A 144179-nucleotide genomic window follows, 5' to 3' on the forward strand; every position below is an offset into this window, starting at 1 on the left:
GGGCAGCCTCCAATGGGAAAAGAAGCAGCTCAGTGATGAGAATGTGCAGGAAGTAGAGAAAGGCAGCACCATTTTGGTGGGTAGGGATGGGGCATCGTGGCTGAGTTTATGCTTTTGCTAAGCCTCAGGTCTTTGAGGGAGCAGGTGGACCCATGTCCTTCCCTCCATGAGCACCAGCAAAACCAATGGCTGGGGCGAGGAGGGAAGAGGCCAGGAAGGGGTATGGGGACAGCATAGCCTCTGGAGCGGGAACTTTGTCCATGAGGCCTCCAGGCCCAAGTCCCTCATCAAGGGACTGCATTTAGACTTGCCCCAAATATGCAATCAAGCCAGGTGAGGCCCAAAGAAAAGTGGGCCAAAAGCTTCTCTGGGTGGATCCATTAGAGGTAGCTGCTCCCTTGGTGCCACTTGAAGTCTGCAGCTCCTGGAGCTCTGTTTATTGACTCTGTTTATTTCTCTAATTTGTCAAGTACTGTCTGCAAGCTCGAGCTCGCCTCCTAACTGCTCAGCTTCTGTCCTGCCTTGCAGGCTTCACCAATTTGATTAGCATTCTCTGCACTCCATCGTTTGAGTCGTTAATGAAAACACTGATGAATCCTGGGCCCGAGTCAGACTCTGGGAGGCCTCTCCTCACGGCAGTGTCTTCTTGCCTGGCCAACAACCTGGCTGGGAGGCCCCCTCTCTTCAGACAGCCTTTGCCCGCTGTTCCAGAGCTTGTGTCCCCAGTTTTCATGCACTCGTCTGTTCGATCACCCACTCGCTAATTGTGCTGGGGCTAGAGACTTAGCACAATTCCTGGCAAATGCAAATTCGTGGAAAATGCTTAACAAATGCCATCTATTTCTTCCGGGAGGCGCCCGGAGAAACAAAGACGCACGGACAGACCCAGCCCCCCACGACAGGAATGGGAACGAGAATCACAGCTGCCACTTTGGACACATTTGCCAGGGCTGAGCTAAGAATTATCCAGATATTATCCAGCCTGCGCTGCACAGCGTCCACCCTTGGGAGGCAGTTGTTGGTAGTAACGAAGAGTAAGGATCCTGAGGTCAAAGACTTTATTCTGGCTTTTCCATCTACTGGCTTAAACCTTCTTCACTTTAGATTCTCCCTCTGTAAACGTATCTCATGGGGTTGTTGTAAGGGTTTACATTATTAAATAAGATGATACAGAAAAGGTGCTGGGAGCACTGCCCGGCACATCATAAGCATTCAGTAAATGCTAGCTATAGTCATAGCATTGCATTATTTCATGCAATACAACTACCTGATATGAAGTTCTAATATCTGTGTTTCGCCAACATGAAAGCTGAGAGCTGGAGAGGCAAAGTCATTTGCCCAAAGTCCTACCTCTAGTAACAGAAGGGGTCCAAGCCCAAGTCCAGTTGATGTCAAATCCCACTTACTTTATTATTACAACCTAGAAAGGAAGAAAACGTGCATAAATGACTATCTTGCAAGATAGAAAAGCAAATGCTGATGTGAAGCACAGAATATTTTTGTGATGCACAGTAGATTCTCAATAAATGCTACCAGATGAGGAGGAGGAGGATGAAAAATTTTTAAAAATGTTTATTTATTTTTGAGAGAGAGAGAGAGAATGTGTGCGTGTATAAGCGGAGAAGGGGCAGAGAGAGAGGGGGACAGAGGATCCAAAGTGGGCACTGGGCTGACAGCAGAGAGCCTGATGTGGGGCTCAAGCTCAGGAACCGCGAGATCATGACCTGAGCCGAAGCTGGACGCTTAACTGCCTGAGCCACCTAGGCACTCCAAGGAGGATGAAATATTAAGTGCCATCCTGAAGTTTCAGAAGAAGTTGCACAACTGAAACTTATCCACTAAACACTAATTCCCCTCTCTCCCTCCCCTCAGCCCCTGGCAACCACCTTCCTGCCACCTTACAGGGTGTTTTAGGGTGACAGAGGGGAAGAGAAATCATTTCTGAACAAGGGAATAGTTGGAGCCTTCCATGACGACGGTGCCATTCGAGCAGCCTCAGCAGATGGGTGCAAGTTGAGAAAAGAGAAAAAGGTTCCCTATGTCGAGGAAAGTCAAAGAGCAAAGTCATGAAGATGGGGATATTCAGGTTGTGTTTAGGAAAAAAATAGCATTAAGTTACATTGAGATGGTGTGTGGCATATAAGAGGAAGTACTTGGGAATGAGCTAGAAAGGAAGGAGATACATGGGCTTTGATAAATGAGGCCTTGACCAAAAAAACCGACCCAAGCAGAGAGACTTCTCACACTCTGAGAGTCTCCTGAAACTCACACTAGGAAAAGAACCATAGGAAGGATTTGGGGATGTGGGATGGGATTTCTTTAATATCCAGGCATGAGTAACTTCCAGAACTCCTGCACAATAGGGCCCATGTTTGAGATAGAGGTGAGGCCAGGCTGACATTCAGCCAACGCAAGTGCATGAATACAGGTTGTTAAAATATTAAAGTGTTTTGAACCTTGAGGACATTGTGCTGAGCGAAATAAGCCAGTCACAAAAGGACAAATACTGGATGATTCTGCTCCTATGAAGCATCTAAAGTAATCAAAATCATACAAGTAGAAAGCAGAAAGGTGGTTGCCAAGGGCTGAGGGGAGGGTAAGAAGGGAATTAGTGTTTAGTGGGAATAGAGTCTCAGTTTTGCAAGATGAGAAAGTTCTAGAGATCTGTTATACGACAGTGTGAATAAACTTAACACTACCGAACTGTGCTCTTTTTTTTAAATTTATTTTTAATGTCTATTTATTTTTGAGAGAGACAGAGTCAGAGCATAAGCGGGGGAGGGGCAGAGAGAGGGAGACACAGAATCCGAAGCAGGCTCCAGGCTCCAAGCTACCAGCACAGAGCCTGACGCGGGGCTCAGACTCGCGAACCACAAGATCATGACCTGAGCCAAAGTCGAATGCTTCACCAACTGAGACACCCAGGCACCCCTGAACTGTACTCTTAAAAAAGGTTAAGATGGTAAATTTAATGTTACATGTTTTTCATAGTAAAGTAAAAAAAAAAAAAAAAAAAAAAAAAAAGAATATCACCGCCTCCCCCCACCCCCCAATATAATAAAGTGCTTTCCTTCCAGCTGGTAAGTGGCACTGCTCTGAGCCACTCAAGGCTCCTTTCCTTGGACCCCTGAACCTCCCTGACATGCTATAAAAGGACTAATGTCTGGCACTCTTGAAAATCACCCCTGGGGCTGGGGGACTTGGCTCGAAGAAGCTCTTGCACAACATTTTTCTTTAGATGGAAAAACACAACAAAATTGTATCAGTGAATGGGGGCGGGGGGGGGGGTGGTAGGCAGGGCGGTTGTTGGAGAGTGTTGAAAAGCTAGCCGACCCGACCACTGGACACTGGCCTAAGATATTCCTCAGGGCAAGATCCCTGCAGAAGAGAGTAAGCATTGCCTGGAACTCTCTTCCTGCTGAGTCATGGGGCAGCAGCCCTGCCCGGCCACGCGGCTGTGTGTGATTTGGGAGTCTGGAGGTACTGACCCTATAAGAGCCCCTTCCTGAGTTCAGGGAGACCACAGGGGACCACATCGGGACATAGGACACTGCCACCACACAGGCACACGCATGTCCGTTGGCCTTGCGGGCTCCCAGTTTTCCTGTGGCTCCCAGCATCGGATATCCCTGATCCCTCCATGAGTTTGGCAATGCCGTGGAAGGTGCCAGAAAAAACAATTCTAAAGAGTTGCCTCTTGGCAGCTTTGGCTCAGTCATTTCTCTTCCTAATGAACCAACGGATGCTTAACTGACTGAGCCACCCAGGCACCCCTGATATTTTTTCTTTAATAAAAGTCAGGGCCTGCCACATAGACAACCTTAACTCATTCACCCTGAGGGGTGGCTGCTATCAGAAGCTTTTTCCAAGGGGCCTCTCCCAGGAGAGAAAGGAGAGACCACGAATGGCACCGAGGACTGAAACAAGGGAGAAAGGGCACAGGAAATGGAGCGAGGGGCTCTTTGCTGGCCATCAGCCCTCAACCTTCCCCATGCAGTGGGTCCCGCCTACTTGTCCCCAGAGAGATCCTAGGGAAACATTTCCATTTGAGCCATTCGAGTCTCCCTGCTGCAGTGGCAGATGCTCCCTGTTCTGACCACTGCTGGCCTGATGCTTACCCCCGAGTCTAGTGACTGTTAGCATGATGTAATCCCACCATTTTCCATTCCCTCCCTCCTCTCCTCTTCTCCATAAGGCCTGCCAAGTCTCAAGCCCACTGTGCTGACAGGGGATGTGGCTCAGCCCATCCTGGGCATCACCAGTGTTGGCCTGGCCGTTCCAGTAAGCCCAGTCACCCCATGATGGCCCTGGATTCAGCTTGTCATGGCTGGAAGGTGGCCTGACCTATACATACAGCTTTTACTGAGCTATAGAACATCAATCTATATTTGTGAAGAGAACACCTAATTTTTTAAAAAAATATTTATTTATTTTTGAGAGAGGCAGGGAGAGAGAGAGCGCACATGTGAGGGGAGGAGGGGCAGAAAGAGAGGGAGAGAGAGAATCCCAAGCAGGCTCCACACTGTCAGCAGAGCCTGATGTGGGGCTCGAACTCAGAAACCTCAAGATCACGACCTGAGCCGAAGAACTGACTGAGCCACCTCGGCATCCCCAAAGCATCTAATTTTTATAGAACTTCTCAGGTGCCAGGCACCGTCCAAAGTGTTTACACACATCACTTATTGAACCCTCACAACGGCTCAAGTCAGTGCTACCGTTATCCCTGACTTCTGGACTGAAGAAATGGGAACATAAAGGTTTGGTCACATACCCTGCATGTGGGGAACAGAACCTGAGTTCCAGCCCACATGTCCAACTGCGGGGTGGACACGTGATCAAAACCGTCATGCCATGAGGCCACCAATGGTATAGACAACTGACACCCAGTCCTTTCCTCAGAGGGTCAGGTGGTGATGTGGTGGGTGGGTAGGAGGAGAGGTGACTGGGGCCGAAGGCCACAGAAGAAAGGGGCTTCCCTCTCCCTGTCTTCTGACCTGGTTCTCCTGGCAGAAGGTACTGTGTGGGGTGGGAGCAAGAAGGAGAGGAAACCCAGGAAGCGGAAGGCGAGTGAGCAGAGGGGGCCTAAGGGCGAGGGATGCACGCAGGCTGAACCAAGGGTAGTCCCACAGAAGCATGATGGGAGCGGGGGCTGGGGGACTGGCATCCCCCTAGGTGCTGAACCCTCTGGACGATGCCTGATTCAGGGCCAGCCCATGCAGCCTCTGACTTTAGCTGTAAGGTGTGAAAGCATTGTTTGTCATGGCAGCCTTCTCACTGACCAAGTTTTTCCAAAGGCATGAGATGTCAGTGGCCTCTCCCTAGGGCTCCCCAAGTCCTGGGGAAGAAAGGGGCAGGGAAGCAGACCCAGAGGCCAAACACTAAAGCTTCTGCCAGCAGGGCTCAGGGCATGCCAGGCGATGCCATGACAGGCACGGGCCAGGGGTGAGGTAAAGGAGGAAGATCACCCAGGTCCCTCAGAAGATCTTGTCAGCAGGCCAGTTGTTTTTGGAAACCACTCCAGAAAAAACAGCAAAAATGAGACAAAGGATTTCCTTCCTCCTCTGGCATGTCAGAAATTCCCTCGGGGCATCTTTCAGGAGCCATGTGTCTGTCCTTACAACAATCCTAGACACTGGTCAAAGTTTTTAATCCTCCCTGCAAACAGGAAATGGTGAAGGAAGCAAGACTGAAAAGACATGTCAGAATCTGTTGCTGTCACTGCGGGAGCTTGCCGGTTCTTGTCAAGGGGAGAAGCTGAGGAAATACAGATCTTTCCGCATTGCACTGGATAGGGGGAGCTTAGACCCACGGCTTAGAACTGGGCTTCAGAGGAAAACAGAGTACACCCGTAGAGAAAGGGGTTAGTAGGAAGGAAGGTGGAGAGAAGCGGAGGCAGACGGGGGAGGAGACTGCAGGGAAAAGAGAGGAAGAGGGTGAGATGGGTAAGGAAGCAGGAGACGGGGAGGGGAGGGTGTGGGGAGAGGGAAAGAGATGGGGAGAAATGGAATCATCCGTTGACTAGTCTGTCTTCACTTCTCCCTGACTCTTCCATTCTCTAGATACTCCCGGTCAACAAGTTCTTGCCCTGACACTTCAATTCTCTTCCCTTTGTTGGCCACCGCCCCCCCCCCCCCATCCCAGCCCCTCAAGCCCTCCCTCTCATCTGGACCATGTCAGTGGTGTCCATTAGTCTCTTAGCTTCAGTTTCTCCCATCTCAGGTGTTCTCAGTTTTTCCAACTCCTCTTTTTATCACTCCAGGTTTACATCCCCAAAACAATGTTTTCATGACATGCTTCATAAACCCCTCTTCAACCTCCCCTCCCCTCCTCCCCAGTTTGGTGAAATGGAAGGAATGTGAGCCTTTTGTAGAATAGACCTCAGGGGTTCTCAACCTCAGCACTCTCAACATTTGAGGCAGATAATTCTTTCTTTGGAGGGGGAGGACCTGTCCTGTGCGTTGTTGGATATTTAGCAGCATTCCTGCTACCCAGTATCACATCCCTACCCGCCCTCCTCCACCACTTGTGACAAACATTACTGCAGCCAAATGTCTCCTGAGGGACAAAATTGCCTCTGGTTAAGAACCACTGACCCAGATTCAAATCCTGACTCTGTCACTTACTATGTTCCCTTGGGTCAGTGATGTAGCTTCTCTGAAACTTAATTTCCTTGACATTTAAGAGAGGGCTAATAGGGGCGCCTGGGTGGCTCAGTCGGTTAAACGTCTGACTTTGGCTCAGGTCATGATCTCACAGTTTGTGGGTTTGAGCCCCGCGTCGGGCTCTGTGCTGTCAGTTCAGAGCCTGGAGCCTGCTTTGGATTCTGTGTCTCCTTCTCTCTACACCCCTCCCCACTCACACTCTGTCTCTCAAAAAATAAATAAACGTTAAAAAAATGTAAGAGAAGGCCAATAATACTACCTTAAAGAGCCATTATAAGAATCAGACCATAATTCCAACACAGAACATATACTTAACACAATACCTAGTGCATGAAAAGCACTCAGCAAATATTTGCTCCTTCCCTAATCTCTATTTTTGCATCCAAAGGACTTTGGTAATTATCATTACATATAGTACAAACCTGAGGTGCCACCACCATTTAGCACTATCTTGTATGCATTAGTTAGATTATCTGTTTGTCAGTATAAGGGATAAAATAACAGTGGGTTAAACAAGATGGGAACATCTCCCAAATAACAGGCCAAATAAAAGCAGCCCAGTGTTGAGGCAGTGGCCATGTGTTGTCGATGTCCAGGAGAGAAGGAAAGAAGGGTGACAGGGGAGACATGCCTCTTTCCTTACATGGGAACAACTGAAAGTCGTCCACATCACTTCCACTCACATTCTACTGGCCAGAACCTACCCACACGACCACACCTAGAGAGCGAAGGAAACATCTTTGGGCAGATGGCCAAGTGGTCAGCTGAACCTGTTAATCCCCTGGATGAGAGAACAGACATCAGGACATACAGGAGTGCTGGTCTTTGCATGCCACTCCATCTTCCATAATTTCACTCAAGTCACCCTGCCAATCCCAATCTTTAGCTTTCAAAGCTGAGCTCAATCCCACCTCCTCCTCAAGACCTTTCCTGATTGCCTCCAGCCCAGAGCAACGTGCTTGCTTCTTCAACCTCATACAGTATTTATTAACAATTGAATTGCCCAAGCTGGAGGGTTATACTGGCTAGAATGGCCAGTCACTAATCTACGTGCTTCTTTTTTTTTCCTAAAAAAAATTGCTAACTTCCTTGAGGGCCCTAGCCCATGTTGTTTGCTTTTTCAAATGCCTACCTAAAACATAATGTAGCCCTACATTAGTTGCTAGGGATGCCATAAAGAAGAACCACAGAGTGGGTGGCTTACACACAAGAAATCTATTTTCTTATCATTCTGGAGGCTGGAAGTCTGCCAAGAAGGTGTCAGCAGGGTGGATTCCTCTGGAGGCCTCTCTCCTTGGTTTGTAGATGGCTGTCTTCCCCCCATGTCTTCATATAGTCTGCTCTCTGTGTGTCTCAATCTCCTCTTCCTTTTTTTTTTTTAATGTTTATTTATTTCTGAGACAGAGAATAGATGGGGGAGGGGCAAAGAGAGAGGGAGAGAGAGAGAGAGAGAGAGAGCGCTAAGCAGTCTCCACACTGTCAGCATGCACCCCAATGTGGGCTCGAACACACGAATGGTGAGATCATCACCTGAGCCGAAACCAAGAGTCAGACGCTTAACCGACTGAGCCAGCCAGGTGCCCCTCAATCTCCTCTTCTTATAAGGGCACCAGTTATATTGGATTAGAGCCTATACTTATGATCTCATTTGAATTTAATTACCCCTTTAAATGCCCCATCTCCAAATACAGACACATTCTGAGGTACTAGGGGTTAGGACTGTAATGTGTCTTTTGGGGGGACACGATTCAGCCCACAGCAACCACACTGTAGATGCTCAGGAAGTTAACTCCTGTGCCTAGGACCTTTCTGCAGTGTTTGACGATTGCTTTTCCTCGTGTCCCTCTTAGAAGTCAATACAGTTTTCTCCTCTTATCCGTGGTTTCACTTTCTAGGGTTTCAGTTATCTGAGATCAACTGCGGTCCAGACGCGATGATCCTCCTTCTGACCTGTCATCAGAAGGTCAGTAGTAGCCTAACACTGTGTCACAATGCCTACTGCCATTCACTTCACTTCATCTCATCACATAGGCTTCTTTTTAATTTTTGTTAACGTCCATTCATTTTTTGAGAGACAGAACACTGGCAGGGGAGGGGCAGAGAGAGAGGGAGACACAGAAGCAGGTTCCAGGCTCCAGGCTGTTAGCACAGAACCTGATGCGGGGCTTCAACCCATGAACCATGAGATCATGACCTGAGCCAAAGTAGGACACTCAACTGAGGGAGCCACCCAGGTGCCCCATATCACATAGGCTTTTTATCATCTCCCATCATCACAAGAAGAGGAATGAGTATAGCACAAAAAGATATTTTGATAGATCACATTTACATAACTTTTATTACAGTATATTATTATAATTGTTCTATATTGTTATTGTTGTCAATCTCTTACTGTGCCCAATTTATAAATTACATTTTATCATAGATGTGTGTACATAGAAAATATAGTAGGGGCACCTGGGTGGCTTGGTGGGTTAGGTGGCTGACTCTTGATTTTGACTCGGGTCGTGATCTCACAGTTTGTGGGTGTGAGCCCCGAGTTGGGCTTTGTGCTGATGGCACAGAGCCTGCTTGGGATTCCAACTCTTCCCTTCTCTCTGCCTCTCCCCGACTCAAGCTTGCCCTCTCTCTCTCTCAAAGTGAATACATAAACTTAAAAAAAATTATATATAGGGTTCAGAACTATCCATGGTTTCAGGCATCCATTGGGGGTCTGGGAGCATATCTATCACAGATAAGGGGGAACTTCTGTATTCTCTTTGGCTTCTGTGACGCACTCATTCAGTTCTCCTCCCTTTCAGGCTGCTCCTTCTCCACTCCTTAGTGAGTTCCTCTACCTCCACTACCCTTCAAGAAGTCTGTGTTTCCCAAAAAACAAATAATCCAGTGACAAAATGGGCAAAAGACATGAATAGACGTTTCTCCAAAGAAGACATCCAGATGGCTAAGAGCCATGTGAAAAGATGCTCAACATCACTCATCATCAGGGGAACACAAATCAAAACCACACTGAGATACCACTTCACAACAGTCAGAGTGGCTAAAATTAACTCAGGAAATAACAGATGTTGGCGAGGATGTGGAAAAGGGGGAACCCACTTGCACTGTTGGTGGGAATGCAAATTGGTGCAGCCACTCTGGAAAAGAGCATGGAAGTTCCTCAACAAATTAAAAATAGGGCGCCTGGGTGGCTCAGTCAGGTAAGCAGCAGACTTCAGCTCAGGTCATGATCTCACAGTTTGTGAGTTTAAGTCCCGCATCAGGCTCTGTGCTGACCGCTCAGAGCCTGGAGCCTGCTTCAGATTCTGTGTTTCTCTCTCTCTCTCTGCCCCTCCCTTGCTCACAGTCGCTCTCTGTCTCCCAAAAAATGAATAAAAACATTAAAAAAACTTAAAAAATTAAAAATAGAATTACCCTATGACCCAGCACTACTAGAAATTTATCCAGAGGATACAGGAGTGCTGACCCAAAGGGGCACATACACTCCAATGTTTATAGCAGCACTATCAACAATAGCCAAAATATGGAAGGAACCCAAATATCCGTCAACAGATGAATGGATAAAGAAGATGCAGTGTATATACACAACAGAATACTACTTAGCGATGAAAAAGAATGAAATCTTGTCATTTCCAACAACATGGATGGAACTGGAGGGTTATTATGCTAAGCGAAATAAGTCAGTCAGAGAAAGATATCATGATTTCACTTATATGTGGAATTTGAGAAACTTAACAGATGACCATAGGAAAAGGGACGGAAACATAAAATACAAACAGACTGGGAGGCAAACCATAAGAGACTCTTAAATACAGAGAACAAACTGAGGGTTGATGGCGTTGGGGAATATGGGTGATGGGCATTGAGGAGGGCACTTGTTGGGATGAGCACTGGATGATGTATGTAAGTGATGAAGCATGGGAATCTACTCCTGAAGCCAAGACTACATTGTGTGTTAGCTAACTGGACAATAAATTTTTTAAAAGTAATAATAATCTGCTTCAGAATTAATAAACTATAATGCTTAATCTTCTTCATTAAAGAAAAAAAAAGTCTGTGTTTGTCGGCATTCTTTTCTCCTCGCTCCAAGCTCTTCCCATGGTGATCTCATGTGCTCCATTGCGGCCATCATCAATTGCATTCTGGTGGCTCTCAAATCCATAGCTTCCACCAAGACCTCTTCTGGACAATTTACTCAAAGCACCAAGAATTCTATTTGGACATCCTACTGGGCCATCACCTCAATGTGCCCCAACTAGACTATCAATCCCCTCCATCTTTTTCATCATGGTACCCTTTCCTCCCCTACACACACACACACACACACACACACACACACACACACGCATTCTTCCTTCTCTAAAGATCTTTATCTCAGTGAACTATGTCACTATATCTCCAGGACTAAACTCTCTCTCCTCTATCCACCCCCTAAATCCCACCAGGATTTCCCTTCTTGAGAGCTTGTTTGGATGTTCTAGCAGGGGAGCATAGCTACTTGTATACCCTTGACTGAAGAACGGTCCTCCTCTATCAGGGAAGGTCGTCCTTTGGGATGCACATGGAGTGGTGAGGGAAGAAGGGGACACCTGCCTAGCCAGCCAGATCAGCTGAATCAACCCTGGCGATCAATGGGGTGACTGATGTTGCAGCCAGATCACCCTCACATGCCAGGATTTCCCTTCTTAATACTTCTTTCCTTCTGCCCTTCTACCAGTTGGCTTTGGGGCACTATAACCTCTCATGTAAACTACAAAAACAACTATCTTTCTAATCCCCCTACCTTTAATGCACTCTCATCTCTTCAACCAAAATGATTTTCTAAGACAGGCACAATGAAGTCACCACCCTGATTAAAACCTTTTAAGGCCTTAGACAAAATCCCAAATTCCTTCATCTAGCAAAAGGATTCTTCACACTCTGTGCTCTGCTGTATTCAGCTTCACCCGCCACCTGTCCTCCTATACACTATTATGTTACATTGCTTTATTCTATCATGTTACTTACAGTTTCCCAAGGAGTCCTACACTCTCTTTCAGTCTTTGGCTTTCATGCCTGTGTTTCACTCTGCCTAGACTCCTTTACTTCCTCCTCTTCTCCTGGCTAATTCTTATTCACATTTCAGGTCTCATTTTAGACATTACTTCCTCTGAGAAGCCTGATCTGCGTTTGAGGTACAATTCCCCTGGACTTCCTTCCCAGGAACCAATTTCCTCCCCCAACCTACAAACACATTAACACTTTCTCTGGCAGAGATCATTTCCTATTTCCTAAACCCTGAACTCCTCTTGTACTTTGTTCATATCTTTACTAAAGCATTTATCATGCTGTAACCTACTTTTGCACTCCCATCTACCCCCCATCCTACCCCCGCTAGTATGGAAGCTCCTTGAGGACTCAGGCTGTGTCTGATTTCTGTGCTAGAAATCTGTTTGTCCTCTGCCCTACTGTGAGCCCCCAAGAGGCTGGACCATCCCAACTACATCAGTGGAGTTCAATAGGAAGAAGAGAGGAAGGTCAAGGTGTTCATTCACAAGCTAGATGAGTTCCTCAACCAAAGGTCTGTGTGATCTTTGGCTCCTGCCAAATGGCCCTATCCACATGCTCTCTCCTGCATTCTGGGAATTTTCTCTCTTATCCTTGCAGCCTAGGTCTGATAATCTCTTTCTGATGTTACCAGCTCCAGGGTACCACACTATACCTCGTTTTCCTGTACTCTGTCCTCACTGTTGAAAATAGTCTCTTCATTAAACTCTCTTCAAATTACCAATTACCCAATTTAAGTGTGCCACAACCTAATTTACTCTTTGAATCCCTGGCAAAGAGTCTAGCACCTAAATGTTGAATGAAATGAGGAAAATGACCTAAGCCATGGGCTAGTTCAGCTTACTCCATTTCACCTCCATTTCACAAGAAAGGGGAAAATCCCTAGTTCAGAAGTCAGAAGTGAAGTGAGGCAGTTTCAGGGTTGGCAAATAAGGGGATTGTGGAGATTCCTTTGACAGGACATGTGATGGGGAATTGGAAGAGGCTGTTGGGCAGATGCCCTCTTACATAAGCAGTCCCCAAGCCCTTCTGCAGAGTTTCCAGAGAACTGAGCAGATGCCCCCTGTGATCATCCCTACAAGGGAAGTCCATTTACTACAGTGACTCTGTCCCTGGTTGGATGGGAAAGCTCTCAAATCTTTCTTTTCTTCCTCTTGGTCTTGACCCTAGAGAAGTACTTAGAACAATAATTGGAAATGCTGCGTCTTCCATCCTCACACCCAAATCCAGCAGCCTGAAACTCAAGCTCAAGAGATGTAGGAGGGGCAAGGCCCACAATTATCAAAGCTGGATAGACTGCATTATTGAGCAGAATGAGGTCAAAGCCACAGCCTGGAAGCAGGATCCTGAGATGATTCATGTACCACACAACCCTGTGGGGTCCTCCCACCGTCCAGGGCTGCTACAGCTGAGAGAGACCTCAGTGTCACCACACAGTAGAAACACCACACAGTGTTTCCACAACAGTAGAAACAGGTCACCAGGAAGAAGAAGGAGATCTTGGTCACCAAGATGACACAGTAAGTTAATGCAAAGGAGGTGCCAGAATGTATGTCCCCTAGTGAGCAAACCTATTGTCTCATTGTAAATACACCACGTTGCCTTTTTTTTGTTGTTGTTCTTTTTTTTATTTCACGTTTTTATTTAACTTCCAGGTAAACATACAGTGCAATATTAGTTCAGATATAGAATTTAGTGATTCATCACTTATATGTAACACTCAGCGCTCATCACAAATGCCCTCCTTAATATCCATCCCTATTCAACCCATTTCCTGCCCACCTTTCTTTCAGCAACCCTCAGTATGTTCTCTATAGTATGGTTTGCCTCTCATTTCCCCCCTCCATGTTCATTTGTTTTGTTTCTTAAATTCCACATATGAGTGAAATCATATGGTCTTTCTTTCTCTGATTGACTTATTTCACTTAGCATTATACTTTCTAGCTCCATTGACATCATTGCAAATGGAAAGATTTCATTCTTTTTTATGGCTGAGTAATATTCCATTACACACACACACACACACACACACACACACACACACGCACACACACACCATCTTTATCCATTCATCAGTCAATGGACATTTGGGCTCTTTCCATAATTTGGCTATTGTTGATAATGCTGCTATCCTTTCAAATCAGTATTTTTGTATCCTTTGGGTAAATACCTTGTCGTGCAATTGCTGGGTCATAGAGTAGTTCTATTTTTCACTTTTTGAGGCACCTCATACAGTTTTCCAGAGTGGCTGTACCAGTTTGCATTTTCACCAACAGTGTAAGAAGGCTCCTCTTTCTCTGTATCCTTGCCAACGTCTGTTTCCTGTGTTGTTAATTTTAGCCATTCTGACAGGTATGAGGTGGTATCTCAATGTGGTTTTGATTTATATTTCCCTGGTGATGAGTGATGTTGAGCATTTTTTCATGTGGCTGTTAGCCATTTGGATGTCTTCTTTGGAAAAATGTCTATTCATGTCTTCTGCCCATTTTTAAACTGGATTGTTTGTATTTTGGGTGTTGAGTTTAGTAAGTTCTTTATATATTTTGGATATTAACCCATTATCAGATATGTCATTTTCAAATATCTTCTCCCATTCCAAAGGCCGCCTTTTAGTTTTGTTGAGTGTTTCCTTCGCTGTGTAGAGGCTTTTTATCTTGATGAGGTCCCAATAGCTCATTTTTGTTTTTGTTTCCCTTGACTCAGGAGATGAATCTAGTAAGAAAATTGCATGGCCGATGTCAAAGAGGTTACTGCCTGTGTTCTTCTCTAGGATTTTGATGATTTCCTATCTCACATTTAGATCTTTCATCCATTTTGAATTTATTTTTGTGTATGGTGTAAAAAAAGTGCTCCAGTTTCATTCTTCTGCCTGTTGCTGTTCAGTTTTCCCAACACCATTTTTTTCCCATTGAATCTTCTTTCCTACTTTGCCAAAGTTTAGTTGGCAATATGGTTGTGGGTCCATTTCTGGGTTTTCTATTTTGTTCCATTGATCTATGTCTGTTTTTGTGCCAGCACCATACTGTCTTGATCACTACAGCTCTGATTATCTTGAAGTTTGGAATTTTGATGCTTCCAGGGTTGTTTTTCTTTTTCAAGATTGCTTTGGCTATTCAGGGTCTTTTGTGGTTCCATACAAATTTTAGGATCATTTGTTCTAGCTCTGTGAAAAACACTGGTGGTATTTTGATAGGAATTGCATTAAGTGCATAGATTACTTTGGGTAATATAGATGTTTTAACAATATTTGTTTTTCCAATCCATGAACATGGAATGTTTTTCCATTTCTCTGTCTCATCTTCAATTTCTTTCATAAGTGTTCTATAGCTTTCAGAATGCAGATCTTTTACCTCCTTGGTGAGGTTTATTTGTAGGTATCTTACGGTTTTTGGTGCAACTGTAAATGGGATTGATTCCTTGATTTCTTTCTGCTGCTTCATTATTGGTGTATAGAAATACCACAGATTTCTGTATGTCAATTTTGTATCCTGAGACTACTTAATTCATGCATCAGTTCTAGCAATTCTGGGCAGGGGGTGGGGGTCGGTCTTTCAGGTTTTCTACATAGAGTATCATGTCATCTGTGAATAGTGAGGTTTGACTTCCTCCTTGCTGGTTTGGATACCTTTTATTCCTTTTTATTGTCTGATTGCTGGGGCTAGGACTTCCAGTACTGTGTTAAATGGCAGTGCCATGTTACCTTCTGAGAACAGGGGGTTCTTCCAAGATGTTAGGCTTTAGTGGGAGGGGTAGATTCACACACACACACACACACACACACACACACACACACGGGACAGACTACAAGTGTCTCCCATTGAGTGATCTGGAGAAGTGAATTAACACTGGTTGAGCCATGGCTACATACCAGGCCCTGTGCACTATATTAGCAAGGTTAAGAGTCCTGGCTTGGGGCTCAGACAAATATGGACCAGAGTTTTATGTGACCCTGGATAGGTGACACAGCTCCTCCAAGCCTCAGGTTCCTCTTCTGTAAAATGAAGATAAACAGAATGCCTCACAGGCTTGGGGGGAAGATTAAATAAAATAATCCATGTACAGTAATAAGCCCTTGGAACATTTGAAAACAGGCACTGAATAAGACACAAGACATTTTTTAAAGTTTATTTATTTATTTTGAGAGAGAGAAAGAGAGAACGAGATGGCGAGAGGCAGAGAGAAAGAGGTACAAAGGATCCAAAGTGGGCTCTGTGCTGACAGCAGAGAGCCCAATGAGGGGGGGGCTTGAACTCAGGAACCATGAGATCATGACCTAAGCTGAAGTTGGATGTTTAACTGACTGAGCCACCCAGGCGCCCCTGTTGGCTGTTATTTTTATCTACAGCAATTGTCTTCTTTAATCCTCACAACTTCTTTTTAAGAGAGGGAGGACATGGGCTCAGAGAGGTAGGTTACTTGCTCAGATTCATGTATTCTTGCAAATGTGTTAAGCTCCTGTCAAGAACCAGACACTGTTCCAGACACTGGGCATATTGCAGTGAACAAAGCAGATGAAAATCCCTGTCCTCATGGGGCTTCCATTGTAGCTGGGGAAGACAGACAATAAACAAAAGTCTAAGTGAACTGTATGCTATGCTGGGGTGGGGGTGGGGTGTCATAAGTGCCCTGGAGAAAAAAAGCAAGGAAGGAGATGGGGTGAGGGCACGGAGGATTGCAATTTTAGAGACTGGTCGTGGAAGGCCTTCACTTGACATTGACCAAAGGCTTGAAGAAGGCAGGGGTATAGGCATGTGGATCTCTGGTGGAAGAATTCCAGAGCAAGGGAAGCACACGTGCAAAGGCCCTGAGGCAGGCACCAAGTATTAGAGGGCCCACACGGGGTAGTGCTCAGAAACAGGGGTGCGGGGAGGAGCAGTAGGAGATGAAGTTAGAAAACGTTGTAAATCATGGTGCCGGAAGCTGGGATTTGAACCCAGAACTGATTTCCAAACCCATGCTCACACACACACCCTGCCTTGCTCAGCCCCATCACAGCCTCCCTAGATGATTGGCCGGTATGGTTAGGCGAGTAGCGGGGGTTGATTCTGGTCTTTCCAGAGAGGGCTTTGTGTGGTTCAAAGTCAGACACCAGGAAGAGGGGTGAAGAATTCCATTAAGTGTATTATTTCTATATTCGGAACCAAAAATCAGAATCTAAGTTTCAGTCCGTACATGAACTTATAAAGAAGGTCGTGATGAGGGAGTATAAGGCAAGCTGAGAGCAAAGCACAGACTAACACCCCCCACCCCCCAACCCAGGTAGGATATGTGTGACAATCCCCAGGCACTCCTGGGTGCCCAAGAACAAAGGAAAGGAAAGAAAACAAATGGTCAACTGATGGAGATCACAATCATACAGGACATGAGTCTCCATCGGTTTACAAATACCTCAGTAAATTACAAGAAAAAGGCAATCTTATCAATAGCCTAATCTCCAGAAACCTATAGTCTCAGTTTCCTGGAGCCCCAACATCACCCTCCCCTCCATAGTGATGTGGGGAACAAAGGCAAGAAGGAAATGGCAAGTAAAATTAAATTTCTTTATAACCAGCAGCCCATTGACAAATACTTGAAGTAAATATTGAGTATGGGAACCCCCTACTGTCTTTTTTTTTTAATTTTTTTTTTTTAACGTTTATTTATTTTTGAGACAGAGAGAGACAGAGCATGAACGGGGGAGGGGTAGAGAGAGAGGGAGACACAGAACTGGAAGCAGGCTCCAGGCTCTGAGCCATCAGCCCAGAGCCCGACGGGGGAGGGGCAGAGAGAGAGGGAGACACAGAACTGGAAGCAGGCTCCAGGCTCTGAGCCATCAGCCCAGAGCCCGACGCGGGGCTCGAACTCACGGTCCGTGAGATCGTGACCTGAGCTGAAGTCGGACGCTCAACGACTGAGCCACCCAGGCACCCCCCACCCCCTTACTGTCTTAATGCTCTACTAGAGAGAAAGCAACCTTAGCTTCACAATAGCACTGCCCCTGGCATCTTAGGAGTCTCCTTTAGCACATCAAAGTCCTTCTGGAAACCTCCCTTTTGTCTTTACCTCCCCCAACTCCATAGTATGTAACCGGGCACCCTTCACAATCCCAGCGGCAGCGCTTTCTGCCTTTGGGTCCCCTCCCGCGCTTTGACGAAATCACCCCTTTTGCACCAAAGACATCTTCAAGAATTCTTTCTTGGCTCTCAGCTCCAAACCCCCTTCACTCCAAAAACAGAATATTAGAAATCAGGGCACCCAAGACATCCAGAATGTGGTCACCTTAAACAAACACAAATGCTCTTCAATCCCAAAGATCCTCAGCTGCTTTAGCTTTAGCCCCCTCCAGGCAGGAGCGCTGGAGAGCGCCCCCTTCACTGGCCCTGGGAAAGGAGACCTGGGACTCCTTAAATGCTTCCATGTGTTATAGCAGCAGCAAGGTCCAAATGGACAGACAGGATGCAGGAAGGCAGCGGGGAGGGCTGGAGACCGGGTCCTGACTTCCAGGCACTCCCAGGAGTACCTTCCTCATCCTTCCATGGGAAGAGGACCTCCACCCACACCCCTCCCCCGCCCCCAGGGAATTGCTAAGAAAGATCAAAGAGAACCTCTTGAAAGGGCTGGCTCCCATTCTGAGTAATTGCATACTGTGTCTTTACTTTGCCATGGGCCTGTGCTGGCAGAGCTGGATAGAGGAAATTGCTCACCTTGGGGAGGGGCAGGAACTCTTCTGGGCCATCACGGTCCGCTGGGTAGGTTGCCTTGGTCAAGGTGAGATGGTTCCCCGTGACTGGAAGAGTGAACTATCTTCTACTCACAGAGCGTTTCAGTTATCTGACTGGTACATTCCTCTTCTTTCTCTGAGGCAGTCACCACACCTCCGCGCAGACTGAGAAAGCAGGAAGTATGTCGGAGAGGGTGGGAATTCACGTGGCAGGAGACAAGATTGCTCTATGGTTACTGGAGGAGGCCGCAGGGCTACCTCCAGAGAGGATCCTGTGCTGGTTCCCATCCTGGTCATTCTCTGATAGCACCCACCGGCTGAGCAACCTTGAGCAAATCAGCTCTCCACTCTGGCCCTCAGATTTCTCGTATGTAAAACGAAAAGATAAGGGCTAAGTTCACGTTGGGCTCTAAAATTCTGTGATTTTAAGCCGAAGAAGAGATTGCACGGGAGCACTTGTAACGAGTGGGATGGCTCATGATCGCACTGAGATGATCCACCTGTTTCAGATCCAGAACCCCCCCCCCCCCCCCCTCCAGCTGAACGTCATTGCCACAGGCCAGACTGAGCCCTCGATGGGAATGTTCTTAGGGCGAGCAAAACCAAAACCAAAAAACAAAAACATTAAGGGGGCTCATCCTTTTTGCTTGGAGCTTGGAGGCCCCAAGGAAAAACATGCAAATAGAGCTAAGGACACACACATACACACACAGCCCCTGAATTTTAGTATCACAAGATTGCTCTCAGAAGCTGCGTCAACAACTTGGCCCCCCAGTTGGTGCCAGCTAAGCCCTCTCACTTAATTACACGCCTAGGGCACTGCAATTTACAATCCGGGCAACCACGTTCTATGCAATTACAAACGAACAAAACAGGTCCCTAATATTTTGTTAGAATTTGTCCCTGCCTTTCTCCCCCCTTCCCTGGTAATACTAATGTTCCTCACTTACAGTCCCCTGTTCCCAGTGCCTGTCCATGACTCTCCAATGTCAGCCAAGAGGCCCACTGTTGGGTGCCACTCACATCAACAGTTTTGCTCACTCCCAATCTGACCTTCCAGGTCACTGTGCTTCCATTTTTTCCCAACTGAGAAACACAAGATTCCTGGACTGAGTGGGGACGCTGAGTGGGTTTTGCACCATCATTGGCTTCGAGAGTGAGATTTCAGATTCCAGCCTCGATTCCTTTTCATTTATGAATCAGCTCTGCTTTTTCTGCCTTTCCGGGTTTCTGGGCAAAACTTGGTGCCTAAGAGACATGACCAGCCAGAATCACAGGGGACAGGGAACCCTGAACCCAGTGCGTTCACTTTTGTACATCATCTCAACCAAACGTTACCCCAACTACACACTCTTATGAGAGATGTGAGCAGCTGTGTGGTCTGGCTTGAATGTTCCTCCCTCCCCTCCTGCCCCCCCGCCCCCCCACCCCCCGCAAATGCTACCACATCAGCAAGCCCTGGGGGTTCTACTTTAAAGATGGTGAATATTTGTCTCCCTTTCTCCACTTCCAAGTGTCACCACCCCTGTCCAGGCTACTATCACTTCCTGGGCGTCAGGCGGACAAGTGCTCCAGCTTCCTTTGACAGTTGTGACCTTTTCATTCCTCCTGTCAATCCATTCTCCACTCCGCAGCCCGAACGATCTTTTCAAAGCTCAAAGTAGATTATGTCACCCATGATTGAAAACGTTGACTTCTTTCAACTTAGAATAAAATCCAAACTCTTCACTATGGTCTGAAAGTCCTCCAGTGCAGTCCTCTCTCGACAGGCTCCGCATCTTTTGGGTCTCAGCTTAAATCAATGGTTCTCAACAAGGAGCAATTTTGGCCGCCGAGGGACTTCTGACAATATCTAGAGACATTTTTGGTTGCCACAAATGGGATGGAGGGTGCTGCTGGCATCCAGGAGGCAGAGCCAGGCGCGCTGCTAAACATTCTGCAACACACAGGGTAGTTACCACAAGGAACTGTCTGGCCCAAAACGTCAGTGGTGCCGAGGGTGAGAAATCTTGGTTCAAATTTCCTTCTGCAGAGAGACCTTCCATGACTACCCGTATCTAAAGTGGTTCCCGGAGCTCCTGGGTGGCTCAGTTGGTGAAGCATGTGACTTCTATTCAGGTCATGATCTCATGGCTCAGGGGTTCGAGGCCCACATTGGGCTCTGTACGAAGGCACAGACCCTGCTTCGGATCCTCTGGCCCCTCTCTCTCTGCCCCCCTCCTGCTCATGCTTTCTCTCTCTCTCTCTCTCTCTCGAAAATAAATAAATACATTAAAAAATAAATAAAATGGCTCCCATTCCCCTTGCCTTTCACATCACTAACAACAATCTGTCAGTGGGTTCTTGTTGCTTACACACTTGTGTGTAAGCAGGCTGGAGACCAAGTATGTCTTGTTTAGCTTGGTTGGCTCGGTGCCCACCATATAGTAGGTGCTCAATAAGTACTTGTGGCATGAAGGGCAGGAAGGAAAGGAAGATGGGAAGGGGAAGGGGCAATCAAGGTTAAATATAACTCCTTATTTTTCTGAGAAGCATAATGCCCACCTCCATCTTTATGTAGAAAACCTGCCGTTCAGCTTGGCTGCCTGCACTGATAGTGTCACTAGAGAATAAGCCAAGTGGACTTTGAAACGTTCTAAAACGTCTGTGGCCGATGGCGGCACCAAGCTGTCAAGATTCCTTCGATATTGACTTTTTTTTTCCCAACAAGTCCACCTGAGGGTAGGAACTGTGTCTAATTCAGTCTTTATTGTAGACCCAGCTCCTTGCATACTGCTTAGGACCCAGAGAGCAGATTAAACAACGCATACGTGAGTCAATGAATGAACGAATGAACGGCCAACAGAGGACACATGTAAATCGCCAGCCTAGAGGCGAAGGAGAGCTGATACCCCGTTTCACCCACTTCTCTAGCAGCTGATGAACCCAGTCAGAGAGCCAGCCCCCAATTTAGGCTCTAGCTCCTTTTGCTGGTGACCCTTAAAAGAGCATTGCCACGAAAAATGTCACCTCTGGATGAGACCTCTACCCTCTGTCAGCTGTTTCACACTGCCCTTGGAGGGAAAATAAATTTGGCTTCAAGTTTCCCCAACGCCCATTTATAGTTCCTCGCACAAAGCCCAGACATTTATACTATTTGGTCACCAAAGGCCAGCTAAGTCTCTCAGAGGTGACCTTTTCTCCACCCCGCCCCCAGCCCCCCAGCTACCCCCTCAGGGCTTCCAAGGGCCAATGGGAAGGAGCTGCAGGCTGTGAGGTTTCCAGAATGCACTCCTTGCTGGAATGAATCTGCCTAAATTTCACTCTTAAACCCCAGAGATTAATGTTATCTTATTAGCAACACAAAATGGAAAAGACTGAGCTCTTTCAGTTTAATCTGCTTAGTTTCCCAGGGCTGCAGGGAGCTGCTCCAAGGAATGTGGCTTGGCTTTTGTTACAGGACGTTTTAAAAAAAAAAAAAAAATCCAACATATTATTTGGCATAAATCTACCTATCTAATTTAAATTTTGAAAACCCACTGATTAAGTCCTGGGCCTTTCACTTTTTTTCCTATGGAGTCTACAAATATCATTGCTATTAGGAAATCTCATACTGTGAAACTCGCTGCTGCAAATCTTACTTTTATTCTCTCCCTCCCTCCCCACCCACCGCCCTTCCTCACTCTCCCTCAAATCTTCTCTATTCTCATTAGCACCATCTGGTGGTGATTCACATCTTCTAGTACTTTTAGACCCCAAAGAGTGTATGTGTATATATACGCGTTATCTCTACTATATTTATCTATCTTATTCGAAAATAAAAACCAAGAAAAAAGTTTTAATTTCTTGATTCATTTTAAAAGGAAAATAATCAGGGGCGCCTGGGTAGCTCAGTTAAGCGTCTGACTCTTCATTTTGGCTCGGGTCAGGTCATGATCTCATGGTTCTCGGGAGTGAGTTCAAGCCCTGCATGAGGCTCTGGGCTGGCAGTGCTGAGCTTGCTTGGGATTCTCTCTTCCTCTCGCCCTGCCCCTCTCCCACTCGCTCTCTCGCTCTCAAAAATAAATAAACTTAAAATAAAAATAATAATCTTATTAAATGTTTCACATAAATAACGTTTTAATGAAAAAATAACCATATTTTCCAAAACGCAAAAATTTTACGAACAGAATGTCAATATTTCACATTTCTTGCACCGCTCTTTAATGTCTGGCTTAATAAAAGACGGCCAAATTCTATATCTGCTTCTGCATTCAACCTGTTGTAATAGCTTTTCGCTGAAACATATAAAGAAAATCTGGCCTCAGATAGACATGTAGTTGGAAAAAAGAGTGTGTTGATAACTTTTTCAGATAATTATGGGCATTCTTTTTTGACACTATACCAAATCTCAACAAGTTATGGCTTTTTTTTTTTTTAATTTTTTTTCAACGTTTATTTATTTTTGGGACAGAGAGAGACAGAGCATGAACGGGGGAGGGGCAGAGAGAGAGGGAGACACAGAATCGGAAACAGGCTCCAGGCTCTGAGCCATCAGCCCAGAGCCCGACGCGGGGCTCGAACTCCCGGACCGGGAGATCGTGACCTGGCTGAAGTCGGACGCTTAACCGACTGTGCCACCCAGGCGCCCCAGGTTATGGCTTTTTAAAGCTTAGTTGGAATGTGGAATCTGAAATAATATCCATGGACTTTGTGTACCGTGCTGTATTCATATCCATTGGTCTATCTTGGACTTTGAATAGAGTTCTGATGCATGATTTTGTAACTTCGTTCATTGTCATATGAAAAATGTTAGTTTATGAGTTATGGAGAACTTGTAAATGTTGGCACATTTCATGATACGACATCGAAAAAAATCACAGTCGTAAACATTGCTGCCAATCTCATCAGAAAAGGCGTTAAGTGTCAGGAAGCTGTCAAGCTCATGACAGACTCGAGTTTTTCCAAAATCCTAATTTTCACTTGAAAGCTTGAATTTTGTCATTGGGAACAAATAGTGTCAGCTGTCTGAAGTAACAGTCTCACTTCATTCATTTTTGGGAAAAAAATCTGCCAAGTCGTCAAGCCCGAATAACCACAGTCTGCCTGACAATCATTCTTTCGAGTAACAACAGTGTTGGGTGAAGAAACAGCAGCTCGTGCAGCTGACGACTCAGTCACACGCGTGCTTTCCCTCCAGACAGCCCTTGGATTTCCATTTGCCGCAGGAGGGCTTTGTGTGAACTTTGCCTTGCAGCGCATGGAACGTTAAAAAGGTGTACTCACAAAACCAAGATGCAATTACATTAAGAAGGCTACCTGGGGGCACCTGGGTGGCGCAGTCGGTTAAGCGTCCGACTTCAGCCAGGTCACGATCTCGCGCTCCGTGAGTTCGAGCCCCGCGTCAGGCTCTGGGCTGATGGCTCAGAGCCTGGAGCCTGTCTCCGATTCTGTGTCTCCCTCTCTCTCTGCCCCTCCCCCGTTCATGCTCTGTCTCTCTCTGTCCCAAAAATAAATAAACGTTGAAGAACGCTACCTGTTTTGTCAAGGACATTCTTCAGCGAGACTGGCATTTCCTCTACCGTGAATGCGTGGCGGTGAAGGGTGCAAACGCTGTCCAGTTTGGTGTCGCTGCCACGACATGTGCCGAAGTGCCCCGAGTTTGCTGCACCACTCTTTTGCGCCCCTGGTGCAGATACGAACACAGTGGAAAGGTAAACAATAGTTTAGTATCATTGGGAAAATAGCGTTGACCTTGACGACCTCCAGGGGTCTATGGAACAGACTTTGAAGGTCTTTCCTCTACCTCCAACATGGGCTGCCAGAGGCTGTTATAGTCTGTCATCAATATCACTTGCTGAGAGAGGGGGTCAAGACAAAGATGCCCTGTGCCCCAAACCCTTCACTCCATATGTTATTTTCCGTTGCCTGCCCCATTTTGATTCTCTGGAGCAAGTCTCCTTAGAGACTCTTTAGAGACTCTCCCCCTCACTCCAGGGCAGACTAAATAGCGCAGGGGGAACCCAGCTGGAAGTACCCACACCTCCTCCCACCTGTGCTAAAATTTATCTTTTCTTTTTCTCGCCCAGTTATCACCTAAGCCTAACACTTACATAAAGAAAAGGCTACAGGAATGAAGTGCCCTGTGAGGTGTGGATAAGATAAGCTATCTGGGGGCGCCTGGGTGGCGCAGTCGCAGTCGGTTAAGCGTCCGACTTCAGCCAGGTCACGATCTCCCGGTCCGTGAGTTCGAGCCCCGCGTCGGGCTCTGGGCTGATGGCTCAGAGCCTGGAGCCTGTTTCCGATTCTGTGTCTCCCTCTCTCTCTGCTCCTTCCCCGTTCATGCTCTGTCTCTCTCTGTCCCAAAAATAAATAAACGTTGAAAAAAAAAATTTAAAAAAAAAATGAAAAAAAAGATAAGCTATCTGGCAGGAGGATTAAAACACCCTAAGGGTGGCTCAAACAATCCTTGGAATCCCCCTTACCATTGTCACCCAGAGACTACTTCAGTCTTCAGTCTTACTCATCTTTCAGGCCTCAACTTACATATCGCCTTCCACCTCTTCCCCGCCCCCCACATTCCAGTGCCTTCCTTGTGGCCTTACCAGATTTTCCCCACTACACGGTAAATTCCTATAAGGCTTTTTTGTCTTGTTCACTCTCAGGAAGTTTAAAACACAGAGGGGATGTGTTTATGCACTCCTTTTTTTTTTTTCCTTTTTATTGTTTATTTATTTTGAGAGAGAGAGAGAGGCGCAGAGAGGTGGGGTGGGAGAGAGAGAATCCCAAGCAGTTTCCACCCTGTCAGCACAGAGCTTGGCTCGGGGCTCGATCTCACGAATCGCGAGATCATGACCTGAACTGAAATCAAGAGTCAGACACTTAACCGACGGAGTCACCCAGGTGCCCCCATATGCATTCTTTTTTTAAGTGGATGTCTTCAGATGGGGCAGGCCTCTCCATTCACCACCGCCCATTCTGCATCCTACTGTCTTAAGAATGCATCCCTCATTGCCTGTGCCCCAACAGAATTGGAATTTGCTGGTCACACTGAATCGCAGCCCAGAGTAGGCCCTCAATCAGTACTTATTAGAAGGATTCTTCTCTTTTCAGGTTGGGAGCCAGCGTCTTTTTAATTGGCTACTGTTCACGAACCATGGCCCCCGGGACTACCTTATGCCACAGGAGTCCCATTGTGCTTGGTAACCTGCTTCAGGGCACCCCCACATCTTCCATCTCACCAGAGAGTCTATGTCCTTCTAGAAGGCAGGGTCCAGTCTCTCTTCCTTTCTTCTCCTTCCTTCCTTCCTTCCTTCTCTTGCCTAATTCTCCCTTGCCTCCTCCCACCCCAGATTCAAGCACTTGATTAGGTTACAGTCAGCTCAGACACCTGGGTAGGTAGCGGAGAGTCTGGTCATAAAGAAGATCATGCTCTCTCAGGCAGGTGGCCTCAGTTCCTGGAAGATGAAATCTTATCAGAAATAGGGGAGGGTAGTCTTAGGGTGGGGAAGAGCCAGGGGCAGGGAAATAGTGGTAGGAGTTTGCGAAGGTAGGCTGGGAAGAGGTCAGGAAGGGCCCTCAAGGCCATGCTAAAGAATGTGGATCTCTTCCTACCGACACTGGGGTGTAACATGACCAGACCTGTGTTCCATGAGCATGTTTCCTAGGGCTGATCTTCTCCCCCAACCCTCCCCTTTTCCCTTGATCACAAAGAAGTGCCCAGTGCCTGCCGCTGAAACTGTGCAAGAAGCCCTCCTGATTGGGTGGATGCAGTGCGACCGGTGTCTCAGAGGAGGAGCAGGGCTGAGCAGCAGACAACTCTCCCTCCCCCCACCACCTAGGCCAAAACACGTTCTCCGACTTAAGCTGGTTGGACTAGATTGGGTGGGGACTGGAGGGATCAGAGGATTAGCACATCAGTCCCAGCGCCTTGAATGAAGCACATTCCACAGTCAAGTAAGCAGGGTGTGGTTGTACCCAACCCCAGCCCAGCTCCTGGCCGGAGGGCTGTGTGCATGTGTGTTCCAAATGTAAGGGCATGCTGCGTGCCTGCCCAGGACCTGACATTCCTAACCAGCTATGCCCTCTAGGAGACCTCCATGGTACTTCCTTCCAGAACTTTCCCTGTGTGTCCTCACTATGTTCCGCTTGCATTTTGCAGATGACTCACCCTTTCAGCACCATCTCTCAGTTGGGAGGAAGAAATGAGAAAGGATTGCATTAGGACCGGGAAGCTCGTCCCTGTCCTGTTTCTGGCCTGGAGTCACCTTGCTGTATTGGTCAGGGCAGGGGGCAGCCTTGAAGCAAGGGGCCTGGGCTTCTGGAACATCTGCAGGAGAAGCTGGTATTATGGGAAAGTACCCCAAACTACTATAGTCACCATTCTTTTGCTGACTGTAAAAGTAGCATATAATCACTGTAAGAAACAGTCTTAAAAATTCCAAAAGTAAGGAACACTTTTAGATCGTCTGTAACACCAATCCATAAGAAATGGTGATTATTGATCTTCTATCTTTTTCATATTATGCCTATCCAGTGCATGTTTTTTTAAAGGATGAAAATGAAGTATATTTTCTGTATATAATTGGGATCATTGTTTTAAAGTCTTCTGTATCCTGCCTTTTCATTTATGAACATTTCCCTATTTCCTTATTCTTAAACTATCTAATTTTAATGGCCGCATAATACCACATATGGTTGTATCATAAAACCAGTGATAGGATCCTAGAGTGAGGTTATCACAAGGGGTCCGTTTCAAAAAAGAAAGAGACAGAAGTGTGCTGCTTAATAAGAGAGGGAGCCATGCCATGCCTTTGTGCCTTTGCACCCCTCCACCACCTTTGGACTCAACTCAAGCATCATCCTCTCCATGAAGTCTGTGCAGCCCCAGCCTGAGCTCAGGCTAACACCAATCCATTGTGCTCCCCTAAGACCATCATAGCACCGATCCCATTATATTAAACAGATGTCTTCGTATTTCAATCTTTCCCACCAGACCATAAGATCTTTATCAACTGGACTCTACCTGAGCAAGCCATGAAGCTCCAGCGTCCAGCTGGTACCTGGCATATAGAAGATAATAAATGCCTTTTAAAGAAGCAAAGTTTAAGCAATCCCCCCATTGTCAGATATATAGACTATTTCTAATTTGTAGAGATAGCCTTCACTTTCTCACTTCCCCATGTTCTCACTTCCAACATTCTATGTTGAGTGAGGAAGAAGGTGGAGGTAGACCAAAAAAATTATATCCGGGGCACAGGGGTGCAAGACCACCTGGCTGCTGGGGTCCCAAACAGACCAAGTTCATCTACTTGCTACTGACAATATCCAAAGGCAGACAAACGAGTGGTGGGAAACAAGAAATGAGATCAACATGGGGAAGACAGAGGACTAGCGTCTCAAAGACCGTCTCCAAAGTGCTGAAAATATTTCCAGGCTTATGCAAGGGAAATGTGGGACAAAGCTCGGTGGGACGGTGGGTACATGCCGTTGCGCAGCGAAAGTCAAGTTGATTATTGTCTTGGGGTCAGTCACAGGGTCTTGCCAGCTCAGAGCAGCCCTTATGGTTTGAGGGGGTAGTTTCTGTTCCCTTCAGGGAATGCTTTGCCCATGGGGTCTTTTGCCTGAGTTAAAAGATAAGCTGGAATGAAGAATGTGATCAGTTAGAAAGAACAGACTGAAATCAGAATGGAGGTAGTGGAAGTCCTCTCTCAAAACCTTGTTTGGGTCACTTGTTGTCATTTGAACCCTCCTGTCAATGATGTTGGGAGACTTATAAATAAATCTTTGTCTTCATCTGACTCATCTTGTGGTATAAAGTGCAGATGCCAGAATTGGAAAAATCCCAGCTCCACTATTTGATAGCTGTGTGGCCTTGAGCATGTTACTTGATTCTGATGCTCATTTGCCTCAATATACAATGGAGATAAGGGCACCTGGCTGGCTCAGTGAGTGGAGCGTGTGACTCTTGATCTCAGGGTTGTAAGTTTGAGCCCCATGTTGGGTGTAGAGATTACTTAAACACACACACACACACACACACACACACACACACACACATATAAGATAAAATGGGGTCTACTCAAGGATGTTGAGATGTTGTAAATGAGATAATGTGGATCAAGTCTTAACACAATGCTTGGCACCTTGTAGCTAGTGTTTATTACTAAACAGAACTTTTGGGCCCATGTTATGGAATTCATGCCACATGGCCAAACTGCTTTCCAGAAACATGAGCAATTCACACACATACCTATAGCATATGGCACCTTCCATGGCATCTTCTCCAGTAAGGAGTTTGGTCATTTTTTTCTCTTTGCTCAATGTGCCTTACAAGGATCACGTGGGTCCTGGTCAAACTCATCGTGAAGTTCAACCAAGGGTCATCTTTCTTCTCACAGTTTAAGCACCAGCGTGGAACCCCATCTCAGTCACCCCTTCTGGGCTGCAGAAGATGAGGCTAAGCTACATGGCATGAAATACAAGGTCACACCAGTAAAATATGAGGGTGTCAACACAGAAGTTTCAGAAGCTGTCTTCCGCATTCAGCTGAATGAAGAAATAGGGGACAAAGGCAGCAGAGGATAGCCCCAACACGGTTCTTCCCGTCTGTTTTCACCCTCATCCCACCCAATATACAATCATGGAAAGTGAAAGCACAAAGGCTGCCTGGTGATCAACTTGCTCCAGAAGAGGCCCAGAGAGGTTAAGTGGCTTGCCCGAGGTTACACAGCTGGCAAGTGCCATTGAGAGTATCAAGATGACAAGGAATCCAAGATTTTCCTCACAGGCAGAAAATCTCGTGTACAACTCCACTTGTTTGTCCTCTTAGCCCCATTTACAACTTCACCAGGAACATCAGGGTGGATGATGATAGGGGTGGGAGACAGCACATGCTTGCAGGGGCTCTGAAAGCCCAAACCCATAGCCTGTGCAGAAGTCAGTTGTGAGAAGAGACTGAATCATCTCAGCAGGTGCGGCTCAGCACCATGTGCCAGAAGGGCCTCTGTGGTCCAGCTGGGAGCTCCAGGGGCTTCAGGGGGGCTTTCCCCCCACTTCCTGTTTCCTGTGCCACAGCCATGGTTTTTATTTTTCCCTACATATGGAAATCCCCCCCACAAGAGCCAGTTACTTGGATATCTTGTTTAATTAAAAAGTGGGGAAAGGATAAGCTTACAAAGCACCACGGCAAACCAGAAGTCATTGTTGTAACAGTTTTATTCAAGTCTGTGTGTGCTCTGGTGGTGGGACCAGGCTGAATCGGCATTACACTGTAATACGATAAGAGGTTTAGCCATTGAACCAAGCCTGCTTGGCATCCCTAGTTAACAATTTACAGTACCTTGAAAAAAAAAAAAAGCCAAAGAAAAGAACCTGGTAAGTTTCCTTCAGGACTTTTCTATTTTTAAATATTGTTGACAAATTACAATAACTTAAATCCCAAAGCAAAATGGGAATTCAAGGACACAGGGTTAGGACATATGAACAAGACACTGAAACAGGGAAGGCCTAGGGATGAAAACTAGTAGCTAATTACAGAGAAACAAAACGAACACATATGTGAACTTTCACTTTACCTAGACTCAAAGGCTCTAACAGGAAGGAAAATCCCAAAGAAAGCTTTTCTGCGAACTAAGTAAAACCCATCTCCAACTTCTTTCCTTAATCCTCTAGAAGATAGTCTAAATCTGTATGTGAGCATGTGAATATGTGAGTGTGTGAATGTGTGAGCGTGTGTGTTTAGGATGGATAGTGAGGAAAATCAGAGGAGAAAGTTGACAAGTTCGTCATCTCCCTTCTTTGCTGCAGCTGGGTACCAAGGGCATGTAGCTCAACACAATGGCTCTTCTCAATTTCTAGCTGCAGTCGTGAGCTAACAACCCAAAGCAAGGCTACAGGCGGGGGATGCAGGGAACCACAGGCAGTAAGAATCAGGAAGACCAGTCCTACTGGCTTCCTTCCAGGTTAAGGAAAGAGCCCGACCTTCAGAACAACAAATGACCGGGCTCCCTGAGCTGTCTAGGGAGGCCAGGGTGCTGCCAGTGCCCAAGACCGGAAATGAACAAAGCGGGAGGGCTGTCAATATCTCATCAGAACAAATGGGAAATCGTCAGCAGTCTGAGAAGATGATGAGAGGTTCACCTGACCTGCACAGCCAACCAGAAGCCCAGAGCTGGGTCAGGCTGGTTAGGCACCTAAATCCTGTTAATTAGCCGTAATTAGCCGGGACTCCGGTTTCGGCTTCCTGCCTTCAAACACCAGTGCCTGAGATGCCAAGGGTCCAGTGGCAAGGCCCAGAAGGTGCCAGGGACCGAGAACTCCCAGAAGCAGCAGTGGGTTCTCCTTTCTGATGTGGATTTTTACTAATTTGAATTCCTGATCTAAGAAAGCAATGATTTGTCTGAAAGAAGAGAGCATTTAGGAATGTGTTCCTAGGACTAAATGTAGCTTGACAAGAAGCCATCCTCAGGCCTGAAGCCAAGGAGAGAGGCAAGTGGCCTAGTAGGCTGAACCACAGGAAATTGCCAATATTCGGCTGGTTTTGACCTACAACCAACCCCCACCCCACCCAACCCCCACACTTTTCTCCACAAAGGGAAATAAACTAGCAAGGTGAGGCTTATCAGTGCTGGACCCTGGGTTCCAGGACCATACATTTTAAAGTTAAAGGGCTTCGTGCTTCAGGTAGGGAAGATAGCATCATCCTCAGTTCGTTGTTGGGCTCACAGGTCCACAGAGGGGAGGAGACACTTGCAACTTCGCACACTAGCATGTGGGCAGCTCAGGTCACCGTGTTCCTGCCGTTCTTGCCACCATGGTCATTTATGATCACAACACACTGTGGTGTGGGCTGCTCTCACCCCTGACCCAGGGCCAGTCTCTGGCAGAGCTTTCAGGAAAGGCCCAGCACTACAGCAAGGGCAACACCTGCCTCTTCCCCCAAATCCTCCAAGAGGCAATGGAGTGTTTCCAACCAGCTTGAAGGCGGGTGGAGGGGGGGCGGGGGGGGGGCTCACATACCTGAGTCAAAAGCACAGGCTTAATTAAACACATGAAGAAAAGATCAAGGCTCCCTGAAGTGTAACCATTCACAGCCATCCAGCCTTTCAGAACCCGCTGTTCTGTGCTTTTGTTAAAAGCAAGCTTGAAGAGTTAGCAATGCTCAGGAGGGGTCTCCCTCCTTGTGGGGGCCAGAGGGAGGAGGGGGGCCCAATGTGGGGACTGAGGAATAGGAGTGTTGACAACAAGCCACACCTAGATGCCCTTGGGATGTCCTGTTGTGTCCCTGAGCAACCGTGGTCTGAGGGGAAAGGGGCCTTGTAAAGAACCTCACACCAGGACATGCGTCCCAAGGGCCGGCAGACCTTCTCGCAAAGATTCTTCCAGGAATTAAATTGGCCTCATTCCAGTCTCGAAAAAAACAAGACTCTGGGAATGACTCCTAAAAACTCCAAGACCCCAAACTGTCATTCTGATGCTGACTCCAGCCTCCCGGTCTCCTATTTTCCTCCTTCCTAAGACACTAATGCTGGGAAAGACCAGCCTGACAAGTTAAGTGGGGGGATCAGAAAGGAGGTCTGTAAACACCAGGTGCTGCAGAAACGCAGAAGAAGATGTGCCTGACCATGGCCCCCGTTAGTCATTCTAAGCCAGCTCCAAACCACTACTCTTCCAGAAACCAAAGTAAGAAACACTAGGCAAGTCCCTTAGAGGCAAAAGTGGTGAGGACCACACTGTTAAGGTCAGCAATTTGTCCTAATGGCCGGCTGGGAGCTGCATGCTTCGCCGACCTGCTCTGAAACATGTTCTCATTGCCCTTGACCGGGAAACAGGTAATGGTTGCTTTTACAGGAAGGAAATGTGAGAGTGGCTAAAAGGGGAGCCAGACAGCAAAACAGATGGTGGAAGACAGACACCTTGTTCAAGTCTTAGAGCTTGGTGCCCGACTCAGCGACCAGTCCAGGCAGCTTTCAAATTTCCCTTCCCTTGAATTTCTTCCTCTTTAAGCATTTTCTCTTCTCTACCAGCAAGTGTATCAGAAGGAAAATGATGCAATTTTGTAAAGGCCAGGAGGAAAGGTTAGCACTATTCTGAGTTGACAAATAGAAGACATCATCATCATCACGTTCATCATTACTACCAGACCCTTGGGATACTAAAGGATGTGAAGTGAAGACAGAGTAACCACCAAGCCTCTTAGAAATAATTTGAGGATAATGGAGTCATCCACTCAGCCCCCGGCAGGGACCTGGATCCCCAAGGGGGGGTAAACAGAGGATAATCCTGTTTAGAATCAGTGGAAGGAGACGAGGGATCTGAGGACAAAGGGCAGAGAGCAGTATCTGTTTCCAATCACCATCACTGGTGGCCCCTGATGCTGGGGGCCACTGGATTCCAATCATCCAATCACTTTTGGGTAATGAACACCTGCCAAGAACAGAGGGAAGGAAAGAAACGTAAAGAGAAAAAGGGATTCTGGCTACTGCCAACGCAGGGGCTCAATCCCAGCTTCAAGGCCTGCTCCTGACCGTGACCATGGAGACAAGGGAGCCTACGTGGACAACTCAAATTCTATAGGATCCTTATCCCACCAAGCCTCACCTTACAGAGAGAGAATGTGGCAGGCAGGGGCCCATCAGAGACGGGATATGAAGGAGCTGAGAGAACACCTCCGTCTTTGCGCCAGCTCACGAAGCAGCCTCAGACTAATCCTGCTTCTGCCTCCGACAGGTGCAACTCTACCAATAGCAGACCCAGTCTTTGTCTTTCCTCCGGCTGGAGGAGTAAGAAATGGGTTCAGCCTCTTACTCAATGGCAAGTGGCCACCACTCCGTGCCCATTACACCACTTCCCCAAAAGATGGCTGCAACCTAACAAAACAACAAAAAGTAGAAAACGGTCAGTTGCCTCACAGCACAGAGCACTGCCCAGAGCCAGCAAGGTTTGGATTATGCTGTGTGCTGTGCCCCGCCAAAGGGCCATTTAGTGGAGCCAAGGGCTTATAGACACATTAGAGACTTGGGAACTGGGGCTATGGAGAGTCCAGGGAAGGGCCCAGAACACACCATCTGTGGCCCCCTCCCCAATCAAGAATGAAGAGGAGTCCCTCGGTTGGCTGGAACTGTTAATAGGATTCACATTCCACAACCCCCCCCCCCCCCCCAAGCCAAGGGGTGAGGGGACAGAGGCAAAAAAAAAAAAAAAAAAAAAAAAAATCTCTACAGTCTTCACTGAAAAAAGAGGAGAGAGATGAGACACCATGGGCAACAAAACTGAGTGCCTCCCACCCAAGATGAGGGGGGGCCCTTGAACCAAAGTGCCAGTGAGCTCATAAAACAGGGAGCCATTCGAAAACCAAGGTCACCCCTTTCCTCATTCCCGGGTTGGGACTTGATCATAGTGACAGAGAGACAGAGCGGTGACCAAACTCATCATCTGTGCCAGCTTCACTGCTTTCCTCCTTCTGGCAGGCGGGCAGCAAATGCAGGGAACCTGCAGGCGGTCCGCCAACGTCTCCAAGGAAATATTCCATGATAAGAGACAGGGAAGCCACATTTGGAGAGTCTGGAGGGGAGAGGAGCATGACCCAAGGCTCTGCTCCCAATCAAGTTTACGTGTGCGTCCTGCACAAAGGCAACCGCTCACACTTGACACGGGAGGCCCCAGGGGAAGTGGAAATGGTGCAGGCACACAGGAGGAAGCTCCACAAGCAGCTCAACATTCCAGTTAAGGAAACAGATTCCAGAAAAGTCAGGGTTGGCCTCTGCTCTCCTTCCTACCCAGCTCAGGGTCCAGAGCCCAGCATCAGGGGCCACCTGTGCCCAGAGGCATGAGCCCTCGGTCAGTCTGCAGTGCCTGGGGCTCAAAGCTTCCTGTATATCAGTGGCTCACTAAGCACCCCACGAACATCATTGCCTCACCATATCCGTGTGTGGAAGGTACCACTAATGGCTCCATTTTACTTCAAGGGCATCCCATAATGGGTGGTGTGGCTGAGAAGAAATCCCCACAGTTCCAGCTCCCAGTGTCCGGGACCCTCCCACCCCCCCACCCCCAATATGCTATTTTGGTGCAGTGCAGAGATATCTACCAACCAAACACATAATCCACTGGCTCCAGGGATTGGAGGAAAGATCCAGGGAAGGGCATAACACATAACGACCAGAACAACATAACGGACCAACACAGGAACTTTGTCTCTGGCTTCAGAACTGGCACCAGTGAGTGAGTCTCCCAAGAAACTATCCCTGGGATGAGCATGTTTGTATCGGAAACTGGTCTGGCCATGTCCAGACCCCAGGTAGGAGATGGATGCCATCAACAGGTGCTGGTTTCTGCCTTTATTTGTGTGTTTCCGAAAGGAACAAGGGCAGACTCTGTTACCCTCTTTGCTGCCACTCGACTCTGTTTTTCCTAATTCCCTCTCCTCCCCCCAGGTCCCCTTACCCCTGTGGGGCTCAAATAAATAAGCGGGGCACCTGGAAGGGCAGGCGGGTAAGTACCAGGTCCCTCAACTCCTACGTCCCACACTGGGGCACCTTGCCTTCAGTCCTCCAGCGGGCACGTAAGGGCTTAGGGCACAGAAAAGCGTGTATCTCACACCAGATGAGACTCTGATTCATGGGTGCTGGGGAAGAATGTGGAAGAGGAGCAAAATCAATCACAGATCATCCAATACTGGTGTTTGGGAAGGCTGAACTCAGGGCTAACAAAAGGACTCCGGGACAGGCTCCAGGCTTACCCAGGGGGCTGAGGAGAGGGGGCAGCAGACAGATTTGGCTGAGTGACCCTGCAGAGTCACCATAAAGGCGAGGAAGACTGTGGAGGGTGGGGGACATGCACGCACCCCGCCCTCCCCTACACAGCCAGAGCTGATGGCCGCAGCCCCTTCCAGTGGACATGGGTAGAAAGGCCCTACAGGGCAGGGGACCCTCTGAAGTGGCCCTGCTTCCATCCCTTCCACCTTCAAAGTGCATTATCAGTGCAAGAAGTAGGGCTGGATTTCAGGGGGTCCAACTCCGAGAAAGGGCTGTGCCAGCCAGCTCCCCCCATCTCCTCCTGCTTCCCCCTTGCCCGCCCCCAACCCTTTTCGTGTTAAGACCAGAACTCTTGCTGAATCTCATAAGGGGCGGGCCTGTGTGTGTTCAGTTCGGCTCTGCACAGCGGCACGGTGCTGTCCTGACTCTGGCCCTCTGCGTCCAGGTCCAGAAGCGTCCGCTCAGCAGGGGGCAGCGGCCCCGCTTGGAACGGGAGCAGGGCCGGGAGTCCGGGCCGCTCATCCACAGTGCTGCTGCTGCTAGCGAAGCAGGAGTCCAGGTTGCTGGGTGTCTCCGTGCTGGAGCTGTTGGCTGGGGAGGCGCTACGGGCATGGCTGGGGGACACAAACCACCAAGGGTCCAGCCGTTGCCGGTTGGCAGAAGGACGTGGCCGAGGCAGAAACTCCAGGGTCTTGGGTCTCTCCAGGGTAGAATCCTGCTGTGTGTTCCAGCGCCTTGGGGTCGGGGGAAAGACCACATTGGGGTCAGGGAGACGGGGGAATTCACCTGGGTCTCGGCTGGGGCTGGGGGTTTTCAACATTCCTGGGCAAAGAGACAGAGGGAGAGGCATCAGGTGATGGCACACATTTCTAGACCAGATAGACACTGCTCCCTCCCCATACCTGCCACATCCCTATTCACCTGGAATAACACAAGCAACAAATATTTAAGCAGCACCTACTACGTGCAGCGGAGTGTGCTGGGAGGCACTGGGGATACAACAGTGAACTAGAAGGCCATGCTCACTGTCTCCGATAATAAAATAAGAAGAGGACATACGGGGGTCACATCCATAATGAAAACCCTACGATCCATGGGCCACCCTGTGGTCTGCAAAACAAGTTTTATTGTAACACAGCCGCACCTACGGCTTGTTCTCCCACGACAGCAGCAGTGTTGAGTAATTACAACGGAGACCGTACGACCCCAAAAGCTTAAAATATTTACTATCTGGCCCTTTACCGAGAAAGTTTGCTGACCCCTGACGTAAGGAAGTGTCTGTTTATTTCCAGTTCACCCATTTAATAAACATGTGAGGCCAGAACAAATCTAGGTCTCAAAAATCTGAAGATGAGTCATAAGGTCTCTTCCCAAAGAGGACACATACCTGAGTACAATAAAAAATCTAAAGCCGAAAGGGAAAATACAATTGTCATTTACACTCAAAATCTCCCTGAAATCCCAGTCGCCATCTCCTCTCCTACTGGGTGAGAGGGGTTGCAAAGTCAGGTTTCGGTCTTCTAGGGAGCAAGTGACAGTGGCAGGAAAAGACAGGGATGTGGACACCCAGGTGGCTCAGCGTCAGACAGGGAAGGCGAGCTCATGCACAGGCACAGATACAGGAATGTATCTGGATTCGGAGTCAGGCACGAACAAGGGATGAGCGATACAGGCAGGATGCCTGGGAGGAAGCTTGCCCACGAGTAGGTCTGTACTAAGCTGTAATCACAGGCAAGAGCCCAGCTACGTGGCACAAATACCCCTCCTGTATGAGTGTAGCATTCCTTCTGGTAACTTTTGTCTCCACTTCAGGGAATGAGCACAGCTCGGCTCCTGCCCCTCCTATGCCCTGAAGGCACTGCGCTGTGCCCTCCAAGACCCAGGGCCTGAACATCCTACAGGAGCCCTGGGTCCGATTCTTCCCAGAACCTGCGGTCTGCCTTCACTCCTCAGGGAAGCCCCCTGCCGAGGCACAGGACAGAGAGAAATCAGCCGGCCTGGCCATCTCTCCAACCCCAGGGCAGCTCGTCCTGGTGGGCCGAGTCAGAGGAGGAACTGTCATTCTAATTTTGCCATTCACTCCAATCTTGCCACACCCGGGAGGCCCAAGGGCAGGAAAGAGAAAAGGAGGACGGGACTCACCTGTTCCTGGGCTGGGGCTCAACCCATTGCTGGAGGGGCTCCTGCTGGCTAGGAGAGCCGCTGGCTTGAGGGCCCCGTCAGAAGGAGTCCGCCGGTGACCGCTGGGCTGCGTGGGGGCCGTAAGGGTGACATGGGTAGGAGTCAGGGACTGGTTAGGGTCTCGCTTGAAGCGTTCCACTCGGACGTTGACCAGGGGGTTGTGGGTGCAAGGGGTCAGGGGTGGGGCTTCAACCGGGCTGATGGGCATCTCATACACCACGATCTCGTCACTGTCGGAACGCAGCAGGGAGCGGGTGGAGTTGCACTCCGAGATGGAGGAGAGAGAAAGCAGCGTGAGGGAGGCAGAGGGGTCTCCTAGCAACAGCATGGGCTCCTCCTTCTTGAAGAGCTTCCGGGATGGGGGGCTGGTGCTCCGACGAGGACGGCTGGCCCTCTGGAAAAGACCCTCACGCCTCTTCTTCTCCTCCCGGGCTGGTGGCTCAGGCTCCTCTGGGGGAAGCAGCTGGCACTTGCCAGCTTCAAGCAGGTCAAAGCCCAGGCCTGTGGCCGCGAGAACAGCCCCACAGCCAAGCAGAGCCACCTCACAACGGCGGTGGTGGGTGCCACCCCGCTTGAGGCTGTTAGTTGGCGTCAGCTGAGGGGTACTGGTGGCTGAATTGACTGGGGTGGGCTCCTCGTGGACTCCATCACTGGAGGGGCCCTCCCCATCCTCTCCGCGAGGGAACGGGATACAGAGGTAGGACTGGTTGGGTGAATGCTGTAGACGACTCTCCCCACTCCTGGGGCCTTCGCTGTCCTCATCCTCTGGAGATGACAAAAATGGCAGGGTGTGGGGGACAGGAAACGGGAATGAGGCAGCAAGAGTAAGAATCTCATCCTTCTCCCCAACCCTGGGCCTCCTGGTGGATTTTCAGGAGTGCAAGGGTCAAACAGTCTCACAGGCAGGATAAGGACCGGGCATTGAACCCACATGGCTTTACCCCTCCACACTCAACCGTGGCCAATATGAGGCAATCACTCTCCATTCCAGAGCCTATTTTCCTGTGTGCAGACAAATCTGCTAATTTCCTACTTCTTGCATTGGGATCCTCAACACAAGAGGTACAGTGTGTGAGTTTCCTAGAATAGTGGGTAGAACAGAAACATCCCTAATGTTTTTGCACCTTAAAACTGGAAGGGACCTTGAATTTCTACAACAATGGACTAGAGGCCGGTCTCAAGACCAGTGTCCCGCAACGGACTGGAATCCTCTACATGGGTGAAGGCCCATCTACGCTGTAGACTGACCTACTAAGACTTGAAAATCTTCAGAGAGAAGAGGACATCCTATCTGAGAGAGAGAGGGAGCCTGGAGAAGACCTTACCCATTCAGTAATCATAGGCAACTGGAAAGCTTCCTTAGAGAAAGACCACAGTGTCTTCCACCATCATCTCCTGTCTTGCAGACTCCCCACGTTAAAATACAAAGAGACCCAAGCAGATGGAAGCGCCTGATTCAAGTCCTCACCCTCTGCACTGCCCTAAGGAGACTACAACCGGCGCCCTGGGATAGGAGGCCAAGGGCAGGCTCCATGGCAGCAGTGGGAACAAACTGTGATTTGGGAAGGTTTGATGCAATGGGAGTAGAGCCAATGAAGAGGGAATAGGGTGAGGGCCCAGGAGTTGGGTCAAAGAGGAGACAATTCCGATGAGGTGGTACTAGGGGTCCTCAAACACTCCCAGAAGCTTGGCCAGAAGTTCCCTGAGGGAACAGGGACAGTCAGGACAAGGGCCATGCTTACCCATCTCCATAAGGCTGGTGAACCCTGGCAGGGCTGGGCTACTCCTCGGGCCCTTCCCCAGGTTGGGGGCACTGGACGACCACTGTTTATATCCATCTACCAGGGACTTGAGGCTAAATAGGAGGAAATGGGGGAACTGTTAGAACTGGTGACTTCCCTTACTCCACCCTCACCTCCAGGGGCCCATGGAAACGTCTCTTTCTGTGTGCTTAATTCCACCAAAGCCCAAGAGCCTCGGGGTAACGAACATTACTGGGTCCCCTCGTGTCACAAACAGAAGTGCACATGCTCCAGGAAAAGAAAAGCAGGGCCATGAACCCACCCCTTCACATGCTGCTACGGAGCTGTGGAAAGATCTAGCAGGCAGGCCGGCAAGAAGACAGGAAGAATGAGGACTGCCCAGCACTGGCCAGGGTCTTGCCTGAGCCCACCTTAAGGCAGAGACGATCACTCCAGGACACTGTGTCCAGCACACTGCTGACATCAGAGACACTGCAATTCGAAGCCTTGTGATCCCAGGCGAGCCCTGGGCAGATGAGCTAGCAGGGATGGGCCATTTCTCAACTTCTCCTTCCAAGCTCACGGCATGCTTAGGCAACTTTCCAAGCCATCCACTTTTCAAAAACAAAAATCAGCCAACAAAGCTGCACCAGAGCAGTGCACTTTGGGACAGACCTATGTGGGTAGTACATAATGCTGCACTCGAGCCCCTGGTTTGTCTGGGAATGAAGAGGAAAAGGGCAGGAGCTTGCTTTCAAGTCCTTGTGATGAGCTCACACCTGCCAGCCAGTAACTCTGAGGATCCTGATGGGGCACCCCATCAACCCCCTTTACGATGGGGGAATCAGAGGCCCAGAAGCACTGGTCTTTTCTCTAATGGACAACGAAGAGAGAAGGCTGAGGACTCCGTGGGTTATGGCTGCCTTGGACATACCAGGATTATAACCAGAGGTGGCTCTCATTTTAGGGCCAGGAAAAGCTGTTCAGCTAAAGCCCACTCTTCCCGGTCCATCTCGAGGGACAGAGAGGGACCAACTTTTCCCCTCACTTCAGATCTCTATTTCAAGTGCTGTCAGAAACACCAGTGAATTCAAGTATATTCCGGCCACCATTGGTTTCAACCAAAATACACAGCCAGGGATAAGCATGCTAACCAAACCCACAGCCTGGGACTTTTAGCTGATGATCTTACAACATCACCTCCAGCTCTGAGTTCAAGGGGAATCCAGATTAGCAAAGTCAAAGCCAGTGCTAAAGTTCAAAGCATAAATCGTCATGTACTGCCCCCTAAAACTAAGGGTGCCAGGAGAATCCCCACAACGGGAATGGTCAGAGAAGTGAGGAGAGGGAAAGTCAGACCAACACAGGAATTTCCCAGGGTGCACGATGGTACTGCTTTAAAGGAAAAAAATCGGCATAGCCTTGGCAATAATGAGGTTTGATTCTACCGGATGTGCTGTGAGGACAAGGAAATGGAAGGGGACTATTACGAACACATTTGATGAAAGGGTGAAGATTAGACTCACCCCAGGTGGAAATGTGGAGACTCTGATGGGGTACTTAAACCATTAGCTTTCTCACGTCTCTGAGGGGATCTTCAATGAATAAAGAAAATCAGTAGTAGGCGACAGTGGGTACATCCAATTCAGTATCTCCCACATGGGAGCCCTCAAGGCTTGACTCTAGCTACATTGGTAGCTGCCCTCCTCTGGCCCGGTAAGCAAAGCCCACGTGATGAAGGAATCCTAACAAGGAGACCCAGGACCTCCCAATCTGTGGGACAAAGGTCCTTGAGCAGCCACAGCATAACTGCAGAGGCCGCGTGAACCCACAGATACCCAAGCTATCTACAAGCAAGTGCATACGTTTCCTATAGATATGTACTCGTTTTTTAAAGGATGTATAGTCACTTAACATTACTGAATTCAATATAGCTTTTTGTTGTTAGGGATTATTTTCTTCCGTTGATAGGGGCTAAAATTAGAAATATTATCACACAGAGGCTCCCAAAATTTCTGACGTTAAAGAAGCCTTTACTCGAGAATGAACAGAATATACTTTATTTCTTCAACAGGAATGGAGAATCATAAAAAATTCAAGTCATATTTTGGGGCGCCTGGGTGGCTCAGTCAGTTAAGCGTCCGACTCTTGATTTTGGCTCAGGTCATGATCTCACAGTTTTTGAGTTCGAGTCCCACATTGGGCTCTATGCTGACAGTGCAGAGCCTGCTTGGGATTCTGTCTCTCCTTCTCTCTGCCCCTCCCCTCCCCCACCTCTATGAAATGCTTCAGTAGTTTTGAGGACACATCTATGCAAGGAGGAAGAAAATTCAAAGTTAATATTTTGAAACATGAACCAAAGTTAATTTACTAAACAAGACGAAAAACATCTATAAATGAAGCAGAACCAGAGAAGCTACTGAAATGTCAGAAACATCCAGGGATTCAGCGTGACTGACTTTCAGACCCAACCTAACCCTACTCTACCCCAGGGCTCGAAGGAATCCAAACTGAGGGAGATCCTGCCTCTACAGGACCTAGCACAGCAGAGCAATTCACCATTCCTAGAGGACCATCATCGAGCCCTCACAGAGCTCAGGCAGTTCACCCTATGTACCTAAATTTTCTATTCCAAGGTATTTGTGATTTCTAAAGCCTGGCTTCGGAGTCAATCCTTTTTGAATCAAATTGCTATTTTCGTTCTCAGCTCAGATCTGACATGAGAGAACAGATTTTGGACATGAAATCTTCTTAGTATTCGAAGGAATACCAAGGCCACTTACAGGTTCGGGCACAAGTTCAGGAAAGTCTCTGAAAAGGGCGAAGGGGATTACTGCCTATTCTCACAGGCTCAGAAAAGTCAAAAAACAGGATTCTAGCCTCTAACACCAAGAAGAAGGTACGAAATAGAAAATGCACCAAGAGCAGGGAAGAACCATCACAGCAGGTATTACAAATGCTTCCTATGAGCCAGCTAATCTTGTATGCACTTCCCAAAATGGACTTATTTAATCCTCACATCAACCCCGGGAGATGGGTACTGGTATAACCGCCGATTTACAGATGAGGAAACATGAGGCCACACGGTGAGGCATGGCGGAGCCAGGATTCACGCCCAGGCAGCCTGGGGTCAGGGGTTATGCTCGCCACCACTACACGGTGAGCGACTGGCCTACGAAGAACCGGGACTTGAGAGAATTTAACTTGTAAGAACACAAGCACATCCAGGGCACGAAGCCGGGTCCCCTGCTTCGCTCAGAGGACGCGCTCACACCTGTCCGTGTAGCAATGAGGTGGGGCCTAAGAGAAGCTCCGGTTGGCCCTGGGGTCACACCTGAGTGTACTCGCTACCCGGGCTGGGTCATTCCACCTGCCCTTGCTTCGGGATAAGCCTCCAAGTCAAGAGAGGCCTGTAAGCCTTGCTCTTCCTTCTCTTGGCTCTGAGCGGATGTTTTAAGGGAAGAGCCGGGTACAAGCAGGACACCTGGCTGAACTCATCACATTTGGTTCATGCTTAATGTACCTGCAACTCTGAGTCAGACCCCTACAGGTGTCGGCAAACTACAACGAGGGGGCTAAATCCTGTCCACCACCTACCTTCGTAAAGTTTTACTGAATCAACATAGCCACGCTCATTCATTTACAAAGTGCCCATGGTCTATGGCTGCCTTTGCACTACAACACAGGAGGTGAGTAATTGCAAAAGAGAGGATGTGACCCACAAAGCCTAAAATATTTATTATCTGACCCTTTACAGAAAACGTATGCTGAGCCCTGTCCTAGGAGGTTCAGGAAATGAGGACATTGGAAAACTGAAGCTTGTAATTTCTCAGAAAGCAATGAAACACAACAGAGGAGACGGTGTTTCATATCATAGTTTTAAAAGGGTATACCCATCTTTAAGTGGAAAGAATCTCTTACATTCTGGGTCTTACCCTTCGTCTCCCGAGGCAAGCTCCTTCTGACCAAGTGTACTTGGCCCCCACGTCCGTCCTTTCTTCTTGGGGGCCCTCTTCTCCTCCTCCTCCCCTTCTTCTTTGGGGACGACTGAGTTCCGGCCCCAGGTTTTGCTGCTTTCACCTGGTGTCACTGTGAATAACAAAAGTTGGATGGGATCTGGAAAGAAAGATAGACAGGCCCCCCCCCCCCCCTCCAAAACTAGCCTCTACCTCACCAGACAGACACAGACACATGCGCACGTGGACACACACGCACGGAGTTACAGGGAAGAAGTCACACCTCCTCAAAAACTCTGTGCCCAAGTGGAGCCTTCAAGTCCTCAGCCACCAATCACTGAGCACTCGCAAAGTACCAAACATGGAAAAACTGCCCAGATTCTCGTAAGTCCAATGCAAAGCTGGAGCTCAGGCCAGCCAGACGGCAGAGTTCCAAACAGATCTGACTTAAAGAACTTGGTTTTGTTGGGTGGGACTGGACGGGGAGGGGCAGTGGGTGAGGAGTTAGGAAGGAGAGAAAAAATATAAGGGGGTAAGGAAGACTTGGAAGTGCAGAAAGGAATTGTAGGTAAGAAAGAAAGATAATGAGGAACTCAAGACTACGGAGAAGGAAGTCAGGAGTAGGGGAAGGGGAGGGAACAGGCCTAGAGAAATATACTAGGTAAGAGAGGAGGAACATTCTTCTGACATTGCTACCTTATAACAAGGGCTGAAACCCAAATGCTTCAGAGGCTTACATCATACATGAGTGAATGATTCCAGACACCAAAAAATAGGGAGCTGAGGGGACTGAGGCAAAATACGGTGCATAAGGAAACTGCCATTGGTTCTAGCCAACTGCGGCCACGTGAAAAAGGGAATCCACTGATACGAACCGATTTTTCAAGGATAGCCAGAAATCTAGGGCTTTTAAAAAAATGAAATCTCTATCTTTAAGTTAGGGGAACTACTTTGTTCATGTACACACACACACACACACACACACACACGTGTGTGTGTGTAAATTCTTTTCAGTAAACACGGTGGTGAAAATAAAATCGGTCCCAATTTGGCCTATCACAAAGTCTTTGGCGAGTTTTCTTAGGAACTACACTTTGAAAACACCCTTCCCTGGGAAGCATGAACAAAAGAAAAACAGTGATCCCCCAAACATGGCGGAGAGTGCACAAGGTCCGTAGGCCAGGGTACCAAGCAACCCAGGCCAGGTACCAGGGTATCTATATCACACACCAGTTTCCAAATTGCTTTGTAGTTCACTAAGGATCCCGTCGATACCCACAACCCCCTTTGCTGGGATCTAAGAGTAAAAGGTAGAGGAGGCGGTAGTAAAGCTAATGGAGAGAGACAAGAAGGAGGGCTACGGGTTTGCGTACATATGTGCATGTATATACACATTGTCGAGGAGAGGTGGCAGAAGTTATGGATGGAGCAAGCCTGGGCCAGTCGGTGGCTGGACAGAGCAGGGGACAGGTGCCCCCGGTGTGTTCTGGCCCCAGCTAATTTGGGAAACAGTCTCACACTGGATGGCTCGAAGGCGAGGAATGATGGTGGGGCTCGCAGGAGGACTGGAGCGGCTGTTGGTGAGACTCTTCCTTTTATCCATGGTGGGGGAGGCCTGAACCGTGAACTTGTGCTGGAAATCTGCTTGGGGAAACACAGACATGTGTGTGCATTAGCATTTTCCCATACTCTAGTTCCTATGAGAAAAGTGAATGCATCCCCGCTAGACGCATTTTCCCATAATCTAGTTCCTATGAGAAAAGTGACATGTCCTGGGCTTGAGGGACAGGCCCCAGTTTCCCAAGAAGCAACTTGTTCACCTAGGAAATGTTCCCTTTCTCCCCAAAGAAGGCAGGGCAGCAGGACCAACATATGAGGAGAAGGAAAATTCACTGTCTAAGCGAATCTCATATATACAGATTTACAATAGTTGTTTAAGACATGAGACTTGTTGCGTATTCTAGGAAATCTAACTTAAAATCCTTTTTCTTGGGGTGCCCGGGTGGCTCAGTCGATGAAGTGTCCCACTCTTGATTTCAGCTCAAAATAAATAAAAACAATTCTCTCAAAATTCTCTCTCAAAATAAATAAAAACAGTTCTGCTTCTTACAATCTATTAGTACATGCCCCCTTTTCTTAGGGACCAAAGCAGGGAGACTGATGTTTCTCATTGAGTGCAGGCAGGGCAGAGTAATTAGGACTAATCCTTGGTGGGAACCTAGGAAAGTGAGGGCAATGGGGCTAATGGTCCAGACTGTGACGTCTTCCAGAGGCAGTTATGGCAGAGCATGAAGAACGTAAAACTCGCAGCTCTGGATTTCTAAGTTCCAGCGTCCTCATGTATCGAGAAGCGTGAACAGCTGAGTGTTCACACCTAGGTCTCCCCACTAGATGCAGCGTCCCGGAAGGTGGGAGCTCTTGTTTTCCTATGAGCTTTCCCCAGCACACGGCAGCAGCGTGGCACCACACGCAACACGTTCGAGAGGGACTCAAAGACTCCCTGTTGCCTGGCCAGAAAAAATGTGCAACAGGGACACCAGTAAACATGTCCCACAAACAAAGTCACGGAATTTCACTGAATGGATTCCCTTGTCTGTACTGAAGCCACCAGTGCTTACAATCATCGGCTATTGTTCCTATTCCGCCCTTTTCCCTTGGTTCCTTACACTTCTATAGGTTTGCTTCCCAGACCTGATAAACTTAGACTACAACGAAGTCTTTTTTTATCTACATAAACACACACTCACCTCCCTCCACTGGTACACTACACCCCACAAAGATTCTACTTCACAGATTCCTTTTACTTTGCATTTCCCCAAGCCTGGACGTACTCCAGATGTGCCTTTATTCACCCAATGTGCTTCTGAAAGGTTGTGCATAAATCAAATTCTTACACATTAATCCTGATCTCCACTGCTCGCACACAACTAATTATTTAAAGAAAGCCAGAGATAAGTTATTCTGCAGAGCATGGCGTTCTCTCGTCTCTGGCATACGCATGCCCCGGAATCTGCCCCTGCAGCTCTGGGCCTCTTCGCCGGGCTTGCCTCATGTGAGACGTGTCTATGTGAACCACCACGCGACTGTCAGTCTGGACCGTGCCCGCCTGTCAGGTCCACCAGCCACCAGTCGGTCTTCCTTCACACCCTGTGATCAGTCACCCTCAAAAACTCCCCCGGAGCCGGGTAGCTTTTCCGCAGGCCAGTCTTTCCAGTGAGCAGAACGGGCCACGTCCAACCTGCTCCGTTCTGAGCCCCAGAGCCCCGTCCCTGGCCACCCCCCCGGGTCCCCTGCAGCAGGCTGCCCTGCTCCCTACCCCCCCCAGCCGCCCCCAGCCCCACCGCTGACCGGAAGGAAGGCTGATGCGGTTCCCATCCTTGAGCTTCAGCCGGCTCTTCCTGAACTTGCCCTTGCGTTTCTTCACCCGGGGCTTCTCCTGGCACAGCTGGTGGATGATGATGTTGAGCTCCCGCTCTAGGATGTCGATCTCCCGCTCGGCCAGCTCCTGCTCGCGGCGCCGCAGCAGCTCCTCCTGCGTCTTCTGCTGGAGCGCGGCCCGCGTCAGCTCCTCCTCCCAGGTGCGGAGCTCCTGCAGCGGCAGACGCAGCGGGGAGAAGACGGGGCGTTCAGTGCAGGGGTGGAGGCCGAGGGCCCCCGAGGGCCAGTGCTTCCCGGAAACCTGGACAGCGCTCCTGTGATGCCCATACCCCCGGTCCCAGGAGGAGATGCAGGCCTCACAGGTAGCTGGTAAACGGACACCTGACCACGCTGGACGCTGGGGACAGGCAGGCTGGGCACAGCCACACTGAGGACACGGCTACCGCAGCCCTGGAGACAGGGGCTGGTAGTTCCCAGGTGCTCCCTGAGTACTGATAAAAATTGCCTGTGATTGGAAAAAAATGAGGGGGGGGGGGGTTGGGTAGAAAATATAATCCTGTCCTTAAATTTTACAGACTTGGGGAGCGCCTGGGTGGCTCCGTCGGTTAAGCGTCTGACTTTGGCTCAGGTCATGATCTCACAGTCGGTGAGTTCGAGCCCCGCGTCAGGCTCTGTGCTGACAGCTTGGAGCCTGCTTCAGATTCTGTGTCTCCCTCTCTCTCTGCCCCTCCCTCCCCTGCTCATGCTCTCTCTCTCTCTGTCTCAAAAATAAATAAAAACATTTAAAAAAAATTCACAGACTTGGTTCTATTTTAATTTTTTCCCCCATTATATAAGGGATGTTTCTTTTTTTTTTTTTTTTTTTTAATTTTTTTTTCAACGTTTATTTATTTTTGGGACAGAGAGAGACAGAGCATGAACGGGGGAGGGGCAGAGAGAGAGGGAGACACAGAGTCGGAAACAGGCTCCAGGCTCTGAGCCATCATCCCAGAGCCCGACGCGGGGCTCGAACTCACAGACGGCGAGATCGTGACCTGGCTGAAGTCGGACGCTTAACCGACTGCGCCACCCAGGCGCCCCAAGGGATGTTTCTTAAACCGGAGCCAACTAAATGTGATCTAGCTTAAAATGTGCCCCCCCGCCCCCAGAAATGAATCACCCTCCAGGCATCACCTAACACTCAAATAAAAATATATTTCCAGAGTGATTGTTCAAAAAAGGGAGTCTTCTAAACCTCTGTTCAGTTGGTGAGTGACTCTACTGAGGGATGCGATTTGAACTCTCCTCTTATCTCAAAGGACAACCATTTGCTGTGGAAGGACCACGACAGCACAGCAAAGAGAAGAGAAAACATTTCCCAAAGTCTTTGCCAGGCGCTTGCTCTAGTAGATGGGCAAGCCCTCTTGCCTGCTTCCCCTTTTTCCTTCTGCATGAATTTATGAAGTTCCTGAGATGGGGGGTGGGAGGGAAGGGGAGGTGGTATTAGGTATTAGGAGAGGAAACAGGAATGAGAACAGAACATGTACATACAATTGTCAAATCTGGCATCTAAACTGTTAGCACTGGTTACCCAGGGCGTAAGACTGAAGTGAGGGGGCATGATGTAGTCAAACCTAAAAAAAAAAAAATGGGCATTTCTTCAATAAAGTAGTCAGAGCAACACTTCTGTGGTCGAAAGCTACAATTTCTCCATGGCATGCTCCACTACAAGAAGTCATTCTGGGGGCGCATGGGTGGCACAGTCGGTTAAGCGTCCGACTTCAGCCAGGTCACAATCTTGCGGTCCGTGAGTTCGAGCCCGGCGTTGGGCTCTGTGCTAACAGCTTAGAGCCTGGCGCCTGTTTCCGATTCTGTGTCTCCCTCTCTCTCTGCCCCTCCCCCGTTCATGCTCTGTCTCTCTCTGTTCCAAAAATAAATAAACGTTGGGAAAAAAAAAAAAAAGAAGAAGTCATTCTGGACTGTAGAAACGGAGCCTAGAGCTAGGAAAAAAGTTTGTGAACACATATTGGCAAAGCTGAGCAGTGGGTAGAGAACAAAGAGAGAACAGAGACCTGAGGGGAATAAAATATTCTGACATTTAGGAACTTTCACTCAACTTGCCCTCTACTCTCAAGAGAGTATCAAAATTGATAATAAATGTTATAGAAAAGGCAGAAGTGAGAAAAGGATTAGCACCTTGAAAACTGTCTTGTACATGATAGGTGCTCAGTGTCAACGCGTGAATGAGAAAGGAGGGGGAGACAGGATTCAATTTTATAAATACACACCTTTACGGGAACCCAGATTCATCCAAAGTGTCTGAGAGATGAGCTTGAACTTTTGGACTTCTTCTCTAATGAAATAAGCAACTGTTGTATGCTCCCCCCAAAACCTTGGCTCTCCTTATCCCGGTACTTTGTTTTCACAATTAGGAGAACACACACACACAGAAGACTGAGAAAAATCATTCCTGGTTGGTTGATTTTGCTGCTAGATGGGAAAGTTAAAAAGTTCAAGCTGATTTCAGCTTTCCTAAGTCATCTTCTCCTGTGCGCTCTTGTCTAGGGGATGGTTTGTGTTGTAGCCCCCTCTGTTGCGGGAAGTCAGACCCCAGTCCAGAGACAAATCCATTGTCACTATATGTGGAAGCTGTCAAGTTGAGACACGCTGAGAATGAGCTGAATCATATGGGAAACCAGGACATTTGTGGAGTACTTGCCAATGGCACCATATATCTGGAAGACTCAAACATGTGAAACGCCTATTTGGGGATCAGTCTTCTAGTATGCAAATCACATTATCTGCATACAATGATTTAGTAGGAATCTCTCCAGAGAGAAAGCTCATTATCCATCTCGCCCTCACTTGCCCAACTACAAGCCTTATGATGGACAGGCATCATAGCAAGGGCTCTGGGGGCACCTGAGTGGCTCAGTCGGTTAAGCATCTGACTCTTGACTTGGGCTACGGTCATGTTCTCACGGTTCTTAAGTTGGAGCCCCGCGTTGGGCTCTGCACTGACAGTGTGGAGCCTACTTGGGATTCTCTCTCTCCCTCTCTCTCTGCCCCTTCCCCACTTGTGGACATGCTCTCTCTCTCTCTCTCTCTCTCTCAAAATAAACTTAAAAAAGAAAAAGAAAAAGAAAAAAGAGCAAGGACTCTGGAACAAACTGGCTGAATAGTGGCCTGGAGTGAATTACCATGGGCATCATATGCAATATGGAGTTAACAGCACTGACAGCACATGGTACATAAGACAATTATTATCTTATTGTGTAAGATTACATAAGAATTCATAGTAATTACTTAGAGCATGGCACAGGGAACATGCTCTACGAATGTTAGCTGTTATGAGAATGGGTTTGGCTTATCCTAGTAACTATTTACTGACAAAATCCAAGTTTCATTCTTCTTGGTGGCTAATACCCTTATAATTTCATCAATCAAAAGAAAGAAAACCAAGAGTCAAATGATTCAACAGTCTAAAAAGAACCAGCAACTCTAGGTTTCTTCTAGTTGGAATAGCATTAGTAACAGGAACAAACTCGATTAATTACTCTGCTCCAAGGTCAGTGTCGGATTCCCCCCACCCCCCAGGTCACAAAAGATGTCATAGACTCACTCCATTCCCCTGCAGAATGCTCACTGACTTGCCAAATAGTACCAGGTTTAGGAGTGCTATATGGCATTAAAAAAAAAAAAAAAAGAGTTTAATTTCTTCACATCAGCTCCAGAAATGATTTTTAAAAAAAATTTTTTTTTCAACGTTTATTTATCTTTGGGACAGAGAGAGACAGAGCATGAACGGGGGAGGGGCAGAGAGAGAGGGAGACACAGAATCGGAAACAGGCTCCAGGCTCCGAGCCATAAGCCCAGAGCCTGACACGGGGCTCAAACTCACGGACCGCGAGATCGTGACCTGGCTGAAGTCGGACGCTTAACTGACTGCGCCACCCAGGCGCCCCCAGAAATGATTTTTAAGTCATTTGTTTAGGGAAACAACAATTATATTGGAGAGAAAAAGGTTTTGGAATCAGAAGATCCAGGTTCAAGATTCTGCCTCTCACTATGCTGGCTGTGTGACTTTAGACAAGTCACTGACCCTCAGCCTTGAGATGAAAAAGAGAATACCTGCCCTACATGCTGGGGGCAAGGGCCATAACCACCCCCCCCCCAAGATAAAAATGATACAAGGTTCTTTTATCATCAGACATTTCAAGTGAAAGAACTTGAAAGACATACACAATTTTAGCTACTGTTATTATATTAAATTGCTTCCCAAATGCCCATAATGGGGAATGAGAAGGGAAAGCAGAAATTAACCAAGAGACACATGGACGCCGCTTATGCCCGCAGCTATAGCCCTTAGGTCCAGCCTGGCCCCTGTAGTAGAAGCAACATAGGTGCTGGTGTTAAGCTTCACCTCTGTGGATACTGGCTGCTAACCAGGCATGAAGGGCAAAGAGAGGAGACACATAGGGAATGGACACCAAAACAAAAAGGTAGATCTTTAGTAAGCTAAGAATATCTGAACTCCTCAGTCAGTTTGGGCTTGAGCCCTTTTCATAAAAACACGCAGAATACCAAATAGTTTCAGAACCATAGTATTTTTAGCCCATCGCTATTTCTGATTCTGATACCTGTGCTCAGTGTTGAAGTATCCCTGTAACAAGTTAACCCCCCACCCCCAGAAGTCCACTACAGCACCAAGAAACATTTCTAGAACTTTCTCATACTTTCTGCTGGTACTTACCCAGTGGTGCTCTTCCTCTGGTTTGGACAGTGAAATAGATACTCTGTAAGAAGAGCTTTGGATCATGACTCCCCTACTTGTTCCTGCCATATCCCGGAAAGAAAGAAAACGTCTATACTATTTCAGGGCATACCTAAGGCCTGGAGAACTCTCTCCATGTAGAGCCGGGAAGAAAAAAGCTGCTCTGTTACCACAGACCAAGCAGGAAGGTGGTTGTGTCGGAATTTGTCCAGAGGCCCCAGTGGGGAAGGTCCACTGATTCAATGCATGGCTTTTTCTTGTTTTATTTACCTTTTCTTTGGCCCTGAGTTGGTCAAACATCTCCTGAATCTCATGTTTCCAGTCATCCTGCAGGCAGTGGAAGGAGTCCTTGGGCATTTCAAAGAAACCAGACTCCTCTATGGTAGTTAGCTGGTCCAGGATGTTTGTGAAAGATGGTCGTGAGTGAGGGTCGGGATTCCAGCAGTCTGCACGGAACACGTGAGCGGACAGAAAGCATGAATGGACAGAGACAAGCGTTAAGACTTAGAATATTACGGGACCTCACTTACCAGAAATAGTTTTCCTTCCAGAAACTGAAACACTGGGTAGGTAACCACAAATAGGGCTGGGGAAATAAAACAAGCTGCCCACCCTCAATATTATAAAGACTGAATGGGGAAATATAATGCGGCCGCCCCCATCTGACTCTGTTGAGTTAGCATAAGAAAAGCAAGTCCAGAGACTCTGCCTGCGTGAAGGTCAACAGCCACGACTTCTCATGTTCCTACACGATTCCAGTCCTGACAGTGGGTCACGAGACTTGGGGCCTCCATCTCCCACAAATAAATGAGCCAGCCTTGCCCACCTCTATGGGATGATGATAAGGCAAGGATAAAAGGCACCAGGCTGGGCAGCAGGAAAAGTGAACTCTACCTACTCTCAGCTCAGACACTAGCTAATGGAGTGCACCTCGCCTCTCTCAGCTTTGGGTTTCTCACTTAGGGTCTGACCAGATGACTTCTAGAGTTCCTTTCTTCTCCGATGTTCTTTGCTTCTATATGTGTAATACGCTCATTTTTTATTAAGTAATAAAATGCTAAAGCCCTGGATAGCAGGCTTTAGTTACTGAGCCAAGCTCTACAGTCACTGTAGATGGACAGAAGGGACATCTGTGACATCAGCGAGGCAGGGTGTTGACATATCTTCAAGCAGGTCTTCCAACCACCCACAGGATTCCTCTGTGAGTGACCAATGCTTCACCTCCTCTTTCAGTAACCGACCCAGCAGGATTGTCCGCAACGTACCCAAGGGCTGCCGAAAGGTAAACTTTCTCCAGTTTTGTTCCAGCCAGGGGTCACTTACCTTCCATGAGTTTGGCAAAAGGTTCTGGGCACGTAGAAGGAATGGGAAGAGCGAGCTTGTTCATGGCCACTCCATAAGCTACGGCTAAGCCATCGATTCCTCGGAAGGGCACCTCGCCAGTCAGGAGCTCCCAAAGCAGCACCCCGTAGCTGAACAGGGGAAGAAGACAGAAGCCACAAGGCAGTCTCACCAACAGGGCTCATGAGACCTTTCTGAGCTGCCCACACTCTTTCTGAGACGGAGGGACACCAACAAAGCAGATGCACCAATGGAATACAGACCGGGAGACCACGAGGCCGACCCACTAAAAGCAAAAGCTTTGGAGTCAGGCACACTTGATTTTGAAGGCTTGTTCCTCAGATTCCTCATCTGTAAAGTGCAAACAACACGGCCAGTCTCACAAGGCTGCCGCGAGATTCACTGAGCCACTCTAAGGGTTTAAATCCGTGCCGGCCAGCCACAGCTATTCTGCTGTTATCCATAACATAACACTCTGGAAGAAGAGGCAGCCTCCCAAGAATACATTTTTTGTCTGTTTTAAGAAAAGTTCAGCGTTAGCCACAGATATATTTCTTTGGCTTTAGAAAAGCAGAGACCTGACCACCTAGAACAGATTTTGCTCCTGTAACAGATTTCTTTAAATGCCCATTAGGTTGGATAGATTCCTGCCGCTGATCACTTAACAGAGACTCTGTCTAATTCAAAGGGGAAAGTTGCACAAGCGTGGCCAACATGGGGACAACAGAGCAGTGTGTCAGCTGTGAGGACTTCAGTTTCCTCTCCACCTTTCAAAGCCACATGAAGAATTTCTTTTCACATGTCCTGTGAGTCAGAGAATGGGGAGCACAGAATTTAGCGGAATAATTATTCTATGAATTCACAGTCAGAAAGAGGTAAAATCATGTAGGGTTCAATCCTTCCAGGAATAACAATCCTTTCAGGACAAGCACCATAAGGCCACGAACAGTAAAGAGTGGCTCTCCTCATATTTTTAACACAAGCCTCAAATTTTTAAAAATACTCATCGGTAGTTTATAACCAACAAAGTCATGTTATTTTCAAACAAAACATAGCTCAGGTGGGAAAGTGTGCGACTCTTGATCTCGGAGTCGTGAGTTCGAGCCCCACGCTGGGCATAGAGATTAATTGGAAGACAGCCTAATATTTCATCATGGTACTTTGTATGCACAAGATGCTAAGACCTTTATAAACATCATCTTAAATCCTTACCACGAACCTGCAAGATAAATATTATCACCATTTTGCAGATGAGGAAAGCGAGGTTCAGGTAAGTTTAGCAGCATATATTAAGGGCATACGTGGAATAAGTCATGGTGGGCCCTGGACCAACTCTCAATTTCTTCTCTCTAGAATCTCCTTGTACCATTTCTCTGCTTGGTGAACTATAATCGTCTTTCAAATTCAAATGCTCCACCCTTTATTCATTCGTTTTAAACATCTACTAAAGATTTATTGTGCATCAAACTCACTGCAGGCCACTGGGATACAAGACACAGATCTTATCTACAAAGAGACTACCGACAGGAACAGAAAAGATGCCAATTAGCACACAGAGTGGGTCACAACAGACATATTATGAGTGCACAAAGAGACAATGATGGGCCCCTGGCCACCTAAACCAGACCAGAATGGGGCCAGGAGACAGCTAAGCCTAGACTGCTAGGTAAAAGAAGACAGGGATCAGCATATACAAAGCCAAGGCTTGCCCTCAAAGAATCCCAGGTGACCTGGCATGGCTCCAAAGGAGAGCAATGTGCCAACCAATGCACCAGGGCATCCCAGAAGATCCCCGCAGACGGTCCTCCAGAGTGGCCTGGCCAGTCTCCTTGGACAACGGCGTCCCCCCAGTGCGCCCTCCAAATACCATCACTTTCTTTATGTATCTCAACAACCACAAAAAGCCTGGTAGACAGTTACAGGTCTTGTCTTGACAGGGACTTGGCTTTTAGTCTGAGGCTGATGGCAACAATGGACACTTTAGGAAGCCTTCCCTGATGCTGCCACTGTTACTTCACCCTTGTCTGGGCTGCCGTGGGCTGTGGTTGTTTGTCTGCCAGCCAATGAGCCCTGCGAGAGCAGGGATGGTTGTTTAACCTTTGCTTTCTCAGGGCCTCGTACACAGTAGGCCTCGTTTAGTGAGTGAGCTGGTGGGAAGAGACAGTCCCGCAGGCTGCACTGGGCGCCCTGGAGTAAGCCCTGAATTCCCAGAATAGCACTGTTATTCTTCCTGCCAAATCTTTACTGTGACTCATCCAGACAGCAGTCGTGCTGGGCAGCTGCTACCAAGTGACCTCTAAGAACTGTCTGCACTGCGGACTAGACTCCTCGGCTACGGTGACCCTCAGCTTCAGTTGTCTGCTCCTGGCATCACTGCCAACCTCCACTCTGGGGAACAAAAACCCAAGGTCCCAAAGAACCCCTCTCCTGGTGTCTGAGCCCTAACTACCTGGAAAGACAATAGAGGATTTCAAAGATCTAAACATGGGTCCTATTTGTGTCCTCGCATCTACTCTGTGACGCTTTTAGTGCTGAGTCCTAGGTGACCCATGGAGATGCCTCGGGCCACCTCGAAGAGGGTGGAGCCAGGGACTCCGTCTCTCTCAGTTTCGACGAGGGCAGCCCTGCTCTCACCTGGCTTGTTTCTTTGTTCCACCGCATTTTGTTCCATGTGAAATGCCCCACAACTAGGAGAAACGGGTCGAATGCTGCCCAAGGAAGATTCAGACAGACTTGAGTCAAATGTGTCTGCTTCACCACTTACAGTGGTGGGGCCGTGGGAAAGGAAGCTTACCTGTCCAAACCTCAGTTTCCTCACTTGTGCAACAAAGACAGCCAATTCCCACCGCACAGAGTAACTGCAAAGAATAAATAACAGTAACTACTGCTTCTCCGGAAGCTACCCTCCACAGCTAGTAAACACTGTGTGCTTCCCCTTGGGAAGGTCCTGAAACAAGAAAGCCTCTGGTGGGATTTAGGGCGAGACTGCAGTGTCGGCCGAGAGCCTTGCTGAGGGACGACAGCAATCAGGGAAGAAGCATTCCTGGGGATGACTGAACCAGTTAGTTCTCCTCTGCCAATGTTCCTCTTTATTTCTGTAACAGAAGGTGGTGATGTAAATGAAGACTTGGCATTCCTTTGGCAGGAATAGAGTCCAAGAAAGGAACTAAAGAATGACACATTAGATGTGTCTGAGCCCCCGGGAGAGGTGGGCAGGAGAAGCCCACATGGTTTACCTCAGGTTTGACCCACTCTGATGCCCTCCCAAGGTTGAGAGAAGGTCAACAGGCCCTTTCAAGACCTTGTACAAGCGGCCTGGAGGTACCAGCTCAGCTAAAACTCTGCCTCAGTCCCTCCCCCAACAGGGAGCCGCCCATTCCCACAGTGCTGTCAGTGATTTCCCAGGCGTCCTTGCAAACCTTGGGGAATGCACCCTGTGTCAATGATTAACCACCTCCAGAGGTATGGTAATGCCTTCCACCATTTGGTGGGGTCACAGGTCAGGGAGGGGTGTTCTGTGTTCTCAAAGTGAGGAAAAGCATCAGAGTAGATAGCAACCCAACCAAAGGCACAGCAAATCCACACCTGAGCTGGACCAGGACTATTTTTCTTATTAACCTATGTTGTCTCTAAGACACACATCCTGATAGGAGGGTGTCCCTTGAATGGGCTTCTGCACTTGGTAATTGGCTGTGACCCCACATTCCAGAAACCATGCTATTTAATAATTGTTGGTGAAGATAGTTGAACTACCACATATGAAAGCACTCTGTAAATTGTGAAGTAACACAAAACTGTTCTTGTTGTTGTTAACCAGACCTCATTCAAAATGATGATCTATTTGTTACTATATATGTAATCTATAGATGAATACATTGACATGGTAAATATTTACTGATATGGTAATATGCGCATGCTATATTACATTATTATTATTTTTTTTAAGAGAGAGAGAGAGACAGACAAGCAGGAGAGGGGCAAAGAGAGAGAAGGAGACACAGAATCTGAAGCTGAGCTGTCAGCACAGAGCCCGATGCAGAACTCGAACCCACAAACTGTAAGACCATGACCCGAGCCGAAGTCAGACACCCAACAGAGGTGCCCCTGTATTATATTCAAAAGCAGCTGACAAAACAGAATGATCTCATTTTAAGGGACGAGTAGATGAGCACAGGAATAGAAATAAATGCACCAAAATATTAACAGAAGTTATCTTTAGAAGTGAGTAATGGGTGATTTCTTTTTCCCTTTTTTTTCTTTTTGTTTACCCATATTTTCTCATTTTTTTTTCCTACGGTGAACACATTTTACTTCTATAATTTTATTTTAATGTTTATTTATTTATTTATTTTGAGAGAGAGCCAGGTAGGGGCAGAGAGAGAGGGAGACAGAGAATCCCAAGCAGGTTCCATGCTGTCAGCACAGAGCCCGACGCAGGGCTCGAAACCACACACGATGAGATGGTGACCTGAGTTGAAACCAAGCATCAGACGCTTAACCCACTGAGCCACCCAGGCGCTCCAAGTTCTATAATTCTGAAAACTTAAAATGCCTCCACTCCATCCCCCCCACACCAGGCAAGAAGTCATTATAGGAGACCACTAACCACTGCACTCTGTGCACACACAACCAAAGGGAAAGGTTTTGTCAATTACTCCTCCTGAGGCGGTCTAATCCAAGCACATCAGGAAACACATGAAGTCGAGAATCTGGGCCGTGATCATCATACCCTCCATCACAGCATGTGGAAGAGACCCAGAGACCTACACTTGAAAAGCAGTAAGACAAACTCAGCTGGCCTTCGGCACACAGCAACAGAAGAGGCTCAGAGGCCCCAGACCTTGAGGAGTTCCAGGAGGGGTAGAGGACGGACACAGGCTCTGCCCAGTACCTGGCACACAGTAAATATTCCACAAACATTTCCTGAATAAGTAAATGAGTTATAAGTCGATTTGTGAACAAACGTTGTCCAAGCTCCTGGGCATGTGTGGGCCCTCTCTGGGACATCCTGCTGAGCCCCAGGCCTAGTGGCCAATCATCCCGGAAGAAGCTGCCCGAAATACAGGCACAAGGGTATACAGATGGCAATATGGCTACACCACAAAGTTTTAAGAGACACATATTTAGTTCCTTTTTTTTTTTTTTTTTTTAACTAGGCTTCACACCCAGTGCAGAGCCCAGCATGGGGCTTGAACTCACAACCTTGAGATCAAGAGTTGGACACTTAACTGAGTCACCCAGGCACTGCTCTGATTCTAACCACAGCTTTGTCTCTACCACCTGGATGAACTTAGACAAACGACTTAAACCATCTAAGCCTCGGTTACCTTATCTGCCAAATGGAAATAATATCCTCTACTTTTGGGGATTCTTGTGAGGAATAAAATGAGATAAAATAGAGGTATAGTGGGGTGCCTGGGTGGCTCAGTAGGTTGAACGTCCAACTTTGGTTCAGGTCATGATCTCGTGGTTCGTGAGTTCAAGCCCCATGTCCGGCTCCGCGCTGACAGCTCAGAGCCTGGAGCCTGCTTCGGATTCTGTGTCTCCCCTTCCCTCTGCCCCTCCCCTACTTGCACTCTGTCTTTCTCTCAAAGAAAGAATAAAACATTAAAAGTTTTTTTTAATGGGGTACAGTATTTAGCATAGAGCCTAGCTCATAAGCATTTGTGTGGGTAGCAAATACTGTCACCAGTGTATGCATATTGTACATACAGCAATGGGCACAAGTTTCCCTCGGACACAGGTTTGAGATCATTTGGAGCCACTTAGGTAAGTAGGCTCAAGGAGTAAAGGCCCATCTAAGGGGTTCCAATACATTGTTCCTTGCAGGGAATACTGCAGCGCGGAAGCTAAGACAGCTGGAGGGAGCACAGTGAATTATGTCTTCAAACCACATTCCTCGACCGAGATGAGTCAAGAAGCTGAAGTCCTGGGAACAACTCTAAACTGAAGACCTAGTGGCAGAGCAGACCACATGACCATTTCCAAGCCACCTCATCCAAAGTGCTACTGATTTGGAGTTTACCTCCAAGCCATTCCCTTCAGAGAGCAGAATAACTTCATCAGATGATTCACCAAAGGCTCCTCAAGCCTGCTTTCAGGATCTGTGGTTGAAAGGCAAGACCTGGAGGTTAGCCTTAGAACAAGGACACTTTGGGTAAAAGATGAATGGTCCTGCCCTGTTCCCTCCATGATGGACAAACTCCTACGATGGCCTTGCTCTTCCTTGCCGGCCACTTCTGTCACCATGAAAAGACCTTACATTAGATATTGGGGCTTTCGCTTCCCACTAAGAATGTGCCTGCATACCTGCAGCAACTCTGTCCAAATCAGTATAGCGACAGAAACTTTTGGCGTCTGTGGCAATAAAATCTGCACAATTTCAGGGCCAGGCTGGAGAAGAAGCCTAGCAGGAATACAGGAAGTAGAAAACAGTAATGTTACTGAGAAGTCATGGTTTCCTATGAAGAAAGGTAAGATCAAGTTGAGTGTGGCAAGTAGCTGATTGTCCCCCAAATCCACTCTCCCCTTCTTCCATCATAAGAGTTTTAGCTGGACACACGGTTACCCAGCTAGAGCCTACATCTGTCTCCCTCTTTTGGAGCCGGGTGTGCGCATATAACAAAAGAGCAGGAGATGTACACAACCTCTGGGTTGTCTCCAAATTAAAGACAACCTGCTTGTCATGGATAAGCTCTCTTTCTCTGTTTCTGCAAAATACAACGTGGAAGCAACAGTCACTTAGATGTAACCATTTAGATAAGAACAATGCACTGAGGGACCCGGAAAGAACCTGGGTTTATGAAGGATCTCACGGGGCACAGCTACCCCACAGCCTGGACTGGCTGCACTACTCTTTGAGTACTACTTTATTTAAGCCACTGCATCTATAGGTCTCTTTGTAATAGTAGCTTAGCCTAATCAATATATTAGCTATTCTCATTTAGCCTATAGTCAAGTAATGAAAGCGTTAGATTGAAGCCTATGAAATTGCTGTTTTTGTAGGTCAAAAACACTGGACTATCACTACACAGTTCGCACTGATGAAATCTGGCCAGATATTTTAAGGGAAGAAAACTCTTTTCTGCATGATAGTCACTTCACCCTATAATTAATGCTTGGGGATATACGATGCAATATACAGAAGCTACAAAACATCACTAAAAGAAATTAGAAAATATCTACGTAAATAGGAATATATCTTATGTTCATGGATTGGAAGACTTAATGTTGTTAAGCTGACAACAGTTTCCAAAGTGACCTACAGGTTTAACACAATTCCCATCAAAATCTCAGCTGCCTATTTTGGAGAAATTGATAAAGTGCTCCTAAAATTCATTTGGAAACGCAAGGCACACAGAATGGCCAAAATAATCTTGAAGAACAGCAAAGCTGGAGGACTCACATGTCCTAATTTCAAAACAGTACAAAGCTACAGTAATTAAAACAGAATGGTACTGGGGTGCTTGGGTGGCTCAGTTGGTTAAGCATCCAACTTTGGCTCAGGTCATGAAATCATGGTTTGTAAGTTCAAGCCCTTCATTTGTCAGGCTCTGTGCTGACAGCTCAGAGCCTGCCTTGGATTCTGTCTCCTCCCCTGCCTCCCTCTGCTCGTCCCTGCTTATGTTGAAAGAAAGAAAGAAAGAAAGAAAGAAAGAAAGAAAGAAAGAAAGAGAAAGGAAGAAAGACTGATTAAAACAAAAGAGTCGTACTGGCATAAGGATACACACATAGACCAATGAAGTATAATTGACAGTCTAGAAATAAACCCTTCCATCTGTGATAAATTACTTTTTGACAAGGGTGACAATTAGAAAAGAACAGCCTTTTCAACAAATGGGGCTAGATACAGTAGTCCCCCCTTTATCCATGGGAGATATGTTCCAAGACCCCCAGTGGATGCCTGAAATTGCAGGTGGTACAGAACCCTATAGATGTTTATTCCTATACACACATAAATATGATAAAGTTTAATTTATAAATTAAGCATAGTAAGAGATGAACAATGAAATGGAATAATTATAATATATTATAATAAAAGTTATACAAATATGCTCTTTCTTTCAAAATCTTATCATTCTATACTCACCCTTGTGATGATGTGAGATGATAAAAAGCCTATGTGATGAGATGAAGTGAGATGAATGATGTAGGCATTGTGACCCAGCGTTAGTTAATACTGACCTTCTGATGATAGGTCTGACCTTCTAGACTATGGTTGACCATGGGTAAATGAAACCATAAAAAAGCGAAACCACTGATAAGGAGGGACTACTGCAGTCACAGGCAGAAGAATGAAGTTAAACCCCTTACCTCACACCACATACAAAAATTAAGTCAAAATGGAACACAGACCTAAATGTAAAAGCTAAGAGTTTTATAACTCTTAGAACATGGGTATAGATATTCATAAAACTTGGGGATGGTTTCTTAACTATGACACCAAAAGCCTAAGCATAAGCACTCAAAGCACAAGCAATCAAATAAAAAAATAGATAAATTGGACCTCATCAAAATTAAAAATGTTTCTGTTTCAAAGAATACCATCAAGAAAGTAAAAAGAGGGCAGCTGGGTAGCTCAGTCATTAAGCATCTGACTTCAACTCAGGTCATGATCCCATGGTGTGTCAGTTCGAATCCCACATTGGGTGAGCTCAAGTCCCGCTTCTGGTGAGCACAAGCTCCGCTTTGGGTGAGCGTTGCCTCTCTCTCTCTCTCTCTCTACCTCTACTTCTGCCCCTCCTAGGATTCTCTCTCTCTCTTTGCCCCTCACTCAAAAAAAAAAAAAAAAAAAGAAAAGAAAGAAAGAAAAAAAGAAAAAAACAAGAAAAAAGAAACCCATAGAATGGGAGAAAATATTTGCAAATCATGTACCTGATAAAGGACTTATATTAAAAATATATAAAGAACTCTTTCAACTTAAAAAAAAGACAGATAACCAACCCAGTTTCAAAACTAGCAAAGGATTTGAATAGGCATTTATCCAGAAAAGATATACAAATGGCCAATAAACACATGAAAAGATGCTCAACATCAGGAGTCATTAGAGAATAAAATCAAAATTACAATGAGATACCACTTCATATCTAACTGGATAGCAATAATTAAGAAGACATATAATAACAAGTATTAAGATAATGTAGAGAAATTGGAACCCTCCTACATTGCTAATGGAAATGGAAAATGGTGCAGCTATGGTAAAAAAAAAAAAAATAGTTCGGTCGTTCCTCAAAAAATTAAACACAGAATAACCATATAACTTAGCAAATCCACTTCCAGGTATATACTTAGGGGAACTAAAAATCTATGTTAATCTATGTTCACACAAAAGCTTGCACAAAAATGTCCACAACAGTATTATTCACAACTGCCAAAAAGTGGAAACAACTCAAATGTTCATCAACTTATAAATGGATAAATAAGTTTCCACAGGATGGAATATTATTCAGGTATAAAGAGGAATGAAGTTCTGACTCATGCATGCTACATGGATGAACCTTGAAAACATGATAAATGAAAGCAGCCAGTCAAAAAGAGCACATGTTGTATTGATTCCATATATAAGAAATGCCTGGAATAGGCAAATCCATAGAGACAGAAAGTAAATTAGTAGTTGCTGGGGACAGGGGGAGGCAGAATTGGGGAATGACTACCAACAGGTATTGGGTTTCTTTTTGGGATGAGAAAAATAATTCTGGAAACAGATAGCAGTCGTAGTGGTTTGAATGGTAGCCCTAAAAAGATACATCCATGTCCTAATATCCAAAACCCTTATGTGGAACAGAATCTCCCCCAAAGTCTCAGAGGGGGCATAGCCCTGTTAGTACTGATTTCAGACTTCTGGCCTCCACACTGCAAAGGTCTATTGTTTAAAGCCACCAGGCCTGCAGTAGTTTGTTGCAGCAGCCTTAGCAAGCTGGTAACAATGCCGATTGGTACAAAGTTGGTAAATTTACTGTAAACCATCGACTTCAACATTTTGAAGGGTGAACTTCGTAATACGTGAATATCTTAATAAAGCTGTTTTTTTTTTTTTTTAATACACACATTCGTCATATACACACACAAGCTCACTTTACAACTCACCAGGAAGAAACAACTTCATAGACTGAAGTCCGATGATAACCTATGGCCCTTTCTTTTGGTGTGCCAAGGTGATGCTACTTCTCACAGCCAGGAGGATGCACCCTCTGCACAAGCTCTTCCTCCCATCAATGGGGATTAGATTTTTAGATCCATGTCCCTATGACCTCTTAGGCTGACATTTACTAGGGGAATGGCTAGTCTAATCTGTGACTCTGCAGTTCTCAGTACATGCTTAAGACCCATCTTTTCCCATTTCTGTATCAATGTTCAACAGATAGTGCCCTGACTAAAAGGTTAACCATATAACTAGAAAGCATAATTTCCAACCCACCAAAACAACAGAGATAGCACAAAGAATACTCATCAGCTGAAGAGCTTAGAGTGAGAACAAGTCCAGCAATAACAGGCGCGGTTGCTAAGGAAGCCAGGGGGACCCCATGGAAGGTCAGTCCCCAGGAATGCCTGGGTGCCCTCACTACCCTACAGTCAGAGATGGGAGTACACACTGCCCCTGGGATCTACTGGTCTTTCCTACGGAGCAATCATTAACACATAGAGGCGGTACCTGCCACAGCACTAAAGGAATTTTGGATAGATGAAGGCATTAGAAACTGTCCCATGGCAACCTGGGAGTTACTACAGATTGCTGTGAAGGGGTCACTTAGACCTACTTGGGGTGTCTGGGAGTCTATGCATCCTCAGTTCTCCAAGTCCTGAAACACGTGTACCACCAAAATAGACCAGGGCGGCACTGCCCCTGACCCTTTGGACCTTACCTCCACACATCACTGCCTTTGGAAAACATGGAGGCACGGATGACTTCAGGTGCCATCCAAGCATATGTCCCTGCTGCGCTCATCTTTGTGGTTCGGTGCCATTCTCGAGCCAGGCCAAAATCAGTGATCTTCAGAATCTTGTTGCTCAGGTCTCCATTCTCCACCTTCTGGAGGATCAGTACTGGGAAGAAAAGGAACATAGAAGAAACCAGAAAGTCTGCATTAATCACAGGGAAACCACCAACTACAGAGCCCTCCTGCCAGATTCTTACCCTCTCCTCTAGGCTCCACTGTGCAGCTACCATGGACTGATGGTAGGAGCCATCATTTTTGGTAAGATGCACCTACGATGCATCCATTTTCGTGGCAAGTCCTTTATAGGCATTATCATTAACTCACAACAACCTTATGAGGTGGGTACCATTGCCATATCCTTTTTACAAGATGAGGAAACTGACATAAAAAATCAACTAATAAGCCAGGACTGACACAGGCAGCCTGACTCAAAAGCCTTCCCTCTTAACCTTCAGAGCACACAGCCCATTCACGCCCTATGGAGGGACCCGTGATGTCACAGCTGACCCTTCTGAGGAGAGGTTCCTTGGGGTTCCTATCTGGCCAGGCACCCCTGGGCCATAACCACTCTCAGACCACAAGGAATGGGGTGCATTTTGGAGGCGCAAGGAATGGATTTTCAAGGTTCCAGGCAGTGCCTGCACAGTTCCCATGAACCTCTCCCAAGTTAAGTTTGTAAGAAAGCTGTCTCTCGGGCACAGAGATTTTCCTTTGATCCAGGAATTCCCTCCCCCACCCCCAGCCACTGAGAACTGCCTGACAAATTGAAGAAGTCAGAGGATACATGTATGTTCACAACCATGAATCTCTCTGTGTGTATGACCCAGGAGGAAAAAACTAGTTCACTGAATCAGTAATACTCTGGGCCTGTCTCCCAAGTTCTAACACCAAAGCACCACAGTGTGGAGCCATCTGGGCTCTCCTAGGACAGTAGCTGAGGCGGCTACCTCACCTACATGACAGCTCCAGCTGTCTGCATCCCCTTGCAGGAGTCAATCTTCCTAAAAAGGGCAAACATGCTAAGGGGCACCTGGGTGGCTCAGGTGGGTAAGGGGCTCAGGTCACGATCTCGCGGTTCGTGAGTTCGAGCTCCCCATCGGGCTCTGTGCTGACAGCTGGGAGCCTGGAGCGTGGTTCCAATTCTGTGTGTGTCTCTCTCTGCCCCTCCCTCACTTGCAATTTCTCTCTCTCTCTCTCAAAAATAAATTAAAAAACAAAAAAAGAGCAAACACGCTAAGTGACTGAAGTGCTGTATGCCAAGCCGAGAAGCTCTGAGCGGGCAGAGGGTACGTGCGAGCCAGGCCTCCATTTCCACAAGCAGGAAGGTTCTGAAGGCCTCATGAAAGCACAACCTCTCCCGGGCCAGACGCTGAACACCTGGGATTCAGAGCTTTATACTCAGGACTTCAGAGAAGGTAGGAAGAGTCTCTCCCCATCCCTGCTCTCCAAGTCCAAATGGGAAGGGGAGGGAAAGGAATCCACTGAAGACAGAGTAACAAAAAAGTTGACTCGGTTCCTCCAACCACTCTGTCTAGGTAAACAATGAAAAAAATCAGTTCTGAGCCCTACTGTGCTGGGTCACACCCTCCCAGGGTTGACTTTCCAGTGACCCTCGCTGAGGGCCTCTTCAGAAGGCTTTACCTTTACCTCTGAGAGGCAAACTCCTTCAATAAAGGGATGTGTGATGGTGGTACTGTGGGTACCATGGAGGGGTTTAGGGGTGCTTTTTAGGGCACAAGAGCCTTAGGCAGTTCCTTCAAGTCACACAGCTATACTTTTCTCATCCTGCCCCCAGCCTGCAAATGCCCACTGGATTGTTACCTATTGGAAGGATGGTTACCTATTGTTACCTATTGGAAGGACAAAGATCTTTCTGTCCTAAGTGCTTCTCAGAAAATCAGCAGTGAAGAGGGGATTACAAGCAGCTATAGAGCTGGAAGCACAAAAGAAAACAGTGCTGGCCCCTCCCTAGATCTAATGGACTAGGTCTCCTTCCTCCACACCCTCTCCCGGACTCCCCTGACACACCCCTCCCCACTCTGAGCTGAGTGGATCCAAGTCTCTAAATGCTTGGACAGATTTTTAAAAACTTTCTCCATCTCCTCAAATAACAAACATCTTTCCAGATTCTTCTGTGCCCCTCTCCCCTTCTCTGCTGGAAGATACAACAAATATGCCCTCAAATTGCTGGGCCAGTGGCACTAAAGAAACCCACCATTCCCTGATTAGAGGCAGCCACCAGCTGCTGACCCTCTCTCTCTAAGCCACCCTTAAACCAAAGATTCAGAGTGAGCCCATCCCCTTACGTAGCCAATGGGATTTAGTCTTATCACCCAAACTCCAGGTGCTGGGACAGGGTGAGTGGGAGGAGGGTAACAGTTTGATGATGTATCTAGAACCAGCTGACCTTCCGCAGATCCTAGGCTGGAAGGGGGAACAAAGAAGTTTAGGTTCTGTTACAGGACATGGGTTTAGAGAGAATGAATGGTACAGCAAAGATGTTTAAATACATTAGCCTGCCAGATGGCTGGAGAGGGATGGAGAATGATGGAGATGGGGCAAGAATCCACCCAGGGTGGGGTGCCTGGGTAGCACAGTCGGTTAAGCGTCCGACTTCAGCCAGGTCACGATCTCGCGGTCCGTGAGTTCGAGCCCCGCATCAGGCTCTGGGCTGATGGCTCAGAGCCTAGAGCCTGTTTCCGATTCTGTGTCTCCCTCTCTCTCTGCTCCTCCCCCGTTCATTCTCTGTCTCTCTCTGTCCCAAAAAAAACAAAAAACAAAAAAAAAACAAAACACGTTGAAAAAAAAGAATCCACCCAGGGAAGGTCTCCCTGAATACGAATGCCTTTAGACAGTGCAGGTCCAGCCTAGTTCCACCTAATCCCCACCACTCCCTGCTGACTTCTATCCGGCTGACCTCAGACACAGATCCCCATAGATTGGGCCCGTGAAGGCATCAGAGTTAGAAATCGCCGGCCATGGGGTCCTGACCTCAGCAAAGAAGAGACTGTCATCAGAAGCCAGCTAGTGATCCTGGCTACATCTATCTCTGTCTAGTTCCAAAACATTTTTCATCACCTCCAAAAGGAAATCCGTATTCATCAAGCAATCATTCCCCATTCTCCCCTCCACCCGACTCCTAGCAGCCACCAACCTGCTCTCTCTCTATGCATTTACCTATTGTGGATATGTTACATAAATGGAACCATGCAATATAGGACACACTTAGCATAATGTCCTCAAAGTCCATCCATATTATACCTTGTATCTGCACTGTATTCCTTTTCATGGTTGAATAATATTCCACGGTATAGACGTACCACCATTTGTTTCTCTCTCCACAACAGACATTTCGGCTGTTTCAACCTTTTGATTATTGTGATTTAGTGCTGCTATACACACATATGTACATAAATATATTCATTTGAGGACTTGTTTCAGTGGAATAATGGCTATAATGGTAATTCTATGTTTGCTGTTTCCCACGCCAGCCGTGCCATTTTATTTTTCTTAAATTTTTTATTTTTAATTTTGGGGAGAGAGAGCATGCATGAGCAGGGGAGAGTGGCAGAGGGATAAAGAAAGAGAATCTGGGGCAGGATCCATGCTCAGCGTGGGGCCTGGTGCGGGGCTCAATCCCATGACCCTGAGATCATGACCTGGGCCTAAATCAAGAGTCAGACACTCAAACAATTGGGCCACCTAGGTGGCCCTTTCCAAAAAAATGTTTTAGTTGTGCCATTTTACGCCCCCACCAGCAGTGTATGAGGGTTCCAATGTCTCCACATCCTCAACGCACTTATTTTCCTTTAATTTTTTTATTTTTTTTTATTTTTAATTTTTTTTTTTAACGTTTATTTATTTTTGGGACAGAGAGAGACAGAGCATGAATGGGGGAGGGGCAAAGAGAGAGGGAGACACAGAATCGGAAGCAGGCTCCAGGCTCTGAGCCATCAGCCCAGAGCCCGACGCGGGGCTCGAACTCACGAACCGTGAGATCGTGACCCGAGCCGAAGTCGGACGCTCAACCGACTGAGCCACCCAGGCGCCCCCTCCTTTAATTTTTTTAGATGATAGCCATCCTAGTGGATGTAGAGTGGCAGCTCATTGTGGTTTTGACTTGCATTTCTCTAATGACTAATGATGCTGAGCATCTATTCACGTGCTTGTTTGCTGTCTGTATATCTTCTTTCAAGAAATGTCTTTTTGGGGCACCTGGGTGGCTCAGCTGGTTAAGTGTCCAACTCTTGATTTCAGCTCAGGCCATGATCTCATGGTTCGTGAGCTCGAGCCCCGTGTTGGGATGTGTGCTGACGGTGCAGAGCCTGCTTAGGATTTTCTCTCTCCCTCTCTCTCTGCCCCTCCCTGCTCATGTGCTCACTCTCTTTCACTCACTCTTATTTAAAATAAGTATATTTTTAAAAAGTAATGTCTTTTTGTTTTGAGTTATAAGACTTCTTTCTATATTCTGGATACTAAACCCTTACCAAATATATGATTGCAAACATTTCCCCCCTTTCTGTAGGCTGTCTTTTTCCTTACTTGACAATGTCCATGGATGCACAAAAGCTTTTACTTTAGATGAAGTCCACTTTATCTGTTTATTTTGTTGGTCATGCTTCTGGTGTAAGAAGAATTCCATGGCCAAATCGAAGTTTATAAAGATTTACTTGTATGTTTTAAGAGTTTTCCAGGTTCAGCTCTTGTATTTAGGTCATTGATCCATTCTCAGTTCATTTTTGCATATCATATAAGGGTGTCCAACTTCATTTGTTTGCATGTGGATATCCAACTGTCCCATTTGTTAAAGAAAATGGCTTTACTTTTAAAAACAGAACAGAGTAGCTGTCTCCCAACACACTTTCCCCAGGGAGAAAAAGGTTTAATCACAGCAACTCACTTATCTGTACCGCTGCAGTTAGACCATTCTGAGTTTCTACCACTGACAAACAGCCACAGAACTAATGAATGATTGTGCTTTACTTCTTAGAAAACTTAAGAATGGTTTATCAAAATCTACTGAAGTCCATCCAAGCGTGTTGTGTGGCCCTCACCTCTCAAGGCTAGGGCAGTGGAACAAATCCTGAAATCAACAAGTCCAGGCCTAAGTCAGTGGAGGTGCCGGCCAGGGTAAGGGGAACAGGGGGAAAAAACCAAAAACCTACTGGCCAACCAGATACAGAGGCTTGATGGAGAAGGGGGCGGGGTTCCCGTCTTTCAGACATGCGGGACAAGTAGAATAGAGGTGTCGTGGACTGAAGTTGAGAGGCACAGCCCTTTGAGGAAGCCAAGTACAGTTTGGGAAACATCATGGGTATACGGTGACAGTAACAAGAGTCAGTGTGGACCAAACAAACTAACAAACCAACACCCAAAAAGCAGACAATTTAAATCCCAGGCCCGACACTCCACATAGGACCCTGCACAAATTTCATCAACTCTGCATTTCTATTCTCGTTTCTGTAAAATGGGGATAAAGATTAAAGGTGATGTAGTAACGAATCACGTGGCAGAGGGTCTGACACATACACAGCCACTCAGGACACTATAGCTATTATGATTACTATCATGATTAAGCGTCTCATGCATAAGTGGAAGCCATGGGACTCGGCGTTAAAGGTACTGAGGACACTGGTGGGGAGCCTGGGAGTCCCTGACAGATGATAGCCATGCAATAAATTTTCGCTGTATAAATAAATGGAATGGTTGATAAATTAATAATGATAGCTACCCATTATTGATCACTTGCTATGTAGAGGCATGATGCTCTTTACATAATGTATGTGAAGAGCTTTACATAAATCACCTTAGTTAATTCTTAAATCAACCCTATGAGGTAGGTGCAAACATTCTCCCAATTCTACCCATAGTAAAACAGATACAGCAAGGCTAAGTGAGGGATGGAGATGGGACCAAAGCCACATCTCTCTTCATGTGCTGTGCCATCCAGAGGACAGTAAGGAATCCTATGTGTCTTTAAGGCTTATCTCAAGTTCTGTCTGATCCCTAAACTGTCACTGGTTAACTAGTCTTCACTGCTCTCCCTTTTCCTGAATTATTCCTTCGGCACCCAAAATCAGTATCACAGTTGAACTTTATATACTTCTTTTAAATCCTTCCCAACTGCTGCACATAGGTGTGTCTCATCATCCCTGGAATGTGATGGATAGGACTCCTCGAGGACAAAAACCCCATTCTCTTTCTTCTGGAATCCACACCATTCCGTCTCCAGGAACCAGAACAGAGCCAGACTCTGCAAGAACTGACCCTTCACTTATTTCACTGAAGAAGTATCTTGCACATCTTCTCAGGCAGTCCACTTCCCCACCCTATGGGCACCGGGGGTGACATCCTCCCGTGTCATCCGTCCTGAGGCACAAAGGGGAGCCGATAAGGACCAGGCAAGATAACGAGACTGAAGAAAGAGGAATGCTGCAGCCAGGGTTTACTGATGAATAACGCATCCACATCTGGCTGCTTCCAGGTCGGGTGGGGGTTTACAAGGAAAGAGAAGCTAGAGACTCTGCCCTTAAGGGCCTTCTACATACTGAATGGAAAGATACAAGACAGGGGCGCCTGGGTGGTTCTGTCAGTTAAGCGTCCAACTCTTGAATTCGGCTCAGGTCATGATCTCATGGTTTGTGGGATCAAGCCCCGCATCGAGCTCTGCACTGACAGCACAGAGCCTGCTTGGGATTCTCTCTCTCACTCTCTCTGTGCTCCTCCTATGCTTTCTCACATGCATGTGTGCGTACTCTCTAAAAATAAATAAACAAACAACAACAACAAAAAGAAAGATACAAGACAAAATTGACTATCAGGTCAAGACAAAGGGAACATCAATGATAAGGGCCTACATTCTGCTACAAGGATAAGCAGGAGAAGCAGTCTTCTGAACCTGAGTAACCCATGGACATTATTCTTGATTATTTCTAGATCAGGATACCACTTATATACCATTAACTTAATAGTTTTCTTTACAGTGACTTTTTAAAAATTACTAAAAGAAATTTTATATTGTTATAAATGAAAAACACAAATATTCTCCTAATAGCGGTTAACCTGTACAAATAAAACAAACGAAAACAAAAATCACTGTTATTAAGTTTCAGTAGACCCTGTTACAGGTCAAACTCCTTTTTTAAGGCCTTCTATCTCCATTAGAAAGAAGTGATTAGAGGTGTTGGAGAGTGGGGTGCCCGGGTGGCTCAGTCATTTGGGTGTCCGACTCTTGATTTTGGCTCAGGTCATGAACCCAGAGTCATGGGATCAAGCCCTACACTGGGCTCCATGCTGTGCATGGAGACTGCTTGGGATTCTCTCTCTCTCTCTCTCTCTCTCTCTCTCTCTCTCTCTCTCTCCCCCCCGCCCCAACCCCATTCCTCCCCTGCTTGTGTGCACACTCTCTCTTTTTCTCTAAAATTAAAAACAAACAAACAAACAAACAAACAAACAAACAAAAGGTGTTGGAGAGGAATCAAGAAAGGTAACTAGTGCCAAAGTGAATCTTAATCCTCCATGAATATAAAGAGCTTGAGTGACTTTCTATGGAACTCAGTGGTATTTTAAACTGACCACCTAAAAGGCCAGCTCCGGTCAGGTTATCAGAGGGAGAAATGAGTCAGGCAGGGGAGGCCACAGAGGGCTTGGAGTCTGACCTAATATCCTTTAGCAGGAAGCCAGGCTCTCAAAACTTGGCACAACTGAGGAGACACTCCCATATGTCGTAATGGCAAATTTAGCTTTGGTGGATGATTTATCATTTTGAGATTTCTTATTTATTATTCATCGCCATTAGCACAAGGGGCTCTGACTTGCTAAATGTTCACCTTGGCGCCAAGGCTCCGTCCCCAGGCCTTCATTCGCTACGAATGATTCAGCACCAGATTAAGCAGCTGGTCTAACTCTGTTCTGAGTGTTGTTGTGTTTTGCTTGGTCTAGTCTTTTTTTTTTCTCAATTTATTGTCAAATGTGTAGACACATAGGAGAGTGTACAGAACACGTATGTAGTTTAAAGAAAATGAGAGGACAACTCCTACATCCCCATTTAATCTCCTAGAAGCTCTGTGTGTCCCTGCTAGTCACATCCCTTTCCTAGCTTCTGTCATTCATTCTCTTACTTTTATTTTTTTTGATTATTTTTTTTAATTTTAAAGAATTCTTTTACTTTTTTAAACTTTACTTTTTTTTTAAGTTTATTCATTTTTGAGAGAGAGAGAGAGAGACAAAGCACGAGCAGGGGAGGAGCAGAGAGAGGAGACACAGAATCTGAAGCAGGCTCCAGGCTCTGAGCTGTCAGCGCAGAGCCCGATGAGGGGCTTGAAGTCACCAGCCGTGAGATTATGACCTGAGCTGAAGTTGGACGTTTAACCAACTGAGCCATCCAGGGACCCCTAATTTTTAAAAAAATGTTTATTTATTTTTGAGAGAGAGAAAAAAAGAGCGTGAGCGACAGAAGAGAGAGGGGAGACACAGAACCGGAAGCAGGCTCCAGGCTCCGAGCTGTCAACACAGAGCTCGACGCGGGGCTCGAACTCACAAACTGCGAGATCATGACCTGAGCCGAAATCAAGAGTTGGGCCGCTTAACCGACGGAGCCACCCAGGCGGCCCTCATTCCCCTACTTTTTGTAACGTTACCGCCTGTGTATACATCCCTGCAGGAGATGTTTTGCAAAGGCGAGTGGCCGGCACAAATGCAGCTGTGTGTAACTAGTTTCCCAGGGCTGCTGTAAAATGGTCACGACAAATTTGGTGGCTTAAAACAGTAGAAATTTTTTCTGAATTCTGGAGGCTAGAATTCAAGTCTAAAACCAAGGTGTCAGCAGGGCTATGCTCCCTCTGAAGACTCCAGGGAAGGAAGAGTGTTTCCCTGCCTCTTCTAGCTTCTGGTGACTGCTAGCAATTCTAGGTGCTCCACGGCTTTGGGCAGCGGTAACTCCAGTGTCTTCATCTGGCTGTGTGCCCTGTGCGTGTGTCTGTGTCTTCCCACGGCCTTCTCGTCTCTGTGTGTCTGTATCCGAGTTTCCCTCTTCTTACAAAGACACCGGTCGCTGGATTAGAGCCAGACTTCATCCGTGTGGCCTCATCTTAACTTGATCACATCCGCAAAGACTCCACTTCCAAATAAGGTCACAGACACAGGTGTGAACTCCTCTGGATTTTCTATTTCTAAATTCACTTTGACCTACCTCTGCTTCTCCGGTTGGGCAAAGAAAACACTTGTCTATCTGGTAAGCAGGGCAAGGAGGAGCGCCCAGGAGCTTCATCAACACATGAGCAAGACAGCTGAGTGTAGATAAGAATCTGGACCAGGCTTCCCGCAGGCAGGCAGGCCTCAGGTTAAATCAATGTAACACCAGCAGCAGCCGAGGTGGCGATGTCAGTCCTGACTCACACTGCAGGATGTCAACTGCCCAACCTCTAGGTCTGGGGCACAGCCGTTCTCCTGGGCTCTTTCTTCACAGTCTGCGGGGGTTTTTCCTTCATTTCCTGCGGGGTTTTTCCTGCTGTGTTAATCCCTGGGTCCTGCAGGGACAGGACACTCTCTCTCTCTGCTGGTTTCTTCTCTGGCTTGAGCGGTGTGCATTCTCCAGTAGCTCCTTAGAAAGAATGCATGGAAGGTACTTGGTTGTTGTTGTTTGAAAATGTCTATATTCCATCCCCATACTTGGTATAAAATTGGAGATTTCCGTTCACAATTTTGAAGGCATTATGCACCATTTTCTTGCTTCCAACACTGTTAAGAAGCCTCAGGCCATTGAGCCTCGTGATGCCTGTAAGTGATGTCTTTTTCCTTTGGGAAATTTCTCCTCTCTTCTTCGTCCCCTGTGGTCTGAAATCTTAGAGGGATGTGGCTTGAGGCGGGAACTTAGTACTTTGAAATCTGAGCACCCATGTCTTTCAGTTACAGAGAATTTTCTTGAAGTGTTTTACTGTTAATTTCCTTGCCTGTATTTCTGTTTTCCCACTCTAGAACCTCTATTATTCAGATATCGGGCTTTCTAGACTGGTCCTCCAGTTTTCTTTTCTCCTCTATTTTCCCCATCTGTTTTTTCTTTTTGCTCTTCTTTAGGAAATGTCATCACTTTACCTTCGAACTCTTCTATTGGGTTTTTCATTTCCCTATCATGGTTTTAATTGCTAAAGGAGCTCTTTTTCCTCCTCTGATTTTTTTTTTTTTTTCTTTTTGGGTGCTTGGCATCAGGTAGCTGTTTTTTGTTTTGTTTTTTTTTTAAATATGGGCACAATATCTTTTCTTCTACCCCCGTGTATTGCCAATGGTTCTTTTTTTTACTTCTTTGTTTTCTCCAGTGCACTTTGCCTCAGCTGCTTTTCCTATCTGTGTTTTGGCCTCTAATGCACTTTCACTCAGAGTTATAGCAACCCTTGGTTGTCTGTTTGTGATTAAGAACCAAACGGTGCTTAGGTTTAAAACAAAAATTTTTTTAATGTTTATTTATTTTTGAGAGAGAGAGAGAGACAGAGTGCGAGCAGGAGAGGGGCAGAGACAGAAGGAGACACAGCATCCGAAGCAGGCTCCAGGCTCTGAGCTGTCAGCACAGAGCCCGATGTGGGGCTCGAACTCACAAACTGTGAGATCGTGACCTGGGGCGAGGTCAGATGCTTAACCGACTGAGCCACCCAGGCGTCTGTGCTTAGGTTTTAATCCTGGGGCACCTAGCTAGCTCAGCTGGTGGAGCGTGCGACTCTGGATCTTGGGGTTGCGAGTTCCAGCCCCACGTTGGGTGTAAAGATTACTTAACAATAAAATCTTTAAAAATAAATAAAAGTAAAAAGTCCTCATATTTTGAAGGAAGTACTGAAATAGTTACTGAAAATATGAAATGATGCTACAGATTTCCTTCAAAATAATCAAGGCTGGGGAATGAGCGGGGTAACAAAGGAAGATTACCTTCGAGCTGGCCAGTGTTGAAACTGGTGAGTACATGGGTGTTCGTTATGCAATCTCCCTTACTTGTAAGTTTTCCATAATAAGTAGGCAGGAAAAGGTGTGAGGAACCATAAGCTGACTAGAACCTCTAAGCACATAGGAGGAATCTGTCAACCTTGAGCTTCACTGTGGGGAAATCCAGATAAGCCTAGAAGGAATATCAGAGGTCACTCCTCTTGAGCTGGTCAGCTCTCAGGGAGCAGTTCTCTTCCAAATGGCTGGGAAAGGAAAGGCCTGGCTACCAAATGTGCTGGGAAGCCAGTCGTGAGGGCCAAGGGGGTCTCAGAATGCACACTGTAGTCTGTAAACGCTTACTTCGTCCCTCCTTTTTTTTAATGTTTATTTATTTTTGAGAGAGAGAGAGAGAAAGAGACAGAGCATGAGCGGAGGAGGGGCAGAGAGAGAGGGAAGCACAGAATCCGAAGCAGGCTCCAGGCTCTGAGCTGTCAGCACAGAGCCTGACGTGGGGCTCAAACTCACGGACTGCGAGTTCACAACCTGGGCCAAAGTCGGACGCTTAACTGACTGAGCCACCCAGCTGCCCCATCCCTCCTTTTTTTTAAATAAAACACCCATACCCTCCACTGTGCTTAGTCCCCCTGTCTAGAAACTGTTAACCTCTTCCAAATGGAAAGGTGGTCGGTGGAGGAGTGGAGGAGAAAGATCCATGGGACTCAAATGCATTGCACAGCACTGCTACCCAACCTTGCTCACTTTAGGACCTCACTTGGCCCCAGCTCCAGAGGCGCCTGGGGCTGCCAGTTGCTAGACTTTTTAGGAGTCTGTGATATAAACTGACTGGTTCTTTGCTTTTCTGTCCGTTTAAAACGATCTTTTTCAAATGTCCTACATCACCTGGTTACCATTCACCCCCCTGTTTTCCAGCTTCCAAAACTTGGTTGTTGCGGCCTCCTCTCCTGCCGGCCTGGTGAGTTCCTGCAGTTTTAGCTGTTTTTTTTTTTTTTTTTTTTTCAACGTTTATTTATTTTTGGGACAGAGAGAGACAGAGCATGAACGGGGGAGGGGCAGAGAGAGAGGGAGACACAGAATCGGAAACAGGCTCCAGGCTCCGAGCCATCAGCCCAGAGCCTGACGCGGGGCTCGAACTCACGGACCGCGAGATCATGACCTGGCTGAAGTCAGACGCTTAACTGACTGCGCCACCCAGGCGCCCCTTAGCTGGGTTTTAAGAATGAGCACCAGAAGATGCAGTACGTGTATGTGTTCAATCTGCCGTCCCAGCCCGGGATCCTGCCTTCAGTTTTGCTTGTTTTCTTGGTGTAGGGAGAAGGAGCTGGTATAGTCTGTACCCAAAGGTACCTGCAGGGGCTTCCCCTTTGCTTGGCTTAGTTCTTCCACCTCTCCAGTTACAGAGGTTCTCCTGCGTCTTCCCGCCAAAGCCCAGACCTACGTCACAGCTTCCCCTCTCTCCCACCTTAGCAAAAACAACCTCTGAGCTGCAAAAAGGCAGAAAGAAAAAAAGTAACAGTTGAAGAGCCAGAACGTCTGGGTTCTGGCTCCACCACTGCGGATCTGCACCAGGCCCCCGTTCCCCCTGCTTCTGACATTCCGAGTCTGTAACTCCCTGAAAGCAGTGTCGGTCTTTCCTGGGGCCAGCCAGGCCCCACCACCCATCCGAGTGGAATAACAGCTAAACCAAAGGGCAAAGAGGAGTCCGGCAAGATGACTCTACCCCAGAGAAAAGTCCCATTCACTAGACGCAGCCAGGCCTTAGGGCACCTGAGTCAGTGCGCAAGACATTTGCCTCCTGCGGCCCGTTGTCTCCAGCGGAGGAAGGAAGAACTCAGGCTCTAGCCCCACCCAGCAGCCCAGAATGCCAACAGGTCCGTGGCTAACATGGAGCCACCTCCCTGCCAGGCTAACTCAGCAAGAACCACGCGGAAAAGCTTGCCTCACGGACCACTACCGTGCATGCATCCCCTGGCCTCTCCCGGCCCCTGCTGACCCTCAGCCCACTCTGTCCCTCCAGGCAGGGCCAAGAGAGGCCAGACTCGCTTACTGAGGCAAATGATTCACCACCTAGACTCCCCGACTCTCCGCCTCAGCAGGTGCGGCGCTGCCTGGAGACGGCCAGGAGACGCAGCCTCGGAGGCCCCAGCCAGTTCAGCAAGGTCAGCAGAGCTCCGCTGGGTTCCACTGGCACGACCGGCAAAGCTGTGCTTCCCGGCAACACTCAGCGCGGGCAGCCGAAGGCCCCATCAGAAGTGCAGAGAGGTGAGAGAACCGGGTCCTCGAGGACTTAGGATCCGCCCTTTCTTGGTGCACAAGAGGCAACCGAAGGAAACAGAAGAGGAAGCCCTGCTGGAGCAGCCAAAGAGCACTCAGCACAGTGACCTTTGCCTGTCCCAGAGCTAGAGCAAAGCTGAACCACGATGGCTCCCTTTCTATGCCTGCAGCCTGAGGAGGCATAATAGGTGCTCAGTAAGGACTTTTCTTGGTTGAATCAATAAATGGATACAGGGGCACCTGGGTGGCTCAGTCGGTTAACCATCCGACTCTTGATTTAAGCTCAGGTCACGACCTCCCGGTTTTCTGAGTTTGAGCCCCACGTCCGCTCTGCATGCTGACTGTGCAGAGCCTGCTTGGGATTCTCTCTCTCTCCCTCTCTCTCTGCCCCTCCCCAAATAAATAAATACATTTTAAGAGCTTAAATAAATATATAAATACATACATGCAAATCATCCCAAAAGGTTTCTGACTGAATCAGTTTACATGGTGGTCCCCAAACTTGTTTGAGGGCTGGCTATGTCGGAATCACCAAAGAAGCTACAGCAATGGCTCCCAACCTCTTGAAATATGTCCTTTCACCCTTAGAAAAAATGCTATTATGATGACAGATGTACCTTTCATGTTGATTAAGAAGAAAATACGACTCAGAGCTAATGTTCATGGGAGCTTCAGTGTGCCGTGCACTGGGCCAAGTGACTTACATCCATAATCTTACTTTGTTCTCCCAGTAATTCAGGAAGGCACTTTCAGATGTGGAGACTGAAATCCAGAGAGGCTAGTCCACAGGCGATAAGAGGCAGAGCCCGGACCTAACCCAGGTTTGAATGAAATCACATTCAGTGCCCCGACCACCCTGCCATATTAAAATATTCATTGAGAAAAACACTTTTAACCGAATTTGCATTCTATCAACACAATAGCACCTACACACATTTGAAAAACAGACATGAATGTTGACACTCTCTGCAAACACACTTAGATTCAAAAAGGCCTTGCAGTAGCCCCCTCCCCAGAGGGCTACAGCCCATCACTGGGAACCACTGATCTCAATGATGTCACTGGAAGCCCACCACGCATAAAACAGAAGGCTACTGCCCTTGAGGAAAAGGGCAGCCAGCCACCAACTCATATCCAAGCAGGTGTCTCAAGGCCTCTGACTCCAGAGGAGGCGATGGGAGAGAAATCTCCAAGGAAGGGTTAAAACAGAAGGACAGAGTCAGCAGCGTTCCATGAGAAACAGAAAACAAACTGAAAACACAGCAGAAAAGAATTGCTACATTAGCAATCCTGGCAACATATCATGGAAGGACTAACGAGGGATTAATGATAGGAACAGAGCCTGAAAGCTGTGACCCAGACTGCTAGTCGCCCTTCAATGGTTATTCTCCCCTCATCCCATAGTAACAGAACCCTCAAGTGCATGATGGGCACCCGGCCACATATAACATTAACTATGTTTCCCAGTCTCCCAGTTCGAAAGCATAGCCAGGTGACTCGGAAGTATCATGTGGCTGCCTTCTGTAACCGGTCTTAAAGGTCATCAGCTCAAGGCCTTTGGCTGTTCTTCATCCCTTCCCACATCGTGCTGCCCGGAACACAGACATGATACCTGGAGATCTAGCCGCTACCCTGGACTCTGAGGATAAGATTCTGCCTGAAAGTTGGCAGAACTGTGAAATGGAAGGAGTCTAGCGCTTGTGGAACAGACATGTCATGCTAACCGCGGGCCGTCTCCTGCCAGACTTTTACATTTAAGACAAAAAGATTTCTTAGTTCAGCCACTGTTACTTTGGGTGTCTGTCTCGCATCAGCGAACCTAATCTAACAGGTACGAAGTTCAATTCCACTGCTACAAAATCTCTTTTAGCAAATAGACACATTAAAACCGAAAATCTAAACCCAAAGCAACAATTCCAGTCAATAAAATCTCTGTACAATACAGCCGAAGATTTGGAAGACCTCTCCAAGCTTCTATAAAATGAATCCACTTGACACGTTTCAGCTGCATGTTTTTTAAGTAGTATGTCATGTTCTATAATAAGTGTTGACTTAAATTTTTTTTTTAAAGAGCCCCCTGTAGAGAGAGCCCATATGTACTGTGCTAAGTACAATGTGTTCAACTATAAATTAAACTAGTACTTCCTCTCAAGATCACTAGCCAGGAGGAAGATTCAGGGAGTAAGAAAGGCTAGAGCAGGAGATCTTTGTTTCTTATTATTAACCCTGTGATACAATTTAGCTTTTTAATAGGTACTGTATGTGCACTTTAAAATACATATAGAAAGGGGTGACCGGGTGGCTCAGTGGGTTAAGTGTCTGACTTCAGCTCAGGTCACGATCTCATGGCTCATGGGTTTGAGCCCCGCCTCGGGCTCTGTGCTGACAGCTCAGAGCCTGGAGCCTGCTTTGGATTCTGTGTCTCCGTCTCTCTCTCTCTGCCCCTCCCCAGCTCGTGCTCTCTCTTTCTCTCAAAAATAAATAAACATTAAAAAAAATTTTAAATACATACACAAAAAAGATGTAGCAAGCAATAATATATATGACTATACTTTCATAAAACATTAGTATACAAAAATACATGGTTTGATCAGATTTCTTTTTGTTAAGAATATGCTGTTTACCAGACAGAAAAACACCTGAAGGATATATACCTAAATGTTAACCATAGTTACCTCTGTGTACCAGGTTTTGGGGCGATAAGTTTTTCTTATATTCATCTAAAAATTTTTTTTAATGTTTTATTTATTTTTGAGACAGAGACAGAGCATGAGCAGGGGAGGGGCAGAGAGAGAGGGAGATACAGAATCCAAAGCAGGCTCCAGGCTCTGAGCCGTCAGCACAGAGCCCGACACAGGGCTCAAACTCACAAACCGCGAGATCATGACCTGAGCCAAAGTCGGAGGCTCAACTGACCTTGCCACCCAGGTGCCCCTCTTATATTATAAAAAATTGTCTACATTAAATGGGTATTCTTTGTTAATATTTTACAAATTAAGTCATTAGGGGTGCCTGGGTAGCTCAGTTGGTTAAGCGTCCAACTCTTGATTTCAACTCAGGTCATGATCAGGTCATGGGTACAAGCCCCATGCTGGGCTCTGTGCTGACAGCTCGGAGCCTGGAGCCTGCTTCAGATTCTGTGTCCCCCTCTCTCTCCACCCCTCTCTTGCTTGCACTGGCTCTCTCTCTCTCTCAAAAAGAAACATTAAAAGCCATTTTTTTTTAATTACAAGAAAAAAAAGAGTGGTTTTCCCATAACACTGTCAAGTTGATGGCTATGTCTTAGTGGTAGGAAGGGACAAGGAGGAAAACCTGCATTTAGAACAGGAGAGAAGCCACCAAAGTAGGAGTCAAACCTAATTCTACCTGTGTGCACACTGCCCTTTTCACCGGAACTCCGGGGTCTCAGACTAAAGGCAAACCACCTGAGTAGTGCTCTGTATCCTTGTAGGGAAGGGAACCAGCTTTTTATGTTTAAATAAGAGTATATTAGAAATAAAGACTATATTTCCAGGAAGCTCACAGACACCCACACCAGGACAGCTTTGGCAAGGAGTGGTGGCAAAAGCCTGCTGGTGGGCAACATCTCACCAGGCATTATTTAGGGCAAATGTGTGCTAAAAGCGCCACGGCTGAGACAGTACATCAGCTTGGGGGCATGGGGAAAGGTGTTGATGGGGGCAAGACAAGTAACTGTCCTACACCAGGTCTGAAACTGTTTTAGAAGTTGTGAGTCTTGCGGTGAGTGGTGCAGGCTGGACCCGGCAAACTCAGTAGCACTGGTCGCCTTCCAGTCACACCCCCCAGATGGTAACTCAGTGAAGCCAGTGGGAGGGCTGACTTCACATTAAATGTTCAAACGTATGAGCATAGGAACTAACAAAGCAGGGGAATCCTGGGGCCTTAAGTCCTATTCTCTCCACTGGACCTTCACCCTCAAAATAGGTATGTATTTGGTGCTGAGCAGTGGCAGGAAGGTCCAATACAGCTGTTCAGCGACACCCAACACAGAATGTTGTTGTTGTTGTTGTTGTTTTTAATGCTTTATTTATTTATTTTTGAGGGGCAGGGGGAGAGAGAGGGAGAGAGAGAGGATCCCAAGCAGGCTCCTGGCTGTCAGCACAGAGCCCAATGTGGGCCTCGAACTCACAAACCATGAGATCATGACCTGAGCTGAAGTTGGACACTCAACTGAGCCACCCAGGTGCCCCCCCAACACAGGATGTTCTTAACCCAGGATCTCTGCTTTGACTTACAGAATCTTCTCCCACTGGCCCTGCAGACACTAGGCCATAAGAGCTATGAAACACCCTAGACTGATGAGCCTCCAATTTCCCATCCAGCACCAGGGTCCTGTTAGTTGGTCCAGTGCCTAGGTCACTATCCCTTTCACAGTGGGACCTTCTGTTCCTGTCCCCACCCATGCCTCTCTTTTCCCTTTTTCTAAAATGTGTGTCTTACCAGGCTAGCATAAAGGGCCTCTGGAGAGGGGGAAAAGAGGTTGAGGTTATATATCAGAAGTGCAAAGAATATGGGTCAACTCCAAGAGCTCTGTACCTCAGCTCCCCTGTTCACCAACAGCCACAATCCACCATGGGAGAAACATTGCTCACTGCTCATTCACCCCAGGAACGACCATTCTCTACATCCCAAAATGGAGAAAGGTTATTTTAGAGAGGAAGATTCTCGCTCCATCACAGTCCAGGGGCCAGAAAGTCTCCCCTGTAAGACTAGCCTGATGCTATTATAAGTGGGCAAGGTACGGGGCGGAGTTCGGAAGCACAAGGGTCAGCCCTTCACTGGCGGGGCCCAGGCCCCAGCAGGTCAACTCTTAGGGTGCTGGGTGTGGCCCACAGACCATGAGGCCCCACCCTGCCTAAGTGCAGCACCCACACTCCTCTCTGGGAAGAAGGCACCACACCATGGGTGAAAAGGGATTCAGGATTAGCTAAAGCCTCTAAAATACAACCAACATCCAGGATCAGAGAAGCCAGGATGTTACTCAAGAGAGCAAAACTCCTCCCTGGTAACCCTCCTGCCTAAGAATCTGCGGACTTTGGTTAAAGATACTAGCTGTGCTGCTTAGGCCGGCAGTCCCCTACACAGGGGAGAGGGGGAGAGAGGAACAAGGAAGAGTTGGTCCTATAAAGGAAAACAGGAATGGAACCTCCTTCCCTCTCCCATCCCCCCTCCCATTCGTTCTGGCCATAAGTCGCCCCTTACAAGCACGGCCATCAGCGCTGCGAGTATTTATGGAGCGCTAACTACATACCCGTCACCGTGCTAAGCAGCCTACATGCACTACCTCCATCAATCGATCACCTCAGGAAACGGGTACTGTTTCATTTCTGCTTACAGGTGAAGACGCTGCGGCCGAGCGAAGTGAGCACATTCGTCAGTTACACAGCCAGGACGTGGTAAATCTGGGACGATTGGCTACCACTCCCACGCTCTTGATGATGATCTTAGTGTACCCCACAAGCCCATCTTGCTTTAAGCATCTACTGTGGAGAAACGTGGACACGAGAGATGAGAGATGGAAAGAAAATCCTCGGAAGGAGGTCACAGAATACACAGCCACCGGGGCTCCTGGGTGGCCCAGTAGGTTAAATGTCTGACTTCGGCTCAGGTCATGATCTCACAGTTCATGAGTTCGAGCTCCGTATCAGGCTCGCTGCTGTCGGCGCAGAGCCTGCTTCAGATCCTCTGTCCCCCTCCCCTCTGCTCCTCCCCTGCTCACGCGCTCTCTCTCTCTCTCTCTCTCTCTCTCTCAAAAATAAAATAAACTGAAAAAAAATTTTTAAGAAGACACAGCTGCTGAGCTGTGAAGAAAGGACAGGGCTTCATCCAAGGGAAAGAGGCAGGAGGCCACTCTGAGCAAGGGGAATAGTGTGGTTTCAGGCCAAAGGGAAGAAACCCTGACACATGTAGGGAAGAGGAAATGGTCCCCGGTAGCTGGAGCAGGACGTAGCGGCAGCGAAGGGCTGGGGCTGGACCGGAAGACTGCAGGCCACGCAGACATGCTGGGAATCTGTCCCGGAATGACAGGCAGTTTGTGAGCAGGGAAGTGGTGTGGTTGCAGCGAGACAAACAGAACTGAAAGAGCAAGAGACAGGCAGCGAGGACACAACAGTGACCTTTACCGTTACCCAGGGGAGGTGGCGAAGAAGGAACCACGGTACTGGGATGGAGATGACGGGCCAGCAAGATGCAGCAATTAATCACACGAACAGGGAAAAGGAGCGGCCAGTGAGTCCTGGGAAATCTCTCCGGCTTCACAGCACCCACGTGCTCCGGCTGGGTACCTGTAGGTCATCGATCTTTTGGGAAGGTATGCGCATTCAGCGAGGACGGGGGCTTTGGGAGGTTTCACTGCCCCTACCTCTGTGCCAACACACGCCCACCATCTCACAGCTTCCGATAGAGACTGAAGCTTCCCAGACCCTCCCAGCTCTCCATAATCACCTGGGAACACGGTTCCTTCACTTCCAGGCACAGTCACAAACTCACACATTACGAACTGCCACGGTCTGGACCACATGCAGTTCCACGGCCCTGACATGCTGGGACCAGACACTATTTGCCAACGCAGCTCAGTCCCGCGTTCATCTGGGACAACGGGCAAGCCCCAGATACCAGTGCTCTGTGCTTCACAATGTCAGCCAAGGGCAGGCAGCAGAGAGCTCGGAGAATGGCACGGGCTAAGAATGAGGCCAGAATTGATAGATGGGCTTCCCGGGGCTGCCTGTTGAGAGCCAGTCCTCCGGCACCTGGGCCGTTAAGCACAGTGTTCAGACAGGCTAGTTAACAGGACTGTGATACTGGGGCCTCGGTTCAAACCTGGAGGGCGTCCAGGGCTCCAGGCCACTCCCAACTCTGGCTGGTTTTCTCGCGAATACGTGCACGGGGGACAAGGGAAAAGATGTATACGTGTAAGCCAGCACTTGAGAGACAACTCCAAGCACCAGCCTTCCTGACGTGCCCACATCTGTGCCTGCTACATGATTCAACAGCACGAGGGGTGGATTTCTGCTGCTTTGTAGGGCTGGAGGATAGAGGGGACATGAGCGAGAACTCATATATTTATAGACTAACAATGGCTGGTCTCAAGAGACACAGCACAATTCATCAGCCTTTTTCAAGCTATTTTTCAATGACCCCTTTAACCAGCCCCAGCTTTCCATGGGAACTTCACTTTTATCTCCTCTCTCAACACAGTGGCCCCTTCCCACCTCTCTCACGCTGCCGAGCGAAGGTTCTCTCACAGCCAAGCTTCTTGTGATTAAAACACAAATGGCCGCTGCCACCTTGCTGGCCAAACTTCCCAGCATGTGTTTGCAGGACACCTTGCCCCCTGCCACATCCTAAAATAGGACTATTTCAACTCGGGCACCTACAGCCATTGCCACCTTGTGCAAATTAAGCTCAGATAACACAGCTGGGACTCTAGCCCTGAGCTCGTCCAGACACAGATGTCACCAGCAGGAAACGGAAAGGCAGAGGCAGAGCTTTTATGCAGCCACTTTCCTTATTAAAGAACATCTCCACAAACACCTGCCAGCTCTGACCATTCCCACCACACCGTCTCACCCTGACCGTGAAGAGCTGCCAGGTCTCAGTCATGCCTCAGCTACAAACTGGATAAAAATGATCAAGAAAGAGGCAGCACATCAAACCTTTGATGATTCTGTCAACAAAAAGCCATTCTTCTTCCTTGGCATGTGGACATGGGGTGTTGCTCCCAGGCTCCCCACGAACCTGTGTCCCCAGGCTCTGCCACCAGAGTCCCCTTGGAAGGCAGGGCAGGTGGCATTTTCAAAATGGCACAACATCTCCCACCTTCTATGCTTTTCTCCGATGTGATCTGGACACTCCTCCCGCAGACAGGCGGGTCTCTGTCCCCTCTGAATCGCAGCGGGCCTGAGACTCCCGTTAACCACCAGAACGCAGCGTAAGTGACACTGCATGACTTCTGAGCCAGATCAGGAAAGACGACACAGCTTCTGCTTTGTTCACTGCAACACTTGTGCTTGAAGCCTTGAGCCACCGTGTCAGAAGGCCACCAGCCCCGAGCCAGCCACACTCGGAGGGCTCACACGTGGGCACCATCACCAGCAGCCCCAGCCTTCGAGTCCTCTCAGCCCAGGCACCAGACATGTGCGAACAAGCCTTTCTGAAGAGTTCCGCCTCCAGCTGTGGCCTCAACCAGACCCTCCAAATTGTTCCAGCTGAGGTTCCAGACATGGAGAAGCAGGAACAAGCCATTCCTCCTGAGCCCTTTCTAAATTCCCAGCCTGGTTTTCATGAGATAATGAAATGATTCTTGTTTGGGGCGGTTTGTTCTGAAGCAACAGTAATGGAAACAGTTGGTGACACGCTTGTGAGTCTATTGTCATATCGGCTGCTACCAGAGAAGCAGCTGCTCTCGGAGACGGTATTCTTTTAAAAAAATGAAAAGCTCCCTTTTATTGAGCATTTACTTTGTGCCAAGCATTATTCTAAGGGCTTGTGTGCATAATTTCATGTAGCATTACAATGCTATGAGTAAATACTAGGATTATCCTCATTTTACAGAAGAGGAAATGGACTCAGAGGTTGAGGACCCTGCCCAAGCCCGATCTGCCTGACTCAGAGCCTAGAACACTATATCTGCTCCCCAGCCGCTTTGAGACAGGAGTGGTTTCTATATGGGAAACTTAAGTACCTGGGGACATGGCTTTCCTGTTCAGTACTCCAGGTGTGGGAATTTCCTAAAGAATCTAGTGACAGAGGCACAACATTGACCAACACTTGGCCATGGCTGAACTGGGGCAGCCCCCTCCTCTGGAAAGTCACTGCTGTGGCCCACCATCCTCTTATCAACACCCTCTTCGCCCCCCGAACTGCTTTAAGACCTAACTCCTCCATCAGTGCCTGCCAAAGAGTTCTCCCTTCTGTAGACACCATCTCATGTACCCTTGGCACACTATTCCATACTGCATCATACTGTTCTGGTTGTCTGGGTGTGTTTATGCCATATGGCTCCTGAGGACGGAAAGAATGTGGTCGAAGTGACGTCTACATCGCATACATAATAAAGGGATGTGTCGTATTTCCTACAGCACCTATGCAATCACAGGCACGTCAGTTTCTCATGAGGACCTGCTGGTTGAGAATCATAACCCACGCAAAATGCAAACACCCCAGGCATCACCCAAGGCATCACAGAGGAGAAAAGATTTTATTGTGGAGGAAGAAACAGCACGACCCACCACAGCTGCCCATCACCATCACCATCACCTTGTAGCCAAGGAAGCCCGACCACAAAGGCTCAAAACAATGGGAGTCGCCATTTTGAACCACAAATCCTTAATAGTCCTGGAAAGCTAAGAAAAACACAGTAAAATTTCCTATGAGTCATTTCCCAACTTCTCATCTAAGAGTAGGGAGAGGCCAACCTCAAGTAACACCTCAGGCTAAGACTAGCTTTGTTATGACTCACTGTCTTCCTGTCTATGCTACAGATGCCTTTCTGAGTACCCACCTTCCACCTCCATGCCCACTGGGATGGGTGAGATGAGGTTTGTACCTGTACCTTCCTGGCCTATCTCCAAAGATGACTCTTGAAATCCAAGCGATAGAGTTGAGGATCTTACTATGGTTAGGTAAAATCACAACCACACAGGTTCTCAAGGTGGTACATCTCTGTTTCCAGAGGGAGACCAGTCTGTTGGTTCCTTCCCTGATACCTAGAAAGGTAGCCATAATGGGCATACCCTGAAACTGCCAGGAAAATGTTCAAATGTCTTCTTTCCTGCCCTCAGGGAACTTCCTAGTGAGGAAAGGTCTTAGAATATGTCCCTTTTCCTGAGCAGGGACATTCTTACTCTTCCTATAAGGTCATTATCAGTGACCTTCTCATTCCCAGCCTCTCCTTCAGTGTACTACATATCAAATCAAACACCAAAAAACTTATGAGGAGCCTAAAATTGGCTGGATTCATGGTCCGTATGACCTAGAAGGATGCACACAAAGCCAGCCTTATGGGGCATCTGGGTGGCTCAGTTGGTTAAGCATCCGACTTCAGCTCAGGTCATGATCTCGTGGTTCGTGAGTTCGAGCCCCGCGTCAGGCTCTGTGCTGACAGCTCAGAGCCTGGAGCCTGCTTTGAGTTCTGTGTCTCCCTCTCTCTCTGTCCCTCCCCCACTGGGGCTCTGTCTGTCTCTGTCTCTGTGTCTCTCTCAAAAATAAATAAACATTTAAAGAAAAATTAAAGCCAGCCTTACATGCAATGATCATGGGTGGAAAGGTGTCCAATGGCAGGGGCGGGGCGGGTGGTGGTGGCAACATCCAAAAGTAAATCAAAATTACACAGACTTTCTACTTATTTTGCCAGGCATTAGAGGATTCATGTGCTCCACAGAAACACTTCTGCAGATCCCCCTTTTTTCTCCTATTTGTTGTCCTCACATAAAGAAACTCATGACCTTCCTGCTTAAAATTCCTTTTTAAAAAGTGTTTCTAACATGGGGCAGCCTGGGTGGGTTCGTTGGTTAAGTGTCCGATTTGGCTCACGTCATGATCTCATGGTTCATGGGTTCGAGCCCCGCATCGGGCTCTCTGCACTGACAGTGCACAGCCTGCTTGGGATTCTGTCTCTCCCCCTCTCTCTCTGCCCCTCCCCCGCTCCAAAATAAATAAACTTAAAAAAAAAAAAGTGTTTCTGTCAGGGTGAATTTGCTGGATTCCAGTCCTTGTCCCCTCTGCTTGCCCTCCGTCACCATAGCTTAAAAATACCGGTGGCAACAAACTCAAAATTCTCTTGGTGAGGCAGGAGAAGGGAAGAGCTGGGAGGCTTTACTCATAGTGGTTGGGCGTTAGTTCACCAGCAGTCAGGTCAACTCAGAGCATTAAGGAATGAAGGCTGGAAAGCCCAATTTCTCTTTCGTGATATTAATCTATGAATGTAAGTCAGCACTACAAAGCCTGCCCACCTGTCCTCCATAGGGAACGGAACTGCCACATGGGCCCAACGCGATCCATCTGGTTACAAACTCAGTTTGCAGGGCGCTTGGGTGGCTCAGTCAGTTGAGCATCCGACTTCAGCTCAGATCATATCTCACAGCTCATGGGTTCAAGCCCTGCATGAGGCTCTGTGCTGACAGCAGGGAGCCTGCTTGATATTCTCAAGAGTCAGATGATGTGGAAGCTTCTGTTATGGTCCAACTTTTGGATAGCTTTATATAAGCATAACTTTGATTCACCCTGAACCCTAACAAGAAGCAAAGCTGAGGCTACAGAATGATGGCTAAGATTCATACTGTGCTCCTGGAGGGGCCCTGGGGAAAGGGCAAAGGAGAAAGTAGCCCTCCGCTCCTATGCATTTTAGGACCACCAGGTCTAGGGCTGTCAGGTCCCTCGGTTAGAACAGTGAAGGATCCCCTCCCTGCAATTCCAGATGTGGGGATGATCGGCCCCACAAGGACCCCAAGACCAGGTTTAAAGCCACGGCTAGCCCCAGCGCACCCAGAGTCTGGTGAGTCACAGGGTCAGTCCTACAGAACAAGCTGCTAGTATGGGGTCTCCCACTGCAATCTGCTCCCAGAGGACAGAGAAGAAAGACCACCACACGAGTGCTGGAGGGCCCTGGACTCGAGTTCAGGCCCCACCATTCTCTAGCTATGTGTTCTTGGGCAATGCATTAAACCTCTCTGGGCCTCAGTTTCCTCTACTGCAAAATGGGGTTACCACCACGTCCGCCTTGAGCATCTGAGACAGATACTGCTCCAAATTGAATTCTATAGCACCAAATACAAACCATGATTATTCTTCATCTCATCTCTAGGAATACTGGGGGGCGAAATGGAGGGCATTTGTCTCTGTCACCATGAATAATAAGCTAAGGAAAGAAATCAGATAATGTCACTAATAATCTTAAATCATCAGGCTTATGTGGGAAAGGCTTATGAGAGGCTTATGTGGGAAAAATTTAAGTTGCTTTTCTATTACCATCCATGGGACTTGATGGGCCACCCTTCCTTGTCACCAGCTGCCATGCACTTGGAAAGGACAAGCTAATTTATGATGAATTTTATGACTTTGAGGGAGAGGGGAGAACTGGCAATTACAGAGAGATTGTTAATGACCCACCATGGGATTCCTATCCCTAAAGACAGATAGCTAGGAGCTGACTACTTAAAAATGTTTTTCAATCTGATCAGAACATGGGCAGAGGCCCCTCTTTTCCAAAGAAGACAAACAAATGCCCAACAGATACATGAAAAGATGCTCAACGTCACTAATCATCAGGAAGATGCAAATCAAAACCACAATGAGATATCATGTCACATCTGCTAGGATGCCTATTACCAAAAAGCAAGAGATAACAAGTGTTGGGGAGGATGTTTAAAAAAAAAAAAAGGGAATCTCTGTGCACTGCCGGTAGAAATGTAAATTGCTGCAGGCACGGTGGGAAACAATATGGATGCTCCTCAAAAAATTTAAAAGTAGAACCACCATATGATCCAGCAATTCTACTTCTGGGTGTACATCCAAAGGAAATGAAATCACTGTCTCCAAGAGATATCTGCACCCCCATGCTCACTGCAGCATGATAGCCACGGTATAGTAAGAATCAAGTGTCTATCCACGGACGAATGGATAAAGACGACGTGCTGTACATACATATACGATCAAGTATTATTTGGTCCATAAACAAAGAAAATTCTGCCATTTGTGACAACACGGATGGACCGTGAGGGCATTATGCAAAGTGAAATAAGTCAGACAGAGAAAGGTACGTACTGACTCTAAAAAAGAGGCAAACTCAGAAACAAAGCAGAATGGTGTTTGCTAGGGGTTGAAGGGTAGAGGAAATGGAGACACGCCGGCCAGAGAGCACAAACTTCCTGTTAGAGGATGAGTAAGTTCTGGGGATCTAACATACAGCATGGTGACTATCGCTAACAATACCGTATTGGGGCTCCTGGCTGGCTCAGTCGGTAGACCACGCTACTCTTTGCCTCAGGGTTGGGCGCTCAAGCCCCGCGTTGAGTGTAGAGATTACTTAAAAATAAAATCTCTTAAAGAAAAACGCAAAACCTATTATATATTTGAAAATTGCTAAGAAGAGTAAATCTTAAATGTTGTCACCACACCAAAAAATAATTATGTGAGGTGACAGATGTGTTAACTAAGCCTGTTGCGGTAACCATTTCGCAATATATATGCATATCAAAACATCACATTGTACACCTTAAACTTACGCAATGTTACCTGTCAATTATATCTCAATACAGCTGGCAGGGGTGGGGGCGGGGGGTGGAGAGGAGGAGTCTTTACTGTTTTTACTTCCTGAAAACTAAAATACATGGCAGAGCTTGAACAGTGGTCTCTTTTATATAACCCAGTGAAGACATGATCGTTAGTGGGCAGGAAAGATGCAGACTTTGCTGCTCAGCTTTAAAAAAAATTTTTTTAACGTTTATTTATTTTTGAGACAGAGAGAGACAGAGCATGAACGGGGGAGGGTCAGAGAGAGGGAGACACAGAATCCGAAACAGGCTCCAGGCTCCGAGCTGTCAGCACAGAGCCCGACGCGGGGCTCAAAATCACGGACCATGAGATCGTGACCTGAGCCGAAGTCGGCCGCTCAACCGACTGAGCCACCCAGGCGCCCCTGCTCAGCTTTGACCTCTGGGACTATAAGCAAGGCATCCCTGATCCCTTGGATGGTGCAGATGCCTCAGATGCTGTCGCCCACGATACTTGGGACCTAGCTGGGAAACATGGCAGAGTGACAGGCCCCACTGTCAGGGGCTGAGAGTGCCTGGAATAAAAGACCTGTCACTGGACCCAGGCAACCCGAAAGCCTGACTTTAGGCAAATTACTCAACGTCTTGTGGTCACAGCTCTAAGATTCCATTAAGCTCTAGTCTAATCCATAAACACAAAAGGGAGTTATGAATGACTGGAAACTGGAGACTATCACTGTTTCCCCCAACTACAGCTTTCACCTTCCTCTTGGATTCTGAAGGTTAACAGAATGCAGAAACAAACAAAAATAAAATGTATCCAGATGGCATGCACTCCACGGAGGGAAGTGGCAGGAGATGAGGTACACAGACAGGAATAGGCAAATCACACAGAAGGAAAACACAGTCGCATCTGCACTGTGCAATCTGGGATACCTCTTTTTCTTTTTTCAAGAATACCTTTTCCTGTTACCTTGCCTTATCGGGCATATCAAGTTGCAAGCAGTCACAAGGATCTGCAGAGAAAGGTCTGAGTTACTAGATCAGTTGCTGCCAGGGCCCCACAGACCCACTGTGAAGGTCAGGCCCCAAGGTAGACAGATGGGTAGAGAGTCAGAGCCTCCACGGCTGGGCAATTCCAGAGGCAAACATTAGGCTTCTGACTTTCTAAGCTCCAAGAAACACCCTCTTTAGAGTCCTAAGCTCCTGAAAAGTTTATGAAACAGAAATGGACATATAAAAGCAAAGCTTGATGACCGCAAATGCAGTTTGTTCAGTAGAGGAGTTTGAGTCCATCCAGAAAGGAACTAGGGGTAGAAAAGGCAAGGCTATATGCAAAGTCCTATACTGGGGGTGATTTGTGGGAAAGGGGAGGCAGGGAGCAGGAGAAAATGGAACAAAGAAAAACATTACCTCTGCCGTCAATAATTCTACTGCGATTCCTGTGTTTTCACAGAAAAAAATTATTGAAGGAGACAACAGCAACAACAAACCCCATACATCAATTACATTTGCTTCTAAGAAGTAAACTTAGGGTTTCGGGTAGGAATAAGATGGACTTTTCTTTGTACTTCAGTTTTGAACTATTCTTACCTTCTGTACGTATCACTGTGTCTATAACTATAAATATCTACACTGCAATTGGAGAGCAGGACTAAAACACTTAACAGCCAAGTACAAGACAATTTATACTTAAAAGCAGAAGATCACAAATCACGGATCTAAAGACTGAGGAAATAAACATAGCCTCTGGAGTTACAATAATAATGATCGATATGTGGAGCACTTACCGTGTGCCAGACGGTGCTAAGCGCTTCATCTAGATTATTTCACTGAATCCTCACCTCTACCCTATAAAATGAGATGGGTGCAATTATCATTATTCCCATTTAACATTAACAAAAACTAAAGCACAAAGAGTTTATCATTTGTGCAAGGTCCCAGCTATCAAGTAATAGAGCCAAGGCATCAACCACACCTCACCCAGAGCTCACGTGGGCTCATCTCCAATGAAAGAGGGGGTTCACATCCTAAATGTGGACTCTAAAGGAGAGTGGGGGCATTGTTGAGATAATATCTTGGGCTGGAGAGAGACGTTAATGCATGGGAACAGGCACAGTGCTGGAATCTGTGATGACCAAACCCACAAACATTTCCTGAGGACCTACTAAGTGCTGGGCCCAGCCAGATGTGCAATAGCTATAGGCAGTAAAGCTGCTGCACAGAGATGGGCAAGGGGCAGTGACGCGCCATCCTCCTACCAAAAGAAGACCGCGGCATTCAAAAAAAAATCTCTTCAGCCCGCCCTGAATATTCCAGTCTTAAAAAAGGCTGTGCAACAATCATGCTAAGTTGACTTGGGGAAGAAGCCAGGAAGAGGTGTGAAAACGGCCTTCCCTTTGACCTTGGCCGTGGACTGGTGCAGCAGAGGAGAGAGAAATATACTGCCTTCCTCCTGGGGCAAAATCATTTTAATTATCAACTGAGAGGCCAGCAGAGCCATAAAACCGACCAGCTGTCCCATTCATTCAGGCCAAAGGCCGTAACAAGACAAGGCAGCATTTCTCAGGGGGGTAAGCACTGTGAGTTAAGATAGGTCTGGAGACAGTGAGAGAGACACCGCCTTCTTTACAAGAAGCCCAGACATGGCTGGAAGCGGCTGGGGGGGGTACCGATCCCCTTCTGCGGCTTCAGCTGAAATAAATCTGCCTTTTACGGTAAAACTACCCCTGGCCGACTTGGGAAAAGTCAGCTCAGGGCTGCCTAAAATCCTCAGGCTACTTTTTTGTTTTGTTTTAAGTAGGCTCCATGCTCAACGTGGAGCCCAGCGCAGGGCTTGAACTCACAACCCTGAGATCAAGACCTGAGTTGAGATCAAGAGGTGGATGCTTAACCGACTGAACTCCCCCAGGCACCCGTCCTCATGCTACTTTAAACAGGGAAAGTGAACTATATCCTGTGTACATCTAAAATAACAAGGAATAGAAAGAAGTTTCTCCTACTCCTTGGAAAGAGGAAAAGAGCACAGCTTCGTTACTGAACGTGGTCCCTATGGGGCACATGGCACACACTGTTTCATACCACCTCTTTTTTTTTTTTTTTTAAAGTTTATTTTGAGAGAGAGAGAGAAAGTGAGAGTAGGGGAGGGGTAGAGAGCGATGGAGAGAGAGACAGAATCCGACAGTGCAGAGCCCTATGCGGGGCTCAAATCCACGAACCGCACAATCATGACCTGAGCCAAAGTCGGATGCTTAACCGACTGAGCCACCCAGGCGCCCCTGTTTCATACCATCTTAAAACAACACTGCTCTTTTCTGTAATGCCTACATTTTGCAGATAAGGATCCTGGAGCTCCAAGAAGCTACCCACATGTCCCATGTCAGGGCTCAAGAAGTAGCTTTAATCCAAGTCTCTCTGACTCCCCAGCCAGCGTTCCTTCCATGTGTGGAAGGACCAATGGGATTCCCAAAACCAAGCATAGGGGGAAATGCTTTCTTCTCAGATCAAAACCTCCAAGTTTCCTACAGAGAGCAAAAATCCCGGGGATGAGCAATCCTCAGCTTTAATATGTCTCATTTCTAGACCTCTCTGTCATGCTCCAGCATCTGCATGAGCACAATCTTCCTGCAACTCTGATGGGGAGGGGGACGGAGGCACACAAACACCTGAGTGGTCTTGAGCCCCATCTGTAAAAGCCTAACGTCAATTCAGAGAAGTGGGGATGGGAAGCTGATAGCAAAGTTCGGAGACACCAGGATGCCCCTCATTCAGTCCCAAGGACAGAAATGGCGTTTGACGAACTGCGTCCTGCCTCCAGGATGAAGGCTGCCCTTGGTTTATTGTGAATCCCCATCATGATTCATGTGACTGGAGCATCTTCTCTCGGCAAGGCCATCTGTCATGCCCTGGGCAGCAAAGGGGCAGGGAGCTCCTGTGAGCTCCAGTCAACTGTGTTCTCGCTAAACCACTTGGAGAATATTCCCCATCAGGAGCTCTGGCCCCTGCAACAAAAAGCCAGAAAGCAGGGAACCCGGGCCTGTGCAGACCACGTAATCACCACCTTCTCCCAAACACACATTCACACTTTAAGTCACACAATGTCAGCCTGGAAGGGACCTCAGGGACCATCTCGTCCAAACCTTTTATTTCACACTCGTGGAACCTGAGGCTCAGAGAGCACAAGATGTGCCCAAAGGCAACCCAGCCAATCAGTGCTGAGGGTGGCACGTGGGTCTATGCTCCTTCCACTGCACCCATTCATTCTTCCCTTACTCACAGGCCCAGTTTAAGAAGTTCGCTGTAACAGGGGCACATGGGTGGCTCAGTCGGTTAAGTGTTCGACTTCGGCTCAGGTCATGATCTCACAGTTTGTGAGTTTGAGCCCCGCGTCAGGCTCTGTGCTGACAGCTCGGAGCCTGGAGTCTACTTTGGATTCTCTGTCTCTTTCTCTCTCTGCACCTCCCCCCCAAAATAAACGTTTAAAAAAAAAAAAAAGAATAAGAAATGCTCTCTAACAGTGTTGATTCATAACCTTCTCAGAGTCTTGGATTAGTCAAAGTAGTATACCCCAAATGAACCTATACACATTCTGCGTAGATTCCCAGGGATTCAAGGGTGCTGTGTTAACAACCTGTCCCTAATAAGAGCAACAAATATGGCTCTACAAGAAGCTGATGGGGGACTGAAAGGGATTCTAAGGTAAAGAGACGGGTGGCCCGGGGAAGAAGCTACATTTGTCTCTCGACTCAACAAGACCACGCACATCACACCTCGAGTCTCACTTTCCCTATCCATAAGTAACCCTGAGCTACGTCACGGAAATGAGGTAAAACACCGGGTCAGGAATGGAAATTCTTCCAAGAGGCGTGGAGGAAGGGAGAGCCAGGCAGGCTCTGGTCTCCTTAGAGCCCCTGAAGCACAAATCTTGACCCTGAGTGGTGACAGTGCCACAGACCAGCTGCAAAAGGTTCAGGTCACTACTTAGCTGTTACCAGGCTTGCCTGGGGAAAGGTGTAGGGAAGAGAAGACACAGTAATTTGGCTTTCAAGGCAACAGCAGCTCAAATCAGAGGAAACAGAGATAAAAGGGAAAACACTAAGGAATCTGGAAATCAGAGCCCGCACACCACTAGAAGCCCTGCTTGCCCTGCAACTGCACCCTCACTGAGGCTGTTTCCCCAAGATAACAACTCAGGGTCCAGGATACCTACCAAGATCCTTCGCACAACACCATCTTCTGCTCCAACAGCAACGCAGGCTTTAGAGGTGCCTAAACATTGCCCAGGGCCCCACACTACCTCCTACACCACTGAGTAAGCTGCAGAGAAGCCCCAGAGCCACCAAAGGTGAAGGAAGGCACTCCAGAGCAAGCTTGGGGAAAGGATGGCAAAGAGACCAGTTTCCCTCCTGATCCTTCTCAGCAGCCCCTCAGCCCCACCATCCACAGGAAAGGACCCAGGGGATGTCAAGGGCACTTGCCTCTTGTGGGGGGGGGGGCATGCTCTCACTGGACATTTGTGCCTGCTGGTCTCCTTGCCTGGACCGTCCTGGCCTTAGCTACCCTCACTGCTTTGTCTCATGAACTCCTCCCTACTCCTTCCGGAGATTCTCAGGCATGTCCCTTTATTATCATTCTCATGGTACCAACATCTGCCCTGAACAGTATGCGCAGAGTCATGACTTTACATTTTAGGTCTTTCCCCCATGACCCCCCGGGGAGCTCTGTGAGGGCAGGGCAGGTGTCTGTTTTCGTTTACTGTTATATTCTCAACACCAAGCGCTCCAATTGACGCACAAAGAAGAAGCATCTTTGTGCGAAGACGGCCACGCCCAGGGGAAAATGGACAAGCAAGGTTCCCAGGCAAAGTGAAAGAACTGAGGTCTGCAACCCAGACCTTCTGCCCTCACCCGCTTCTTCTGCCGAGTCGTGTTCACCTGGCTGGTTGGTTGCTTCGTCTCAGCCTCATCCACGTATGTCTTCATTTTGACTCCCGGAACATGTCTCTGTGTTCATGCAAAATGCTACCCATCAGCTGAACAGAATACTCTGGTACATGCCTGGTGGCTGCTAGCTAACCTTAGCTATTGCCTCCTACAACCAAAATGACCCAATTCATTAAGCGCTGATATGCTTTTGCCAGGAAAAAAAATCCTCAAAACATGTCCATCACCCTCCAATTCCAAAAGAAGGAGCTTGAGGAAAGAACCACAAAGAACAGAAATGGGAAGAAAAATGGAGAGAGAGCCAGCAGCACCCGAGCCAGGTACTGTTGGAAGTATCTCACTGGGGATGCATTCCTGAGGCATAAAAAAAGGCATTTACGCACCTCTTATAAAGGACTGGGAACTGGGCTCTCTAGCCCATACTTTGCTGCCTCCCAGACCCATCCTGGGGATGTTTTATAGTTTATTTTATGCTCTTATAGGAAAAACTGCTGTTATGGCCACTCTTCATCCTTTTCTAGGCAAGTCCTTCCTGCCACATTGCTCTTGGCCAGGATCCCTGTGCCCTACTTGCTTCTTCCATTCCTTCTTTCCTGCGCATAGGAACGCGCTCTACCTCAGCGTACAGGAGGAAGGGCACCAGAGAGTGGAATCCAGTGGGTCAGACCGTTCCACAAGCCTTGCAGCTGGCATGCTGTCAGTCTGGAGAAATCCTCCCCAGGAAACACAGTCAGGGCTACGGCCAGTGTCCAGTCCAGGTGTAAACCAGGGGTTAGATGTTACAGCCTGCCTGAGGTCAAGGGCAAGACGGAAGCTCTGTCCCCCTGACTCTTCCAAAGAAAGCAAGTCTTCGGCTTCCTTATCTTGTCAACTCCGGAGAGAAGGCTGAAGAAGGGCACCAAGTGCAACCGAGCAGAGACACCAGAGGGAGAGGTGCTACTCAGGCCTTGAGTCGCAGGGGGAGCAGCCAGTCAAACTCAACAAAACTAGAACTGAGACTGTAAGGAGCACAAAAGGGGATTCACAAGTTGGGAACACAAGGATCGCTGAGGTTGGATGGAACGGACTGGCAGTGGATGCACGCAGCACAGGGGTGGGGGGGGGGGGGGGGCGGGGCTGCTCCAGCAGTATCCGGCAGCCCGCAACTGGCTGCAGTGGAGACACTGGCCAGTGGATTATTCGGGGCTGGCATCCAGGAAGGGTGCAGGGAAAGAAGAGGGCAGAGGCACTGGAGGACGGCAACAAATACACGGCGAGAATACCACCCTCAGCACTGGAAACGATGACGAACTCGGACATTAGGAAGGGGGTGAGGGCCTGGAGATCACACGGAGGATGAAAAGCGACATCTGTACCAGGGAGGCAGGAGGGACGTCCTTTGACAAGAGAAGCGGAAGCTTTACATTTTGAGATCCTGTAAGCAGGCCAGTTCAAGTGATACTGCGCTCGCTCATTTATTCACTCATTCATGTACCTGGGAAGCTAAAGACACAAAATCCGTTTGGAGGCAGAGCGGATGCTCCTGAAATCATCGCCAACATAAAGAGGCCAGGGGATGCAGGCTGGCAGCCGGCTACAGGCCAGCAGTGCTTTGTTCTATTTTTCAACGGCCCGCGCTGGATGGAGCACGCACTCCCTTCATCATTCCCACCAAGCCCTATAGCTTCACACCAGCGGCTTCACAGACGTACTGACCCTGGAAGACATCTGAGCTTGCCACGCTAATATCCTCTACGTGCTCTCACGTAGCGTGTGTTCAGCACGAGGTGACTACTTAGCAATGACCACAGTGATGGACTGTCGGGAGGAAGCAGCCAGGTTTGCGCTGAGCACAGGAAAATGGGTAAGGTTTGGACAGGCAGAGACACGAGGCAAGGCCACCCCGGGAAGCAAGGTTATTCCCATGGCAAGGGTGTAATGAGGCCTCAGTGGCCCGGAAGCACAGAGTGTATTCCAGGGCAAAGAGGAAACCAGCTTGGCTTAAGGGGAAAGTGCCTTTAGAGGAAGAGAGAGATAAAGGCAGCAAAGACCTCATGAGAAGTTTCAGGTGACATCCAAACCAAAGAAGGCGGGTGTGGTTAGTCCCAACCAAATGCAGTCCACCACTCACCTCTGGTTTTCAGCTATGAAGCTAAGAGTAAATTGATCAGCTCTTAATGAAATGTGGCTGCTATGGCTCTATGAGTAGGACAGCAATAGCATTCCTAATTCTATAAAACCAAAGCACTATAGGGCCACGTGAAGCAATTCAGCGAGACGCCCCAGCCGCCCAAAAGCAGTGTGCCAGCAACAGCGTGGTGACTGGGAACACAAGCTGAGGGGTCAGGCCTGGGTGCTAAGTCTGCTCTTAGGCCTAGAGGTGAGATCCTAGAGAAATGGATGACCCCTTGGAGCCTTAGTTTCCTCATCTGTAAAATAAAGACATTCATAGTCTACTCGGCAGGGTTGCTGTAAGAATTAAAACAGAATCTACATGAAATGCTCAGACAGTGCCTGACCTAAAGAGAGCACTCATTTTGTATATAATATATATATATATATATTTTTTTTTTTTTGAGAGAGCAAGTGCATGCACTTGTGGGGGAGGGACACAGAGAGACAGAATCCCAAGCAGGCTCCACGCTGTCTGCGCAGAACCTGGCAAGGGGCTCAAACTCACAAAACCATGAGATCATGACCTGAACCCAAATCAAGAGTCGGACGCTTAACCAACTGAGCCACCCAGGTGCCCCAATCACATCAGTTATATTATTATTGTTACTGTTATTATTAAGGGTTTGGTTTAGTTAATACAGCATATCTAAGTAGCAGAAGACTGTGCTACCTTTAAATACCCTGTGGTGGAAGAATATTTATTTACGTAACAAGTCACGACCTGCTGACAAGGAGGGCAGCATGAAAGCATGCTACACGGTTATTAGGATTTCCTGTGTATGATTCTGGGTAAAAAACACACATAAATGCAAAAACTGGAAAAACTGCTTTACCTCTATGTTTTTCTGTGTTTTCTAAGAGGAGAAAAGAAGTGATTTAATAATAAAAGTAATAACACAACCTTCACTTTGGGCAAGGCTTTTCAATGTCCAAAGCTTTTTCCTATGATCTCATTTTACACTAATGTAAGCTTGAATGACCGCTATTAAACTGCTATTCTGCCAAATGCCTGTAAGCCAAAATCCAGAAATCCATCTCCTTACCCCCAAAAGGGCAATCTTTCCACTAAACGACCATCTTTCACTGACACCTTTGCTAACCATCAAGTCGCTGGTTTTCCCCAGTGGATGGAGCGAGACACAAATCCAATTATATAGCCAAGGTTTCCTGCAAGTAGTTTAAGAAGGGATGTTTAAGTTAATGATGCAACATGGTAAAGTAGTATAAACCATTAGTTAAATCGGGGGTCTGAGCCACACGTCCCAAGGCCTGGCTAACCTTGTTTGGCTATATGATGCTTAATATCTGAAGTAATAGTTCTTCCCAATGCATGTCCCACATTAAGATGCCATGGTAAGACCGCCAGCTGCTTCCACCACAGGCCTCCCCTGGCAGCAGACCCTGATTACTAGCTGGGCTCGATGCCACCCAGATTAAAGCCCTGCCTCTCCCAGCCTCCTCTGCCCCAGCCATGGCTATATGATTACATTCTGGCCAATTAATGCAAGCAGATGTGTCTTGCTGGACTTCTGGGAGGTTCATGGGAGCCAACTCAGTGTCAGGAGCACCTTTTTCCGGGCTTCTGCTTTTTGTCCCCCTTCAGGCCTGTTACTTGGACCTAATAACTGGCATTTCAGCAGCCATCTTAGACCATAAGGCAAGCCTAAGGCTGCAACCCATGTACTGGGCTGCCGTGAAAAATAGGAGCCTGGGTCCCTGATGACACTGTGGTGCTCTTAACCCTGCAGACCTCTTTTCAAAGACAAATGAATGTATACTTTGTTTTAGCCACTGATATTTTGGTTTTTAGGTGATGCGCAGCCAACCCTAAACTTATTGAGGATTATGCACCAATATAGGATGCTATACATGTTCCATTGCCAGTTAACAGCACATGACTCTTAAAAGTAGGTGACTAGGATAATAAAGCATTTTAATAAATCACCTTTTTACTGAATCTTTTGTAACGTATGTTTATCACCAACTACTTTCTTTTTTCCACAAAGACAGCCCCAATAGATACATTCTCTTTTCTCTAGTGGTTCTAAGTCAACTAACACGTAGGATTCATAGCATTCTGCCCTCACATGACAGCGACCAAAATCCAACTCTCTGGAACCAAGAAAAAAACAGGCCAGTGTACCCAGGTCTGCAAAAACACTAAGTTCTGACTCTCCAACTGGCGGGTAAAAACTAGCACAACATTATTTTAAATGATTAAAATGATTTTCAAGTCACGCCCACAGAGCAATGGAGTAAAAACAACAACGTCATCAAGGCTCATATTGGATTTATACAGTCCCGGCAAACAGCCACCACAGACAAATTTCAAGAAGCTACCCCAGCTCCCATGAGAGATATACAGCAGACATCAATATCAGCACCAACCGCACAGCCCAATGGACTATGCACGTTTCTGGGCATCTGTTACCGTGAGGAGGTCAAGGGTCATACTGCCCCATGTAAGTCCAACTCTCATCACGACATGGTACACCTGAGGGCTCCACCTTGGCAATCCTAAAGCCCCCTAAAGACAAAGAAAGACCAGGGTTTTGTCTCTCAGATGACAGAATGGCATTGAGGTCTCTTGCCATCTCCTGCAGCAAGTAAACTTTTCCTTCACAAGAACCTAGACTTCCATACATAATCTCACAAAAGGTAAATCCTTGTGTTTAGCTTAAATTACACCCAAGTTTGAAACTTCTTGGAGGAAATGATTGACTTTTACAGTTCCATCATCCTAGCCCAAGTTTTTAAGATTAGAGCACTTTGCCTACTTCTCCTAGCATGATAAGAAAAAATAAAGTTCACTTTCTACATTACATTTTCTACCAACTCCTCTGCTTATTCTTACCCCATCATCCAAAGCAAAGTCTAGGCAGAAATGTGAAAAGGGTCACCAAAAGTTTTAGCTTATTTAAACATTTACAGAATTTGAGAGGAGGGATGAGAATAATCGTATTTTATTTTATGGAACTTAAATCCCTTACATGCATTATATCTAATGTTCCATGCTTTTGCAAGGATGAATTTTTCTTTCTTTTTTTTTTAAAAATTTTTTTTAAACGTTTGTTTATTTTTGAGACAAAGAGAAACAAAGCATGAACAGGGGAGGGGCAGAGAGAGAGGGAGACACAGAACCGGAAGCAGGCTCCAGGCTCTGAGCCATCAGCCCAGAGCCTGACGCGGGGCTCGAACTCACGGACCGCAAGATCGTGACCTGAGCTGAAGTCGGACGCTTAACCGACTGAGCCACCCAGGCGCCCCAGGATGAATTTTTCTATTGTTAAGGGTGAAGAAGGCTCAGGTAGAAGAGATAAGGGTAAGAAAGGCTATCTTAAAGTAAATTAGAAAATATATATTGGTGTGTGTGTGTGTGTGTGTGTGTGTGTGTGTGTGTGTGTGTGTATTTACTTTAAGGGTAAGAAAGTCTATTTTAAAGTAAATTGGAAAATATATTTGTGTGTGTGTGTGTGTGTGTATTTACTTTAAGGGTAAGAAAGTCTATTTTAAAGTAAATTGGAAAATATATTTGTGTGTGTGTGTGTGTGTATTTACTTTAAGGGTAAGAAAGTCTATTTTAAAGTAAATTGGAAAATATATTTGTGTGTGTGTGTGTGTGTATTTACTTTAAAAATATTTAGAAGGATATGTCAAATGTAATACTTATGCTTCCTGAAGGAAAACATTATGGGTTACCTTTCTCTCTCTCTCTTTTTTATCTACACTTACTAACTTTTGTACAACAAGAACATGCACTACTTATATAATTTTGCTTATTATTTTAAAAAATTTAAAAAGTATTTTTTAAAGTAAACAGATTCACAGTATTATTAACAGAAAAATAAACCACATCTGGAACAGCTCGGAACAAAGTCTGAAGGATTTCTGGGCTCAATGCTGAAGAAGACAGAGAGCGAAGTTCCGGGGACCCACACCACTCTCCAAAACCCTAACTCCCTCCTCTTTGGACAGGATGCTCAAAGTGATTTATATACCATTTAACAAATTTTATCCTCTATACCACACAGTTCAGGCAAGAGAGAGCACGAATCACCACACAAAAGCAGCATAGTCCCAGCACCTGCCGATTCTGCCAAGGAGACTGGTTTCTACCAACTTACCATGTAATTATGTCTAACACTTGCTTTACAATCCAGTTTATGGATTCTGGATGTTTAATAAACAGTTACTACTCAGTTCCCTGCTATTAAACACTAGGTAGTTACAACAATTAATTAATAATACCCGTAAGCTATAATACTACCAGCTGGTCATGCTCTCCCGGTTGACATTATCATCTGGATCGGCCTCGCAGCTCAAAGAACATGCTTCTTTTTCCTTATGGCCCCTTCCCTAGTGGGTACCTCAAATTGGGGTGCTCAGGCAGAATGCATGCAGGCAATATATATTTGCATTATCTGCTGTTCCTCCAAAGGGGAAAACCCCTTTTGTAATTACAGACACACTTCCCTCAAGTGGAAAAATAAATCTATGTACATATGTGGATTTTTGCACAGCATATCAGAATTATACACTGCCAACCTTGCCTGCTAGTATGAGCTCAAAATTATCCCAAACCCCTGAGCTGCCTCATTCTTCTTTTCCTACACCAATTTTTTCCTGGCACTCATTGTACCCCTACGTCTCAACTCAAGGATGGGATGGTTTTAAGCAAGGAATTTCACTGCCCACTGAGATTCCACTCGGAATCCACTCCCACCAAGCCATGGACTGAGTATAAAAAGTGTTCTTGAGCCCTCCAGCCCCATCTCTTCATACTCACTGTTACTGGACTTAAGGTCGCGGTGGATGATGGGGACAATTGCCTCATCATGTAAGTAGTTCATCCCTCTGGCAATCTGCACAGCCCAGTTCACCAGGATGTCCGGGGGAATCCTTTTCCCAGATAACACTCTATTCAAAGGCCCTCCACGTGCAAACTCCATGACCAAGCAGAGGTTGGGTTCCTTCAGACACACACCCCTAAGGGCAATGATGTTGGGGTGCTTCAGCATGGCAAAGAGCTTGGCCTCCTGGCGAACATTCTCTATGGTTTGGCTGATGTCCTCATCGGGGTCGTGGCGAGCTGCTTTCACGGCAACCTCATCCCCTATCCAGAAAGCACGATAGACCTTCCCAAAGCCCCCGATGCCAATAATCTCTTCCAGGGTTAGCTCCGCAAAATCAATCTCTAACACTGAGAAAGAAAAGAAAAAAAGAAGTCAAAAACATTCTGAAAACACCCTTGAATCACCCATTTACCTGGAGGGTTAACAGCAAGTTGTCTGTTCACTTGGCTTTTTTGTCTCCCCACTGTAAGGAAAACTCCACAAGGGCAGGAAATGTTAACCTCTTGCATTATTCTTAATGACTAGCACATAGCAGGCATTCAAAAAATATTCATGTAATAATTTCTATTTGGGACATCATACAGAATGTCATACCAAGACAAACCATTTTAACTAAAGGGAACACAGAAGGAGATCGTTTTACTGGGTACTAGATGAGGAGAAGCGTACAACCCAGTGACAAGGCAGACACACAACAACCAAACCACGGTGTGAAAAGAACCTTTAGAGCAGTATAATCAGATCAGGAAAAACACCAACTCCCACTGCGGGACAAGGATTAAGAGGGTGAGTGGGAAAGGATTCTCAGGGAAAGCAACATTGGGAACGCACCCTAAAGAATGAGTCTGCTAGAGGGGAGCACCTGGCTGGCTCGGTCAGTAGAACATGCAACTCTTGACCTCGGGGTTATGAGTTTGAGCCCCATACTGGGTGTAGAGATTACTTAAAAATAAAATCTTAAAAAATGAGTGGGAGGGATCCCATCAGGTAGTGAAGATCAGGGGTGGGAGAAGGACAATCCAAGCAAAGGGAAGGTCACGAGCAAGAACATGGGGCATGAGAGTATATGGCATATTTAGAACTGTAGGGAGTCCAGTGTGGCTGCATTAGATGCATTAGGACACAAAATGAGGCTCAAAGTGTTATTGGGGTCACCTAGGCTGTGAAATGTTTTAAAAGTCATTCTGAGAGGCTTGAACTTCACACTGTGAATGATAGGACTAGCTCATTTTTAAGTAGAGGAGTGCTTTTAGACTGGGACTTAGAAAGGACATCGACTCTGGCAGCCATGGGGACTATAACCTGGCGGATGGGGAGCCTACTGCAAAAGGTACCACTAAGGAGGCCACTGAAGTAACCCAGGCATGCAAACACCAAGGTCTGAATAGCAGCAACAGTGAAGACAGAGAGTGTGCAGTAAACTGGGAGGATATTTTCAAAACACGGTTCTACCAGGACCTGGTGACTAGGATATGTGGGAAAGGAGCCTCCCAGGAGATATCTTACTCCAGAAGTCACCTGCTCCACAGCTCTATCCTGATTCTCCCAGTACCACACCCAACCACTCATCTTCTTTCCAATGCAGAGTTTGAATCTAGGGTACCTGATTATATCTTCCGCTCTGTTTGGAAAGGCTTCCATGGATAGATAATAATAGCTATCAGTGATTATAAATCTTGAGCTAGATAAGGTGTTGCTATATGAGTAAAGTGCTATTTTATGTTTCTCTCATGAAAACCCTGTGCTGTGTCTTCTCAGTTTGTCTTTACCTGGCTGACTCATATTCAACCCTCAGGTCTCAGCTTAAACAAAATCTCCTAAGGGAACTTTTCCTAACCCTTGCCTCAATGAGGTCAGGCCCCCATCAAACATATCCATAACAGTCTCTGTTTGGCAAGACTCGGCAAGGTTTAATTACTTGCTCAGTGCCTGCTGTCCTGCTAGACTGTGAGATTCACAAGGGCAGATTCTGTCGGCTTTACTCACCACTGTACTCATCCTGCTGAACACTCAGCAGGTAAGTGATAGTCAAGTAAAATGGGGGCAAAATCTAACTCAGGAGGGACTAAACCAAACTCAGACAGACCTGAAAAGTTAAAAAAAAAAAAAATGCATTGGACCTCCTGAAACAGATAGAGAAAATAAGGTTGCTAAAAAACAAAACAAAACAAAACGAAGAAAACAAAGATACATTTCTGAACTTCTGGCAAGATCAGAAGAGGAAATGCCCACTGCTGTTCTCTTCCTTCCTTGGCCAGCTCCAGGATGCCTCCATCTTCCACTCAGATGCTGGCAGTCCTCAAACCTCTATTCTCCCTGAATTAGAGTATTCCTAGCCTATCTAGGGCTAACATTCATTTGTAGTTTACAATGCAACTGGCAGTCTGCACAAAGGAATACAAAAAGTTACACAGAAGGTATAGCCCATCTTGACCCAAAAGTTTCAGCTGTTCAAGCTTTTCATCTCAATCTGGCACTCTTCTTGAAGAATCAGTGGTGTGGCTGGTCCTGCAGACAAACAATCAACGTCTGCTCTACAATTCTCTACATGATCTTTCAGAGGCCTGAAAGTTAAGAACTACATTTCCCAGACTCCCTTACCGCTACTGTTCTGCTTCTGCCAATTAGATGCACAAGATAGGGAAGGTAGAAGTGAGATGGACACCATGTTCTTGCTTTTCTCCTGGCAAGCATGGCTGTGGAGAAGTAGGATTTTCCTGCATGTCAGTCATTAGCTCTGGGCAGATGGAGAAAGGAATGTTGTAAGGTCAAGTGGTTGCCTAATCTCTGGACAGTAACTACAAGAGGGTGTTCCTAAGATTGACAGCTTCAATGTCACCCCCTGATTCTGTATGTTTCTAATTAGAGAAGTGGTGGCTTGCCGGGTGGGCCAGGTCTGCAATGTTCTGAGAGTTGTTCCCACAGATCCAGCTAAGAGCCCCTTCTCCCTGCCCTTCCAACACTTCTGTAAGCACTCATTTTCCTGTGCTAACTCACTTTCTGCTTAAAATAGCTTAAATGTTTCTGGGTCCTAAAATGAATCCTGATTACTAATTCTTGTCTTATCTCATTTATATGAATGAGGAAAACATGGGTATATTAAGGGGCTCTTAGAAACTCTCTTGGAAAAGAGCGCCTGGGTGGCTCTGTGGGTTGAGTGTCCGACTCTTGATTTCGGCTCAGGTCACGATCCTAGGGTCATGGGATTGAGCTCTGCACAGAGCTCTATGCTGAGTGTGGAGCCTGCTTAAGATTCTTTCCCTACCCCACCCCCGTGCACCTCTCCCTGACTTGTGTTCTCACTCATACACACACTCTCTTTCTCTCTCCATCTCAAATAAAAGAAAAAAAGAAAAAAGAAAAAGGAAACCCTCTTGGAGAAATATGTAAGTTATGTCAGGACTCTCCTTGGTCATGGAGAGAAGGAACATTCACTTTTCTTTTTTTTTTTTTTTAAAGATTTTATTTTTAAGTAATCTCTATACCCAATGTGGGGCTTGAATTCATGACCCTGAGATTGAGTCGCAGGCTCTAATGAGCCAGCCAGGTGCCTCAAACATTCACTTTTTCTAACAGCTTCTACACTGATGAAAAAAGATATGTCTCTGTAACAAGTTGGCATTTACACATCTTATTTCCTCAACTGAATATCTGAATTTTCCTTAAGGGAATAAACTGTTCAGTATTTTGTTTTATACCCTCCCTTCTTTCCTCTGTTCTGAGGCATAGTTGTAAACACACAGGACGTGTTAAGTACTTATTTAAACGTACAAGGATTTAAAAGAAGGGATTCTGAACCAGGGTGCTGAAAGGACAGCTCCTCAAATGGCATTTCACTGAAGACGGAAAACCTCTGTGGGGAAGGGAAAGTGATAATCTCTCTCTGGTAGAACATACACTCTCAGGTTCTTGCTAACTAGCTAAGGAAATAGTATGAACAGCCTTCAAGAAAAGTATAGAGCACAGCTTGTAAGCAGATAGAAGACAGAACAGTGAGGACTGGGGGGAGGGTACTTTCTTTTCTCCTCCCTGTGAAGATTCCTTTGGGTAGGAAATAGACCTTCACTGCAGCTGAGAGAATGTGGGGCTCTCCTTTCCCCCTCCAGTCAAGACCTGGTTTTAAGTAAAAATCAGGTCAAGTCACATTCAGTACATTTTTCAGTTTCTGTGGATGGATATTTTCAGGAATATCAAGAACAAAACCTTATTTCTTTCGTTTTTGCAGTCAAGATGTTATTCTCTCTCAATTGTATTCTTGGAAACTGAATGTATAGGCACATTCTGGTGGGTTTGGGCGAGTGAATGGTACACACGTGACTCATTTAAAAATCCCAAGTATGCCTGAAAATACATTCTTATGTTTCTAGTAGATGTAAGAAAAAAATGTAAATTAGCAATAACCTTAATTTATACCCTGCTTGAAAACAGACACAATCCTCCTGTAAAGAAACTGTTGTGTTGTTTTTTTTTTTTTAAATAACCTAGGGCTATTTATCTCTCATGATGATAAATTTGGAACTGTACATTTTTCCTCTTTCGCTAAAAAAAAAAAAAAAAAGATGAATGAGTTCCTAGGTTATTTGTATTTGTCAGCTCCATGGAAAGCTAAACTTTCATATCTACATTGGTGGGGATAACTGCACTATGTAAATATTAGATGATTTCTAGTATCACTATTTTTTAAAAATTTGTCACAAGGTTTGGTAATTTCCCCTCTTTTGTTTTGAATGAAGTGTGAAACAAAATTTTCAGATTGAAAAGCAATATTTGAAACTAAAACTGAACATTATTACTTAACTGAGTGTCTGCTGTTCTTAATCTAATGTCACAATTCATGCCTCAAAGGAGAAATTCAAAAGGGTAACTGGGGAAAAGCTGTCAGTGGCTCAATTTTATTCCAAAGTCTTTGGAGACCAGGTTGCCAATCACCTTTATTTTCTGAGTGACACTAACTGAACTGGTGGACACAGGAGACCCATCAGAGCACCTGTTAGCAACTTCCCATGTTCATCTTTACCAAAGCACTGCACTGAAATGATATATTTACATCACCAATCTCCCTCAGGCATGACTTACAAGCACCTCCTTATCTTATTATTTCTTTATCTCTTGGTATTTAACACAGTATCCATCTTTCACAAGGCACTCTAATTGGTTTTTGGATGAAATTAAACTTTCTGAATTATCAAGAATTAATCCCATTCAAGTTCAGAACTCGTGGTGAGACTAAATAAAATAAGTTACCAGGACCTTCAAAAATCATGTTCTTCAAGTCAGTTCTTTTAAGAAGCACAAAGTACTCCCTACTTTCTCATCATCTGAATTCTACATACAGGAATCTAGTCTACCCAAGGTAACTTTTGTTACATTAAAGATTAAGTCCTGGCTCTGTGCTGTCAGTTCAGAGCCTGGAGCTTGCTTAGGATTCTGTCTCCCTCTCTCTCTCCCTCCCCCACTCACGCTCTGTCTCTATCAAAAAATGAAGAAAGGATAAAAAAAAATTTTTTTAAGATTAAGTCCTGGGCACCTAATGGAGGAGCTGCTAATGTAGCACACTGTGGACACATCTGGTGTTCTGCAGATGAGTTCTTCCAGCCCAAGTCATATTCACTCTTGACTGCTCGACAGCTGGAAGTACAGACATTAAAGAAACTGAGTCCCTTGCTCAGGAGCCTCACATAGCTCTCCTACTCTGACATTAGCTGTAAAAAAAAAAAAATCACAAGAAGTCACCCACAAAGAAACTCACAATTTGACTTCTGTTTAAAACTACACTGTGTCTAATACGCCAGGCCATTCTTCCAATATGTGACCATGTTCACCTTCAACACTATTTCAGACCCGTATGCTAGGACCCTTAGCCTACACCTTCCCAGTACTACAGGCAAAAAGATTTAACACTCAGAAACAATTTAAAGTCATTTGTCCCCTCCAGGCTTTAAGTAGATCAAATTGTAGAAACACGAAGTTTTAAATTGAATGAGAGGGAGATAAAAACAAAGGGAACTAAGGATTTGAACATCAATTTGATAGTCAAAACACCAATAAAAAAGGAGAACAGAAAAATAAGGAAAGAGGTTGTGACTGTCATATTAAGTGATGGTATTTTATAAACATCTTAAATAAAGTAACACAATTCTTCAGGTGAAAATAAGTTATAGGACCAGAAAGATAAATGGTTTGTTTGTTTCAGAAAGATAAATGTTACAAATGAAATTTAAAAATTCAATGCCTGAAGTTGGCCCTGGGAATGATTTTTTTAATTGACTAAAATGCAAAGTATACAAAATCTGGAATAAACAATAATAAATATGTATTAACAAAACCTGTATTAGCAAGAAAGAAATTATGAGAACCCTCAAATATAAAACAGTGTAAACTGCACAGAAGATATTTACATCTTTCTTCTAAAACCACCTAGCAGAACTGATTAAGGGATTCTAATGGCAATTTAACTCCTTTAAAACAAAACAAAACAAAACAAAACAAAAAAGGGAATTTTATAGCAGGGTGTGGAACAGGGGGCTCCTGGGAAACTGATGAAAACCAGGACACTGGAAGAAAGGCCCTGGGAGGGACCCGTGGGCATGGTCCGCTTGAGATTTGGCAAATACCAAATATAGGCAAGGATCTAGGATGAGAAGAAAGGAGAAATGTATTATGTGAACAGCCTGGGTGTCAAGAGACTGGGATTTAGCCACTCTCACGGGGGAAGATCTTTTTCCCTCTCTAATCCTTTCTCACCCCATCACCTGCTTCTCCACACACTAGACCCTTCTCAGTGAGACTCCGAAAGGTACAACTTCTGAGATACATGATTGCGATCCGAGAAATAGACAAGACGTTTCAAAGACACTTCCGACCCGAGTTCACACAGGCTTCCGGGACTTGAGAGCCGGCCCAGCCAGCCCTGCGGGAGACACCCCCATCTGCTCCCTAGCAAATGCCTTGAAGGGGCGGGGACAGGCGGCAGAAGAGGTCAGGAAGGTCCCTGATTTGGGGACTAAGGTTAGGACAGAAACTACCAGCTGGCCTGAAATCCTTCCACAGTTGAGGGGAGCGGGGAGTGGGAAATGGGGAGATTCTCACGCTGGGGCTTCAGGATGAGGAAAGCAGACGCTGCCGCTGAGGTGGTCAGATGAAGGTTAAGGAGCCCGAGCGCCTGAGGTTCCAGGCAAGGCCTGCGGCATCTCTACCTTACCCATCGCACCCATCAAAGCCCCTACAGCGCGAGCGCGCGCGCACACACCCACCCGCGGGTCAATCATTCCCCACCCGTTACGAGACCACCCCTAGGCCTCCAGCCCCCCCCCCCTCCCCGCCCGGCCCCGCGGCCCCGCCTTCGCCTTACACTGAATGGGCGGGTAGCAACTGGGGTCCTCGCCGCCGTGCTGGCAACGACTGGAGAAGGCGCTGCGCGGGGTCACGTAGTTGCTGGGGAAGATGCCCACCCGCTGGTTCAGCTGCCCGGTCCACCAGCCCTCGTCGCCGGACACCTGCGAGTCCTTGGACAGCACCTCCACCACGTCGCCCAGCCGCAGGGTCAGCTCGTCCTCGCCTGCAGCCTCGTACTCGAACACCGCCGTCCAGTAGGGCAGCGGTGCTTCGGAACCCAGCTCCCCGGGGGCCGCCGCCGCCTCCTCCTCCTCTTCCTCCTCCTCCTCGGCCGCGGCCCCCGCTCCATCCTCCCCCGGCGGGGCGGCAGCGGCGGCGCTCGCCAGGCAGCCGAGAAGCGCTCTGGAGGGCTCCATGGAGCGGCCGATCCATAGGGTGCGGGGCTGCCGCCGCCCGCAGGAACCGCCGCCGCCTATTGTTCATGCGGCTCCGCAGAGCTGGGGGGACCCCCCTCCCCCGACGGCGGCCGCAGGTAGGGCCCGGGCTGGCGGGGCGGGGAGAGCCGGCTCGCTGGGGCTGGCGCGGAGCGGCGACAAGTGCGCCGAGCGCGAGTGCTCACCGCGGCATGGGGGCGCGGCGGGCCCGAGCCCCCGCCTTCGCGCTCGCCCCCCCGGGGCGGCCTGGCCACCTCCGCCGCGGGTACCTGCTCGCGCAGCCGGTGCCCGCCGCCGCCCGCTGGCCGCCGCTCCCCTTTCCGCGCCGCGCCCCGCCCCCAGCACCGCCCGCACGGCCGGGACCACCTGACGCGGACCTGGCTCCGCCCCAGCCCTGCGGACCCGAAGGGGCGGGGCCTCCCGGCACCGGACCCACCCCCCACACGCCAACCCGCCCTCCCATTGGCCGCGGCCGACCGTCCGCAGGTTCCTCCCGCCTGCCACCCGCCCGCCCCTCTCCACCCCCGGCGCCTACGTGTCCCTCCCCCGAGGCCCCGCCCCCTTTTGCGGGCTCTCATTCTCAACCCCAGGTCGACCCATTTCCCTCTCCCATTGGCCCGCGGCGGCTCCAACCATTGGTCCGCGCTACCTGTCCATTTCTTGCGAGAGTTCAACACCTCCTGGCTGGAGGAGGCTGCGGCCTCATTGGGTGCATGCGGAGGGATGGGTGGACCCAGAAAGGTAAGGCCGAGCCTCCATTCAGACCAAAAAGGCTGTAGGAGGCTGCGCCCTTTGTTTGCTGGCGTAGGGCAGTGGCCCCGTTGGCCAGCACCTGTGCTCTTGATCGTAAAGTGAGCTTTTGAGAGGGAGCAGAGGAAGAGAGCTGGGTTGTACCTCCCCCGCCAGAACCCTTTCTTCTCTAGCTCCCTCCTGCAGTTGGGTTCTCCTCGCTCTTGGATGTGCGTCTGCCCCTGTCCAACCAGGTGGATCAGCTTCCGCTCCCAGCCCCACTCCCACCCAGGAAACCTTTAATCTCTATAAGGCCTTTAGGCCCATTGGAACGTTCTTTAGAAGCACTCCTAAAACTACAGTTCCCGCCCTTTTCACACAGTTCCCGCCTTTGTAAGAGATTCCAATCTTTTTAGAATTGGCACTTTTTAGAATTCAGAGAGAATGAATGAGAGACCACCTTACTGGGGCTTCAAACTGAGGCCGGAAAGCTCAGTTTGAAAACTATCCGTGAAGAGAGTGCTTGGCCTCTCTGAAGAGACTCGGTTTTTCTACTTTTGCTCGAATGAATTGCACCTCAGATCATGCTGATCTCTAGAAATCAGATTAAGAACCAAAGTAGAATATACACACGGACCAATGCTACAGTTCTTGATCAAGGACCAACCTTTTCCTACATCTTTTTCTTATCCTCCATATCTCAAACATTAGGAAAGAATGAGGTAAGTGGCCCCAAATACTTCCTCTTTGTTGTAATCCTATCATAGTAATGTAGATTTCCAAGGAGAAAGTTTTCTGACATTTCAAAACAAGTTAGCGCTAAAAGGTCCAGCCCAATCTCTACCAAACCGTGTACCCTTTTCCCTGATCAGTGGCACGAGTAAATACAATTTGCTTGGCAAGAGTTGGTGCTTCATTGAGTATTTTCTGTTTAGTTTTAGGTGGAGGTTGATTGTTAGACGAGCTGGAGACAGTGGAACAATCTGTAAAGGTAATCAAGGCCGGCATCTTCAGCCCTGTCCCAACTAGCTGCATGATCGTGGGCAAGTACTTAACACTGTAGTTCAGCCTGCTCATCCTTTAAGTGAGGGGGACCAACTGGAAGATCTGTGTTCTTGTAGGCCCCACATTCTGTGGTTTTCATAAAAGTATGGCTACACTGTATACCTAGGCATCCCACACATTGGAAGTCTTGGAACTTCTGAAGAGCATCCAGGGTAGGTCTTGAGGTAGGACTTCTGAGGAAACACCATAAAACAATGTTCAGATTCTTATCTGAACATCGAACTGGAAAAGATATGGATGAGTCCTTGAGTAAATTCGCTGGGTTTTGTTCAACCTCGAACAAACTATTCCACCTTCAAGCAGAAGAGCAGGAAAGTGGGGGCGGGGTGGGGGGTAGATGTATTCGGTTTAAAAAAAAAAAAGACCATAAGAAAAAAGATTTTTCTTGATCATCTTGGAGGGAAAATAAATTTTTCCTACACACACACACAGAGAAATAGAAACAGACACAACTAGGAAGATAGAAAGCTGTCAGTGGTAGATGTCTTTCAAGTAGTAGGATTTTTGACGTGGTTTTGGAGTGGTGGGCATCCGGAGCTGATGGCCAAGAAAGAATTCTTGAGACATCTTTGGTGCAAAAAGGTGATTTCATTAAAGCACGGGAACAGGACCCGTGGGCGGAAAGAGCTGCACTGGGGTTCTGATGGGTGACTGATTATATACCTTCAGGCTGGGAGGGGGTTAGGGATAGTGAAAGTCTAAGGAATTTTGGATGCAAGGTTTCCAGGACTCTGAGGGGGCTAGCTGTTGTTAGGAAAATGTTATTTATTATTGTCTAATAAAACTTTAGTCATGAGACCCTTAAGATATATATCAGTGAGGCATATGCTTGGAGGATGATTGCCAACATATATCTTGAGGGCGGCAGTAAAGATAAAGGAAGTTTCCAAAGGAATTTTTATATGTCAAAGTAGACTTACAGGATTCTGGGGGATGAGGATCACGTTAAGCTAAGATTCCCTTTTGCCCTTAGCAAAGTGTCATCATCGAGGCAGCCGAGCTCCTAGAGGGAGATCACTCTGCCTGTCTCAAGGACTTGTCAATGGGCTGTAAGCGGTAAGGGAATTTAATTTTTCATTTGCCTGTTTCCTACATCTTTATGAGTGATTGGGCAATTTTTATTGTCATTTTGTTGATTGGCAATTTTACATGTTTTACTGTAGCTTTTTTGATCTCCACTCTTCTCCCCCACCCCCACCCAGAGAAGAGGAAAAAAAGATCCTTGATCCCTCTCAGTAGGAAAAGTCTAACTCCTTATATAATTTAAATCTTTAATACGTAGCATGTGTTTAGGACTTCATGAAGTCATTCATCAAACATTTCAAGAAGTCATTCAGTAAATATTTGTCCAATGGATAAGTGCTAGAAATTCAAATGAGGGAAGATCCTTTGGGTTCAAGTTGTGGAGCAGGGTTTCATGGAAGACGTGGAACTAAAGCCAGTCCTGGAGGGGTAGAGGGTGGAGCAGGGAAGAACCCACGCCCAGGAAAAACAGGAGAGTAAGGGCACAGCCACGGAGGCGGGAATGGAATGAGTAGGCTCGTCTGAATGGAATAAAGGATGAGAAAGAACTGAAAATAGGTTGAGACCAGATTCTAGAGAACCTTGTAATTGCTTGAATCATACTAATAGTTATTTAGTTGATTATTTGTAATTATTTAATGTCCAGTTTGTTCACCATCAGGATAGAAACCCGTCTGTCTGGTTCTCTACAGTTTGCCCAGCACCTCAAGAGTGCCTAGCACATAACTGGCTCTCAGTACCTATTTGTCACTGAATGGCTACCTTGAATACCAAGCTAAGAAGCCTGGCTTCTGTTTAGCAGTTAAAAGGCTATCACTGAAAGCTTTTGCACAGAGCTGTGAGGTGATGAAATGTCTCTGTCACTTAGGACCAAGAGATGAGGAATGTGTAAGGAGGTGCTTAAGGTGAGCACTGAAGGATGTATGCAGCTTGATAACGGAGACTAGAAAGCGTGGACGAGGAAATCAATGTAATAGACAGCAGCGGCACAAAATACCAGCCTGCAAAGAGGAGAGAGTGCAGAAAGGGAGTTGTGGGAAGTGAAATTGACCAACTAAAAAACGGGCCGATGGCAAAAGACTTTGAAAGCCGGGTGGAATTACCAAGATTTTACCATTGTTAAGTTCTTGAGGAGAGGTTGACAAATATCACCCAGAAAAGGACCATTTTCTCCACCATACTGAGAAGTATAGCATAAAGCGGGGAGACAATAATAGCGATCAGCAATGCAAGTTGGCACCAGACTTCTGTCAGATCATGATTTATCCTAGCTCTGTTCATTAAAAACTGTGTGACTTTGGGCAAGGTGCCTGTCTGAGCCTCAGTTTCCTCATTGTTAAATAGGTATAACAATAGAAACTCCTTTTTCTAGAAGCTTATAGGATTAAATGAGACCAGTCGTACAAAAGCTCTCAGCATGCTGCTTAGCGCCCCCTAAATATTCAGCATGTCTACTTCCTTCTTTGCTCCACTCATCACCCTCAGAAACAGCCTTTCATCACACCCAAGGAAACTGCAAAGGCTTCCTGACTGGGAGTTCAACTATGGTTTTTCCGTCTAAAAAAGAGAAGGGAGGCAAAAGGAAGGAGAAGAGAGAAGGGAGGAAGAATGGGAGAAAAGAAGGAAGGGAGGAGGGATGGAGGTAGGGAGTAAACAGAAGGGGAAAAAAGCAGACTGATGGTTAAGTCTGGGGCCTTGGACTCTGACAGGATCGGAATCCATACTCACTGTTTGCTATTAGGCAAGTTAATCTCCCAGGGTCGCAGATCCCTCTTTAGGAAAATGGGGATGCTAATACTTCTCTCGGGGCACCTGGGTGGCTCTATACGTTGAGCGTCTGACTCTTGATTTCAGCTCAGGTCATGATTTCACAGTTTGTGGGACTGAGCCCCACAATCTGTGCTGTCTGTGGTGACAGCGCAGAGCTTGCTTGGGATTCTCTCTCTTCCTCTCTCTTTCTGCCCCTCCACCCGCACTCTCTTCTCTCTCAAAAAAAATAAAAAAATTAAAAAACATAACATGTACTTATTTGCTGATCAAAGAAGTATGTTATTATAAATGATTATGAAAACATTTAATGATGTGGAAATGTGCCTAATATAATGATAAATGAAAAATGAGTGAAAAAAAACCCTTTATACTGTTAAAAACATGACAGCAGACCCCAAATGGAGTCACTTAGGCTAAGCCCTGTGTCACCAAGTTGAGACTTATTTACAGTTTCGGCCTCTCCCAGAAATGGAGTCTTAATCTGGTCAATGCGAATCACCCAGTCAGCACTCGTGAGGTCATCTGCCTGACAGACACTGGCCATGCCCTAAAGGAAAGTGATTTTGCTATAACCAATCCACTTGTGGTCCAATTAACTTCCTTGTTTCTGCTTCTTCCACCTGTAAAAGTCTTCCGTTTTGCACAGCTCCCGAGAGCTCCTTTCTGTCTGCGAGGTGGGAGGCTACCCAATTCGTGAATCGTTGGATAAAGCCAATAAGATCTGTAAAACCTACTCGGGTTGAATTTTGTCTCTTAACAATACAACGTGATCACAAATGTGTGTGTGCGCGTGCATTTGCATAGTATCAACATCTTCTTAGTTATTTCTGAGCTGCGTGGTGGGATGTGGGTAACTTGTATTGCCTTCACTTTGCTTTTCTTTATTTTCCAGGCAGCCAAAATAACCATGTAACACTTTTGTAATTAGAATAAAGACCCACAAAATCTTTTTTTTTTTTTTTTTGTAATCTGAAGTAAATTTCAAGCCAAAAGCACTATTGTTAGTTGGAGAGAGGGTAGAGGAGGGGAAAAACTAGAACCCAAGGATGACTGTAATAATGATGTTAATAACAACAGTGACAATGGCTACTATGAATTTAGGGCTGACTGTGTGCCATGCACTGTTCACAATCTATTTTATTTGTCAGAGTCTTTAATGGCTGTTTCAAGCAAACAAAAAGGTCCTAGAATATAAACAGTCCAGTACTTCCCTAGCCTTCCTACCTCCTGGAGGGAACATTCTTGGTTATGTGCAGACAGGTACGTGGCTACTTACTTTTAGAACTAATTTAGGATAGCTATGGCCTCACCTAACACTGGCATAGACTTCTTTTGTTTTACAGCTTTTCAGCTTGTTCTTTAAATCACACTGGTGACAAAGATTTAGCTGAAATTTCCACTCTCCGTTTTGCTTTTGAGATTTATGCCGTTTTATCTAAAAAAAAAAAAATCCATTTAATGATTTCTGTTGTTATTGAAACAAACCAGAGAGATGTGATGAATGAGCAGCTCTCACAATTGTCCATGAAAAATGTATTTTACGACAGGCGGGCTGTTTAGTCACAGGCTTGGCACAGCAACACCCTCTTAGAGACGGTGGTAGACAACTGTGCCACCGTGTGGTATTGAGGGGTATGGAGGCAAATTTTTTCTTTTTCTTTTTTTTTAATGACTTTAATACTTTTACACTTTAAGTGCGGAAAGTAACCTTACTGGCCACTGGGTGGAGCTCTCTCTATTTGTTGTGGAAACTTAAGACCCAGACAAGTGTTCTCCACCTGGGCTTGAAGGCTTGAACCCAAATCTTCAGACCCTCTTCAGACCCTTTCTTGCCAAACAGCTACTTCCAGTTCTAGATGTTCACCCAAGGATGTCTTCATGTCAACTTCGGGGAAGCTCAGAGCCATCTAGTGCCGACTCAGTCTTACATCCAAGGAAACCGAAGCCTAGAGAGGCTAAATGACTTGCTAAAGGATCCACAGCTAATGTTGTGTCCCTTGTTTATTATTCCATTCACTCATTTACTCACCAAGTATTTAGACATGTGTCTACTATGTGTCAGGTGCTGTTCAAGGCACTGGAGATACAATAGTGAGCAAAATAGACAAAAATCCCTTCATACATCTTATCTTCTAACGGGGGAAACAGACAAACAAGATAAACAAGCAAAATACATAATATATAGTATTAAAGAGGAATCAATGCTAAGAAGAAGAAAAGGTGTGGGGAGTGGTGGGAGAGGGGTCACATTTCAGAGTGACCAGACTAGGTCGCTTTCACAAGGTGACTTTTGAAATAAAGATCTGAAGGAACTGAGAAAAACAGCCATACTGATATGGGAGGAGAACATTCAGGCAGAGGAAACAACCTAGCCGGAGTGAGAATTTCAGGCTAGGAGGAGGTAGGAGATAGAGGTCATGGGGGAGCCAGATCATGTGGGACTTTCAGGTCAAAGAAGGACCTGGGCTTTTACTTTGAGTGACATGGGAGCCACTTGGGGGTTTTCAGCAGAGGAGTGGTGTGGTCTGACTCAGGACAGAAGCACCAGGGCTTCCAGGCTCACAGTGGGCTGCAGAAAACAAGGGGAGAGACAGACAAGGAGGCTCTTCAGTGATCCTGGCGAGTGACTACGGCAGGTTGGGACAAGAGAGGTGACAGTGGTATGGTAAAAGGTGGCCCCACACTAACCAAAGAGGCAGTGTCCCCAACCCCTGACCCTCTCCTTTTCCTGCCACACGAGATTATTTTATTAAAAAGCTCAAAGGAGGGGTGCCTGGGTGGCTCGGTCGGTTAAGCGTCCAACTTCGGCTCAGGTCATGATCTCGCAGTTTGTGAGTTCAAGCCCCATGTCAGGCTCTGTGCTGACAGCTCGGACAGAGCCTGGAGCCTGCTTTCGATTCTGTGTCTCCCCCTCTCTCTGCCCTGCCCCAGCTCATTCTCTGTCTCTGTCTCTCAAAAATGAATAAACGTGGAAAAATTAAAAAAAAAAAAAAACTCAAAGGAAAAAAAAAGAAGGCGGCCCCAATTTTAAAATCAGTCTAGCTTTGCTGATGGGTCAGAAGGGGTATGAAAGAGGAATCAAGGATGACACCAAGGGGTCTTTGGCCTGAGCAGATAGGAGCATAGCATTGTCATTACTGGAGATTGGGAGCAGCACCTCAGCAGTGTGCTGTTAGACCTACCGAGTGTGAGGTCACTACTCCATACCCCAGGGGATAGGTCAGGTGGGCAGTCCATTACATATGTCTGGAGTTCAGCCAAGGATCATTAAATGATAACAGTCACTCAATAAAAACATCACTTCCATAAGGTGACTAGGGAAAACAAAAAACAAAAAATGGGGCGCCTGGGTGGCTCAGTCGGTTAAATGTCTAACTCTTGATTTTGACTCATGTCATGATGTCAGGGTCTTGGGATCGAGCCCTATGTCAGGGCTCTGCACTGAGAATGGAGCCTGCTTGAGATTCTCTCTCCCTGTCTTTCTGCCCCTCTCCCTTGCATGCTCTCTAAATAAAATAAAATAAAATAAAATAAAATAAAATAAAATAAAATAAAATAAAATAAGAGTAGAATAAAATAAAATAATAAAACAAAACAAAATAAGGGTACCATAATGACTAGAAAACCTCCAGGCCCAAATTATACAATACTTCCTATTTTAGCATTGGGCTTTCCAGATCTCTACCCAAAGAAACTTCTTAAAATGGCTCTGCTTTGTGTAGTTGACGGCTGTTAACCTTTTGCTCACAGACATGAGACATGAGTCTCCTGACACCTGTTAGGCCTTTAGGAGGATGGTTGCGTGTTTCCTGGGTTAAGGGATGAAGCCTTCGTGAGGTCAGCAGGAGCCCCAGAGGGCGGCCCCGCCAGGCCTGTGAAACAGGAGGAAAGCTATCCTGTGCTTCCTGTTTTACTAAAGGTAGAGGAGATCCCAGTGTCAGGACTTCCCTTCCTTTGCTTCCTTGGATTTTGTTGTGCACCAGTCAGGTGCGGTTGCTTGCAGCTGTGTGGTCTGTTTCTTTGCTATTGTGTTACCTGCCCTTGACACGCCCACAATAGCTCTGTACACGGGAGGACTGACATTCCTTGTTTTGCGTCGTCTCCTCTCTTGGAGACAAGGGCAAGGGTGGCAGAGTGACTGAGCGCTTCTTGAGTACCAGGCAGTAGTTTAGGAGCTGATCCACATGCCCTCACTTAGTATACAGAGACCAGATGTGCCACTGATTGTAATGACAACTGACCTTCAAACAGTGGTTTGCAGTTCCAAAGACACTTCTATGGAGGCGCCTGGGTGGCTCAGTCGGTGAGCATCGGTCATGAGCTCATGGTTCGTGAGTTCCAGCCCCGCGTCAGGCTCTGTGCTGACAGCTCAGAGCCTGGAGTCTGCTTTGGATTTTGTCTCTCTCTCTCTCTCTCTCTCTCTCTCTCTGCCCTTCCCCCACTTGTGCTCTGTCTGAATCCCACTTCTGCTATGACTCGCTGTGTGGTCTGGGACAATTTACTTAAATTCTCTGTTAAGCCTCTTTCTTCAACTGCAAAATGGGGATAAAAAAATCATACCTATTTCCTAAAGTATTTTTTTTTAAGTTTATTTATTTTGAGGGGAGGAGGGGCAGAGAGAGGGAGAGAAAGAATCTGAAGCAGGCTTTGCACTGTGAGCACAGAGCCTGACGTGGAGCTCGATTCCACAAACTGTGAGATCGTAAACTGAGCCGAGATATAGGGTCGGATGCTTAACCAACTGAGCCACCCAGGTGCCCCCTTAAAGTGTTTTCTTAAGAGCTTCGCTGAGGTATAATCAATACAAAAAGAACTACACACATTCAATGTGTACAGTTTAAAAAATTTTTTTTAATGTTTATTGATTTTTTGAGAGGCAGAGAGAGACAGCATGAGTGGGGGAGGAACAGAGACAGAGGGAGACACAGAATCCGAAGCAGGCTCCAGGCTCTGAACTGAGAGCACAGAGCCCGACAGGGGGCTCGAACTCCCAAACCGTGAGATCATGTCCTGAGCCGAAGTCGGACGCTCCACCGACTGAGCCACCCAGATGCCCCTCAATGTGTACAGTTTTATGATTTCAGATACATGCAAACATCCGAGGCCTAAAGTGGTTTTAAGCATTAAGTGAGGTGATACACGGGCAGCACTAAAAACAATGCCTGGAACATAATGATCCCTGAATTAAGGCAGAAATGATTACCTTACCTCTTTGGGCCCTCAAAAACTTCCTGTCAGTTGGAAAGTCTTTTTAGCCAAGGCTCAAGAGGCTCAGAGAGGCTATTCAATGTGATAATGCGGTAGTAAGGAGCAGAAGCACTGGACCCCCTTCGATTCCCAGGCTTTTTCCCCACTCGGAATCAATTCCTCCAAGAGTGTTGGTTCTGTGTTACACAAACCAACCTTTCCCACCACATTGCCTGGTGCCCACCAGCTTTGTCCTTGTGAAAGGACACACGGGGGTTGCAGGGGGGTGATGGCAAAATGAACTCACCTTCTCAGGCCCATCAGCCTGTCAGGCCTGTGCCAAGCACTTCTTGGGCATTTTCCGCTTCATCTTCACCAAAAGACCATACCCTGCGTACTTTCAATAACCCCTTTGTATAAAAAGTGGGCCCCACAGCCATTAAGTGACAGGAGCGGTAGCAGTTGGAGCAGAACCCAAGATCTGCCCAGGTTTACCCACAGGAAGCCTTCCATCAGGAGCAGTTTATCTCCGTGCAAAATTCACTGCACTGGAGAGACTCCCTTTTAGGACTCAGAAGGGACTGGGGTGGGGAGGCAGATGGGACGTGCCCAACGTTGACCCCTGGGGCAGCCCACTCAGCCTTCATCGCTGCTTCTCTTTCTTCCTCCCAAACACAGAGGCTGGGGCCAGGCTGACCACCTCCTCCCTCCACTTCATAGGCAACGTAGCCTCTCCCTCAGAGAATTCCCAGTTCTGACCCAGTGTGGACCTAATCCCATGCCCTGTTACCATTTCTGACAGGGCACTTGCAGCCCTCTCTCCAGCCCCCCAGCCACCTGCCTAAGGGTTAGGCGTCTGCAGTTACCTCTTGCCTCTTGACACGGAAGTTCCCATGCTCCACTTCTGGGCCTCTGGCATGTTATGAGTAGAAGTTTTCTCTCATGCTGAAATGGAACCATTCCCCCATTCATATGCAGGCTGGATGTGGAAGAATAGAAAACCTCTGAAGAGGGCACCGGGGTGGTCCAGTCGGTGTCCCGCTTGATCTCACGGTTGGTGAGTTTGAGCCCCGCATCATCGGGCTCTCTGCTGTCAGCACAAAGCCAGCTGCAGATCCTCTGTCCCCCTCTGTGTGCCCCTCCCCCGCTTGCACTTTCTCAAAAGACCACCTCTGAGGGCTTGGCCTGAGCTTTGCTTTTGACGTGAGGAGCCTGGTGTCTTTTTTTCCCTCCCTTTCTCCATCCTCCCTTCCTTCCAACCTACTTACATTCCTCCCTCTCTCCCCTCCGTCCCCTCTTCCTTCCCTCTTCCCCGGCTCCCTCCCTTCCTCCCTTTAAAGAGAATGGTGCTCTCCCTGCTGGGCTGCAGGTGCACCAGGGGCAGAATTGCAACAGACAGCTTGAGCAAGCACTGAAGATCTTGCTACTCCCACCTGAAGCAGCCTCCTTGCTAAACTGGGCGAGCTAGGTTCCCAAAGAGCACTTTGCACACTTCAGGTGTCTTTGGTTTAGGGCGTGGGTTTGGCTAGGTGTGACTGGTCTGCTCCTAATTTAAGCCACTGGTTGTAAATATAGGTCTTAGTGCCTATTAATAACCCACAGTCAGCACACTTGTCTCCTGTTACTCCAATTACTGCAACCGTGACCCCCTGTCTTCCCTGCCTCCCCCCTGCCCCACAGCTCAACGTGCACAGGCTGAGCCATCCGGGTACCTCGTGAGCTGTAGCTGGGCCTGGTGTGTGGCCGTTCAGTATATCTCCCTTTCTCTCTTCGGAGCCATGACGCTAAGTCACTAATAGGGGTAGGTAAGAAGGAAAGAGGAAAATAAAACAATATCAATTTATTCCAATAAATCTTGAAACCCTTAAACTTATACCCCTGGGCTCCTTCCCATCATTAGCTAGGACAACAGTGGTCCTGGTTCTCAGAGCTCCCAAGGTCTGTGGTTTGGATAAGGAGCCTTTCCACTGGGTAGGATTGCCACAGGTGCTGAATCCACTAACAGGCACGGAAGTTTCTCTTTTTGTCTGTGAAGTCTCCAGCGCCCCCATTCTGTTTGCTCCCTCCTGTCGGCTTCTCTCCTTTTTATAACTTGTTGCCAAAAAAGAACTTGAAACTTGAGGTATAAATAAATAGTTCCACAAGTATTACCTGAAATGGGGATTTGAAACTTAAGAGGAACCAAAAGAAGCATCTTGATAGAGGAAAACAAGAACTCTAGGAGAGGGGCACCTGGGTGGCTCAGCCAGTTGAGTGTCCAGCTCTTGATTTCAGCTCAGGTCATGATCCCAGGGTTGTGGGATCGAACCTTGCGTCGGGCTCTGCGCTGCGCATGGAGCTTGCTTAAGATCCTCTCTCTTTCTCCCTCTGCCCTTTGCTCTTGCCCTCTCTCCCTAAAAATAAAAAAAATAAAAAAGAACTCTAGGAGAAACTGTCCTGGGTTCTATATCCTTAGTTACCAACTGGCCCTCTCCTGCCCACAGCTTCCTCTTCCATAAAACGGGAATGGCAATCCATACCTACCTTGGTGTAGAGGACGACACCAGATTGTTTCTCAAGATCTCTTCCAGCTCGGGAGAAACAGAGCTTAACAGATGAATGGCTGCTACCAGCAAGCTGGGGAAAAGGAATCCAGAGCCTGTGATTTCCAAGAGCCTTTGTGGTTGGTGCCCCTGAAACCAGACTGCCAAGTGTGGCCTGTGCAGCATGAATATGAGGCCCTGACAGTATCTGACAATACTAATATCATCCTCAGGCCCTTTTGTAATTCAATCACCTCATAAGTAACCTGTTATAATTCCACTGCTTCCTGTAGACATCGCTTCCTCTGCCTAGAGAATTCCTTTAAGACCTAGCTCCAAAGCTCTGCACACTGGGAACCCTTTCCTGACTATCCTAAAGACACACAGGTAGGGGCGCCTGGGTGGCGCAGTCGGTTAAGCGTCCGACTTCAGCCAGGTCACGATCTCGCGGTCCGTGAGTTCGAGCCCCGCGTCGGGCTCTGGGCTAATGGCTCAGAGCCTGGAGCCTGTTTCCGATTCTGTGTCTCCCTCTCTCTCTGCCCCTCCCCTGTTCATGCTCTGTCTCTCTCTGTCCCAAAAATAAATAAAAAACGTTGAAAAAAAAAATTAAAAAAAAAAGACACACAGGTGGCTTCCTCTCTGGGTCCCGTAGGACTGACCCACACTCAGAGCCGCCAGCACTTTGCACTGCCATCTGCTCCCCATCCTGGATCATCAGGCCTTTGAGAGAAAGGACTTGGCTTCTTCATCTTTGTGGTCACAGTTCTTATATGTCTTCCTTGAAGGGAGAGAGATAATAGTGCTTATATAACTATCTCCCATCTATAAAGAGGTGGGACGATGGACACAAAGGGGTGAAGTGACTTGCCCAGGTCAGTTGGATAATTGGCCTAACAGGAAGATCCAACCCAGTTCGGAGACCATAAAACCCTCGTAGGTATCCCTTGCTGCTTCCTGTCATGTAGTAGAAAGCTTCCCAACATGGCACTGTCCTCCTCAGCTTCTTTCTCCTTTTTCTCCCATCAAGTTCAAGTTCAAATGTCAGACAGCTAAGATAGCTGAGTCAAGGGGCACCTGGGTGGCTCAGTCAGGTAAGCGACTGACTCTTGGTTTCCACTCAAAACATGATCTCATAGTTCATGAGATCAAGCCCCACACTGGGCTCTGTGCAGACAGTGCGGAGCCTGCTTGGGATTCTCTCTCTCTCCCTCTCCCTCTCTCCCTCTCTCTCTCTGCCCCTCTCGTGTTCTTTCTCTCTCTTTCAAAATAAAGAAATAAACTTTAAAAATAAAATAAAATAGCCGAGTCAAGTCCCAAGGAAATGATAGTTTTAATAACCTTCCTTCTTTTCTTGTTTGTCTACCTCCTCTGACAAAGACCCTTTCTGGAGAGCTGAGGCTGTTCTGGAGGCCTCTAACATCAGAGTCTTGGCCCTTTGCCTTAAGGTATGATCTTTCTAAGCTGCTACATGACCCTCTCGCCCAGTTGGCAACCTAGTGTAAGCCACAGCATAACTGGGGGCTCTTGAGGGCTCATCTGCATTATAATACTCTGCACCTCAATTTTCTTATCTGTAAAAATAGACATTCAACTGGTTGAGCATCAATTAGATGCCACCATGTATGGAGCCCAGAGCTAGGCATTACAGATATAGATGCAAAGATAAAGAGGATATGGTCTCTGCCTTCAATAAATATAAAGTCAAGTGGGAAAGGCAAGAATTGAAAAACAGATACCATGGCAGAGTCAAAAAAAGTAGATATGAAAGAAATACTCTTACCTGATTATGTCTATCTCATACAGTTAGGCCAAGAATTAAGTATTCTTCAAGTATTCTTAAAGCGCTCTAGAAATAATAAGCAAATATTATACTATTTGGCTTCTGTATGAGACACCAGTTGGGTTGTCTGCTCACATCCCCCTTCCTTTCCAAGAACTGCTCTCATAGCCAAATTCATCATGTAATGGTACTCCCTCCCCCCACCCCACCTCCACCAAGAATCATTGGCCATCTTGGTTGATTGAGTCAGGGGCAGACCCCTGGCCCAATCTGGGCCAGGTAGTCAGTCCCTGCTCCGGGTTTGGAATGGAAATGAAAGTAACAACGTTTCTGTCACCCTGGGCTTTGAGAGGAAAAGATACAAATCCTGGAGGCATGGAGAGCTATTTACTGGCAAGGTAGACTGAAAATTAAAGAATGCCAAACTTCTGGAAGAGTGGAGCAGAGGCTTAGAGAGGAGGGAAGACAGGGCTGGAGGCTTCCTGATATTCAGGACTAGGTTCATCTCTGACCCTACCTGCCCGAAATGATACCCCAGCAAGGACCATCTTTTGCTGAAGATAACTCTGATGGGCTTTAGTCACTTGCAAGGGAAAGATACATAATTAAGCAGTTTCTAAACGAATTCAACTCAGCTAATGTTGAATAGAAGTCCCCCCCTTAGCCTGTGTAAGAGTTGTATCATTCATTTATTCAGTCAGTTAATGAATATTACTGAATGTCAACTATAACAAGCCTCATAATGAGAAGAAAGAGGGGCACCTGGGTGGCTCAGTTGGTTAAATGTCTGACTTCTGATTTCTGCTCAAGTCATGATCTCACAGTTCGTTGGGTTCAAGCCCCACATCAGGCTCTGTGCTGACAATGTGGAGCCTGCTTTGGATTCTCTTTTGTTCCCTCTCTGCCCCTCCCCTGCTCTCTCTCTCTCTCTCTCTCTCTCTCTCTCTCTCTCTCTTTTTCTCTCAAAATAAATAAACTTTAATGAAGGAGAAGGAAGGGGGAGGGGGAGGAGGAGGAGAAGAGGAGGAAAAAGAAAGAGTTGGCTGTATCCTCTATGATATAAACTACCACTGGGTGTCAGCCAGCCCTCAGAGCTCCTGAAATTATCCAGTTGTGCCCTGGGAACATGTAGTGTTGCCTGAACTTGCTGTCACTTGCAGATATCCCTGAGTTTTGGAGCCTTGGACACTATGATGTTTGTCTGGCCCTCCCCTCCCCCTTCTGGTAGCATCCACTAGACCCCACTCCTACCACACACATACACACACTTTTGAGGGACTTTCCCACCCCTGTCCATGCTCTTCTGGTGCAGTTGTTAATCACGGGACCCGTCCCTTGATCATAGGGTAGACATAGGACCAAAGCTGGGCAATCAGAATCCCTTCCCGGGAAATCTGAATTTTGAGCTGGGACAAATCCAGAGGGTCAGTCACAGTGGTATTCCATAGAAAAGATCCCCAGGTGCCTTGCTGAGCTCAGGAAGCTCACTCCCTGAACTCAATTGTTCAGTGTGTTCCTTTAAAGCTCTAGCCACTCCAGTATCCTTCACTCAGAACATATCTTTTGAACTAAATTAGCCAATCAGTTATTTATAACCAGAGTCTTGGCACATTTCCTTTTAAGATAAAAGCTCACGGATGAGTGAAGAAAAGACAAGGAAAGGGAAGGTGAGAGAGGAACGTTGCATTGTATCCCATACCTAAGGCTACAGCCCAAGCCTAGATCCTATTTTTAAGACCGTTTAATGAATCTATATTTACCATGAGGTTTTTTTTTTTTATTTATGGAAATCTACACATGTCATTTGGCTGGAGGCTCAAGCTTATTTCAGGAAAGCAAGTCTGTCATTTCTCCAAAACCCCTGTTAGCTCCTTCCACACCTGTTTTCCATTCTGCCAAGCCTCCTAGTGCTCATTTCCAAAGCAAAGAATAAGGATCAGGACCCAGATTCCAGAGCAGGTTACCAGTGATGCTTGAAGAAACAGGCCTGTGTTTTTTGTCGTAAATGTTCTTTTTTTTTTTTTAAGTTTGTTTATTTAGTTAATAATCTCCACACCCAATGTGAGGCTTGAATTCACGACCCCCAGATCAAGAGTTGCATGCTCTTTCCACTGGGCAAGCCAGGTGCCCTGTCATAAATGTTCTTAATGGACATTCTGTATTCTCTTCAGTCAACATAGATCCCTCATGAAAATGCATTCCTTATCTCACAAAAGTTGTCTCCCAAAGTAAGACTCATAGAATCCCTAATTGACCATTAACCCAACTCCTTTATTTTACAGACTGGGAAACTCAGAAGCAGGGAAAGTAAATGGCATGCTCCGATAACATGGTGCTAACCAACAGCAGATCTAAGAAAGAACTCAGGTCTTACAGAGTGGTACAGATCCTTTTCACTACTTGATGCCTCCTTCCATGGTACAATTCCTTTTCTTTAAGAATAAGAATTTTCTTAATCTCTCTATATAAATGTTTCATTGGGCAATAAATAATTGACAAAGAATCTGGATACAGAAACCCTGAAATGTTCGCCTCCACTACTATGTGAGACCTATAAATTATGCAAATTATGTCACTAAGGATATAGAATCCAAACAGCACGATCTGAACACGTCCAACTCTTAATTAAGTATAATGTAAACAAAGTAAGTTACCTGGTATGTATGTATGTATGTATTTTAACTCCTCCAAGTGACTCAATTACACGGTATACTTAGAACCAAGGACAGAGGGGGCACCTAGGTGGCTCAGTTGGTTAAGCATCTGACTTAGTCTCAGGTCATGACCTCATGGCTCATGAGTTCTAGCCCCGCATCAGGCTCTCAGCTGTCAGCGCAGAGCCTGCTTTAGATCCTCTGTCCCCCTCTCTCTCTGCCCCTTCCCTGCTCATTCACTCTCTCTCTCAAAAACAAATAAATAAATAAATAATTTTTAAAGAGAAAGAACTAAGGAAAGAAAACGACAAGCTTGATTTGGCCAGGAGGTGTTTGGGGGGACTGCTCAGAGGTGGTGAGTTCCCCATCACAAGAGGTCAAGCAGGGTTTGGGCAAACAACCGTTGGTCAGGGATAGAGCATCCCGACTATTTCATAAGCAACAGAACCTCCCCAAGGGGTTCTCAAAACAGACCTTGCTGGGCCCCACCGCAGAGTTTCCGATTCAGGAAGTCTGGGAGGGGGCTTGAAGCTTTGCATTTCTAACCGGTACCCGGTTACTGCCAATCCCGCTCATCCAGGACCACGCTTTGAGACCCACTGTGGGGAATGGGAATTCAAAAGTCACCGACATGAGCCACTTAGCTCCATTTAAGCTTCACAAAGCGAGGTCACATTTCTCTTGAATGTCCTATCAGACAGCTTGAGTCCGGTTTTGCCATGTGAGACTGGGGCTACCTTTGGTGATAGCCCTAAATCCTACGCAGGCTTCTCTGCGCTCACCTTGAAGCTGGGACATAGCTGCAGATCACCTCAAGTGCCCCTAGTTCTTTAGGATCAGCTGCCAGAGATGTGGTATCAGACTCACGCCTGGGACACGATATCCAATGGGACAAGCTACGATAGTCTCAAGACAAAGCACCAGTTCTCACTCATTCTGAGTGCCTCAGGAGGGAAAGCCAGAGAACCTGCCATGGCTGCCTATGTGACCACAATTGAAAAGGGACATCTTGCACAGCCCTGTGCCATCCTTGTCTCCACCTGTGAATGCACATAACCAACATTTATTGACCTTTCACCCTGTGTCAAGTATTGTTCGAAGCAAGTTACATGCATCTTCCGCGTAATCCTTGTAAGGATTACCTATAGGTAATATTGGTAGGACTGGGGCTTGAACCTGGAGACTTGAGCTCTGCACCCCACACTCTTCATCAGAGAGAAAATAGTTGTCAGAGTATAAGGGATAGAGGAAGAGGTTGTCTCTTCTCGCACTGGTACACTAGGCCAGAGCTTTAACCTCTGGCTGTTGTCACGGTCTTGCCACACCTCTAAGGGCCCAGCCTCCTGAAGTTTCATCCGTGTGTTTCACACGTACTCACAGTTATTGTTTCCAAAGCTCAGAGTGCCAGGTGACTGGTTCAGGAAAGGTTTCCAGGCTTACACACATTCTGCCCACCACCAGCCTTTCCAACATTACAATCTCAGTGCTGGTGTTGAGCCCAAATTACCATTCCAGATTCCCTTCACTATTGACTTAAGTTGCCCTTTGGGGAGCGTTGGTATCCCTTCCTGCCCATGGACCTTAGATAGAACCATCTGAGGAATCAGAAGTGTTGACTAATACTAAACCCCAAAGAAATGTAGTCTTTCATTCAAGTAGGGTCCCTGACCTCTAATGCATATTTCTCCAACTTTTCCCCAAAAGTCATCCACATACAAGGGATTAGACCAAGCCGTAGCTGGGAAGTTCACTCTATTTGCTTCCTTCCTTGAGGACAATGGGTCACCACTGACTTTGTCTTAGGAAGCCAAAAAGCCAACTCAGACTATTCTTGCAAAACAGGGTCTGCCCCAAGGTCCTTTGTTGTACCCATCCTAGACCTGGATTTCAGCAGGTGCCTCTTTTATTTTTGTTTTTTATTTATTTTGAGAAAGAAGGAGCAAGTAGGGGAGGGGCAGAGAGGGGGAGAGAATCCTAAGCAGGCTCTGTGCCGAGGGCTCAAACTCACAACCGTGAGATCATGACCTGATCCAAGATCAAGAGTCAGATGCTTAACTAACCGAGCCACCCAGGCGCCCTTTAGCAGGTGCCTCTTTTATTTTTATTTATTTACTTTTTTTTAGTGTTTATTTATTTTTGAGAGAGAAAGAAAGACAGAGCATGAGTGGGGAAGAGGCACAGAGAGACGGAGACAGAATCTGAAGCAGGCTCCAGGCTCTGAGCTGTCAGCACAGAGTCCGACACAGGGCTCGAGCCCACGAACCGTGAGATCATGACCTGAGTGTAACGAAGTCAGATGCTTAACCAACTGAGCCACCCAAGTGCCCCAGCAGGTGCCTCTTTTAAAAGGCAGCTTCCCTCTATAATGAAATAATAAGTTTTTACCTTCCTTGGGCCTTTCTACCCAAGCACTGGCAGTTTAATAGTGTTTTCATTCAACATATATTGAACACCCATTACATGAAGGGCACTGCGCTAGGATTAAGAAGTAGAAATAAGATACAGTCTGTCCTAAATGAGAAGGATAAAAGGTAACATCCATCCCAGGTCTCCTGCCCCAAAGATGACAAAGAAGGACATGGCATGGGGAGAGGGGGAGCGGGGGTAGACGAGAAGGAAGAGGTAGTAATCAGTAGTCTGAAACTGTCTGCTAGTAAACAAACAAACAAACAAACAAACCAGAACAGCCTAACATCAAGGTTATTTAAGGACAGACTCAACCGAGAAATCGTATTAGCCAAAGCTATCAAAATAGACCCCACTTTCTAAATATGTAGCTAAACTTTTTACTCTCTAACAACTACATATAGAAATGTCCTGCAAGAATAATTTTTCTCAACCCTCTGTAATACGTAATGATGTTCCTCTTTGAAGAGCAAAACAATTGAGGTGCAGATTGTAGGTGACTTGCCCGCTGTTATGACACAAGACAGTAAAAACACGACACAGTCGTTCTTAGGGGCTTGAGAACTGCCTTAGATTTCACACGGGGCTGGCCCTTAGGTGAGCATTGCAGGTATCTTATTACTGCATAGCAAGCCACCCAAAAACGTAACCACTTACAACAGCCATCTATTTGCTCATGATTCTGTAGCTGGGGCCAGGCTGACCCAGTCTCACCTGGGGTCACTCACGAGCTTGCAATCTTCTGGTAGGTTGACTGAAGCAGGATGATCTAAGATGACCTCACTTATGGGACTGGAGCCTTGATGCAAGCTGTCAGCTGCTCCTGTCCAGCTGATGTCATTCAGTAGTCTAATGCAAGCTTACATGGCTGCAGGGGTGTGCCAGGAGGGCCACCAGGGAGCTGCAAGACCTCTTAGGCCTACGTTCTGGAACTTGTGCAATGTCACTTTTGCCATATCCCATCAGTTAAAGCAGGTCACAAGACCAACCCAAAGTCAAGGAGCAGGGAAAAGACTCCACCTCCTGATGGCAGGAGCTGCAAAGTATTGTGACCGTGCTTTTCACAACGAGAGATGGCTGGGCTTCATTTTTACCAGTCCACACACACATTCTGGCTCTTATTGTCACTTATAGGACCTGGCCAGCACCTACCAGCCCCTGCTGCCTATGGGGGGATAGTAGCAAGAAACATTTACATTGGAGCTTGGGAGCTTGGGGACTTAGCTGTAGCCCTTGGATGATACCCAAGCTCCTGAGATATTATCACAAATACATGCTGAAATGATCAATGAAATTGCAGACTATCAATCATCATGTAGACGTACTCGTGGTAGTTGCTGCCTATGCAACAATACGCAGGTGCCCAGATCAGACATCATACATTCCTGGGCATGTGATTTCTCAGGTGATATCCTGGCATCCCCAGGCATGGCCCATCATTTCTCCAAAGACCAGTTAATACTCAGTGATGAGTAAAACCATATTAAATGTGTTTAGTAATTTTTTTTTCATATTTCAAAATATGCCTTAGAAGAAAATACTTTGCTCCCCTTGATCGTTGTTTGTCTTTATAAACAGACCTCTTACTATTTGGTAGAGCACAAGAAAATCCTGGCTCAGGGGCGCCTGGGTGGCGCAGTCGGTTAAGCGTCCGACTTCAGCCAGGTCACGATCTTGCAGTCCGTGAGTTCGAGCCCCGCGTCGGGCTCTGGGCTGATGGCTCAGAGCCTGGAGCCTGTTTCCGATTCTGTGTCTCCGTCTCTCTCTGCCCCTCCCCCGTTCATGCTCTGTCTCTCTCTGTCCCAAAAATAAGTAAAAAACGTTGAAAAAAAATTAAAAAATATAATTAAAAAAAAAAAAAAAAAAAAAAGAAAATCCTGGCTCAGACAAGGCGGCCAGAGAGTGAAAGGAGAGCCAGAAATAGCTCTGTACAGGATATGTAAGAGGGGTCAGCATTGCTACAAATGAATTAAATCTGCCCAAGTGAGGGCTTATGAAATGTAAATTGTTTTGCAGCTTCGATGAGGTATGACTGAAATGGTTAGCCGCACAGATTTCAAGCAGACAAGATGATACTGAAACCATTATCTATGAACTCATCAGTACAATCAGGGTAATGAACATACAACTCCCTAAATGCTCTTGTGCCACTTTGTAATCCCTCCCTCCTGTTCCTCTCGCCTTTCCTCCTCCCCAGATCATCACTAATCTGCTTTCTGTTACTTTGATAACTTTGCATTTCTAAGGTTTTATACAAATGGGATCACCTTGTATATATCCTCTTTTTTGGTCTGGCTTCTTTCACTCTACATGATGATCTTAAATTTTATCTGTAGTGTTGAGGACATCAATAGTTTATTCCTTTGAGGGCACCGGGGTGGCTCAGTCGGTTGAGTGTCGGACTTAGGCTCGGGTCACGATCTTGCAGTTTGTGAGCTCGAGCCCCACATCGGGCTTGCCTGCTGTCAGCTCACAGCCTGCTTTTTGGATCCTCTGTCCCCCTCTCTCTGCCCCTGCCCCACTTGTGTGCTCTCTCTCTCTCTCTCAAAAATAAATAAACATTTTTTAAAAAGTTTATTTCTTTGAATTGCTGAATAGTATACCATTGTATGGATATACCATCACTACTTTATCCATTCTTCTGTTGATAGATATTTGGGTTGTGCTGTGTACTGACATGTATCTCCCCCTTCTCCCGATTAATATGTTGAGGCCCTAACCCCCAGTGTGACTGTATTTGGAAATAGATCCTTTAGGAAGTAACCAAGGTAAAATGAAGTCATAAGGGTGGGGCCCTGATTGGATGGGATTAGTGTCCTTAGAAAAAGAAATACCAGAAAGCTTGCTCGCTTTCGCGCGCTCTCTCTCTCTCTCTCTCTCTCCAAGTGCCCTCAGAGGAAAAGCCATATGAGGACAAAGTGGCCATCCATAAGCTAGGAAGAGAGCCCTCACCAGAACCCAAACTCTATCGGAACCTTGATCTTGGACTTTCCAGCCTCCAGAACTGTGAGAAAATGAATTTCTGTTGTTAAAGCCGTGCAGTCTGTGGTATTTTGTTGTGGCAGGTGGATTAGACTAATATAGGTGGTTTACAGTTTGGGGCAATTGTAAATGAAGCTGCTGTGAATGTTTGTGTATGTCAGTGTGTGGACATCTGCCTTCATTTCTCTTGGGCAAATGCCCAGAAGGGGAACGTCTGGGTCACATGGTATGTGTACCTTTACTCTTTTAAGAAACTGTCAGCACGGTTTTCCACAGTGACCATACCATTTTGCATACCCACCAGCAGCGTATGGGACTTCCGATTGCTTTGTTCTTGCCAATACTTAGTGTGTTTAATTGTTTTAATTTTTAAAAATCTAACTTTTTTGACGGCGATTTAATTTGCCATTCTGGAGAATGTGTGGTGTTGTCTCACTGCACGTTTAATTGGCAGCCCCCTCATGGCCAATGATGTAGCTCACCTTTTCGTGTACTTACTTGCCATCCTTGTATCTTCTTTAGTGAAGTATCTGTTCAAATCTTTCACCCTCTTAATCATTGACTGAGAGCTAATGAAACACACATTTGAATAAGCATAAGCATAGAACATCAGATTGTGGATCTTACCGACTATCCAAGTTGGCAGTCTGGGAAAGGAGACCAGAACATCCTGGAAGAGCACACGGCATTGAAACTTGGCAGAGGCTGGTGAGAGCTGAGGATCAATTCTGCCAGCTTCCCAGTTGTTTCTAAGTTTGGCCTTGTGACCTTCCTAACAGTTTTCTCACCATTCGCCCCCGGGGCTTCTGAGAACCCCAATTTCATGAAATTTCTGTGGGAGTCTCTTGTCACAGGAGTGCACCATCTGTGACTTTTGCCTCAAGAGGTTTGCCAAGATTGTAGGCAGAGACAGAGACACCCACAGAAGTACCTAGATAAGATCTGGTCTGGAGTTGAGAACAAAGTAGTGTCTAAAACACATTCCACTAGAGTGAAGTCCTTGGAAAGGAGGAATGAGGAGAAAGGACCACGGGATGATAGGAACGAGAACAGACGATAATAGTTGGAGCCGTGATCAAGGACACCGTGTTCCGTCATGGCCAAGAGCATGAACGGGGAAAGATAAGCGGGGGAGACTCCGGGGAAGAGCAGAGAACATGATTAAAGAATGAAGACTCTGATTTATGAGGCCGACTTCATAGAGCTCACTGAAGCTAGTTCATTTAACGAAATGTAACTGAAGCTAATTTTCCATCAGAGCCTCAAAGGCAATGGAAATGCTCATATAAAAGATTAGGAAAATTGCAAATGTAGGAGTCAGATTGTCTAGCAAACCCATTAAGTAAAATGAAAATAACTTCTGCATTAAGCAGACCAGTTCGTGATCTAAACTTGTCTTCTCTGTGTCCTGACAAGTCCCTCGTTCACATTCTCTTGTTCTCTTCCATCTTTCTCTTTATTCCCTCCCTCTTTGTTTTTTCTGGGGAAATGTCATAACTGTATACAAAACCCCAGCTCTGCAAGTGCTTTTTTTTTTTTTTTAAGTTTATTTATTTATTTATTTTGAAAGAGAGAGAGAGCATGAGCAGCGTAGGGGCAGAGAGAGACGGAGAGAATTGTAAGCAGGCTCCACACTGTCAGTGCAGAGCCAGATGCGGGGGCTCAATCCTATAAACCATGAGACCATGACCTCAGCTGAGATTAAGAGTGAGACACTAGGGGCGCCTGGGTGGCTCAGTCGGTTGGGCCTCCGACTTCGGCTCAGGTCATGATCTCGAGGTCCATGAGTTCAAGCCCCGCGTCAGGCTCTGTGCTGACGGCTCAGCGCCTGGAGCCTGTTTCAGATTCTGTGTCTCCCTCTCTCTCTGCCCCTCCCCCGTTCATGCTCTGTCTCTCTCTGTCTCAAAAATAAATAAATGTTAAAAAAAATTAAAAAAAAAAAAAGAGTCAGACACTTAACTGACTGAGCCACCCAGGTGCCCCTGCAAGTGCTTATTTCTTCACCTTTAGGGGAATCCTCCTGGTTGGCTCCTGTCCCTGGGTCCATCTATTCATGGACATATCTGTATTCTTTCGGTTTCATCCAGCTGACCTAGGTTGAGGTTTACCCCCATCCCTTCTCTTATATCTCAATTGCTCTTTGAATCAGGCCTTTCTTCAAGCCAGGAGCTCAAATGACCCTTAATTCCATCATCCTGTTAAAAAGAAATAACAGACCCCAGGGTGCCTGGGTAGCTCAGTTGGTTAAGTATAAGACTTTGGCTCAGGTCACTATCTCACCATTCCTGAGTTTGAGCTGATCATTGGCCTCTGTGCTGACAGCTCAAAGCCTGGAGCCTGTTTCAGATTCTATGTCTCCCCCTACTCACTGCCCCTCCCCAGCTTGCGCTCTGTCTCTCTCTCTCAAAAATAAATAAATAAATAAATAAATAAATAAATAAATAAATAAATAAAATTTAAAGAAAGAAAGAAAGAAACAACAGGCCCCAAATGGAGTCAAAAACCCCACCAAGACTTAATAACTAACCTAACTACAATTTCAGTAATTCCCAGGAATGGAATTTTAACCCAATAAGTCTGAAATTTCCTGATTAGCACTAGTGAGGTCACCTGTATGTTAAGACCCTCTCTTGTTCCCCCAAGGAAAGGTGACCTTGCCTGAAACAATCCTTTCTTTCTTTTTGCTAATAACCTTGTCTTGCCCCATTTCTGCCTATAAAATATTTCCACTTTTTTCCCCCAAGTCTTTATCTAAATTCCAGTTAGTTAACATACCATGTAATATTAGTTTCAGGTGTAGAATTTAGTGATTCAACATTTCCACACAGCACCCAGTGTTCATCAAAGCAAGTGCCCTCCTTAGTACCCATCACCCATGTAACACATCCCCCGCCCTGCCCCAAATCTTTCCACTTAGTACAGCTACTGGGAGCTCCCTCCTATTTGCTAGATGAGATGCTGTCCGATTCATTAGCTGTTGAATAAAGCCAATTACATCTTTAAATTTACTCAGTTGTATTTTTGTTCTTCAACAGTTCTAACACAGTTGCTTGTAGGATTTTGCTGTGTTGGCATCCAGAGAGCAAAAAAGCAAAAGGATTGATGCCCCCTTGTTAGATGGACACTTGGAGACTGGCAGCTGAGAGCACTAAGAACCAGAGAGGTGTGGAGAGATTAGTGGAGCCTCCCATCCCCCACCTTCTAGGAAGGGCAGCACCGGGACAGGAAGTAGGGGCCCAGGAGAAGCTGAAGGGGAATGGTGAAGAGGTCCTTCCTACTCTGTGCCTCTCACCATTCACAACTTCACCTGGCTCGGGAGCTCCAACAGCTTCCCCAGAGCTTTATATTCTTATAAGAGAAGCCACCAGATGTAGGTGACATTGTCCTTGACCTTCTCCAAAAGTTCCCCCCGTAGTTAACCTCCTTTCATATATAAGGTGTAATTTGTTTTCTTAAAAAAAAAATTTTAATGTTTATTTATTTTTAAGAGAGAGAGAGAGTGTGTGTGTGTTGGGGGGGGGGGGGGGGGACAGAGAGAGAGGGAGACACAGAATCTGAAGCAGGCTCCAGGCTCTGAGCTGTCAGCCCAGAGCTCAACATGGGGCTTGAACTCACAGACTGCGAGATCATGACCGGAGCTGAAGTTGGACGCTTTACTGACTGAGCCACCCAGGCGCCCCTATGGTGTCATTGGATGTGCAATGCACTAACAATCTCTTCAAGCTTATGTAGCTTTTTAAATGATGAGTCTTTGAACATTGAGTGAAATCCATTGACACTGAGAGTCACAGAATAAACGTTTCTACTCCATGTTAATAATGCCAAAGTCTTGTTTCAACTGTTAAAGTCTAAGAGCGTCTATATTAGAAGATAAAGATGTCATTTCACCGTTGTCTTGAGCCAGTAGTGGAAGCCTGATGTAATTTATTCAAATCAAACCAGTTATAGCAATGGGTAGAGAAGGATGTGGGCATTTCGAGCTCTATCCCTGACTGGCTCTGTGACTCCTCAGCCATTTTACTTTGTCAGCTTCAGTTACTTCGTTGAAGAAATTAAAGGATTGTGCCAGAATATTTCATCAAACCTAACCTGTATTGATTTCCCTGGGCCGCCATCACAAAGCATCATAAAAGTGGGTGGCTAAAACACAGTTCTGGAGGTCAGAAGCCTGAAATCAGGTGTTGACAGGGTTGGGGCTGTGAGGGAGAATCTCTTCTGGCTCCTGGTAGCTACAGGCATTCTTTGGCTTGTTCATGGCTATCTTCTCCCTGTATCTTCATTTTGTCTTCCCTTTATATCTGTGTCTCTGTCCAAATTTGCCCTTTTCATGAGGACACGAGGCACATTGGACTCCCTCATCTTAACTTGATCATCTGCCAAGATCCTATTTCCAATAAGATTATAACCATAGGTACTTAGGGTTAGGTCTTCCATATATTTTTAGGGTGACACATTCAATCCATAGCACTAACTATGTAAAAAATCAATAAGAGGGAATATATGTGAACCCAAAAGTATACTGAAATATCTACCAAGAGAAGCTGGAATGAATGCTGGGTGGGTCTCCACCGCTGCCTCCTACCTGATCTTTGCCTAACTTCAAAGGTTTTCACAGGCTCCTTCCATAGAGATTACAGGATCTGTAGCAGGGATGGTATCCAGGAGGAAAATACAGTTTCAGAGGCTTCCTCAAACGTACCAGAAATGCCTACATATGAGTGCAAAGGTATATATGGATTTATTTGCCCTATGTATCTTTAGGGCCAGTAATACTCAAGCATATAAATCTAGCCTTTAACCCTTGATGAGAAGCCAGTATGAGTCTCTGATGTAAATATCATTTGAAAATTTGCCACTGGACTGTTTTGATCCATTTGTTCATCAACTAGATCCACCTGCCTATATAAACCCCATCTTTATCTTGCCTATGGGGTAAAAATGGAAGTCTCATTGGCTCACTCCAGCCCTCAAATTCTGAGAAATAAATGGTGAACCTTTCACGAGCCACGCATTCAGGCCAGAGCCTAGAGAATGGTTTGTACACTGACCAAAGGTCAGTTATTTTATTTTATTTTTTTGCCTCTGTCTTCTTCGCTCCCATCACACGTCATACGTGGATTTCTCTTTCCTTACCCTTGCCACACACTCTCTGTCGAAAGATGCAAAATCTTTGTTGAGTAGCAACCTCTGTAACAATGAGAAAATTCCTCCCCAGATGACTTGGGACAGATTGGAGCCAAACCATTTCCTTCAGTCCCCGAGCACATTGTTTCCCTCCAGTGACTTCTGCAATCCAGAAACAGCTGCAAATTCCAGTAAAACAACATTCTGATCCAATCCCTCAAGCTATCCTTACCCTTTTGTTTTTCTCTCTGGAGGGAGGAAAGAGAAAAATCCTTGACAAGCTGCCATGGTGCATTATTTCCAAGCATCTGTTAATGGAGGTAGGAGCCAGGCAGCTTTTTTATTGGAGGAAAGGAGAGAGCAAAAATGTGAGAAAGAAAGAGTTTTTAAATGATGGAGGAAAATCTGAGTAAATGAAATAAGCTTGCACAATGGGGGAAAAAAAACTGAGTAAACAGTGATTTATGCAACGCAATTGAAATGTGCTCATTCAGGGTTGTCTGGGTGGCTCAGTTAGTTGAGCATCTGACTCTTGATTTTGGCTCAGGTCATGATCCCAGGCGCATGGGATTGAGCCCCATGTTGGACTCTATGCTGAGCAGCAAGGAGCCTGCTTAAGATTCTCTCTCCCTTTGCCCCCTCCCCTGCTTGTGCTGTCTCTCAAAAGGAAGGAAGGAAGGAAGGAAGGAAGGAAGGAAGGAAGGAAGGAAGGAAAGAAGTATTCTCATTCAGAAAGCTTAGACTCTTTCATTTTGGGTGAGCCAGGAAGCCAGTTTAGTTCAATATTTAACTTGGGCCATTCTTACTTGAAACTAACCTAATAAGAGAACAACAGGATATATAAAAATGGTACATAAAGGTGTATGAAGAGTACATTACTTCATCAAATAATTTATAGTAATACCCCTGTAAGTAGCAACCTCTGTAAAACACTTAAATGGTATGCCAATTTATAAAATTATCTTTCATTTGCCCTTTCAGATTTGCTCTTTACCCTTTTTCATTCCTTGCTGTGCCTGAGAGACGTGTCTTTATGAATAAAATCAATTCCTGCCCTCTAGCCTGTGGTTGGGGTTGGCTAATGGGAAGCATTACCAGGATCCTGAAGAGTAGAAAGAATGAGGTTAAGATATTTATTACTGTGGCCCCCTCCCTGGTGGATTCCCACGGATTGGCTGCTACTCTCTACTGGAGGTCACAGCTCCTGGGAGAGGAGAGTATCCCTTCCTCCTCATGCAGCTATGCTCTGCTCCTTCCCCTTGCCCTTGGATGTGTAGGTCGTGGGTAACAGAATCCCACTGCTGCTGGTCCCAGGGTACTTCATGTTTCTTTTCCAATTCCCTAAACCTCACCCACACCTTTATAAATATATTAGTTCCTTAAGCTCTCCTTAATTGTACAGTTTGAATGTTTTCTGTTTTCAGGAAGTGCCCTGACTCTTACAGTGCATGATTTTTTCCTTCAGCTAGACTGTCTCTCGAATGCAGCCTTATAGGATGTTCTGTGCCTCCTTCAAAACATCTAGCATGCTCCCGTGCCCCAAGTAAACATTGGTCATTCATGACATTGATGATCTCAGGAAAGTCCTTCACTTATCTGGCCCCTCTTTCACACTGCCAGGTCCATTTAGTGAATCATACAAGATTCTATCTGTTCACACAGAGTCTGCCCATCGTTGCTGCCAAAAGCTTGCATTTAATGGCATTTTGCTGCGTCTGAGAAGTAGTGTGGTATAATGGAAACAGTAGGTTTTGGGGAGCCTTACTGACTCAGGTTCAATTCCCAGCTCCGCTACTTACTAGTTAAGTAACCTAGGGAAAGCTACTCAACGTCCCCAAGAACCACTGTCATCATCTATAAATGTGAGATGTGGAATCACCACATCTCTGCCTCCTCCCCTTGCTCCTTCCCCATTTTCACCAGTGTGGCTATGTAGATTTCCTTGTCCCCAATTTGAACACAATGTCTGGTGGTAGGACGAAGCCAGGTTCCTGAGAAAGAAGGGATAGAAAGGAAAGGAAGAGAAAATGATAGAAATTTTAGGCATATTGACAACACAGACTATACTTATGATCAGTATGTTTTGGGAAGACGTAGAGGAAACTGTGATATCTAAAGAAGCTAAGGAAAAAACATAAAAGGAGGTATAAAAAAAGAACAAGGTGGGGCGCCTGGGTGGCGCAGTCGGTTAAGCGTCCGACTTCAGCCAGGTCACGATCTCGCGGTCCGTGAGTTCGAGCCCCGCGTCGGGCTCTGGGTTGATGGCTCAGAGCCTGGAGCCTGTTTCCGATTCTGTATCTCCCTCTCTCTCTGCCCCTCCCCCGTTCATGCTCTGTCTCTCTCTGTCCCAAAAATAAATAAACGTTGAAAAAAAAAAATTAAAAAAAAAAAAAAAAAAAGAACAAGGTGGAATATTCTGGTGCTGCCTGTCTGAAGCAGTAGTGCTATAGTAGCAGACTTTTCATTGAGGGCAGAATGAAGAAAAAATGCATCCGATGTAGAAAATAGGACACTGAGTAGAGAACATGTTCAAAAGAGGAACGTAGGAAGTGACCATAATTTTTCCACCCATTAAATGAGTTGGTGTATAGGTAACTGATAAGCTCCGGTCAACATGGAATTTTTTTCTTTTCCAACCCTACCAAGAAATTGAGGACCATAAAACAGAACTCTTGGAACAAGTTGATTTACTCTTACCACTTTTTTTTTTTTTAATAAATAATACCCCAGTTACTTTTATGATGTGGGGGAAGGGGTATCTAAGTACCTCTACAAGGCAGACGTGGTGTGGATTGAACAACAACTCAAGAGAAAAGGACACGCGTGTTTGCATCATATCCTGGGCTTAGAGCGTCTCCCTCATTGGCTACGGCTAAATGTGTTCTTTTGGGCAACGGGCCAAGCCTGCATGCCTGCCTGGCTGTTGTGAAGAATCATAGCGGGGCCACAGGGATTATAATACCTCCTTCAAAGGGTTGCTATGACGCAGTTCAGTGAGAACTACATAAAGAACCTAGCGCCCAGTGCACAGGAGGAACTTCATACGTGCTCTTTATTATGTTTTGTGGGACAATTTAGATAAAAGACTTTTTTTCGTTTTCTTTTGGAAAATCCCGGTGGTTGACATTCTCTTACTGGTCATGCCAACTATGGCGATGCCTCCAAAAGGTTATTTTCAACCTCCTTTACGCCTGTCTCCATGAAAAACAATAAAGAGCATCTGACAACACTGAGGACCAAATGGCACAGTGGAGTTTCTTACACAAGCAAACAAGTTGCCCGAAGTCAACTATATGTTCAATAAAAGAAAACGATACAGATGAATATGTACATATATGTCATTCCCCGCCCCCAACAATATGGCCCTTAAATTCACGCCAACTATTTCATCTGGTGCTTAACCAAAGAAACAGCCATGGCCATCTGTTCCAACTCTGGGGAAAAACTGGCTGTGTTGAACTTACTGAGAGATGGTGCAGAATGCATGGAGCACTCTAATCTATACCGCATGGCTGATTTAAGAGATTTTTGATGGCAATTTTTCCATATATGATTTTAGAACCCAAACCCCAAGCATGGGGCAGCACCACTCATTTCAAGTCATTGGACCCTAAGTGTATATGAAAAGTGACTCCTAACGATACCCAGTATCACTCCTAGGTTAATCTGGAGACTGTTTAGGCAGTCTCATAGCTGTGAAGACATCTGCGTGACCATGTTCCCTCCTATACGTTCCTTCTGTCAGTACTGTCATCATTGGTATTTTCAATTATTTATTTTAAAAACACTTACTGAGTACCACCTGCTAGGCCCTGTGATCAGCTCTAGGAATTCAGGAGAGAAAAAACTAAGCTTGGTCTCTGGTCTCATGGAGCTCACATTCTAGGAGAGGAATCAGACACACTGATCAATTAGTCACACAGATTCATTCAGTCATTCATTCAACAAATATTCATTAAGAGTCAGGTATGTGCCAGGCATTATACTGGGCACTGGGGATAATATAAGTCAACAAAACAGACCCAAATCTCCTTCAGAGCATTTATGTTCTTTAGGGAAGGTAGAAAATAAATCAGATAACTATATGAACTATTTGGTGTGGTAGATACTTACTTATAAAGCCCAAGGAGAGAAAAAAATAAAGTAGGGAAGGGGGTTTTTAATGTTGGAGGAGTGGTAAATTTCAGATAGAAAGGCTAGACAGCCTCCCTAAGAAGGTGACTTTTGAGTTAAGCCCTAAAAGAAGCGATGTTTCTAGCCCTATGGGTATCCAGAGGAAGAATGTTCCAGGCAGAGGAAACAGTCAGTGGAGAAACATTTGTGGCTGGTGTGGAGAGGAAATGCTAACAGTCTACAGCAGTCTAGTCTAGAGGGATGGGTGACAATTCTCCAAACGGTCTCTGGGCAGAGCTGGGGCACTGAAGGCACGGGACACAGGAGTAATCTTTTCTGTAGGCTGTCAACTGCTGTAGAGTCTATGGTTCAAACTGATTGGTCTTCTATGACCTCTACAATGATGACGGCCTGTGTTCTCCTCGTGTGCAACCATCACCCTAAGCCACCACTGTGGTAGCATGTGCTTTCAGTTGTGGTTGTGTTACTTTGTACCGAGATGATAGATCTGCACTGCTTTAATCAGACCCTTCCGAGGATCATCTTCTGAACAATGGATGTATTTACAGATGGCCGGCCAGAGTCAGGAGAGCAGTCTGAGGCCATAAAATAGATAAAGCAGGGTCACCACATTCTGGAAGAAAAGCCACAATCTTGGTTTCATCAGAAAGTGCTCTCCCCAGGTGAGCAAACTAGGCCTAGACGAAGCAGAAATGGTCAGCTGGGAGATTCTTACGCAGACTAGAACAGTCGTCTTCTCCTGCTCGCGTATGTAGCACATATGTGTTCTTTTCAACTGGTGTCGCACATTTTCATCTTTGCCTTAATTATATGCACATAGCACTCTTTAAATACCCTGATTATAATGAGGAGAAGAGACGGAAATGAAATGGTTCCATTCTATTCCTCCCCAGAAAGTGGATTCTGTAACTCTAACCAACTCTATTTCTGAACCATCTATCGCTCTGGGATATAACAGGGAAGAAGAGGATATAAAAATGTGGCACAATCAAAAGAGAACTAATGAACAAGAAAATGAAAATAGTTGATCTTTATTCCCATTTTCATGTGTATCATCCAAGGAGGTATAATCATTAGGCATGATTTACCAACGAAACACGGAAGCTTAGAGCAATGATGTAAATAGCTAGAAAGTCACAGCTCAGGCTCAAAGTCAGTGTGCCCACCCAGGAAGCCTAACTCCAGATTCTACACTCTTTTTTTTTTTTTTTAATGTTTATTTATTTTTGAGACAGAGAGAGACAGAGCATGAATGGGGGAGGGTCAGAGAGAGGGAGACACAGAATCTGAAACAGGCTCCAGTCTCAGCTGTCAGCACAGAGCCTGACATGGGACTCGAACTCACAGACTATGAGATCATGACCTGAGTCGGAGTCGGACGCTTAACCGGCTAAGCCACCCAGGTGCCCCCAGATTCTACACTCTTAATCTCTGCTATAGTGCTTTCCTGAAATTAGCAAAGAATTAGAGGAGAAAAGGAGTGACAAGAAAAGGGAGAGTTAAATGAGAGAGGAAAAAGAAAGGAGGAAGGGGCTTCAGTAATTTCTGTGTTCCGGAAGATAAATGAGGAGAATTAATGCTGCCCTTGAGAGAAGACTACTTCCTGGGGCGCCTGAGTGGCTCAGTCGGTTAAGTGACTGACTCTTGATTTCTGCTCAGGTCACGATCTCACGGTTTGTGGCTTTGAGCCCCCCAAGTCCAGCTCTGTGCTGACAGTGTGGAGGCTGCTTGGGATTCCCTCTGTCTCCCTACCTCTCTGCCCACCCCTTCTCACTCTCTCTCTCTCAAAAATAAATAAACTTTCAAAAATAAATAAACATAAGCATTAGCTGTTCTTACTTCTAAAAGAACAACTTCCTCAACCCTTTCTATGTTTTTAAAAAGTCATTGCATTGTCTTCTTTTCTTTTTCTAACTTTGCACAGTGCTTAGAATGACACTATCCAGACAGCATGTGTTCAGTGAACCCTACTGAGTAACGATGGATTTGCACCAGAAGCATTAAAGGACTCTTAGGCCAGCAGACACACTCTAAGATCTGAGGCAGTAAGATCTTTTAGATGACACATTGTCCATTGTTTACTGCTTGTCTAAAGCAATAAGGTCGCAAGAACCAACCTTTAATGGGAGTGGCACCCATAAAACTGCTGTGTGATGGGTCTTGTAGTGACTCTCCATTATGGGTCCCACCACAGCTGCAGGGTGGTGGGCCCTCAGTGGTCTGAGCCCCACCTGCATCCCCA

The 144179-nt window shown here is 46.7% G+C and overlaps 1 protein-coding gene across 3 annotated transcripts; it reads right to left on the reverse strand.

The window, feature by feature from the left end:
• Positions 1-29565: 29565 nt before the first annotated feature.
• MAP3K9 (mitogen-activated protein kinase kinase kinase 9) lies at positions 29566-110867 on the reverse strand. Of its 3 annotated transcripts, none has more exons than XM_047862709.1 (12): positions 110144-110867; positions 102726-103139; positions 63337-63517; positions 52457-52605; positions 51404-51579; positions 46351-46591; positions 44521-44643; positions 42982-43135; positions 39478-39660; positions 39047-39159; positions 37266-38069; positions 29566-35945 (listed from the first exon to the last, which is right to left on the reverse strand). In XM_047862709.1, exons 1-12 carry the CDS (start codon positions 110541-110543, stop codon positions 35461-35463), a joined length of 3423 nt encoding a protein of 1140 aa, XP_047718665.1. In that variant the 5' UTR covers positions 110544-110867; the 3' UTR covers positions 29566-35460. The 3 variants fall into 3 exon arrangements, with proteins under 3 accessions (XP_047718665.1, XP_047718667.1, XP_047718664.1); XM_047862711.1 differs by lacking the exon at positions 39478-39660 and adding an exon at positions 40573-40641; XM_047862708.1 differs by lacking the exon at positions 39478-39660.
• Between the last annotated feature and the right edge of the window lie 33312 nt (positions 110868-144179).

Source organism: Prionailurus viverrinus, chromosome B3, assembly GCF_022837055.1.
Source record: "Prionailurus viverrinus isolate Anna chromosome B3, UM_Priviv_1.0, whole genome shotgun sequence".
Lineage (NCBI taxonomy): Eukaryota > Metazoa > Chordata > Mammalia > Carnivora > Felidae > Prionailurus > Prionailurus viverrinus.

Bases quoted from the DNA above. Each gene is read 5' to 3' on its own strand.
- MAP3K9 (XM_047862709.1), bottom strand. From the start codon at position 110,543: ATGGAGCCCTCCAGAGCGCTTCTCGGCTGCCTGGCGAGCGCCGCCGCT. The intron at 52,606-63,336 runs GTAAGGTCCAAA...TCCCCTGTTCAG, and splicing joins AAAGGCAGTGATGTGTGGAG to CTACGGGGTGCTGCTTTGGG. The intron at 43,136-44,520 runs GTGAGACTGTTT...TGTTATTCACAG, and splicing joins TCGCCTTCGAGCCATCCAGT to TGACACCAGGTGAAAGCAGC.